Source organism: Lathyrus oleraceus, chromosome 2 (genome assembly GCF_024323335.1).
Source record: "Lathyrus oleraceus cultivar Zhongwan6 chromosome 2, CAAS_Psat_ZW6_1.0, whole genome shotgun sequence".
Lineage (NCBI taxonomy): Eukaryota > Viridiplantae > Streptophyta > Magnoliopsida > Fabales > Fabaceae > Lathyrus > Lathyrus oleraceus.
Window position 1 is genome coordinate 333,279,750 of NC_066580.1, and position 144,179 is coordinate 333,423,928.

Genomic DNA, 144,179 nt, shown 5'->3' on the forward strand with positions numbered 1-144,179 from the left:
AAAACCTTATGAGAAGCCATGTGACTATACAAAAGGAAGATGGGTGCGTGACATGAGAGGACCTTTGTATAATGGAACAACATGTAGTATTATCAAGAGCAAACAAAATTGCATAGTCAATGGAAGGAGTGATACAAGCTATCTTAATTGGAGATGGAAACCAGATGAGTGTAATCTTTCAGCTTTTGAACCTAACATTTTTCTTAAACTTATCAAAAACATGAACATAGCTTTTGTTGGAGATTCTTTAGCAAATAACCAGTTAGAGTCCCTTGTTTGCTTATTATCCACGGTTTCAAAACCACACCGAATTCGGCATGAAGGTACGGATTCGACGTATTACTTTGCTTCTCATAATGCAAATTTGTCACTCTATTGGGCACCATTTCTTGTGAAGGGTGATCAAAGGAGAAAGGATGGACCTCCCTATAATAAAATATATTTGGATCAGGTGAATGAGTTGTGGGCTAAGAATATAGCTCAACATGATTTGATTGTGTTGTCATTTGGTCATTGGATGGATGTTCCTTCAATTTACTATGAGGGTGATTCTGTTATAGGTTGTTTTAGATGTCGAGAATTTAAACTGAAGTATACTGATATTGGATTTTATGTTGCAATGAGAAAGGCTTTGAGGATTACACTTAATAGTATAATTGAGAGGAAAGTTATTAAAGGGAATGGAATTGATGTGATTGTGAGAACATATTCACCTACTCATTTTGAAGGCTCTTGGGATAAGGGTGGTACTTGTTCAAAGACAGGGCCATATAGAACCGAGGAGAAGAAACTTAAAGGAATAGATGCAGAGATAAGAAGACTTGAGATGGAGGAATTGGAAAATGTTAAGGAAAAAGCTAAACAGAATGGACTTAATTTGGATTTGCTTGATATAACAAATTTGTCATTGTTGAGACCAGATGGTCATGCAGGTGCTTATTGGAATTCTTTTCCATTTGCAAAAGGGATTCCAAAAAAGGTACAAAATGATTGTGTTCATTGGTGTTTACCCGGAGTCGTTGATACTTGGAATGAGATTTTTTTTGAGATGATGAAAAAGGGAAAATCCCACCTAGACATTGAAAAGTGATGAATTATTCGATCGATAATTTTGATATTTAGAAATGATTTATTTTTATTATGATATTTTCATAGATTATAATGTAAACAATGTTATTATATACTTTATTCATATTGATGAGAGTGATCATGATTTTTTCATCATGGTCCGACATGTTAGTGAACCAATCTCTTAAACTAATTTATGTGTAAGAGGAGGTGAAGTTTAAAATAAGATTCTGAAGAGGTTAATGCCTGAAGATCAGACTCTGAAAAAGTTAGCCTATGAAGATCAGACTTTGAAGAAGTCGGCTTTTGAAGATCAGAATTTGATGTCAGTCAGAGTTCAAAGACCAAGGTGATTCTGATAGGTCACTATCAGACTCTTCTTCTGATCACGTGAAGACCTAAGTTATTTTTGAAATAGATAGCTGGGATGTATCTTATATTTTCTTTTAAATTAAAAGAATTTCAAATGGCCTTTCAACGACATTAACAATTTGAAGAAACATCTAAATGTCTTTATTGAAGCTTCTCAAAGAATTTCCTGTACATTTTCTCAAACGTCTCTTTTCCTTCTATATTTAAGGAGTTGTAGACTTGAAGAATAAACATGGGCTATTGGCATTATAAAAGCAGTTACTCTGTCAAAAGATAAGCACAAGTTTTAACATAGGATTTCGTATCTTTGTATATTCTCTAAATCCCTAAGTCTTAAGAGTTTTCTTGCATTGTAATTTGTCTACACCTTTGATTTTATATCAAGTGTTTTACCCCAAACAATATTTTATCTGTTAGGTAGATTCTTAAAATTCTCTTATTTAGTGTTTGGGCATTTGAAGTCTCTTGCTTGTGGGCTTGAGCATATAAGTCTCTTGCTTGTGTGCTTGAGAAATGAAAGTCTCTTATTTGTGTGTCTGAGTATAGAAGTCTCTTACTTTGTGTTTGAGCATTGAAAGTCTCTTGCTTATATGCTTGAGAAAATTGTAAATTTATGTGGTTATAATAAAAATCTCTTGTAAGTACAAGGAGACTGGACTACTCTCGATTAGTAAGAGAAACCACGATAACTTTGTGTGTCCTTCTTTCTTTCATTCCTTGTCTTTTTCTTATCACTCACCTCTGATTAGTTCAGAGTATAGACTTTGTATTTAGATTCTGACTAGATTTTTTGAAAAGAAAGAAAAAGTCAAAAAATTTCAACCCCCTTCTTGTGTTTTTCTCACCTTTAGTTGGAATCAAAGTACGATCTATCTTAAACACGTAATAGTGGTATATAAAATATTTTGAGAGAAAAACATATTAAATCATGTCAAGAGTATCTGAATCTGATAGTGGTACTCCTAATCCACATGCTACTATTAATCATGAGTGTAGTACTTCGGAAAATAATAACTATACAGCTAGAGCTCCAACTTCCAGTGGAGACTCAAAAAAGTTTGAATGGTGGAAAATCAAGATGTACACTTATATCATAGGTCTTGAGGACGAGTTGTGGGATATTTTGGAAGATTACATTGAATTCCAATTAATGGAGTTGTAATGGTAATTTAGAGAAAAACTCTCACACCTGCTCAGAAAAAGATTTATATAAAACATCATAGAGTTAGAGGTATTTTGGTAGATGATCTACCTCAATATGAATACATTAAGATTATTGACAAATCTACCACTAAAACCATTTTTGAATCCCTATGTGCTATATATGAAGGGAATCAACAAGTAAAGGAAGCAAAAGCTAATATGTTGGTTAAACAATATGAACTGTTCAGAATGAAGGAAGAAGAAGATATTAAAATCATGTTCTCAAGGTTTCAAATTCTGGTGTCTAGACTTCAGGTTTTGAACAAAAGCTACACAACCTATGATCATGTCAATAATATTCTTAGCAGTCTTCCTGTCAGATATAGACCAAAGATGACAACTATTCCGGAAGCCAAAGACTTCAACACATTAAGTATTGAAAGTGTTATAAGCAACCTCCAGAGCCATAAGATGGAGTTCAGTGGTGATGAATCTACGAAGAAGTCAAAGTCTTTTGCTTTGAAATATCTTACTAAATCTGCTAAGGCTCCTCATGTCTAGAAGTCAAAAGAAGCTTCTCATGTAGAAGGTTTTGAAGAATATTCAGATGATGAGGAGATGACCTTTATTATCAAAAGGTTTCAATATCTGGAAAGGAAAAAGCAATGGCTTCATAGGTTCAAGGTCAAAAGCCAAGAAAGATTATCAGAAGGGATGCTTCAACTGCAAGAAGCTCGGTCACTTCATTGCTGGCTGTCCAGAGTTGCAAAAGGATAAGCAAAGAAAGGAAGCTATCAGAAGGAAAACTTCAGAAACAAGTTCAAGAAGAGTCTCATTACAACATGAGATGAACTTGACAAAGAAGATGAACTAGAAAAAGATGAAGAATAAGCCAACTTATCTTTGATGGCTCTTACATCTTCAGACACAAAATCTGACTCAGATTCTAGTTCAAAGTAGGAAGAAGAGGATGAGGTATTCTATAAACTATCTCATTCTGATTTAATTACTTTCACTAAAGGCCTTATGGGTCGGTGTCAAGAAAAAGCCAAGCATATGAAAATATTGAAAAAATAATATGATCTTCTGAAAGTTGAATTAAAATACTCTCAAAACAAAAATGAATCTTTAGAAAGAGATAATATTGCTCTAGTAAAATAAGTCTCTGATAAACCCCTTGATGAGCATGAAACAACCCTTCAGAAGTTTATCATAACTAGCTTTAATAGAACAAAACTTGCATCCATGATTTATGGTGTAAGTAGAAGCAAAGGAGAAGGTTTTGGTTACAAAATTTAAAATGCAGGGGAAGAAAATTTAAGTGGAATGGGAAAGAAAATTTAAGAAGAAACAAAAAAAAATAATTACAAAAAAAAATATTTAGAATTGAAAAAAGAAGTTACATGTTGCACAAGCGCTGCCTTTGCGAAATATCAACAGTCCCGGGTAATGATGCCAAAAACTTGATGACTTCTTGACAAATGTACCGATAATGTCACAGTAATAAATAAGATCGGATCCATAAAGGTTGTTATTTAAGAATAAAAAATTGTGCAATGCGTAGGTGTCGCATCCGCGAAAAAACAATCGGCGGGACTCAAATAAAAACACAACACAGAGCCGCCACTGCGTGTTATTTATCCCAAGATAGGGAAAGGAAACGCTCAGAGAAACCTGGAAAAAGCATGGTCTCGCGACCAAAGAGAAAGGGTAAGGGAGTCGGTTACGCAAGGGGAAGGTATTAGCACCCCTCACGTCCGTCGTACTCGACGGGATCCACGTTCTAAAATAAAGAAAAGGTTGCTAAACATCACACACACACAGGGAACACAGGTGGGGTTAAGGAAGAGAGCTCGATAGGACATCGCATCCTATGCCTACATATCTCGTCTGGAACGAGAATCAGAGCCACTGTAGTTCGGCTCACGCACGCCAAACAAACAAACAAACACACAGGCAAACATGGAGCCTGAATGCCAATCACTGGGCTTACATCAGCATCCGAACCAAAACGCACACAAAACGGCAAACGTGGAGCCCGACCGCCAATCACTGGACTTACGTCGGCATCCGAACCAAAATACACGCAAGAAGATAACAAACAAACACACACAAAAAGAAAAAAAAGTGCCCGGAGAGACCTCGCACGGTCTCCTGCCTACATACCTCGTCTGGAACGAGGATCCGGGCGATGTAGTTCCCCCTCAAGGGAAAGAAAAACTAGCCAGAAACCAAGGGAAGACACACTACCAGGGAGCTGGACTCGAGCCTAGTGTTGTCATGCATCTTTACCCTATATTCAGGTTTCTACCTACTTGCACAACTGCAAGCTAATCCTATCCAGGAAGAAAGCAAGCATACAAGCATACAGGCATCAATCAAAATAAAACAAGCATTTCAAACAAATATTCACATAGCACACACTATAACCAGTCAAGTGAGGCTCAAACAATGGGTTTGACTGCCGAAGCAAGTCATCTGTGCAAGGGTATATTCGCTCTTAACCTTGCCATTACGAGGCTAAGGTGAAGCAGATGAAAGGTGAGTGAAGATCAGACTTCACAGCTCTTATCCCTAACCAGGGAGAGCTTCAGACAAAGGAGCGTGGGTCCAGAATGAAGGGACCCTTCTACGCTCAAAGACTCTGACTCGATTGTGCAACAGCACAAGATCTTGGGTTTGTGTCCCAATGCATCAACACACAGCCGTGTGAGCAGAGGGACGACTCACAGAATAGTGGGGGATAGATTGCATATCCCTTTGATCCACCAATTGCCTCATAGAGGTCTTTCACCTGCTTGGCACAAATGTAAACAACCACAAACATCGCCTCTTAAGGAGGACTTCAGACAGTTGCCTGGCCAAGTAACAGGCCAGGTCTTCCAGACTACATGAAGAATAGAAGTCCTACCTCAAGTGGTTTAAAAACCAAGCAGCAGCAAGCAAGTTCTTAAAGAACTGTAAGCGACTAAATGTACCTGAAATCAATCAAGTATCATCAGTACTCAGACAGACAAACAGTAAACAGCAAATGTTAATCAGTTAATCTGTACAAACAAGTAACACAGGTTAATGCACACAAGTGCAAGCTATAAGCCCAAGCTCAAGCATCACAACCTACAAAACAAAGTCATGTTAGTGGACAACATCAAACAATCTCAATTTAATTGATTTCCATTTCTCTCCTTAAGCCTTTTGCATTTCAACCTGAAAATCCACACCAAATGTGAGAAACTAGACCACTAGGCCAAGCCTAGGGTCCAAAAGGGAGAAAAAAATCTAAACAGCAAGTAATTCTCAACCAAAACCAAATTAATGCAAATAGAAAGCAAATGCAATTGATCCCATACTCATATCATTCACCATATTCATTTCATGCACATGTTGGTACAAACTAGGTCAAATGCAACATCAAAAGTCCAAACAGAATAACTTCAATCAAAAGCATACCAAAACAATTCCAAAAATCCTCAAATAATTCACACCTAAACAGGACCTATTCAAGGTATAGCATGTCAATTTTCAGATCAATTGGACAAAAGGAACTAGGTCAATGAAAATAAAGAAATCCAGACACAATTATCCAAACCAATTCATAGCATCAACACATGCATTCACTTCAAAAATTCATAAATCAATGAAATCAAGTAAGAAATGAATGGGACCAAAACAGTGATGTCCTACAATGTGTCTACAATCAGCACACCAAATTTCACATTCATCCAAAACCATATGAGAATTTCACACAAGATATACAAACATGTGTCACACAAGCTTGCACAATGAGCCAACAGAGAAGAAAAATATCAATCAAATTGAAAATGCCATAGAAAAATCCAGAAAAATTCACATAACATCTCAACATGTCAATAATCATCCATGCAAAATTTCAACCCATTCCAACAATCATAGGCCAGGCAAAAGAATGAAGTTGACCTAGCTAGGTGTGACACACATTGTCACACCTAGATTCAAAAAAACATATCTCACTCCTCAGGTATCCAAAAATCACAAACTTTATATGTAAATCACCATCAACATGTCTAGAATGAGCTCAAAAAATTTCAGGAATTTCTTTTAATGTATGAGCATTTCACTTTGAAAATGGTAAAACATGCAAAAAATGCACACAAGTCAAAGATTAATAGGCCAGGTCAACATTTCACCATGCACAACTTATGAAACCATGCCTATAAAAAACTAGAGAGAATTTGGGAGCTATCAAAAAAAATCCTCATAATTTTTGGATTAACCAATATTTTTTTATGAATTTTCTAAGGTTTAAATGAATTATTGGATAATTATTTAAGTTGTGTTAATTAATTAAATGAATTAATGGCAATATCGTAATTTTTGAGTCCCAGGATCAAAACTCCGTGTTTCAGTAATGGAGTGTCATGCTGTGAGTGGCCAGAAACGGAGGGAAACAACTTTCAAATGTGGCAAGGCGCGCGCATGGATCAAACGATGCCAATTTCCAGAAAATCCTCTTCATCTTCATCGTGTTTTCCAGATTTCACATGAACACCAAGAACATCAAAGTTTCACCAAAATCATCATGCGAATAGTCATTGGAAATGTCTGAGTGAGTAGAGTCCAAATATCATGATAAAAACGTCCAGAAATTCACGTATGAAACGAATCGATTGAATTAGGTTTTGTTCTCAAATCTTTCAAACACGATTTCTCTCAACTCACTCACTCATTCCAAAATCTAAAGGTATCATGATAATCTATGTCAAACAAACTACAAAACGCATACAACAGTTAAGAAAATAGCGAGATTCGATTTGGCACCTTGATTTGAAGTCAATGATGAAACTCGATGTTACAAGGCGTGTGGATCCAAAACAGATGGAGTATGAGCTTCAGGATGTTGACTGGAGGTGTTAGGTTGATCCAATGCAGCTTCTAGCGGAAGAATTTTCAATTCACCATGGTTGAGCCAAGGATGAACAGTCACGATCCATGAAGATTCTCAATGCCAAATGCCAAAACAGTTCTAGAGGAAGATGAATGGAGCTTGAATCAAAAAGAAATTCGTGATTTGATGGAGAATTGGAAGAGTTTTGTGGAATTTTGTTCTTGTGTGTTCTTGAGAGATTTTGAGAATTTGGAGGGAAAAGTGGTTGCAATTTCTTGTGAATTGTGATTCTAATCAGAAGTTGGTTATGATTAAGATTAAATACCTCAGCTTAATCCATCCTTAATCATCCAATTAGCAAAAGTGCAAGTGATTAGCAAAATGTGTATTTACTAAGCAAGGGCAAAAATGCCATTTCACAATAGGCCCTGTGACAGCTCATTGACAGCTCATACACTCCCAAAATGACATGTGTGATGTGTTGCAACTTGTCCCATGGTCATTGGTTGTGTATTTTGCATTTTCACTATGTCATGGCACTTTATGCATTTTTCAAGTGAAGTTCAAAAGTGACTTGACCAAATATGAGACCTTGACATGTTATGACCATTCCAACCATTTTCAAATTGCATTTGTGAGGTGTTGCAAAAATCCCCATTCCAAAATTCTCATTATTTCTCAAGTTGGACCATTTTGCCCCTGGATCTTTTAACTGTGCACTTGAAATTTGACTTTTTGCATTGACCATTTTTGATGAATTCCAATTATGCACCATGAAAGTACATGTCAAATGGAGTTTGCACATAAAAAGATCACCCAATTTGGACACTCCATGTGGAAGTTATGCCCCTCTGATTATGGGTCTTTTTTGAAATTGAAAGGACCATAACTTGCCAACCATACATGGGAATTTCAAGTTCTTGGACTTTTTGGAAATGTGAGAACAAGATCTACCACTTTCATGTTGAACAAATTTTCATTTGAAGCTTCCTTGGACATGTAATTTTGTGGCCAAAAACTTTCCATTTTTGGAAACTTCCATTACAAGTCACTTTCTATTTTTGGCAATTTTTGTCTGAGTTTATTTTCTCCATTCTTGAGCTTTGAAATATCAAATAACACTTGTTCCAACATGAATGAAGTGTATCCAACTCATTCCCACCTCCAAATCCATAAAATCATGCACAGTTGACCACAGTTGACTTTTTCAACTGATAGATGAATTTGGCAATGCATAGATCAATCTGAGCCCCAATTCCCTGATGAAATGGCTCAAGGATGAACCCCTAGCCTCAATTAACTTAATAAAACCATAGAATGATCTCCACATACATCATAGACCCCATCTCCTGATTATGCCCTGATTGGCCCAATGCAACTGATTAGGGTTGACCAGTGGTCAAAACCCTAATCTCAAGGAATCAGCTTCAACACTTGAATCTTCTGATGACAAACCATGATGATGTATCATTTCAATCAGGATGAAGATCAATCTCATTTGAGAATCACAAAACCCTAATTTGGACCTCCACATCCTCAGATGATTAATGACCAGTCCAATGAAACCCTAGCTTGCACATGACCTCCTATCTTCTGATCAAGACTTGTGAGGATGACTTGCACAATGTAACCGCATGATATGCAATATGCAATGCCTAATGACCTAAAATGATATGCAATATGTTAAGCTAGTCCCAAGAGAGGAGGGCAAATTTTGAGGTGTTACAGTAGGAAATAGTAAATTGGCGGGGGGGGGGGGGGGGGGTGAGTTTGAAATGCGAAAATAAAGTAAAGTGTTCAGACAGAATTACGAAAGAGATCAAGTTGTGTATATAATCCCATATTTCTATAGTTGATGTTCGATGCATTACATGACTGGTATTAACATTATATCCCATAACGAATTAACAAAATCTCTATAATTAATCCCTTGCGATATAACTCATTAATCACTCCTCAAAGTTTTCTATCTCTAGTCCACTAGCAGAAGCAGGATTAGACAATGCAGCAGAGCGTTAATTCACTAGCTACTACCCGGGTCTCCTATCACTATTCAACCAACGTAAGCACAATAATTGCTCAATGTCCAACATATAGACTAATATGCAGTATTTCCCATGTGCCCAAAATCAGATTAAAAGAGTATCTCACTTAAAAACCATTACGAATAAGAAGTAATTGAATAGAATAATAGGTCAAGATACTCATGCAATATCAAATCAAACATATGTCCCAACAATATCAAAATATGTTCATCAAACACAATTTAACCTAAAGAGAATTAGTTACTCATAGTGCAAATTACAATACCATAAACAAATAAGAGAAGGTTCTTTAACAGTTAAAGATAAAGGCTCTTGTCGAGGATAAAATATTTTTGAACTGACGGCCCTAGCTTGCACCCATTGGAGATAAGGCTCCAAAGAGACGCAATCTTTTCTTTGAACGCTTTGTTGCCTTCTCCTTCCTTGAAAAAGAAACTCTCTAAGAAGATGGTGTTGGGCTTGTCCTACATTGGGTATCCAAACTGACTGTGAGCCAAGAAGAGGTACATTAGGAAACTCACAACAACTATCAATAATTGTCACCCCTTCATAAGCACGATCAAACCAATCAATGTCAGAATGAGTGAGAGACATAAGCTTTTGTGACCATAGAAAACCATTCTTGAGGTCCCAAAAGGCAGTAGACCGAGGAAAGTACGAAATAGACCACTTGTAGTGTAGAGTTTTACAACATATAATCATTCATCCCTTATGAAAATTCCTGATATGGACTAAATGGTAAACATCTGCAAGCAAGGTAGGAACTGGATTTCCAATTAAGAATATTTTGATAGCATTAATATAAACAAAGTCGCTAACATTAGGAAAAAGCAACAATCCATATATGAGCAAGGCAAGAATAGCCTCAAGAGCGTCCATACTCTTCATGCTAGAAAAATAAAGAGCTTCCTCTATCAAGAATTTAGCAGGCAAACCAAGAACTCCCCCTTTTGTAGTCAGATTAGCTTTGATCTCAGACACCCTTAAATGAGTAGCTTCTACAATGTCTTGATGCTTCAAAATTTATTCTAAACAGAAAAAGGGGACTTGATCGGGAATGAGTAGGCCAATCAAGTGAGAAAACTCCAACAAGGTAGGCACAAGCTGATAATCTGGAAAGGCAAAGCACCGGTACAATGGATCATAGAATTGAACCAATGTAGCAAGAATCCTCTCCATCATGTTGGTCTTCAAAAGAGGTAGAAGTCTCCCATATCTGCCTTTGAAGTCTTCAGGATTAACCATCAAAGATCCTAGCTCTCTTAAATCCTCCAATTTTGGAATTTTGAAAGTGTACTTTTAAGTTATTCTTCTTCCAAAATCCATAGTGAAAAATACCTATGATATTTGCAACAAATGCCTCTAAATTCCTTGAAGAATTTAATTAAGATAATGTTAATGAATGCATGGATGTATGCACAAGCATATCAAGATCAAAAAACATATGCAATATGTTAAATACCTGGGGTTCATAGGTTTGACTTCAAGAGCATGAGACCATGAGTCTAACCATCCCAACAAGGTAAGTGCTAAGGGTTTATCATCAGAACAAGAACCAAGGTTCAAAGAAAGTTCCCAGAATCATAATCCCATCTTTCAGATATTACCGGTTTGGATAACTACTTGTCAACCAATAATATTCTCAAGAGAAACTCATCTGAGTGTAGCATCGTGTATCAACTAATTTAGGTTTACACCTTCATAGTCACCACACTACATCCTAACAAGATTTAGTAGGGTAAAGGGATACTAAAGTCATTAACTTCTTAGGCTCCTAGGTCAAAGATAACAAATGTCTTCACGCTTGCTCGTTCAATAAATACTATCCTTAAAAGGGCCTTCACTGATTGAGGGATTCTCAAGTTAGCTTGTTCGAGATTACTCCACCCAAGCCAACTTGACTATACCACCCACCTATCTTAATATGCACTCAAGTCTGAATTAGGACTTATCTTAACATGAAGATCACCCAAAAAAATATAAATAAACAAATAATAAAGGATATATAGAAACAAGATAGGTATAACCCTCTTGGGAATGTCCCCAGTGAAGTCGCTATTTTTGTTGCGGTGAGAATCGAAGACCAAGATATTGGATTAACTTGACTCGCAAAACATTAATATCACCGCCGAAATTTTATTTTTCCAAGGGAAATGGAAAAGATTCAAAATAAACCAAAAAAAAACATGCATAGCAAATAGTGAAAACTAGAAGCAGAGCAAGTAGAGATCGAAGGTAAAGGGGTTGATTATACAAAGGGAAGGTATTAGCACCCTAAACATATGTAGTACTCTACATGAACCTTTTGATTTTATATATGTTTTTAAAATTTCTTTTCATTTTGAATGGGGAAATAAAAAGGGTTAAAAATGTTTTGGAAAGTGTTACTTGACTAAAGGTAAGTCAAAGTTTAAGTTGGGATGCTTCATGTGTTCTAAAGCATTGGGAAGTGTAATTGAAAGATCCATTGACTAAAAGTAAGTCAAAGTTTGTGTTTAAAATGCCTTAAGTGTACTAAAGCATTTTCAAATGTAATTGAAAAAATCCATTGACTAAAAGTAAGTCAAGCTTTGAATGAGTGTTTTAGTTTGAAAAAGGTTTAAGGTAGATGCATGAATGGACAAATAAAGTCAATAAACAAACAGACAGTTGTAGCACCTCAAATTTGCACCCTCCCATTTGTACATTCATTCCATTTTTAGGTCATTGACATTGCATTAACACTGCATAGTACATTGCATTTCATCATTTCATGTCAAATTGGTTTTAGAAGTTGCAACTTAATTTTAGAATTTCATTTCATATCAAAGCGGACCAAACTTGTTCATTTGCAATAAGGCCCATTCGTTTTTTTGTTGACTCAATTATCCAATTTAACCATGATCCATTTTAATATCCATTTAGAAAACCATTTATCCAATTTATCCAAATATCCATCAAGTCCTTTTTCATTTTTATATCCATTTAACCATTTCATTGTTTTAACCAATTTCTCAACCTCATTTTTAATATCCAATATACCATTCCATTTCCATTTTCAATTAACCCAAACTAATCCCACATCCATTAACCATTAAAAACCATAAACCATTTGATGTCCATGTTTTAAATCCATTTGTTACTAATCCGCATTTTTTAAATTCAATTCAATTTGCATTATCCAATATCATCCATAACCTTTTTACCATTGCTTATTAAATAATTACAAAAAATAATAACAATGGAGAGTAGTCACAATTTTCCAACAGGCTTCAAAGTTCACGTGCAATTGAATGGCAAGAAAGGAGAAATACAATGCTTGAAAGGCAGCTAACCGAAGCTGCAAATGCATGAGCAACAAGCTGCTATGAACGCAAGCCAAGGTAAGCGAAATACATCCAATTCCAAAGCTTCAAAACACGCTGATGCAAGCCATCCTCCAAGCCGTCAAAGAGCACAAAAGCTACATCAGTTGCGGCTGCTTCCAAACGGCAATAAAAAAACAAAACTCACAGCACTTGAAACGCACGCCAAACTATAGCAAACGCAAAACGCAACATCAAACTTCAAAAAGCCAAGCCAGCATGAACACCATTCCTGCATAATTTCACAGAAAAAACTCACAATCCATAACAGAAAATTCAGAACTAACTAACAAACTCTAACAAAGAAATCTGCAAAAAACAGGGCTCTATATAAAGGAAACTCACGCATCAATTCGCTTCTTCTTCCTCTCTTCAAAGTTCTTCAACCTGTAACAAACCTTCAACCATACTCATAATCACAATCCAGCTTCTTCTTCAACCTTCATCAATCTTCCACCACACTCTTCAATCCTTTAACCTGCTACCTTCTTCAACCTCAATTCTCCAACCAAAACCGTAACCGTAACGGTAATCTCCACCTTCACCTAATCTTCTTCTTGAACCAAACTTCATCAAACCTTCACCAAGACCTTCTCTCAACTCTGAACCATTCGAACCTCACCAATCTTCACTCACCATTTTTATCTACACGCAACCTTCCAAGAATGAAACAGAAAAAGGGATTGAAGAGGTAGCAAGAAACCAAAAACCACAACTCCATAGCCAAAAGAGTTTCACAGAATTCAGAAAAAAACTAAGAACGAGAAGAAGAAGAAGGATCATCGGAGCTTACGATTTGGCCGGACTTCGGATCGGATACAGATTCGTTCGAGATCTCGCGGAAATTACTCTGGATTCTTCGTTGATTCATTCTCTTCATCATAACCGCAACCAACCATAACCGTAACCAATCTCCGTTCACCGAACCACCTTCAACCGCTTCCAATCTGCCATCGCCGAACCACCATAAGAAAATTCATTTCGTTCCTCAACAGAAGGAAGAAGAAAACGGAGAGAAGCGCAAGCAAGATCAAGTGAAGAGGATTGAAGGATAATCACCTGGAGTTAACGTCGAATCCGGTACATTTTATTCTCCAAATTGCTTCGCTTCATGTACGATTTCGATTCAGAATTCGGATCCGAACTGTGAACACGAATCCAATCTTGGTTCTCTCTCCGCGTACAAAGATCACGCTCGTGATCGTTTGTCGATTCCGGGAGCCGAAGATTTCACGGTGGGAGTTTAGATCCCGCGTCGTCGCCGCTAATTTTCGGGAAAACTTGCCTCCCTTGAGCTCCGCGTCTGGTTCGCCATAAGCGTAAGGCTAGGGTCTGTTCGCGTGGAACCGGTATGCTCCGTTCACGATCATGACTTGGAAACCTTCACCTTCGCGACCTATACACTGGCCGTCGCCGCTTTGCCTGAAAGAGTTGAACCAGATCTTTTTTGGAGATGATAGAGTGCAAACTCTGTAGGTTTGCCCAAAGACTCGGGCCTGGGGCCCATGCAAGCAAATATTCTAACACCTGCCTTCTATCCGCACCCCCTGCAGTCACAGGAGGTTGTTTGGGCTTTGGGAGCACTATGGCCCATGCGTTTTCCTACTGCACCCCACTGTTGGGCTTTGCACCCCCATAATCGAAGCCCAATTCCAGGTTTTCTTAAGTTTTTGTTAAGTCCTTAGGATTAAACTGAATTAGTCAATGTAATTAGTTTAATTAGTTAGTTAATTAGTGTAAATGGATTAATTAGCTTGATTTTAGAATGTTAGAATAATTGGATAGTTTAGAATTAATTAGAAATTTTAATTGATATTAGGATTAGTCAATAGTTATTAGGTTAGTAGTATTAGAGATTAATTTTAGGATTAATTGTGAACTATTAGAAATACTGTTAGAGTTAGAAATAATTCTAGGATTAGTCTAAATAGATTTTAGAAGCTAATTAGAATTTTAGTTGACGATAGAAGTCATTTGAAACATTAATTTTAGGATTAGAGTTAAATAATCTCTTAGGAGTTTTGTTTTAGAATAATTAGAATAGTATAGAATTTAATTGATTCTAATTAGGATCTCATAATAGAATTTTAGTTCAATATTAACCCCTAACTGTGAAATGACCATTCTACCCCTAGGCTTAGAAATAATTCAATCTTGCATGCTCCCTTAATTTTAGGACATGTTAGTATTTGATTAAATGAACTTCATGTGGAGTTTGAGCTTCTGTTTTGGATTTTTATCCTCTTTTGACCCTAGGCTTTGACCTAGTGGTTTGGACTTATCATTTGAATTGTGATTTCAGGTTCAAGAATACATCTCCATGAGTGATGATGCTCCTTCATTTGAGCTTAACCATTTGTTGTGGTTGGCCTAACAATTGTGTGTTTTGTAGGCCTTAATGGGGGATTCACTTGTGTTCATGGATTGCTCATTGTTGTCTGATTGGATTTGTCTGTTTGTGTAATATTGACTGTTGGTTGTTTGTCTATACAGTTTAACTGATTGTTTTAGATTTTTTCACAGGTACCCTTAGTTGCTCAGTTCTCTTAAGAACTTGCATTGCTTTGCTTATAAGCAATTGGCATTGAGGTATAGAACTTTCTTCTTCATGTAGTCTGGAGACCCGGCTTGTTATTTGGCCGGGCAAATTGTCTGAAGTCCTCCTTAAGAGGCAATGCTTGTGTATGTTTATATTTGTCCCAAGCAGGAAAAGTCCTCATTTGAGGCAATTGGTGGAAGGTAGGGATAAGCAACCTATCCCCCACTATTCTGTGAGTCTTCTCCTTGCTCCCATTACATGGTTGTAGCATTGAGATCCAAGCCCAAGATCTTGTACATTGTACAGTCGAGTCTATGTCCTGAGCGTAGAAGGGTCCCCCCATTCTGGACCCACGCTCCCTTGTCTGATGCTCTCTCTGACTTGAGATAGAAGCAATGAGGCACACCCCTCATCACCTTTCATCAGCTTCACCTTAGCCCCTCGATGGCAAGGTTAAGAGCTAACCTGACCCCGATACAGAGGCTTGTTTGTTGAGGTTGATATGACCCCTCGACTAAAGCCTAGCCCTGATGTTTGAGCCCCTTGTTGGTGTGTTTATTTCATGCTGTATATGTTTGTGTGGTGTGATTGTATCCCCTAGGTTTGCTAGACTCCGCGTAGTCTCGTTTGCATGTCAATTAAGGTAGCACGGTTCCTTCGTATAGGACTTCCTTTCTTGCTTGAGCTTTCCTAAAACACAAACAAACATTATCCTCTCTTAAGGATACGTTAACTCCTTCTACTACAGGTGAGTAAGTCTCCAAAGGTCGAGCATCCGGTAGATTGCGTAGTGACGTTATCCACTTAAAAAACACAAACCAACAGGAATAGTTTAGCCGAACTACGGCAACTCTGATTCTCATGTTCAGGTGAGATACGTAGGCACGAGACGCGATGTCTTGCCGAGTTTGACTAACAGCTAACACTAATGCTTTTCTCTCGCCCTCGTTGCGATTGAGACCTCCCCTTTCTCTTGCCCTAGTTGCAATCGAGACCCTTCTTCTTCCTGTGTCTTGTTACATGCTGTTGTGTGTTTTGGGTTCGGATGCCGACATAATCCCATCAATTGGTTGTCGGGCTCCATGTTTGCCCTTTTGAGTGCGTTTTGGGTTCGGATGCCGACATAATCCCATCAATTGGTTGTCGGGCTCCATGTTTGCCCTTTTGAGTGCGTTTTGGGTTCGGATGCTGACATAATTCCATCAATTGGTTGTCGGGCTCCATGTTTGCCCTTTTGAGTGTGTTTTGGGTTCGGATGCCGATGTAAGTCCAGTGATTGGCGTTCGGGCTCCACGTTTGCCTTCTTGTGTGTGTTTCGGTTCGGATGCTGATGTAAGCCCAGTGATTGGCATTCACGCTCCACGTTTGCCTTTGCCTGCGTTTGTTTGTGTGCGTGTTAGCCGAGCTACGAATGCTCTGATTCTCCTTCGTCCAAAGGAGATACGTATGCATAGGATGCGACATCCTAGCGAGCATGTGTCGTTTCCCCAGTCCGAACTACTTCGACTCTGATGTCTATGCCTGATAGACTAAGTAGGCCCAGGATGCGATATCCTGCCGAGTCAGTCTTGTTTGTTTTCTTGTGTCTCTTTCAGCCTGTGTAGATGTTTATTTGAGCAGTGTTTTAGCAACCATTTTCCTTCCTATTGTGCGTGGATCCCGTCGAGTACGACGGATGCGTAGGGGTGCTAATACCTTCCCTTCGCATAACCGACTCCCGATCCCATTCTCTTTGGTCGCGAGACCACGTCTTTTCCCAGGTTTACTCTGAGCGTTTCCTTTCCCTCTTTTGGGATAAATAACGCACGGTGGCGGCTCTGTTGTTCTTGTTTTCCCGCCGGTTTTTCGCGTAATGCGACAACAGTGTATGACTAAGAAGTCAACATAAGATCCTTTCCCTTGGATTGGTGCATAAATTGGTAAGACATGGACAAGCTAATTGCATGTTTTTTTTATGTATGATAAAAATAAACAAGGCATGAAAAAGGTTCACATAACATCACAAGAGATAGTACATGAACAAGTATGAGATACATATTCAATCATTTTGGGAGTTTATAAAGGAAATACTTGAATGAAATGATAAACAATTACAAGATATGGATATAACATCACAAATTGTGATATAATTACAAGACATGATTTAAACAAGTGTATATTATTCATACAAGGGTGCCAAACCACATAAGACAAGTATCATAATTAAGATATATGGTTATCAAGCAAAGTTGGGACAAAAAGATATTCAACAGATGGATCATATGAACATGGTGTGGACAAAGTAAAACCCTAACTGGATCACTATGCATTCAAGTTACACAAGAGGCAAGAACATGTTAGGGACAAGTTTAGGCCTAAACCCTAATCATGGCATGAACAAAGAACAAGTAAGTGGAAACCCTAATCACATCCTAACCATTCATTAAAGCATGTTTTCAAAGTAAATCAATGTAAGCATGGTATGAAAGTAATCAAGTTTAGCATGTTAAGGACAACAATAAATATTTAAAAGAGTGTGCTATAGTCATACAAGTTTCAACATCAAGAATAAATAAGAAATGAATCAATTAGGAGCCTTAAAGACATTTAAAAGGACATGTTTCCCATTAAACAAAAAGTGGTGAAATAAAATAATATTTTGGAATTTTTTTGGTATAATCAGAAAATAGACATTCTCATGAACACATGGCAAACAGAATGGGTAAAAAAGACTAAGGGATCATGAAGTTATGGATTTTTGAAGTTGTGAAGAAAAATGGGCATTTAAATAAAATGATAGAAGTAAACATTAAATTGGACAAGTTCGAACCCACGCTCTTGGGGTTACATACGCTGCTTGAAAAAATAAAACCAAAGGTTGGGAAGAGGGGGATTCGAACCCCAAACCTTTTGGTTGCAAGTGACTTAGGGAGCGTGCTTTTACCACTGGGGTGGCTATACATCCACTTATTACAACACAAGAAATTATATATATTATAAAACACATTTGGTTTGACTTGTCAATGCCACCTCAGCATCTTCTTCAACCTCTCGCTTCTCTCTCTTATTCTCTCATTTTTTCCCATATTTCGACCAAGCATATCTCCTTAACTTCTCAACCATTTCTAATGAAGTAAAGATCAAAGTTGTTCATAATTATAACCCAAAGATAAGGGTGTACAAAGGTCAAAACCAAACCTCAAACCGTAGGTTTCATGCAAGCACAAATCTCAAGAGCAAGATCAGTGGTATGTAAGCTAATGATCAACCTTAGTACAATGAATGATACATGTTTACTTCAGAAATCACATGAAAATGATGCATGTATGATGAGTTTCAAAGTTAAGAGTATACATATTGGAGAAAGGTTCGATGCCTCTTCAACTCTACTTCTAGTTGTTGTTTGATGTCCCTCACAATGCCTATGAGTTCCCAGGAGATGATTGGACTCTTTTGTTTGCAGAATGTACAAGCCAAATGGGAGAAATTGAGGTTAAGGTTAAAAGCTTTCAAAAATTAAGTTTTGCTTGGTAAGCTTGGTATGTGGATATATAGGGATTTTTTCTATATTTATAGGGATCCTTAAGGATTCAAGAAGCCTTAGATATCATAAAATAACAGTGGCTTGTACTTCATTGCTTGCTTGGTTGGTTCTTGCACAACTCACCAAGTGGGAAGCATGGAAAAATCAAGGAGTTCATTGAGTGTTTTGTGTTGTCCTTTCTGAAGCGTAGGAGTTGACTTGAGGTTTGGAGTTGGTATGTATCAGATCAAATCCATTTGGGAGCTCAATGGTACTTCTTGTTGGACTAAAGCTACTTTATGCAAAAAAAATGGAATAGTTTATTGTGTATTGGTTTAGTTACTTGGATAATAACTCTAAAGTGGGTGAAATCTTCTGATTATGGTGGGTTTTGGAAGCAAGAAGTACATGTACTTGTGGATTTGTTTGGATTTGTAATGTACTTTGGCTTGAAATTCGACCTATGAACCATTTCATGAGGCTGTCTTCCCAAATTCGATTCTCTTAGCTCAAGCATGGGAAATTCTTGATCTTGGACATTTTGGAAAGATGGAATCATGATATACAACTATCATGTTGATCAATTTGCTTGAATCATCTGGGATCTTGGTGAAAAATGGCATAAAGCTGGTCATTTGACTAGGTCAGCATGCTGGAAATTTCATTAAGTGTTTTATTACTTGAAGAGTAAACGAATCCTCCACTTCATGGCCTCATATCTTCTTATACATACATTTTGGGGGTTTCATCACCTAGGAAAAAGTTGAAGTATGAAGCAAGCCCTTCAATTTTACCATTGGAGCAAAGAAAATCGTGGCTTGGATCACAAGTCATGACCTTAGAAAGTTGGGTACTTGGACATGATTTTTAGGGAGTTAGCAAAATTTCCAAATTCTCCATCTTTGCCCCTTTTGCAAGTAACCTTTATTTTCTTGATTAAACTTGATCAAATGACTTCATTGATCATATTTTCATGATCCTTGACTTGAAAACCCCCTATTTAACCAAAAATCTCAAAAGTCAAGCTTTGACTTTAGACATCTGTTGACTTTTCATCAGTTGAGTTCAAAACTTCATATGTTCATGAACCTAACTTCTTGAGCCATTTGAATTATATGAGTGGATTATGAGGATACATTTTAATACATTGAACCATGCCTCAAACCATAGGATCATATTTTGGTCAAAGAGCCAACATTAAGCTGACTTTGACCAAAACCCTAATTTGGAGTGCCATATGAATTATGGCTTGATGAACTTGAATTGGGGTGAGTACAAGCTTTGATTGTTTATGGAGGGGGATTCTTGATCACCTTGAGATATTTATGATCGCACTAAGCCTGGATTGATCCATCCCTTGACCTTCTTAATGCCAAAATCCTAACTTACAAACAAAACAAAGCAAGACATATATATATTTTGTATTTTGTAGGGTTAGCAAAGCATAAGGATATACACAAAAGTATTTGATGAACTTGATGTTATGCAAATGACACAAATGCTAAGGGATATTAGGGATGAAAATTAGGGTATTACAACTAGTCTCACAGAAGGTCGATAGAGAGGAAATGATACACCATTTTGGTATCTATGTCAGGCATGTCGGTGAGGGCTAAGTGAATAAGTCGACATTCCTTTTGATATTATTCTTAGAAAATAGAATTGCCTATATTTTTTATTTAGTGACCTAAAGAACCTATATGAACCTCCTTCTGATATTTTATGGGCATGAGTCTCTCGTTCTCCATGCCTAGTCTAGGGTCCCAAATTGTTGTGTCTGTACCATGGGCCTTAGAAAGGGAGGAATTATCATGGGTGACATCCTTCTTCCTCATTTCTAGGCTACTTGTATAACATTCTTGGGCGCTTTCCTTGTCTCCTCGAACCGTTCTGAATCGACCATTATTCATTACGTCGAACATTCTTCTTGGTCAATCCAAATTTCCTCTAAAAATAAGAGAAAAGATAATAATTTTGGGGTGAGTAAAAAATAATGAACTAAAGGCAACTATAATAATAAAATTATGAACATAATCATTGACTTTGTTATCCTTCCCCCAATCTAGATTTATTATTTTCCTGAAGCTCATGATAAAGAAGTCATCCAGGAAGGTAACCACTTCCCCCTCAGTAATGGTGAGGTAATCAAAGTCAAATCCAGTGTCCCATCCTCTTTAGTTGTAATCACGGAGGAACCTTTTCGTCTCTCACTCTAAAAATCCCATAATTCCAATGTTTTTAATGGTTGGAATGAGGCTTGAACAATGTCTAGCACGACAGGGTACTCAGAGTCACCCAACCTCCTTTCAATTTGGTCTTGATGCCCCGGAAGGAGAAAAAGATCCATACAGTAGGGTTTTCATCCAATCGTTGATATATGACCTCGAAGGCCCAAATAAAGGCCCAACTGATTGGTGAAATTTGAGAAGGAGCGACATTCACGGTCACCAGAACCTATGATTTAAATAATGTGAAAGGAATTAAAACCCCTAGATCTAGGACAACACGAAGATGGAAGTAGAAGAATGAGTGGGAAAGTCAGAGGCAATCATGTTGGCTCACCCCTCTTTAAAATAAACCTCTATATTGACATCACCATTTCAGTAAGGTTGATGCGCCTCCGAAAAGAGACCACAATTTCCTAACAAATGTAATAGGTCTCAAAGTCTCTAACGCCCGTGTACTTAGGATGGATGACCTCCATTAACTTCCTAGTATTTCACGGGAAAGAACATGAAGAAAGATAGTCATTGTTGCCACTATAATCATAAATGCTCTCATAACTCTCAAACATCCCTATTTCTAAAAGCTTGTAATTGACCGTCTCATCAGCTCGTTCAACATTTTTCATGCAATATAAATACAAATTTATCCAGTCTCTGCATTTAAAGGACTCTACGACTTTTTCACTCTCGTCTAAATCCATAATAATCGGCATGACTAAAAAGGAAAATGGTGAAGAAAGGGGAAAATGTGCGTACTTGTAAGCGAGCAAAGAGACGAGTTTTCAGTTCAGAGAAATGAATTATTTTCTCTGAAGCGTGTCATAATATATTTTGAAAATAGAATGAAGGTGCACTTTTATAGAACCAAAAACCAAATCGAATATGCAATGGTGAATTCTAACTAGGCACACCAATAGTTGTAGACCTCTTTACGTCTCTAACGGGTGCATGATCCCATGCCATTTTCCTTCCCAAGGAAACCTGATCATTAGAAGCATTCCATGTTGCACGTTCCATTGTTGGTGAAGCTTGAGAGACTAACCTATAACTTTACTCGAGAGACTCACCCCAATTTTATTTGGGCAAAACGTACTATATACCTAGCCGAAAAGATTTTCACGGCCCCATGATAGAAGTTGGAGGCATATTCATTAATCACTCCACCCTATCCTAGACCTCGTGCTTGAGGGACTCTAGACTGAGATAATTTACTAAGTATTTGGAAGAATAGTTCAAAGGAAATAAGCCAAGGCAATTTCACAAATACGTGGTGTGTGCCCAATAACATGTTGTAGGCCGCCCATACCGAATACTTAGTCCAGGCTCCCAAAGTTGGTCGCTGCATTAGGCATGTGCCTAGTCTTCCTAACCAAACCATATTTTTCCACTGATATCGTTGACGTGGCTCATGGCACGCATATAATCAATACAGGATGATGGAATAACTCCTTCTCCTACGATTCCAGGAAGAACCCAGTCTTCCCACTCGCTCATCCTTGATTGGAAGAAGGAGAAACCACTCTTCTAGGCCCCTGATCCAAGCCCAACATGTCTCTTATATATATATATATATATATATATATATATATATATATATATATATATATATATATATATATATTGTTTACACGAGGGGAAAGGGATCACAACATTCTCCCACAAACATATTCATGAATTCTCCACCATCATTATGTGGACGAACTCTTAATATACCATAAAATCATAAACCTTAGACAACCTTACAACAAGGGATTGTCTCTGTTTGTACCTTTTTTTATCAAGTAGATAAGATAATTTAGTAAATTTCTTAAATTTAACACCTTAATTTAAAATGTTTTTTTTCTTGATGCAATATAAAAAAATATATTTAAGAGATGATTTAATCATTTCATTTGTTTGATTGAATGTTACTATAGAGCGAGATATTTTGGTAGAACTTCTAAGTTTATCTTTGTTCGTGAATTAATTAAATTTGATTTTTTTTTAACTATTAACCATAACAATACTATTTAATTAATTATGTTGAGAAGGAGTGTGGCGATCCGAGCCCTAACCAACACATAAATTATACCGATAACCAACTTATTAAGATATAACAAAGAAAAAAAAACTTCACTTTTATAACATCAATTTCATGTCTTTATGACGATATGACGAAAGTTTCATTGCTAATATTAGATTGTTGGAAGGCTTAGGTAAAAGCCAATCATCCACTAGGTGGTGAAACATATTGAATAATTTTAGAAAAATAAATTGTTTTATCCTACTCTCAGCTCTACAATTTTAAAAACCAAAATGGTAATCTACTCTATTTATTGCAATTAAAAAAGAATATTTGAATGACAAAATGAAGTGTAGAAGTTATAGTAATAGTAAAAAGACTACAAAAAAATACTTACGTAATAAAAATAAATACTACCTCAATTGTAATGTTGTACACAAATTTATAAAGATGATTAAAAAGAATATAACCTGTAATGTTAATTTTATAAATAAAAGCCAATATTTTATTTCCAAAAAAATCAAGTTTTCAATTAATGTAGATAAATTAGAGTGATCTTACGAATCTTCAACTTTAATTTTAAAAGTAGCCAGAAAGAATAAGTGAAAAAGGCTTTGAAGGAAGATGACAAGTACAAACAGATTCAAAGATAAACTCATCAAAATATTTGTTCCCTCTATTTTCTATGCTCTTCCACCCATATCTCTAATTTTCCTATTTTTTTACTTTCACTCATTTGCTCCATTTTTCACTCCTTTCACTCACCACTCTTCACTTTATGTTTCTAAGCCTAAAGGTAAATTCTCTAGAATAGTTATTTTTATTTGGTAGTGTATAAAGTGAATTCACTTACTATTATTTTATATTTTTGGCAGAAAAGGAAAATCCTAATTGGAACACATGTGACTATTCCAATGGCACATGGATTCATGACAATAGAACTCATTTATATAATGGAACAACATGTAAGATCAAGGAAAGTCAAAATTGCATCTTCAATGGAAGACTTAACTCAAGCTACCTTCATTGGAGATGGAAACCAAGTGAGTGCCATCTACCAATTTTTGAACCAAACACTTTTCTCAAACTCATCAATAACATGCACATAGCTTTTGTTGGAGACTCTTTAGCTAGGAACCAAATTGACTCACTTATTTGCTTATTATCCACTACTTCAAAACCTAAACGTGTCTACCATCAAGGCTCTAGAAAGTGGTATTTTGGTACTCATAATGCAAACTTGTCATTCTATTGGTCACCATTTCTTGTGAAGGGTGATCAAAGAAAATCCAAAGGGCCAAATTATAATAAAATCTATTTAGACCATGTGAATGAGAGATGGGCTAGGGATATAGATCAAATGGACTTGATTGTGTTATCATTTGGTCATTGGTTTATGGTTCCTTCAATTTACTATGAGGGTGATTATGTTATAGGTTGTTTAAAATGTCATGATTTGAAATTTAATTACACTGATATTGGCTTTTATGTTCCAATGAGAAAGGCTTTAAGGACTACCATTAATAGTATAATAGAGAGGAAAGTTTCTAAAGGGAATGGAATTGATGTGATTGTAAGAACATTTTCACCATCTCATTTTGAAGGTGATTGGGATAAGGGAGGCACTTGTTCAAAGAATGAGCCATATGGAAATGAGGAGAAGAAACTTGAAGGAGTGGATGCTCATATAAGAAGTATTCAGATAGAGGAATTAAAAAATTCTAAGAGAAAAGCTAAAGAACTTGGACTTAATTTTGAGGTGCTTGATATAACAAAGTTGGCATTGTTGAGACCAGATGGTCATGTAGGTGCTTATATGAATCCTTTTCCATTTGTTAATGGAATTCCAAAACATGTACAAAATGATTGTGTTCATTGGTGCTTACCAGGAACCGTAGATATTTGGAATGAGATTTTTTTGGAGATAATGAAGAAGCGAAAAGACCATTCACAGGTTGAAAAATGATACATTTCTCGTTTTATATTTTTAAGAGAGGAATGATTTAATTTGATTGTGATCTTTTCCTACATATTGTAAAGAATAATATATGCTTTATTCACATTCATAAGGGTGATCCTAGTTTGTTTCTAAGTTACAAGTTCTTAAAAAATATAGATACATTAAAACAGAATACAATATATACTACTTAGGTGATTTCAACTTAGTTTTAATTGTGTGTGAAAATAATTTATGATGTACTATCACACTCAAGTTAGTTAGTTAGAATTTTAGTTACATATAGTTCAAGTTAGTTATTTAACTTGGTGTGCAAGTTACAATATAATGTATGAGCAACATGCTAAGTTATAGTATATTCTAACACTCGTATATATTGAAATAATTGATGAATGAATAAATAAGAGAAACATTTCATCTTTTTTCCTTAAGCTCATTGATTATGCATGAAGTTTAACATTGATAAGATGGTATCAGTCGCAAAAACAGTGTAGTTTATCTTTAGTTTTCCATTCTTTCTTTCATTTTATGTCCATCTTCTTCATCCTCCTTTAATCACTTGGTCGCGTGCTAATCAATCATTGACTCGATATACTACATCCATTTAAGTGAAGGTCCATATTTTGTAAAGCACACACCTCTTTAATTGCCTCTAACTACCTTTATGGTTGTGCCGAATGGAACGAGCTCTTCGTGCTAAGAATAAATTGTCCTTCATTGATGGATCAATTCAAGTTTATGAACTTCTTGATCTCAACGCTTATGAATGTTGTAACCATCTTGTTCATTCATGGTTCCTTAACTCATCCACTGAACAAATTTTTCAAACAATGATCTTCTTAAAAATGCATTAGAGGTATGTATTGATCTTAGAAACGATTTTACAAAGTCGATAGAATTCATATTTCCAATCTTTGAGCTAAGATTAATAATCTCAAACAAGGTCCAAAATTCGCTACCGAAATGCGTGGATTATAGGAGAAACTAAATTTATACAAACCAATATTAGTTTGTACATTGTTCACCCATGCAGACTTGAAGCATGGGTTCTAAAAGATATTTTTGCTTAGAAGATCAAATACTTCAATTTTAACTTGTTCGTATGATAATTTTTCTGTTATCAAGACTCAAGTTCTTTTAATGGAACTGTTACCTTCATTTAATAAGATTTATTCAATGGTGATACAAGATGAGAGTAATAACATTGCTTTCCTACCTAAAGCTAATAATAATAATACTAATTCTGAAGAATCAAACACTCTGATCAATATCTATGATCAAGAAACAAACATCTATTTATATATATTAAATCTAATGTTTCAAACAATTTTGCGACACCTAAGACTGAGTTTCTCAAAAAAATAGTCCATATCATCCTATTAACTTATATGTACACTTTCTACTAAACTACTAATCAAAACACCACTATCGGCCAACACCTATTATTTGACTCTTTCTCTATCAAAATACATTTTTACCTTCCCTAATTCTTCAATACCACGTTATAATAATGAATATTGAAACATAATATATTAAATAAAAATAATAACTACTTTTAAATATTTTTAAAGTCATTGGCTCATGAATTTTAGTTATTTTAATAACTCATAATTTATTTAATTTGTATTATCAATATTATAGAAACATATAGTTTTATACATTATTTTGTCAATATTATTTTTTGTACGAATAATAAATATACTATTCTATTTTGCTCAATTTTTTAAAAATATAAAACATATAATATTTTTATCTCAAATATTAATAGCATCACAAAGGATCATAACAAAAAATTACCAAAATACAATATTTACTTATATATTAATATTATTATAAATATTTATATAATTTTTTAAATATAATATAGGAAACAAACAATATGAAAATAAATAAAAGAAATCATTTTTATATATTATTTTATTCATGTTAATAATTAATTATATTTATTATATTTAATAATTAAAATAATATTTAAATTTGGTCCCAATTAAATACAATAATGAATATAATAAATATTTAAATTTTGTATTGTTACCATTGTAACTGAAAATTGAAAAACTAATTGAATTCGGTTATATTATACTTTTAACTATGCATATGTAATTTAATTTAATTTTTATTTTTTATTATAAAATAATAAAATTACATCAAATTTACAAATATTTATTTTATATTGATAATAAAAAATTATCAATTTCAATTCAAAACTAAATTGAAATATTTATCAACAATAAAAATTTAATAAAAACTTTAATCAAAATTATAATGAAACAATTACACTACACTTCCTTTCAACCATTAATATTATCATTTTAATATACTATATTATATATAAAAAAAAGTATAAATAATGAGTATAAGTTCATTAAAAAGTGTCATAAAAATTAAATAATGAGTATAATAAGTATATTATTTATTTCTAAACATTAATTAAATTAATACATATAAGATTTTGTTCTAAATATTAATAACACATAATAAATGTTATACAAACAAAATATTTTTTTTATAAATAATTTAATAAAAACATATTATCATTATTATAAACATTTATATCTTTTAAAAAAACTCATGAAATAATGATAATAAATATAATAGACAATATTTTAAATCATGAAAGAAAATAAGAAAATCAATGAAGAGATGGACTTGAGTGACACATTTTAGTGAATATAATAATAAAATTGTATAATGGCTTAAAATTCATTATAACCCATAATTCATACACTTTAAAACAGATTGATAAAGTTGTTTACTTACGTATTAAATAATTGACTAATTCAATTTTATCATGATTAAAAATTAATTGGATTCTAATTATATTATAATTTAGAAATAATATTCATTTATCATTATGACAATCATATTTTACAAGTTTAATAATTAATTTTCTGATAATTAACAGTTCATTAAATTCAAATTTCATTGTAATTTATAATTAATAGTCAAAATACATGGTTTACTTATATAATGTTATTATTATTATTATTATTATTATAAATATTCATATCAATTTTTTAAAATATAACATAGGAAACAATCAGTATAAAAGAGATCATTTTGTACAACATTGTATTCATCTTTATAAATAATTATATTTATTTTTTTTATAATTATTCATACTATTTTTAAATTATAAATAATAAATATAGATATTAGATTACTATAATCAATATTTATGAAAATGAATCCATCATCATTTAACATATATTATACTATATGAACATTGCTGCTGGTTAATTAAAATATTAAAATAAAATTCATTTGATCATAAAAAATTAATTTAGTCTCTGTAAAAAAAAATGTTTATTTGTGATATTAATAAAAAAAACCGAATCTTCATAAAATATTTACAATAAATTATATTTAAATTTCTTTTTTTCTTTTTTTGTTGAAGAACCACTACTATACTTAAAACTGTTCACAATTAAATTTAATAAAGAAAATAATAAATTTTTAAATTTTTTATTATTACTCAAAATTGAAAAGTACATATGAATAAAATATATGGTATTTTATTTCACATAAACATTAAAGAAATTATTCATATAATATTGTATCCCAAATATTAATAGCACATGATAAAATGTTACAAAAATTTATTTTATTCTCTATAAAAATGAATAAATTTTGTTTGTCACTAATAATAGAAGAGAGTCAACTATTTTTAAGAGAAAACCTAATAAATCATTGTAAAAATTTATTGAAAACATTAATGTCATTATTAAAAAAAAATTAAAGGTTGATAAATTATTTACAATAAATTATATTATTTATAAAAAGAATATAAAAAAAATATTATTTATGGGCATCAAAAAGTCATAAATTATTGTAAAAATATTATTGAAAAAAATAACGTCATAAAAATTAACTCCATTATTAAAATATGTCATAAAAATGTGTATGAATAATAAATGATTAAATTTTTTTATTATTAACCTTGTTATTGAAAAAATAAAAATGTGTATGAATAATGAATATATTATTTTAGTTCTAAACATAAAAAGCTTTAAAACATATAAGATTGTATCTCAAATATTAATAGCACATGATAAAATGTTACACAAATAAAATATTTTTTTATAAGAACTTTATTAAGACGTGTATTATTATTTTTATTATAAACATTTATGTCATTTAAAAAAAATAAAACTCATGAAATAATAACAATAAATATAATAGACTATTTTTTAAATCATGAGAGAAAATTGATAAATGAATGAACTTGAGTTACACATTTTGGTAAATCTAATAATAAAATTTTATAATGGTTTTAGGTTCATTATAACTCACAAATCATACTGTTTAAAATTAATTCATATGGTTGTTTACATACATATTAAATAATTCACTAATTCAATTTTATCCTAATTAAGAATTAATTGGATTCTAATTGCATTATAATTTAGAAATAATTTTTTCATTTATAATTATGACAATCATATTTTACCCCTGGAATAATTAATTTTATCATAGATGATAATTAATTGGATTCCATTTGCATTATAATTTATAATTAATAATCAATATACACGGTTTAGTTATATATTAATATTACAAATATTCATATCAATTTTTTAAAAATATAGCCTATGAAATAATTAATATAAAAGAGATCAATTTGTATATCATTTTATTCATCTTTATCATTAATTATATTTTTTTATCTTTTATAATCAAAATAATATTCTTCATATTTTTTTAAATTATAAATAATAAATATAAATCATAAATGACTAATTAAATTATATTCAATCAAATGTACATACTTTTTTATTTCTAGAAGAATTAGTTTTACAGCTTTAAAAACCAAAGGCATGAGAAATATGTATAATTTCTTATATATATTAATTATTATCTCAAATATTAATAAAATTAAATATTTTTCTTTTATATAGATTTAATAAAAAAAATATTATTATAAAAAATATTCATGATCAATTTTACATCACCATTAACATATATTATATGAGATTAATTGAAATACACTGTCACTGTAGAAGGGTTTTACACTATCACTTAATTATAGACGTTGGATATTAAAAGAAGTTTGACTTTTATTTTAAAAATCTATATAGTAATACAAACGGGTGATGGTGATGAACAGACGGTGTAAAACTTTTTACACTGACATTGTATAGTAACTAATCTCATATTATAATTATACGAACATTGCTTCCCATTAACTAAAATATTAAAATGAAATTTATTTGAATCATAAAGAACTAATTTAGTCTCTATAAAAAATAATATTTATTTGTAATATTAATAAAAAATCGAATCTTGACAAAATATTTACAATAAACTATATTTAAAGTTTTTCACAATTAAATTCAATAATAAAAATAATAAATGCCTTAATAAGGACATATATCATTGAAAATTAACAACAAATAATAAAATGTTACAAAAATAAAATATTTTCTTTTTATAAATACTTTAATAAGGACGTATATTATTATTACATATATTTATATCATATTTTTAAAAGGGTCATCCTAAGTTGTGCCCCGCAGTGTCGGGGGCATGGATTAAGAATGGCAAATAAAGAAAATATATTATGTTCAGTTTATTGAATACACGAAATATTATTTTAAAAAGTTAATTATTTCTTTTTGCAGTGCATTGAATACACATATATTTAGAAAAACATGTCTTTTTAATCTATTAAGTAATGTTCAACTTATCATATTAATCTCTTAACCAGTGCCCCAAGGGCACTCGTTAGCATTTTCCTTTTTAAAAAATAAGACATGAAATAATGATAATAAAAATATTTATTTATTATTATTACAATCGCATTCATGTTATCTGTTTAAAAACTATAATTTGTGAAACTATAACCTATTAGAGTCGTTCGATTATGGGACGTTTATAATCTGTGAAACGATGAAGAACAAACATTCATAAAAATGATTTTGTTTGATCAGAAAGTATTAATTCTTTATCCCAAATATTGTATTTGTTGTTAACAAAATATACTTTTATAGTCTAAATATTTAATATTATTATTTTTTCTTTATAAAATTATTGATTTCAATATTTTATTGCTATATTCTTTTTCTTTAGGGAACTTCTTTACCTGCAACGATAAACAACTGTAACAAATATTCAAGACTCAGAATCCACAATTTCATACCATTATTTTGAATTTGTATCCATAGAAACAATTTCAGAAAGAGTTGGAGACAATATTGTTCTCTCTGGTAGTGTTATACACAAGTTACCCTATAATAATATAAATTATATTATATAATCACATTCATGTTTCTTTTCAAACATAGTTGGAGTACTTCATGCTCTTGGATATGAAGAACACGTTTACGTACAAGAAAAACATACAAAAATTCTCAAACTTGAATTGAGGCTACAAGAATAAGATTTCAACTACACATATTTGCGTATTCATATATTCATATATAAATTAAGTATATTAAATTAAAATCAATATTACATTCTAAACATAATTTATTCATAGGAATAAAATTGTTAAGGTCACGTTGTATAAAAAAATAGCTATTGAATTTAAAAATTCAATGACAAGTCAAAAGAAAGAACCACCATTATTACAATCACCTCTACAACAGTGAAGATGTTTAGAGGTAACTATATATTTAAACTCTATACGTATTTTATTCACTCAATGGATTACCATTTTCACAAATAAACTTAAATTTTTATTTCACTGATGAATACTTGATCAACTCAACTTCAGCTACCCGGATTTACATCAATCTAGAAAATCCTGAATTCCAACACCTAAAAAAGTAACTTATCCATCAAATATACTTTATCGGTTAAATGCTGACATTTTTTAATTATCATTTTAGATAACTAAAATTTAAAGTTAGTCTTTTAGTATCTCTTTTTATTTTGTATAAATTATACAGTCCATCAAATGATCAGCTAGAAATAAAGGAGATTACAATCACTGAGTTTTCAAATATGTCACCTCAAAAGAGGATGACTCAAAATAGAAGTACCCTACAAAATAGAATGACAATAACATGAGAGTCAGATACACAAGTACACTATAAATTTCATTTTAAAACTCTTTTGTAAATACAATTCTAAGGTTATTTTACATACCAATTTTTCTCAACTTTTAAATTTAAGAGGTTTTCTTCATAGTTTCAGCAACTATAAATGAAATTAATTATACGATTGGATGACATTACATTGAATGTGAAAAATGTATGAAAAAATTTAAACAAGAATGCCATGAATTGAAATTTCCTTCGTGTGAAACACCTTCTAAGTATCCAAAACCAAGGTTAGACATTTGCAATCATAAATCATCTTATCAAAAATACTATTAGTAATATATTATAAAAAACATTAAATCACAGGTTCAAAATAATGTAGAAAGAGTCCGACGAAACTGCTAAAGCGACTTTGATATTATTTGATCAAGAGGCACAAAAGCTACTAAATACAACGCCTCAAATGCTCTTGCAGCAACAAACTAACACGTCTACACCATCAATACTACTTTGAAATTATTTGATCAAGAGGAATTAAAAGAAGGGTCACAAATCTACACAATATCACAAACTTTTGTACCAACCACTATTCTACAAGAACCAATTCTGAAAACACCTATTAAACAGGTAATTAAATCTGTACTACAATCATACAAATATGCTACTAACTTTATGAATAATAATAATATACTTATTATATATAAGAGTTCATATCACCACCAATGATTCAAAATAAAGAAGATCACCAAGAAGAAGAAAAAGAAAAAGAAGAACGTGGAATAGGAAATGATGATGACAACATCAATGATAAACCATACAAGAAAAGAAAAAGAAAAACTCTCAGTGCTAAACGAAGGCTAATGATAACATCATCATATGATGAAACACATACCAAAGGGAATTCAAAAAATAATAGTAGCAACAATGAACTTCATATATTATCCTCTGACGATGAGTTACTTCTCATACAAAATTTAAAGACTCGAAAATCGATTAAAGCAAAACAAAGGAACAACAAAGGCTTATCTAAGAAAAAAATAAACAAAAACCATAAAAATTGATTCCAATTTTGAAGACTTCTTTCATGTTTTAACATTTAATTTCATGTCTGACAGTGCATTTCTATTATTTATAAATGTATTAGTTTTAAATTAAAATTAGACTATTTTCTTTTTTTTTATTCTAATCTTATTATCTATATTATAGAGTTTTTATAATAAATAATATCTACCATAAATAAAGTATTATTTTATTTCAACAACTTCTATTTACTACCAGCACGATCTTCTTTACCACCCGCGTATCACATGGGTCCTATTCTAGTTTGTTAGTTATAAGAATGATAATTGATTTGACACTCATTGTAGTTGGTTTGGTCACACTATATAAGTTTGGTACAAAAACCATGGTTTTCATCCTCGTTTTTGGCAACAAGCGAGTTTCATCCAAATCTTACAATTATAATGCTGGTGAGACATAAAGTCAAACTAATGTTGGAAAAGAAGGTTCAACAAGTGTCAGAGCTATTATTACCCAGGAGAAATATTCTCAACTAGTTAGTTTTCTACAAAACTCAAATTTGATGGCTAAACCCCAACCTTTAAATGTTATGCCTAGCTCTAGTCACATTTTCAATCATATTGATCTTAAGTTAAATGAGACTCAAGGTATATCCCATGCTTATATCATAACATGATCCATTCATACCAAGTCCAACTTTTGGATAATTGATTCAGGAGAAAATGACCATGTATGTTCTTCCTTACATCATTTTAACTCTTAGTATATAACTAAATCTATAAATGTTTGTCTACCTAATGGCTCATATGTTTTTGCCAAGTATGCAGGAACTATGATTTTTTCTCCTCACCTTTATATAACCAATGTGCTATATACTATTTGAAGGAAAATTGCATTAAATGGTGCAGGTCAATTTGTGTCCATTCATCCACTATCATTATGAGAATAATTTATGACACTATCACTATGTTTTCGCTTGAGACCATTCATCCACTATCACTATGAGAATAATTTATGACACTTTCGCATAACATTCTATGTAGTATTCTCAAAGCAAGTCAATTCTGTATAAATATTACTCCTAATATTCATACCAATGTTAAGACTTGATAACTCTTATCCATGATTTATGAGATGTGATCATCAGTCTATCCACATAAAGTATTAATGCTTTAATGTTATCCTACTTCACAATGAAGTTCAACTCTATATACTTTAAGAATAGTGTTCTTATATTAAATGGAATTTCATTATTAAGTCACACTTATTATTTCATTAAACGAACTAGCTATTCTAGGGACTTTATTATTTAGGGGAAAAAACATAATAAATAAATTCCTTTTAATTATTAATAAATAATTCGATACAAGTATCAAGATTATTGACCTCTAGGACTTACACCAACAATCTCCCACTAACACTAGAGCCAATCAGACATACCCCTAATACCCATAGATCTAGTATGGCCATCATGCTTTTTCTATGCAAGAGGCTTTATTAGTGGGTTAACAACATTGTCAAGTTTTGATACTTTGCATATCTTTAGATGTCCTCTATCTATTATCTCTCTAATGAGGTGATATCTCATAAGTATGTGTTTAGATTGTTGGTGAGATCTAGGCTTCTTAGCTTGTGTGATAGCACCATTGTTATTACAATATAGATCAATGGGATCCACAGTTCTAGAGATTATGCCAAGTTCACTACGGAACTTCTTGATCCAAACATCTTCCTTTTCTGCATTTGAGGCAACAATGTACTCGACCTCAGTTGTAGAATCTGCAAGAGTATCTTGCTTTAAACTTTTCCAACTCATAGCGCCACCATTAAAGAAAAACACATAACTAGATTGCAATCTAAAGTCATCCTTATTTTTCTGGAAGCTAGCATCAATGTATCCAATTACATCTAACTCTTCCTGACCTCTATATACCAAGAATGAGTCCTCAGTCCTTTTGAAGTACTTAAGGATATTCTTAACAGTAACCCAATGAGCATCATTGGGATCATACTAGTAATTACTCGTTGCACTTAAAGCATATGAGACATCTGGTCGAGTACATAACATGGGATACATAATAGATCCTAGTGCATATGTATATGGAATCTTATTCATGTGATCCCTTTCTTCCTTAGTTGAAGCGGATTGTGTTTTTGATAGATACATTCCATGTTGCATAAGTATGAATCCTTTCTTGAAATCATATATATTATATGATTTATCTCTATAGATCCTAATTCCTAGTATGTAGGCTACTTCACCTAGGTCCTTAATAGAAAAGCATTTCCCTAGCCAAGTTTTCACTTGCTTCTAGGTAGCAACATTGTTTCCAATATGTAATATGTCATCTACATACAATATCAGGAAGACGATCATGCTCCCACTAACCTTCTTATAGACACAAGACTCATCTTTGTTTTTGATAAATCCATATTGTTTTACTGTTTCATCAAAACAAAGATTGCAACTTGTGGAAGCATGCTTCAGTTCATAGATTGATCATTGTAACTTGCATATTTTTTGGGATGCTTCTGGTATGTCAAATCCTTCAGGTTGTGTCATGTGCACATCCTCAAGAAGATTCCCATTAAGGAAAGAAGTCTTGACATCCATCTTCCATATTTCATAATCATGATATGCAACGATAGCAAGTAAAACCCGAACAGATTTAAGAATTGCAACTGATGAAAAGGTTTCATCATAGTTTACACCATGAGTATGCTTATAGCCCTTAGCAACCAATCTTGACTTATATGTATGTACCTTACCATCCATGTCAGTCTTATTTTTAAAGGCCCAATTTCATCCTATAGGATTAACTCATACATAAGGTTATACCAACGTCCAAACTTGGTTTGTGTTCATGTAATACATTTAAGATTTCATGGCTTCTAGCCACTTTTCAGACTCAGGAGTAGTGATAGCCTCTTGGTAGGTCACAGGCTTATATCGATTCATGAGTAATACATTTCCTTGACCAGTTACAAGATAACCATATCTCTTAGGTTGGTAACGTATTCTGTTTGACATTCGCTGGTCTTGTTCTACTTGAGCAAGTTTCTCTTCCATAACTACTTTTGTTTCTTGCTCGAGTTCCTCCATAGGTGTATCAGTTCTTTATGATTCTTGAATTTCTTCAAGCTCTACTTTCCTCCCATTGATTCCTTTGGAAATAAAGTCTTTTTCCATGAATACTCCAATTCGAGCGACAAGCACATTTCCCTCAGAAGGATTGTATAAGTAATACCCTTTTGTTTCTTTAGGATGCCCCATAAATAAGAATTTATCAGTTCTGGACTCAAGCTTAGTTTAAATTTATCGTTTCACATAAAAGTCGCAACCTTAAATCTTCATGTAAGACATATGTGGTTTCTTACCACTCCATATCTCATACGGTGTCTTCTCAACCTTTTTTGGATGGAACACTGTTAAATGTGTAAGTTGTTGCCAATAGAGCATGTCCCTAAAAGGAGTTTGGAAGATCGTCATGACTCATCATGGATTGGACCATGTCTAACAAGGTTCAATTTAGTCTCTCATATACATCATTCCATTATGGTGTTCCAGGAGGAGTAAGTTGGGATAGAATCCCATGCTCTTTTAGATGGTCATCAAACTCTATGCTTAAATATTCACCACCTCGATCTGATCGAAGAGTTTTAATATTCTTACCTTGTTGGTTTTGTACTTAATTATTGAATTCCTTGAAATTTTCAAAGGATTTAGATTTGTGTTTCATTAAATACACACAACCATATCCACTAAACTCATCAGTAAATGTGATGAAGTATTGAAAACTTCATAAGGTTGGTATGTTCAATGGTCCACATACATCAGTACGTATGGGGGGAAAAAGATCATTAGCCCTTTCACATTTTCTTGTGAATGGAGACTTTTTCATCTTTCCAATTAAACAAGATATGCATTGTCATACCTCAGAAAGTGAGAAGACGATGCTCACAAAGTACAATCGCACACTGCGGGATAGACTGAACATAGTCGCCACCGAACTTTTATTTATTCCTAAAGAGGGAAAGGGAAAATATCGATAAAACCCCTAAAAGAATGACAATGATATTAGTCGTTGCAACCAAATCAGGGTTTGGGAGTCAGTTACACAAGGGGAAGGTATTAGCACCCCTCACGTCTGTTGTACTTAATGGGAACCGTTTGGTTAGTTGTGTGCGTTAGTGTTAGCTTAGAAATATTAGGTTTCTCGAGTTAATAAGGGAAAAGAAATAGGACAAAAGGGTTTCTTTTTTATCAGGTTCCTGAGGAGACTTTGAATCTCGCCCCTATGTATCTCCAGGTGCGATGGAGAACACAAATCTACGTAGGTCAGGGTAGAAAATGTTTGTTTGTTGGTCGATTTTAGCAAAAACTATTTTGTCACAATCGACGGAAAACATTACTTACCCAGAATAGGTGAGGAGTTGACGTTTGTATCATATTGAATGGATTTACAAATTAACATTCACGGAAAAATGCCACTCATTTCAACTCACATGATTTGTCGCTACGCGAAAAATACAGAGTCGCCATCGGTTTTTATTTATTCCAAAGGAAAGGGAAAATATCGAGAAAACCCCAAAGTATGGTCATCGCAACCACGAACAGGTTCGGAAGTCAGTTATGCAAGGGGAAGGTATTAACACCTCTCACATCCATGGTACTCCATGGGAACCATCTAGGATGTTTGCGCTTATGTGTGTATTGTTTATCGAATGTTTCCTTGCCAAAGTTTGCGGAGATGGAGGTAGATTTTAAATTAGTGTGCTCGCCAAGGATTGAGATCCTCGTGCCTACGTATGCCCACTTGATTGTGCAGATTGACCATCTTGAGAAGCATAAGGTGCCTGCATAGAATGGCCAGTAGATGATGAAAATCCATGCAAGCCAGGTTGACTAGAATGAGAAGGAAATGGTGGTTGTGTTTGTGCATAGCTTGACAGGTAAGCTTTTGGTCAATCTCCATGATCTTGTGGCAGTTCTGTAGTGTTGTCATGGTGGTTATTGCAAGTCAACCACATGATGCACTTGGTGGTGTGATAGATGCAGGTGCCTGTGCGCCGTAGAAACCCCACGGTCTTGTAAGCTGACAGCAGGTGTGTCCCTGCTGAACTGATCAACGTGCTCTTTTAGTTCAACAGCATGACCAAGCTTCTTTGAATTTCTTATTAGGGGCTTCATCCGGCATTGGCTCAGAATTGGCAAAAGCATCAACAATTGGCTTCAACGACTTAAATATCTCTTATGCCTTATGATGGCTGTGAAATAGAGGATATGTTGTCAACAAGAGTTTCCAAACAATGATATCTTCACAACGCTTCGCAAGTCTTGAAGATTCCACAACTAGCTTCTCAAAGACGTCATTGACGACACTGTTCATGATACCCGTGGCCTTGCTTATTGCAGGATAGTTAGCAAATGTGATTGTTGGAAGTTAGGAAGATTTAATTTAGTAACTATGATGAGATGGTATGAGGCCAAGTGCACGTCTGCAGCAGGTAACAACTCTTGTCACTCTATATCAAGCATTTTTCAAAATCAGCCATTTCTTTCTCAATATATTCTTCCAACTTACGTTTATTTTCCTGTTGACTATGAAGTAGCTTTCTCCATTGCCCTTTGCACTTCTGATTTACTTTAATATTTCTAGGAATTTTGGTCAATTCAACATCTGATGTTGTATCTGAATTCAAGCGAACCCTTTTTGATGATTCTGAAACTTTTAGAGCGCAATTGTCATAGCAGGTCTGCAGCAGGCTTGTGAAATGGTTTGTTGCAGGTTTGTGAAAAAATCCTGATTGGACTTACATGCCAATGGACTGCATTGTTGTTGTTTTTTACAGGGAGCTTTGTCTATTGCAACATACGGCTAGGGGGATGAGGAAACCGGCCATCACGGAATGCATTGCCAACTGAATCAACAAAATGACTTGCAGTTCTGCCATCAAAATCATCTATACCTGACTTGCTAATAAGACCACCAGAGAGGGGCCCAAATCTACGGGAAGGCATATCCGTGTATTCACTACCAGGGCTTCTTGGAGCCATTCCGTCCATAGGATGTATCCCATATCCAGGACCTGGTCCAAGATGACCAGAATGAAGATTTGAATTTGGTTTCTTGATGGCATCATCATGAAAGCCAACAGGTCTCTTTCCAGCTTCATGTGGACCTAATGAATAATTTCCATATTTAGAATCTGGTTCAGCATCCAAAGGATGCCTGGGGAATTTCTTGAGATCATCTTCAAACTCCCTCCGATCAATATTTCGTTGACTAGGAATTTGGAAAGATTTGAACCTTTCATCCTGCACACCAAAACCTTCAGGAGCATGTGGTGGAAAGTTGGTTCACGAACTTGGTTATATGGTCCTGTTGGAGGTCCATGAGGCTGAGGTTGAAAGTTGCGGTCTGGAATATTAAACTGAGCATCAGAACCAGTTGGTTGCTTAAACATGGTTGGATGAAAATTATCCATGGAGTTTAAGGCCTGTCCTGAATGAAGTGCAGGTGCAGCTCCATGATTCCTGAGAAGAGCTGAAGAGTTTGCTGCAGAAAGAGGCTGATTTGGACCTGTTGGATGTGACCACTTGCTGTTTAGCTTGGGCATTGTTGAGTGAATGACAAGACTTGAGTGCGCATAGGCCATGACTTAAGGGTTTGAGTTGACTTTGGTCAAAGTTGACCAAAAGTAAACTCTTGACCAAAAAGTCAATTGTTGGTTAACACACCTCTCTTTGTATTTTTTCATGTAATGGACCCTTTATGATCATGCAATGAATGATACTTCCTTATTCAAATGAACTCGGATTGGTATTTGAATTAAATGGCTCTTGAAATGAATTAATTTGATGTTTTTATATGAATAAACGAATCTTGAACATGTATTGTAATGGGGTGAAATGGATAGTATAATGACATTGACTGAACTAATCATGAGTGACACTCCAATGATAATCATGAAACAAAGGACTTAGAAAGGATCAAGATGTGTCATGAACTACAACCTATATAGACCAAACACTAGAATAAATGATCATGGGCATGGTGAATAGAAACACAACCAAGAACTCCACATGAATGAACCAGGAACAAGAAGTTATTGAATGCAATTTAACCAAGCAAGGAGATCAAGCATCATGAATGATGATGTGCCAGCTGAAATTAGGGTTAGGAGGCTACACAATGGGTATTGGACATGATTAGGGTTTATGGAGCCATGACCATGTGAGGACCCCTAAATTAGGGTTTTGCTCCCTCAAGAAGCCACCATTGACACACCAAGTATAGGCATAATACCTAGGCACCAAGGCCCCCTCCAAGTTACTGGAAAACCCTAATATCCACTAGGTGCAAGCACCAAGCCATGAATTCAAGTCACTCGTCTCCTTGTGTCGAACCATGCTTATTCGAATGAATGGATGAAGATGATATTCAAATGATCGAGGGTTAGTGGCCTATATGATCATGGTGAAGGGTAGGGTAAATTTTGGGGTATGACAGCTGCCCCTATTTAATCTTCTCGAACCTGAATGTACGGATGGCAACGACGTCCGGACAATCGAGGTGGGAGGGGATTAAATACTAGAATATCGGAAAATTTGCCCACGCGGAACAAATGGAGAGCTATGTGAAGATAGGTCACAAGGAGGGTCTTCTTCACTGGGATATGTGAGATGAACAAGCTAGTCTTTGTGCAGGGCAGCTGCTGGGAATCAAAATGTTATATGGTAGATGGGTATATGGGTGTGTAACACCTCAAAATTTGCCCTCCTCTCTTGGGACTAGCTTAACATATTGCATTGCATTTTTTAGGTCATTAGGCATTGCATATTGCATATCATGTGGCAACATTGTGCAAGTCATCCTCATAAGTCTTGGTTAGAAGATAAAGAGGTTAAGATTCAAGCCTGAGGGTTTCATTGGATTGATCACTAATCATCTGAGGGTTGGTGATTCAAATTAGGGTTTCATGGTTCCTCAAGGGGGTTGAGCTTGATCTTGGTTGCAATGATGCATCATCATCATCATGGTTTTTTCATCACCAGGAGATTCATTATTCATGATCGGATGCCTTGAGATTAGGGTTTTGACCTCTGGTCAACCCTAATCAGTTGTATTGGGCCAATCAGGGCTTGTGAAGGAGATGAGGTTTTCAATGGATATGGGGATCATTTTATGATTATATTGAGCTTATGGAAGCTAGGGTTTCATCATGAAGCCATTTCATCAGGAGTTTGAGGCTCAAGTTCATCAGTACACAGCCAATTCATCTATCAGTCAGAAAAGTCAATTGTGGTCAAAGGTGCCTGAATTGATGGATTTGGAGGTGGGAGAGGGTTAGATACACTTCATTCATGTCCCAACAAGTTTCATTTGACATTTCAAACATCAAGAATGAAGAAAATAAAGTCAGATGGAAACTTTCCAAAAATAGAAAGTGACTTGTAATTGAAAATTGCCAAAAATGGAAAGTTCTTCTCCTCAAAATTACATGTCCAAAAATGCTTCAAATGAAATTTTGTTCAACATGAAAGTTGTAGATCTTGCTGTCACCTTTCCAAAAAGTCCAAGAACATGAATTTCGCATTTGTGGTTGGCAAGTTATGGATTGATCATTGTTCAAAAAAGTTGAATTTCAAAGTGGCATAACTTTTGATTCATAAGGCCAAATTGAGTGAGGTTTCTTTGAGCAAACTTTATTTGACATGTACTATCATGATCCATCATTACATTTCATCAAAACTCATCACATAAAAAGGCCATTTTTCAAGTGGACTTAATTTTAAAAAGTGGAGGGAAAAAGTGATTTTGCAAAATATTCATTGTTTTCACATGATTCCTTTTGCACTAGCTCACATACACCATTTGTAACTTGCTGCAACAAAGAATTTTCACTGTTACATTGGTTTGGCATAAGTGAGGTGAAATTACCAATTGTCCATTTAGCATAAAAGTGCATTTTCACTAATCCATTTCATTAGCACTAATTAGGATTAGAATCATCATTAACATAACATATAAAAGCCTAATCATAACTGTTTTCATCATAACCATAACAGAATTCAACATTCTAGATCTAGATCTCCAAAACCTCTTCACTTTCTCTCTCACTTTTTTTCCAAAAATTTGCATAAACATTGCATTGTTCTTAATCAATTCATCATCTACATGCATTATTGAAGCTAATTGAAGCAAGATTTCTTCATTTCCAAGCCAAATTTTGGACTGTTAAAGTGAGGTGCAACAATGGCAATTCAAGATTTCATTAAGATCGTGCGTAATTGAGCAACAAGACTTGTTCCATTCACTTCTACAAGCATCATAGAAGTTCTGTTTTCACATTTCAAAGCCTAAAACACGCAATTCACAACTGTCTTCAAATTGAAGGTGAGTTTTCGACTTCAATGATTCTTGAAATTGATTGATGCTTTGGATAGATCTTGTTTAGTAGAGAATTCTGCAATTTGAACCACTAAATTTGGTTGAGAAACAAGGAAGTTATGATGATTTGAAGTTTTGTGCACAAACATGTTTGCATTCGAATTTTTTAAATCATAAGGAATTAGGCTTAAATAATTATGGATTCATGATGTACATTGAAAGACCTTTCCGTTGATATAAAGTTTGTCCAATTTGGTGGAGATTTGTTCTTGGACCTATGAATGTGTGAAGAACATGAAGAACACTTGAAAAATTTCAAAAAAAGCCTTGCTAGATCCAAAATTTCGGTGTTGTTCATGAGCTGGAGTGTTTGTGCGTGCTAACTGTTCAAACAGGACCTCACTTCGATTCCGTGCCAAGCATTTTCGTTTTTGCCTTATTGTATTTATTCCACATGACTTCACATGCCTTGTTTCACATTTTTTTATTTTTTCATGACATTAGAAAATCCATATCTCATCCAATTTTTGTCCAAATAATGTGAGATTTTTTGTGGAATGATCCTTGTAGTCTCTACTATTTTAATGTGAGACCTGGCCTGTTACTTGGCCAGGCACCTGTCTGAAGTCCTCCTTAAGAGGCAATAATTGTGCTTGTTTATCTTTGTCCCCAAGCAGGAAAAGTCCTTTGAATAAGGCAATTGGCAGACACGAGAGATGTGTAATCCATCTCCTGCTCTTCTGTTGAGTCATCCCTTGGCTCACATTACATGTTGATGCCTTGAGGATAGTAACCCAAGATCCTTGTACAGTTGTACAGTTGAGTCAGAGTCATAAGTGTAGAAGGGTTCCCACTTTCTGAACCCACACTTCTTTGTCTGAAGCTCTCCCTGGCCAGGGATAAGAGCTGTGAGGCACACCCCTCACTTCCTATTTCATCAGCTTCACCCTGACTCTCAATGTCAGGGTTAAGAGCTAACATCACCCTGATACAGCTGACTTGCTTTGGCAGTCTAACCCTTGATTGAGCCCACTTTGACTGGATATAGTGTGTGCTATTTGTGAATGTTTGCTTTGTTCTGATTATGCTTGCATGCTTGCTTTGCCTGGTTAGGATTAGCTTGCTGCTGTGCAAGTAGATAGAAAACTCAACCTAGGACCATTGAGGAATACATGATAACTATTAGGCTCGAGTCAGTCTCCCTTCTAGTTGGTCATTTCCTAATCTCTGGTTAGGAGAAAGTTTCTCCCCTGTTGAGGGGAACTACGTTGCCCTGATCCTCATACCAGATGAGGTACGTAGGCAGGAGGTCGTGCGAGATCTCTCCGGGCACCCTTTTTGTTTTAAACTCTTTTTCTTTGCTTGACAGTTGCTAGGCTCGAGTTCCCGACTCCTTAGTAACTTGTTGTCTGTTTGTTCTTGTTGTGTGCTTGGAGTCCGGTATAAGTCCATCAAGTGGCATCTGGTTTCCAGTGTGGGTTTGTTTGGTTCGGAAGCTGATGTAAGTCCATCTATTGGCGTTCGGGTTCCATGTTTGCCTTTTTGTGCGTGTGTTTGTTTCGGCGTGCGTGAGCCGAACTACGGTAGCTCTGATTCTCGTTCCAGACGAGATACGTAGGCATAGGATGCGATGTCCTAGCGAGCCCTCTCCCTTCTTCCTCCACCTGTGTTTCTTGTGTGTGTGATGTTTGTTTTAGAAACCTTTTCTTTCTTTTAGATCCCGTCGAGTACGACGGACGTGAGGGGTGTTAATACCCTCCCCTTGCGTAACCGACTCCCGATCCCATTCTCTTTGGTCGCGAGACCATGCTTTTTCCAGGTTTACTTCGAGCGTTTCCTTTCCCTCTTTTGGGATAAATAACGCACGGTGGCGGCTCTGTGTTGTTTTGTTTTAGCCCGCCGGTTGTTTTTCGCGGATGCGACAGCTGGCGACTCTGCTGGGGACATATAGATGTTGACCTGTGCTGGTCCTTCTTCCCTAAGCGAATCTTTCCTAGTGCTCTAGGATAGTTTAGGTTGCTTGTGCCGCTTTATTTATTGCATTTATTATTCTGACTGTGTATATATTTGCATAAATATTTGCATGCATCATACTATCATGTTGCCGTCCTCTGTGCAGGTGGTTCCACTGTTTTGGGGTGGGTGTTCTGAGTGGGGCTAAAACCCAGGCCCGAGTATACACCTAGGATTAGTGTGGTCTCATGTTGCCTCTTTCATGTTAGGTCAACATGTGTTTGGCAGTATGATGTACCACAAGCCGGACGAGGTTCTTTTGAGGGAGCTTTTCCTTTGTGGAGTATCCACTTTGGTTGAGTGACTTCATCTGAACTATTGACTCTGGTGACCGATCATTTCCCGAATCTTTGGTTTAGACGATCTCAGGAGAGCTACAATGGCACACCCGAAAGGGCAAACCCATTGAGTATCTTTGCCCCATTGTCGAGACTATTATCCGCCTTAGAATGACCTGATTAGAATTTACCTGTGAGGGGAGGGTGATTCTTACAGATGCATGTTCAGATGGTGTATTTGATGGTGACTTTTGGTTCCGTTAATCAGAGTTCTATTTATAAGTCGGATTTATGGACATTTATTTCTGAGACGCCGAAGTGCTGTCCGTGGTATTTATCAGTGGGGATCCGTTTATTTCAGGATTCCCCGGGCCAATTCAGAGATTTTGTGGTTATCTGCACAGAGATTGTCTGATGATGATGGTGATGTATCTTCCGTTTATTTCGGAACCCTTGAGTTGGACTTATGATTGCTCCGTACCTCAGATGGTTGTGATCAGTTCAGAGATCAGGCTTCAGTGCAACGGATGATCAGATGACTTGGAGGATGGCACAGTGCATTGCATTCACGCATCAGCATCATCCATATTTTGCATTCATCGGCATCTAACTCACGTCTATCCATACTCAGGGTACATTTTCGATTGAGATTCTGGTTGAGAGACATCCTGATGTCGGAATGTTATTGTCAAAATATTATCTGTCTCGATGAAACCAGGATCGAAAGACAGAAGCTTCCTCGTATGGATAGACGTTGCATTCATGCATATTAACCTGTTTGCTGTTTTGCAGGGACCAGTTCTAACGTGCTTGATTGTTTCAGGAATCATTGCTCGTGCTCGTAGAGTTGTACCTTTGCACTCAACACGCCCTCACAGATACTTTACTCGACGCAACACTCCCAGACTGATGGATCTTCCGAGCACAGATATTCTTGAGCTGAAGGACAAAATGAATGAGCTGATCAACATCATGCAGGGTTTTGCAGTTGGTTAGAAAGCTTTGGCTGACAAAGTTGAGAAGCTCGAGCGGGCTTCTGCTGCTAACAGTGGTGTTAACCTGGATGGTGTCTCCAACCAGGGGCTCGGTGGTTCCAGAGATGGTGGAAAGAGAACAACCATGGGTGTAGTGAATAATGCTGCCGGTTTTGCTGCTACTGGTGGTCAACTTGTTCAGATGGGCAACAATATGAAAGATAGTCTGTTCCCTCCATTCTTCGGGGTTGATGATGACAGAGAGGAAGACAGAGAAGCTGATCAATTCTCTATGCACAACGAACCGTTTGGTCAGTATGGTGCCCAACCACAGAATAAGGAAATCCAATTGCTGTCAGAGAAGATCAGAGCTTTGGAGAGCTATGCTACTCCCGGTGTGGTAAATATGTCAAACATGGGGCTGGTTGAGGAGATTGTGATCCCACAAAAGTTCAAGGCGCCCTCATTTGATAAATATAATGGAAGTTCCTGCCCGGAAACTCATCTGCAAGCCTTTGTCCGTAAGATCTCTGCATATACTACGAATCAAAAGCTTTGGATGTACTTCTTCCAAGACAGTCTGTCTGGAGGATCCCTGGAGTGGTACACCAAGCTGAAATCTTCTGATGTTAAAAGCTGGCAGGATCTTGGTGATGCATTCTTTAAACAATACCAGTTCAACGCTGACATGGCTCCTAGTCGTACCCAACTGCAGGGTATGTCTCAGAAGCCAAGCGAGGGGTTTAAAGAATATGCCCAAAGATGGAGGGAGTTGGCTGCCAGAGTTCAACCTCCTTTGGTGGACAGGGAGATGTCTGATCTCTTCATGGGTACCCTGAAGGGGGTTTTTGCTGAAAGAATGGTGGGTTGTCCCGTCACCAACTTTGCTGACATTATGGTGGCTGGGGAGAGAATTGAAAGTTGGCTGAGAATGGGGAAGATTCAGGGTGGTAATGCTTCGTCATCAGGATCGAAGAAGCCCTTCGGAAATGGCCAAAGGAAAAATGAGGGTGAATCAAGTGTTGTGTATGCCCAAAGGGGACACGGTAGGGATCGTTACTACCAGCACACTGCTGCAGTAACTACCTCTGCTGGTAATCAGTCAGTACGACAGCAATAGTAGTCGCCTCAACAGAGAGCACAAAGAGATGGCTACCAGGTGAGAGGAAAGGGGATTGATTGCCATTTTGATAAGCCGCCCGTGACATATGTTGTTCTGTTCAAGAAGTTGATGGATCTTGGGTTGGTTCAGCCGAGGACGATGGTTCCGTTAAGATCAGATCAGAGGCCTCCCAACTATGATGAGAACACCAAGTGTGAATTCCATTCTGGTACACCAGGGAATAACATTGAGGGTTGTAGAGCTTTTAAGCATGTTGTCCAGGATCTGGTAGACTCCAAGGCCATCAATTTTGCACCATCACCGAATGTTAATGCTAATCCCATGCCGGCGCATGGTCAGGCAATGGCGAGTGCAATTGCTGAAGATTTGGATCATGCCTGTGCGGTAGGTGAAGAAACTGACAGTGACTGCGAGTTTGAGGGTTGGATAAAACCGTGCGTACCAGGGATGGAAGTCCAGAACTGGAAGGCCTAAAAAAGATCATCACTGTCATTCTACTGGAAGAGTAATTTTTCTGTTTTTGATTTTATCTGCATGAAAGCCTTGCGTGTTGCCCGACAGATAATGGTTCATTGTAAGGGCCACCTCATGTTCATATTTGCAACATTTTTGCATCATTAATAAAAGGATGTTTTTCAGTTAAAAGCGGTGTTCCCTGTTTTTTAGTTATTTTTGCAGTTTAAAAACAAATAAAAATGGCAATGTTTGTTTTCATTTTTTCCCTTTTGATTTGTCTTGTTCCGACTTCGAAAAACAATTCTCCGGATCTCGTTGATAACGATTTGGTTACACCTCATATGACTTCGACAATCCGATCTATCATGCCGAAGGAGAAGGCGAAGAAGATTGTGATCTGCTGGAATTAGCCAGGTTGTTGAACAAGAGGAGAAGGTGATTCAGCCGCAGGAAGAGCGAGTCAAGATTGTTACTCCAAGCACCGCCGAGGTCAGAAAGGAAGTGAAAATTGGGGCCGCTTCAGAGGCGAGTCGAGAGCAGAATGGTAGTCTTGTTAAAAGAGCATGAGGATACCTTCGCCTGGTCATGTCAGGATATGCCAGGGTCGGATACCAATGTCGTTGTGCACAAGCTACCATGGAGAGAAGATTGTCCTCTATAGAAGAGGAACGCCGGTGCTACTTATCAGAGAGCCATGGTGACTTTGTTTCATGATATGATTCATCATGAAATCGAATGCTATGTTGATGACATGATAGCAAAGTCCCAAAGCAGAAGAGGGGCATCTGGCAGATCTGGCCAAGCTATTTGACAGGTTGAGACAATTCAAACCGAGGTTGAATTCAGATCAGTGCACTATCAAAGTGCGGTCCGGTAAGATGTTGGGGTTCATTGTAAGAGAGGAATCGAGGTTGGTCCTGTTAAAAAAAAATAATAAAAAAAATATAAAAAAAAAATGCCTGAACCGAGAACAGAAAAAGAGGTTCGTGGTCTATTAGGTAGATTGAACTACATGTCATGGTCCACGTCTCATCTAACAGTCACGTGCGAACCTACATTCAAGCTGTTGAAAAAAAAAGATCAAACGGTCAGGTGAAATAATGATTGCCAAGGGGCATTGAAAAATAAAAGAATAAGCTGCAGGAACCTCTGATTCTGATGCCTCCTGTGGGAGGAGCAATTGTTAATCTGTACTTGACGGCCTTCGAGGGGTCTATGAGGTGTGTATTGGGTCAGCATGATGAGTCTTGTCGAAAAGAGCATGCAATTTACCTTAGCAAAAAGTTTATCGACTGTGAAACAATACATTCACTGTTCGAGAAAACTTGCTGTACTTTGGCATAGGCTGCTCGCCGACTAAGACAGTGTATGCTGGTTCGTACCACTTTGTGGATTTTCAAGATGGATCTGATCAAGTACATATTTGAAGAGCTAGCATTGACCGGACGGGTTGTGAGAGTGCAAAAGAAGGATGACTGATTTTTGATACTCTCAAAAAGCAATCAAGGGGTGTATTGTCTGATTACATCGCCCCGCAACTCGTTGAGGATTATCAACCGATGAAGTTTGAGTTCCCTGATGAGGACATCTCAAGGTCCTCAAATCGAAAGATTGTGAGGAACCTATCCCGGAGGAGGGGCCTGACCCTGAATCCGAACGAATTCTGATGTCTGATGGGGCCATTAACATGAATGGAAGCAGAGTTTTACCGAATGCACCGACAGTGTGGGCAAGTATGAAGCTTGTATCCTGGGTATTGTACCTCGGTGCGCCTACTAGGCGACGCTTTTCTCGTTGGTATATGGAAGGGAAGTCGTGTTACCGGTTGAGGTTCAAATTCCCTCTTTGAGAGTCCTGATGGACGTGCAATTGCAAGAGGCTGAATGGGTAAGGACCCGGTATGAGGAGTTAAGCCTGATTGAAGAAAAGAGGCTGGCGGCCATCTGTCATGGGCAGTTATACCAGCAGCGGATGAAGCGTGCTTTTGACCGAAAAGTACGACCTCGGGTATATCACGTAGGTGATATGGTGCTGAAAAGGATCCTTCCTCCTTAAAACGATCGAAGGGGCAAATGGACACCTAATTATGAAGGTCCATTCGTGGTCAAGAAGGTTTTCTCTGGCGGAGCCTTGTTGTTAACGACCATGGATGGCGAGGATTTTCCATCCCCTGTGAATGCGGACGCAGTTAAAAAATACTTCGTATAAAGAGACCCGCTGGACGAAAAGAATAAAATAGTCCAGGCAAAAATGGGCATCCCGGCGAACCAAAAACAGAAAGAAAAGGTTCGGGCAAAAATTAGGGATAAAAGAAGAATTGTACACCCGGCAAGTCGAAAACCCACAAGGGCGGCTTGGGCAAAAAAGGGTATCCCGGTGGACTGAAAACCCGAAAGGGCGGTCCAGGCAAAAGAGGGATTGAAACGAACAACTGCGTCCAGCATGATCGTTTGCGCTTTGGTTAAGGCACATGGATAATCCCCGGTAGGGAGCAGTCAGAAACGTCTTGTTCAGAAGGTAGAAAGCACGGAGAGTCTAAGGACATATGGGGTGTAACCGAGTTGGAACTCGATGAGATCACGGGTTTCACATTGCCATTAGGATAGATTTTTCCTTTTGTGCGCAATTACTTCTTTTCAGGAATTGCTTCCTTTGTATCGCTCAATTTGAGCCACACACTTTTCAAATCAATAAAATGCATATTCAGTCAAATAATTTTGTTTTTGTTTTTCATTACCGCTTTGATTGCAAAAACATCCGATTATTTTTGATAAAGAATCTTGCATTTTAAGACATACAGGTCCCTTCCAATGCATGTTTATAAGATTGAAGACTTGAAATCTTATTCGGAAGGTTGGGTGACCCAAGTGTTGAAATCTTGACACGCCTGGGGCAGGGTTTTATCTAACGATCTCTTTTGCAGGTGTTGTTAGATATTTTTCACTCACTTGCAGGTTGTGATGTGGAAGCTTTTGACAAAACAAATCCCCGTGGAGTCCAATCAGGGACGAATGGATGGAATGGTGAAAAGACGGCGAGAGACGTACGACGATCCTTGATTTTAATCAAGAAGACTCTTCAAAGTCGGAAGATTGGAAAGTTTGTATAAATCCCAGGAGTTCGCTCTCCGTCGAGTACGGAACGGTTGGGAATACAAGATGATGGAGCAGAAAAGGTCCAGACGAGTCTGGGAGTTCTCAAAATTGGAAAGCTGACATGGGAGTTGGATATGAATGCCGTGGTTCGACGAGTCGACGAGTGTTCGGTACCAGGCTGTCCTCCTCCCCAAGCAGAGTCGAAAGGACTAATTCCCCAGCAGATTCAAGGTCTGTGGATTCCCTAGCAAGGTCAGGATGGTTATCCCCAGCAGGTTCCAGATCGATGCTTCCCCAGCAGCTAGGCCTGAAGGTTGCTGTTTCCCAGCGGAGGTATCTGTGGGTGGTGTCTCTCCAAGCAGAGTCAGGAGTGTTGCATCCCCAGCAAGTCAAAGACCGTTGTATCCCCACAGTGCGTTGGTGGTTCCTTCCCCAGCAATTCCTCGAGCGGATTGGGTGCAGAGGAGGTCTATTCCCAGCAAGGGTTGCCTTTTTCCCAGCGGCGGTGCTATTCCCCAGCAGGGTGGAGATCGGAGTGCTGGCGAGTTCCTCAGCAAAGTGTCTCGAGCTCCCCAGAAGAGTCCCTTGAGGGGGATACTTTTTTATACATTCATCATGTAGAATAAGCATAGCATATTGCATAATAAATCGCGTAGCATTTCCATAATTATGGAGCATTACGCTGAAAAGATATCATGCATCATTATTGCAAGCATGAGCTAGTCTCAAACTGTGGTTATCGTTTGAGAAGTGGTTGCCTGAGGGTGAAGGTGTTACTCCGAGGAGTTTGGCACCGTATTTTATCAACAGTGTTCCCCAGTAGTGCGATACTGGAGGAAACTTTTTCGTCGGACAGAGATGGAAAGGAAGATCGCGATCAGCGCGACTCGAGTCGTGGTTACCGTTTGAGATTTGGTCTTTCCAGTGGATGAAGATGCTGCTCAAGCCGTGGTTACCGTTGGAGGAGTGGTTTCACTAGTTGGAAAATCAGCAGCATTGCAAGTATCAGTTACTCGGGCCGTGGTTACCGCTTGAGGTTTGGTTTCACCGGATGGTGAAAATGTTACTCCGAGGAGTTTGGTACTGTATCAACAATATTCCCCAGTAGTGCGATACTGGAGGAGATTTCTGTCGTGCGAGACAGGAGTTGGAAGATGTTACTCCGAGGAGTTTAGCATCATGATGTCGGATCAGCAATGTACCCCCAGTAGTGCGATACTGGAGGAAACTTTTCCGTCGGACGGAGATGGAAATGTTACGCGATCAGCGCGAGTCAAGCCGTGGTTACCGCTTGAGATTTGGTTTCACTGGATGGTGAAGAGGTTACTCTGAGGAGTTTAACATCATGATGTCGGATCAGCAATGTTCTCCAGTAGTGCGATACTGGAGGAATTTTTTCTGTCGGACGGAGATGGAAATGTTACGCGATCAGCGCGATTCAAGCCGTGGTTACCGCTTGAGATTTGGTTTCGCTGGACGGTGAAGGCGTTACTCTGAGGAGTTCAGCATCGTGATTTTGGAGCAACAGTATTTCCCAGTTAGTCCCCGGCAAGTGTCTGCCTGGTTTTGGACATATGGAGATGTCATCCCTGCGATACCAGTAAGTGTCGTGTCGATCCCTGTCTGGTCGAGTTTTTGTTCGATGTCCAGTAAACGTCGAGTTTCCTCCCAGTCATCAGTAAGTGTCTGGTCGAGTTTTCTTTGGTGTCATGTAAACATCATTGTTCGATGTCTAGTAAACGTCGAGTTTCCTCCCAGTCATCAGTAAGTGTCTGGTCGAGCTTTCTTTGGTGTCAGTAAACATCATTGTTCGATGTCAAGTGAACGTCGAGTTTCCTCCCAGTCATCAGTAAGTGTCTGGTCGAGCTTTCTTCGATGTCAAGTAAACATCATTGTTCGATGTCAAGTAAACATCATTGTTCGATGTCCTGTAAACATCATTGTTCGATGTCCAGTAAACATCATTGTTCGATGTCCTGTAAACATCATTGTTTGGTTTCTGTAAACATCATTGTTCGATGTCCAGTAAACATCATTGTTCGATGTCCTGTAAACATCATTGTTTGATGTCCTGTAAACATCATTGTTCGATGTTCTGTAAACATCATTGTTCGATGTCCTGTAAACATCATTGTTCGATGTCCTATAAACATCATTGTTTGATGTCCTGTAAACATCATTGTTCGATGTCCTGTAAACATCATTGTATGATGTCCAGTAAACATCATTGTTCGATGTCCTGTAAACATCATTGTTCGATGTCCAGTAAACGTCGAGTTTCCTCCCAGTCATCAGTAAATGTCTGGTCGAGTATTCTTTGGTGTCAAGTAAACATCATTGATTCGATGTCCAGTAAACGTCGAGTTCCTTCCCGGTCATCAGCACATGTCCGGTCTAAGGTGTACCCTCTGATATGTCGCCATCAGAGTGGTGATTGGTGTTACTTCCGACGTTGCCAGCGAAATTATCACAAGAGAGTGGAGAACGGGGTTCAAATGGAGAAAGGGAAATGTTGAGGCATTTTCTGGAGAGCGGGGTTCAAATGGAGAAAGGGAGACACGAGGTGTTTTCTGGAGAACGGGGTTCACAATGGCGATCACAAGTTATCGTCAGGCGACTGGGGTTCAAATGGAGAATGGGGTTCATTATTTTGGCAAACAAGATGTCGGGGTTCAAATGTAGTGATCCAGGATCATTTGCGCGAAAGAAAATTTCGGGGTTCAAGAAAAGCAGAAAAAAGAGAGATAATAATCCCCAGCGGATATGTGGTGTTCAGGCCATGGTTATCCCTGTGTTACCATTTATTTTGGTATCCGGGTCGACATTCTGTTTCGGTATTCCGGCCGACTTTCTCCGTACCAGACGAATTCTTCTTCAGGATTGTTTCTTTGCCGATTCTGACAGGCATTGTTAATTATTTCCCATCGGAGTGCAAATTGTTCGTCTGTTCTTGGTATTCAATCACTCTTCATCCTGATCATCTGAAAGCCGAGGCTATTCATATCGACAGGTTCATAGTGGATTGAATAGGGGCAGCTGTAACACCTCAAAATTTGCCCTCCTCTCTTGGGACTAGCTTAACATATTGCATTGCATTTTTTAGGTCATTAGGCATTGCATATTGCATATCATGTGGCAACATTGTGCAAGTCATCCTCATAAGTCTTGGTTAGAAGATAAAGAGGTTAAGATTCAAGCCTGAGGGTTTCATTGGATTGATCACTAATCATCTGAGGGTTGGTGATTCAAATTAGGGTTTCATGGTTCCTCAAGGGGGTTGAGCTTGATCTTGGTTGCAATGATGCATCATCATCATCATGGTTTTGTCATCACCGGGAGATTCATTATTCATGATCGGATGCCTTGAGATTAGGGTTTTGACCTCTAGTCAACCCTAATCAATTGTATTGGGCCAATCAGGGCTTGTGAAGGAGATAAGGTTTTCAATGGATATGGGGATCATTTTATGATTATATTGAGCTTATGGAAGCTAGGGTTTCATCATGAAGCCATTTCATCAGGAGTTTGAGGCTCAAGTTCATCAGTACACAGCCAATTCATCTATCAATCAAAAAAGTCAAATGTGGTCAACGGTGCCTGAATTGATGGATTTGGAGGTGGGAGAGGGTTAGATACACTTCATTCATGTCCAAACAAGTTTCATTTGACATTTCAAACATCAAGAATGAAGAAAATAAAGTCAGATGGAAACTTTCCAAAAATAGAAAGTGACTTGTAATTGAAAAATGCCAAAAATGGAAAGTTCTTCTCCTCAAAATTACATGTCCAAAAATATTTCAAATGAAATTTTGTTCAACATGAAAGTTGTAGATCTTGCTCTCACCTTTCCAAAAAGTCAAAGAACATGAATTTCTCATTTGTGGTTGGTAAGTTATGGATTGATCATTGTTCAAAAAAGTTGAATTTCAAAGTGGCATAACTTTTGATTCATAAGGCCAAATTGAGTGAGGTTTCTTTGAGAAAACTCCATTTGACATGTACTATCATGTTACATCATTACATTTCATCAAAACTCATCACATAAAAAGGCCATTTTTCAAGTGGACTTAATTTTAAAAAGTGGAGGGAAAAATTGATTTTGCAAAATATTCATTGTTTTCACATGATTCCTTTTGCACTAGCTCACATACACCATTTGTAACTTGCTGCAACAAAGAATTTTCACTGTTACATTGGTTTGGCATAAGTGAGGTGAAATTACCAATTGTCCATTTAGCATAAAAGTGCATTTTCACTAATCCATTTCATTAGCACTAATTAGGATTAGAATCATCATTAACATAACATATAAAAGCCTAATCATAACTGTTTTCATCATAACCATAACAGAATTCAACATTCTAGATCTAGATCTCCAAAACCTCTTCACTTTCTCTCTCACTTTTTTTCCAAAAATTTGCATAAACATTGCATTGTTCTTCATCAATTCATCATCTACATGCATTATCGAAGCTAATTGAAGCAAGATTTCTTCATTTCCAAGCCAAATTTTTGACTGTTAAAGTGAGGTGCAACAATGGCAATTCAAGATTTCATCAAGATCGTGCGTAATTGAGCAACAAGACTTGTTCCATTCACTTCTACAAGCATCATAGAAGTTCTGTTTTCACATTTCAAAGCCTAAAACACGCAATTCACAACTGTCTTCAAATTGAAGGTGAGTTTTCGACTTCAATGATTCTTGAAATTGATTGATGCTTTGGATAGATCTTGTTTAGTAGAGAATTCTGCAATTTGAACCACTAAATTTGGTTGAGAAACAAGGAAGTTATGATGATTTGAAGTTTTGTGCACAAACATGTTTGCATTCGAATTTTTTAAATCATGAGGAATTAGGCTTAAATAATTATGGATTCATGATGTACGTTGAAAGACCTTTCCGTTGATATAAAGTTTGTCCAATTTGGTGGACATTTGTTCTTGGACCTATGAATGTGTGAAGAACATGAAGAACATGAAGAACACTTGAAAAATTTCAAAAAAAGCCTTGCTAGATCCAAAATTTCGATGCTGTTCATGAGCTGGAGTGTTTGTGCGCGCTGACTGTTCAAACAGGACCTCACTTCGATTCCGTGCCAAGCATTTTCGTTTTTGCCTTATTGTATTTACTCCACATGACTTCACATGCCTTGTTTCACATTTTTTTATTTTTTCATGACATTAGAAAATCCATATCTCATCCAATTTTTGTCCAAATAATGTGAGATTTTTTGTGGAATGATCCTTTTAGTCTCTACTATGTTTTGGTTGATTTTAATAAAATTGTGCACGTGTAAATTTTGGAATGGCCTAGGGTTTGTTTGGATGTGTCATTTGTTGCACCTTGCTTGGTATTTTGCTCATGAAATGATGATGACTAATTATAAATTCTTGAAATTTTGCATGCTTATTCTAGAGACCTTAATGGACATTTTGGTATATGGTTTGTGATTTTTGAGTTCCTGGATTGAGAGATATGACATGATCTTTAGAGGTATAACAATTTGTGTCACACCATTTCTTGCCTAACTTCATGAATTTTTTTACCATGCCATATGAACTTGAAATTTTGTGGAGTGATTATAGACACATTAAAGTTTGTCATGGTTTTGGTTTGGTGCATTTATCATGTTCCTACACTGTTTTATGCTTTCTTGAAGTTGATACATGAAATTGTGCCTTGTTTGGACTTGTATGAGCATGACTTAACTTGTGGAATTTAATTAACTTGCTTCCCATTGTCCAATTGGCTTGGAATTTGGTGTGATTGACATGTTATGGATGCTGTTTAGCTATGAAATTTTTGAGGATTTATTGAAATGTTTTGGTTTGGATTTGAGTGGAATCATTCTGTTTGGTCCAATGAGCTTCTAAATTGCATGTTTGACCTTAAATGCTTCATGAAATGATCTTGGTGAATGATATGAGCATGAGACCAATTGGGTTTGTTTCTAAATTGATTGAATTTGATTTTTGATAATTTTCATGTTCTGTTTTGAATTTTTGATCCCCTTTGGACCCTAGGCTTTGTCCTAGGGGTTTTGCTTCTCATGTTTGAAGTGTGTTTTCAGGACAAAAGGCAAATGGAATGGAGGAATTAATTCAATTTGCTTGAGTTGCTCATTTGAATGATGTTGATTAACATTAATTCTGTTTTGTAGGTGGTTTCTAAGTCATTTGTGTTGAGCATTGGCTTGTGCTTTGCTTGATGCATTGCTTGTGTACGGTTAACTTTTAACTTGTCTGTTTAACTGTTTGAGTTGTGTACTGATCATGCTAGATTGATTTCAGGTACCTTAGTTGCTATAGTTCCTTGTGAACTTGCTTGTGCTGTTGCTTGGTTGTGCTAACCAATTGAGGTAGAATTTCTTTTCTCCATGTAGTCTGGAAGACCTGGCCTGTTACTTGGCCAGGCACCTGTCTGAAGTCCTCTTTAAGAGGCAATAATTGTGCTTGTTTATCTTTGTCCCCAAGCAGGAAAAGTCCTTTGAATAAGGCAATTGGCAGACACGAGAGATGTGTAATCCATCTCCTGCTCTTCTGTTGAGTCATCCCTTGGCTCACATTACATGTTGATGCCTTGAGGATAGTAACCCAAGATCCTTGTACAGTTGTACAGTTGAGTCAGAGTCATAAGTGTAGAAGGGTTCCCACTTTCTGAACCCACACTTCTTTGTCTGAAGCTCTCCCTGGCCAGGGATAAGAGCTGTGAGGCACACCCCTCACTTCCTATTTCATCAGCTTCACCCTGACTCTCAATGTTAGGGTTAAGAGCTAACATCACCCTGATACAGCTGACTTGCTTTGGCAGTCTAACCCTTGATTGAGCCCACTTTGACTGGATATAGTGTGTGCTATTTATGAATGTTTGCTTTGTTCTGATTATGCTTGCATGCTTGCTTTGCCTGGTTAGGATTAGCTTGCTGCTGTGCAAGTAGATAGAAAACTCAACCTAGGACCATTGAGGAATACATGATAACTATTAGGCTCGAGTCAGTCTCCCTTCTAGTTGGTCATTTCCCAGTCTCTGGTTAGGAGAAAGTTTCTCCCCTGTTGAGGGGAACTACGTTGCCCCGATCCTCATACCAGATGAGGTACGTAGGCAGGAGGTCGTGCGAGATCTCTCCGGGCACCCTTTTTGTTTTAAACTCTTTTTCTTTGCTTGATAGTTGCTAGGCTCGAGTTCCCGACTCCTTAGTAACTTGTTGTCTGTTTGTTCTTGTTGTGTGCTTGGAGTCCGGTATAAGTCCATCAAGTGGCATCTGGTTTCCAGTGTGGGTTTGTTTGGTTCGGAAGCTAATGTAAGTCCAGCTATTGGCGTTCGGGTTCCATGTTTGCCTTTTTGTGCGTGTGTTTGTTTCGGCGTGCGTGAGCCGAACTACGGTAGCTCTGATTCTCGTTCCAGAAGAGATACGTAGGCATAGGATGCGATGTCCTAGCGAGCCCTCTCCCCTCTTCCTCCACCTGTGTTTCTTGTGTGTGTGATGTTTGTTTTAGCAACCTTTTCTTTCTTTTAGAGCGTGGATCCCGTCGAGTACGACGGACGTGAGGGGTGCTAATACCTTCCCCTTGCGTAACCGACTCTCGATCCCATTCTCTTTGGTCGCGAGACCATGCTTTTTCCAGGTTTACTTTGAGCGTTTCCTTTCCCTCTTTTGGGATAAATAACGCACGGTGACGACTCTGTGTTGTTTTGTTTTAGCCCGTCGGTTGTTTTTCGCGGATGCGACAGGGTGGTCGGGTAGGCATGACATATGCCATATGCTAATGCAGCATGATAGATTATTTTTGTCTTTCTCTAAGCTTTTTCTTTTTCCATTTTCCATTTTCATCTTTCTTTTTTCATTCTTTTCTTGTTTCTTTTCCTTTCTCGCTTCCCCTATCATGTTTTGGCACGCAACATGTGATCGAGGTATTCCTGCAGGATTTCGTGACGGTAAAAGAATCAGGTGTTTGCAAAAGGCAAGTACCGGTGGATGAAATAATTGAAATAATATCTCTTGCAAAAGGCAAAGAGACATCTTGCTAAAGGCAAACATCTCAACTAAGAAGTGCCATTTTCTCGCGACAGGTAGTGACGGCTCCTTAGCAAAAGAAAATGAATCTCCCGAATACAATTAAGATAACAAGGATAGACAGATTTCTCTCACAAAAGGTGATGAGAACTTCTTAACAAAAGGTTAAGAAGTGAATGGGAATGATACGACCTTGCTGGGGGATATGATTTTCTCGTACAACAGGTAGCAACGGCTCCTCTGTGTCGCATTACGCGAAAAACCGGCGGGAAAACAAGAACAACAGAGCCGCCACCGTGCGTTATTTATCCCAAAAGAGGGAAAGGAAACGCTCAGAGTAAACCTGGAAAAGACATGGTCTCGCGACCAAAGAGAATGGGATCGGGAGTCGGTTATGCGAAGGGAAGGTATTAGCACCCCTACGCATCCGTCGTACTCGACGGGATCCACGCACAATAGGAAGGAAAATGGTTGCTAAAAACGCTGCTCACACACACATACTGGCTGAAAGAGACACAAGAAAACAGACAAGACTGACTCGGCAGGATACCGCATCCTGGGCCTACTTAGTCTATCAGGCATAGACATCAGAGTCGAAGTAGTTCGGACTGGGGAAACGACACATGCTCGCTAGGATGTCGCCTCCTATGCATACGTATCTCCTTGGATGAAGGAGAATCAGAGCATTCGTAGCTCGGCTGACACGCACACAAACAAACACAGGATAAGGCAAACGTGGAGCCCGAATGCCAATCACTGGACTTACATCAGCATCCGAACCAGAACACACGCAAGGGTGGTTAAGACACAAAGGATTGAAAAAGAAAAAAGGCGGAAAAAGAAAAAAGGCGCCCGGAGAGATCAGCTCATCTCCTGCCTACGTACCTCATCTGGTATGAGGATCAGGGCGACGTAGTTCCCCTACGCAGGGAAAAAGGACTAGCCTAACCAGATAACAGAGGGAGACACAACACTAGGGAGACTACGACTCGAGCCTAGATGTTGTCATGCAAAATCATCCCTAAGTTAAGGTTTCTAGCTAACTTGCACAGGAAGCAAGCCTATCCTAAACATGACTTGCACAGGAAGCAAGCCACACCTAACCTAACTTGCACAGGAAGCAAGAGTCTCGATTGCAACTAGGGCAAGAGAAAGGGGAGGTCTCAATCGCAACGAGGGCGAGAGAAAAGAATTAGTGTTAGTTGTTAGTCAAACTCGACAAGACATCGCATCTCGTGCCTACGTATCTCATATGGACATGAGAATCAGAGTTGCCGTAGTTCGGCTAAACTATTCCCGTTGGTTTGTGTTTTTTAAGTGGACAACGTCACTGCGCAATCTACCTGATGCTCGACCTTTGGAGACTTACTCACCTGTAGTAGAAGGAGTTAACGTATCCTTAAGAGGGGATAATGTTTGTTTGTGTTTTAGGAAAGCTCGAGCAAGAAAGGAAGTTCTATACGAAGGAACCGTGCTACCTTAATTGACATGCAAACGAGACTACGCGGAGTCTAGCAAACCTAGGGGATACGATCACACCACACAAGCACATACAGCATGAAATAAACACACCAACAAGGGGCTCAAACATGGTTAGGTTTTAGTCGAGGGGTCATATCAACCTCAACAAACAAACCACTGGAACTGGGTAATGTTAGCTCTTAACCTTGCCATTGAGGGGCTAAGGTGAAGCAGATGAAAGGTGAGTGAAGATAAGACTTCACAACTCCTATCCCTGGCCTGGGAGAGCTTAAGACAAGAATGTGTGGGTTCAGAAAGTGGGAACCCTTCTACACATTTGGAACTGACTCAACTGTACAATCGTACAAGATCTTGGGTTTGTATCTGCAATGCATCAACACAGTGGTGTGAGCAAAGCAGATGACACACAGAATAGCAGGGGATAGGTTGCATATCCCTTGGGTTCTGCCAATTGCCTCTTCACTTAGGAGGTCTTTGACTCTATACAAGGACAAATGTAAATAGTCACAAACATTGCCTCTTAAGGAGGACTTCAGACAGTTGCCTGACCAAGTAACAGGCCAGGTCTTCCAGACTACATGAAGATTAGAAATATACCTCAATGCAAATTGCTTATACAAGCAAAGCAAAGCAAAAGTTCACAAGGAACTGAGCAACTAAAAGCACCTGAAATAGTCAAGCAGATATTAGTATGCAACTTCAAAACAAAGCAAAAGGAAACAGACATCAACAGTTAATCATAAGCAAGTGAATGTGCAAGGCACAAGGCTCAACGCGTGTGAGCTAAGCCACCTACAAAACAAACAAGTTAATCAATGATTTTCAAGCAAGCTCAATCAAAAAGAAATGGTCTCATTGGTCATTTGTTGGTCAACCTGAAAAAATGAGCTCAAAGGTGAGTAACAGGACCACTAGGGCAAGCCTAGGGTCAAAAAGGAATGAAAAGTTCAAACAGCAAGTGGCAAGCATCCAAAATCATGTTCAAACAATCAAGAAACAATACCAATTGGTTTCACATTCATATCAATTATCATCATCATTTCATGAACAATTTATGTCAAAGCAATGCAAACAGAAGCTCATAGGAGTCAACAGCAAGACTTGCATCAAAAGTAAACTCGAACATTGTCAAAAATCACCAAATAAATCATGATCAATTATAACACATAGCATGGTAAGCATGTCAAATTTCATCTCATTTGGACAAGTGGAAGGCAGTCAATGAAAATCAGAAAGGCAAGGCAATTTTGGACATGCTCAAAGAAGTCAACCAAACATGCATCAACTTGAAAAAATCATAAATCAGGGATGGCATAAGATAAATGAATGGGACTAAAACCATGGCAAAGCTTAAGATGTCTAGTAATCTCATGTAAAATTTCATGTCCATCTAATAAAGTATGAGCATTTCACAAAACAAATGGGCACAAGTGTCACACAAAGTCAACATATGATCAAACAGGGGACAAAAATCTCAATCAAATGGAAAATGCCATAAATAATTCCACAAAAATTCACATACAAACTAGACATATTCAAGCTCAATCATACAAAAAATCAATCCATTTGGAGGTCAATAGGAATGGCTATAAAAATCAATAAGTTGCACATCAATGGTGTGACACAAATTGTCACACCCTACTTCAAAAATTCATAACTCACAATCCAGATAAGATAAATTCATGATCTTTACACCAAAATCACCATAGAGAGGTCTAGTTTGTGCACAAAAATTTTCAAGGTCAAAGGTTAAAGTATGACTATTTCACAAATGATTTGGTGGAATGTGCAAAATGTGGATACATGTTACAAACCAATATGCCAGATAAAATCCATTCATCACAAAAATCTGGAAAAAATATGACAATTAAGTAGAGATCATGATGAAAAGAATGCAAAAATTCCCATGAGAATTGGACTTAAAATGATGGAGATATGATTTTTCAAAGTTTGTGATCAAAAGTGAAATAAAAAATGAAAAAAAAACAACATAATCCAATATGTCATGTGCCACGGATGGCAAACTTGTAATTCCCAGGGTCATTAAACTAAACGATGCGTTCTGGACACGGCAAAGGGAATGTTTCTATTGGTCAGCATGCGAGCACAGTGACATGCACGTGGATATTCAAATTTCTGGGCAAGGCAACATGAACTAGGGTTTCAAATATACAGTAGCATGACATTCATCTTCCCAAATCGATTTCAACAAAAAAATTTCCAGAAATTGCAATTGGATACACCAATCGACTCAGCAAACCACAAGCACCATGAATCCATCATTCATTTTCACTAAAACACAATACAACTCATGAATCGAGCAAGAATAAATTTCATCATTAAACTTTAAAACAGCATAACTCAAGCATCACCCAATCATTTTCAAAACTAAAGCTACCATGGAACTCAGCGTGCAAAGATCTCTCTAAAGCATGTAATAGTTTGACAAATGGATGAAATCGAAAACTCACCAAATCTGAAGTGCAGTGATGATGCAGTTGTTATTTTGTGGTTTTGGCCCGAAACAGGTACTCTAACAGCTACCCCAAGTTGAATGATGAAGTTGGCTTGGCTCGAGATAGCTCGAAATGGCTTCAGTCACACTTTGCCATTGATGGAGCTTAGCAAAAACAGTCCACGAAATGGCCTTCCAGTTGGTGCTTTAGGCTTGAAATCAACTTCAAATGATAAGTATGTGATGATACCAACAAGAAGTGTGCAAGCTCTTTTGTGATTTTTGAAGAATTTTGAAAGATGAAGAAAATGGTTTTGAGAGCAAAGAGTTTTTTCTGTGATGTTAGGAGGCAGCTAGGGTTCTCAAAATGTCAGAAAAATGATATATATTTGCTGTTTAAGTTTGGATTAGTGAGAGCTAAGCACCATTTTGTTTAATGAATCAAATTGCTAATTGGCCATTTTGGTTCTTATGGTGAGGTGTGATAGCTAGTGCACGAATTGGGCTTTGTAGCATGACCAAAACATGATTTCAGAACTTATTCAATTGGTAAAAATGGCTGTAAGTGGTTAATTCAAGATTTCACTTTTGCACCACACTTGAAAATAAATCATGATAGTGAAAAAATGCCATTTTGATCCATAAGGTTTTGGTACATGAAGGTCACATTATTGGAAAGAGGAGGTTAAATATGACTTGTTGGAAAAAACCTTACCAAATTTGGCCAAATGGTTTGAGAGATATGGCCTTTTGAAGTTCAAGAATTTTTGAAAATGAATTGATCATATCTTGCCAACCATACATGGGAATTGAGAGTTCTTGGACTTTTTGGAAATGGGAGAACAAGATCTTCAACTTTCATGTTGGGCAAAAATTCATTTGAAGCTTGTATCATGATGTAAGTTTGGGATCAAGAAGTTTCCATTTTTGGCAGTTAAAATTACAGGTCTAGTTTCTATTTTTGGAAATTTCTGATTTGGCTTCAAATTCTTCAATGATGATGTTTGCCATGATATATGAGGCCTATTTGGACATGAATAAGCTCTCTCAAACCAAATCCATCCATCAAAACCATAAAATCAATCACAGTTGACCAAGTTTGACTTTTTAGGGTTTCTGACTGATTGTGCATTGACTGATGACCTCTGAGCATCCAACCTTTGACCTAAACACTTCAAATGGATCCCCAAGTCATGTGAACATGTTGGACCAACCCTAGGGCCTTGGCTCAATGAGAAACACACTTGCTTGCTTGGTTGACTGATCTCCTGATCAGTTTGACCTAATTCTTCTGACTGGCTTGCACTTGAGGCAAAGGGACAATGCAATGCTATGCAGTGGACCATGTTATGTTATAACCTAATATGAGAATGTATGTACAATGATAGGTGCAAATTTGAGGTGCTACAACTGCCCCTATTCAATCAGCTGGGAACCCGAACGGATGATAGCAATGGCTGTCAGACTTTCAGGGTAAATAGGGATTGAATATTAAAGAACCATAGAAATTTGCACCGACTGGATATAATACAAGAATGCCTGTCAGGATCGGCAAAGAAAACAGTCTTGAAAGAAAAATCCGTCTGGAACGGAAAAAAGAAATCGGCATGAATACCGAACAAAAGCATCGACCTGGATACCAAAATAAATGGTAACACAGGGATAACCACGGCCTGAGCGTCGCTTGTCAGTCTGAATACTGAGCATCGGTATATGAGAGATTTGATGTCGATCTGAAACATCGGAAATTGGCCTGGATGCCACTTCGGTCTGAATACCGGAAAATTGGCCTGAGTGCCATAAGTACATCGACCTGATCGTCGGAAACTTCTTCGGCCTGAATACCGGAAAAAACATAAGTACATCGACCTGATCGTCGGAAACTTCTTCGGTCTGAAAACCGGAAAAATTGGCCTGAGTGCCAAAGCGTGAATGGGTTTGTGTTCCAAAACACTCAACATCCTGAAGAGGGCTAGAAAAGCAGTCTTGTTAAAGGATGGACATTCGATTCCACAAGAAATACGAATCTTACTCGACTGGGGAGGACGACTTCGACCCAAGAGCACATGAGACATATTATCTATAGCCGTCAGAACGTAGATAATAACCTCGCATGGAAGATTATCCATAACCGGGTTGTAGGTTGTTAAATGAATATATCAACCGACAACATCCTGAAGAGAGCGAAAGCAAACTTGTTAAAGGATGAACATTCGATTCCACAAGGAATACGAATCTTACTCTGCTAGAGATAACAGTCGAAAGACTGACCAAAGAGTGCATGAGATATATTATCTATAGCCGTCAAAACGTAGATAATAACCTCGCATGGAAGGTTATCCATAACCGGGTTGCAGGTTGTTAAATGGATAAACGACCGAAAACATCCTGAAGAGAGCGAAAGCAAACTTGTTAAAGGATGAACATTCGATTCCACAAGGAATACGAATCTTACTCTGCTGGAGATAACAGTCGAAAGACTGACCAAAGAGTGCATGAGATATATTATCTATAGCCGTCAAAACGTAGATAATAACCTCGCATGGAAGATTATCCATAACCGGGTTGTAGGTTGTTAAATGGATAAACGACCGAAAACAAAGGCATCGGTACCAGGACTAGGTATGCAAAGATGACCAATCAAAAGAGGATAAAGTTGCTAACTCGGAGCAAGTATCCAAAAAGAAAGGGCAGACCCAATGGGGACAATACTGCTTGATCAAAGCAAGTATCCAAAGGGGAAAGAATATCAATACCGCAAAGAGGGGATTACATATACCGGTTTGTAGGCAGAAAACCACGGAAAAGTAACCAGTCATCGATAGGATGAGCACAAAGGGTTAACTCTACTAGGGAAGGAAAGTGGGATTTTACAACTACCAGTTTGTCAGTAGAAAACCACAAAGATAGGACTTACAACTACCGGTTCGTAGGTAGAAGCCAACAAATTCCGCTGAGGATAAGATGAATGAGTGCCGGTTAGTGAGCGACTATTCATTTATGCCCCAGGGAAGCGCAGGAGACAGCCAACAGGAAGCCAATTCAGGATCGATCCAAAAAGGCAGACTGAAACAAGACTCATCCTAATGAGGAAAGAACTCAATAGGGAAAACCCATCCCAATGTGTGTTGGGAGGGAACGGAAACAACCGTCATCCACGAGGATGTATCTCAGTGGGGAAATGGCAGGAAAGGATAGACACTTTCTGCTTAAGGGGTTGGCTCTACATGGAGAGATCAGACACACCCACTTCTGCTAAGGGAAAAGACCCAAGCTGGCAAGACGCTAACAATTGGGGAGTAACACTGCTGGGGATACCCACTCGACTGAGGAATCACTTGTTGGGAAAACACCAACCTCTCAACCATGCTGATGAACCCAATTCTGAACCCGATCCAATGGCGCGATGCTAAACTCTTTCCAACAACCCAAACTCGACTGGTCACCACGGCCTAGGGCTAATGGATATGTTTGCAATGTTGATGCATGAGTTTTTTTTTCTTTACACAATGCCCCATGATCATGGAAATGCTATGCACTAATGATGCGATATGCTATGCTTATCTAAATGATGAATGCATAAACACACGTCTCCTCCAGAGACCACACCGGGGAACTCCAGGAACTGTGCTGGGGATCTATAACCATGTCAACTTCCATCCTGCTGGGGAAAGACAGACCTTTGCTGGGAGTAACAAGACGACTTGCTAGGGATAAACAGGCGACTTCACTGGGGAGAGCCAACCAATCCACAAGTAGGATCAACTCTACTTTGGGAAATAAATACTACTCCGTTGGGGACAACCCACACAATCCACAAGTGGGAATGAACTCAGCTGGGGGTGCCACTCTGCTACGGGAACCTGCCCAATCCACTGATGGAATAACTCCGCTGGAGAAATATTTCATTAAAACCCGCTCCGCTCGGAGACGACCCACACAATCTATAGCTAGGAGAAATAGCTTTGTTCTGGGAAATAACTGCTGGGGAATGCCCACAAGTGACGACCTGCAAAACGGAATAACAGATGCCCCCAGGGGGTACACGGACAAGATACGCTCAAGTGTCCTCAACATTCTAAATGATTTTCAAATGTTTTAGTCTTCCTGCACGTTATTGTTTAGCCTTCATGTTTTTATATGCAATGTTTATCAAAAATTCGGACAAAAAACAAGGGATCAATTTATCTGAATAACGACTTTTATTGATTGAAAATGTGCCTGAAAAGGCAAATACATTGGAAAGCAATTCCTAGGAAGAGGTAATTGCGCATAAAAGGAAAATAAACTATCCTAATGGCAATGTGAACACGACATCCACTGTTTCCCAACTCCGTTATAACTCATAGATCATCAGTTTCCTCCCAACTACTTGCTTTCTGAGAAGACTGACTGGACCGATCACATCTTTCGAGATGGCTGCTGACGAAGCGTGATGAAGTACAGATAACTCAGACTGTAGTCTTCGCTCTAATCCCTCTTTTGGCTGGATCGCCCTTTCGGGTTTTCAATCCACCGGGATACCCATTTTTGCCTAAGCCGCCCTTGCGGGTTTTCGACTTACCGGGTGTACAAATTCTTCATTTTTTCCCTAATTTTTGCCCGAACCTTTTCTTTCTGTTTTTTGGTTCGCCGGGATGCCCATTTTTGCCGGGACTCTTTTATTTTATTTTTTGTCCAGCGGGTCAATTTATGCGAAGTATTTTTTGACTACATCTGAGTTAACAGGGGACGGAAAATCTTCACCATCCATTGTGGTAAGCATCAAGGCCCCACCGGAGAAAACCTTCTTCACAACATATGGACCTTCGTAATTAGGAGTCCACTTGCCCCTGTTATCCGTACCGGGAGGAAGGATCCTCTTCAGAACTAAATCACCAGTCTGAAATGTCTGAGGACGCACTTTCTGATCAAAGGCTCGCTTCATCCTTCTCTGATATAATTGCCCATGGCACACAGCTGCTAACCGTCTCTCTTCGATAAGGCTTAACTCATTAAACCTTGTCCGAATCCACTCGGCTTCGTCCAGCTTGACATCTAATAATACCCTCAGAGAAGGGATCTCCACTTCAACAGGCAGGACAACTTCCATACCATACACAAGGGAGTAAGGGGTTGCCCCGGTCGACGTACGCACTGAAGTACGGTATCCATGCAAAGCGAAAGGCAGCATCTCATGCCAATCCTTGTATGTTACGACCATCTTCTGCATAATATTCTTGATATTTTTATTAGCTGCCTCTACAGCACCATTCATCTTTGGTCTGTAAGGAGAAGAATTGTGATGTTCGATCTTGAAATCTTTGCACAACTCTTTCATCATCTTGTTGTTGAGATTTGAACCATTGTCAGTGATGATTCTCTCAGGGACTCCGTAACGACAAATGATTTCTTTCTTGATGAACCGGGCAACCACTTGTTTGGTGACGCTGGCATAGGAAGCTGCTTCTACCCATTTGGTGAAGTAATCAATCGCAACCAGGATGAAGCGATGTCCATTCGAAGCAGTAGGCTCAATCTTCCCAATCATATCGATGCCCCACATGGCAAACGGCCAAGGCGAGTTCATGACATTCAACGGGCTTGGTGGTACATGCACCTTATCAGCATAGACTTGACATTTATGGCACTTCCGAACATATTTGAAGCAATCGGATTCCATAGTCATCCAGTAATAACCGGCTCTCAACAATTTCTTGGACATTGCATGACCACCAGCGTGGGTACCAAACGAACCCTCGTGCACTTCTTGCATCAACATGTCTGCTTCGTGTCTATCCACGCATCTGAGAAAGACCATGTCAAAGTTCCTCTTGTACAACACATCATCTTGATTCAAATAAAAGCTTCCAGCTAGCCTTCTTAGGGTCTTCTTGTCATTCTTTGACGCACCTTCAGGATACTCTTGAGTCTTGAGGAAGTTCTTGATATCATAGTACCACGGTTTCTCATCAATCGCAACAGACTCGGCTGCAAACACATACGCAGGTCTCTCGAGTCGGTTCACCGCAACATGTGGTACATGATTCCACCAATGAACCTTTATCATGGAGGATAAAGTAGCCAGAGCATCAGCCATTTGATTCTCATCCCGGGGGACATGATACAACTTCACCGTTTTGAAGAACTTCAGTATTCTTCTGGTGTAATCTCTATACGGAATCAAATGTGGCTGGTTCGTATTCCAATCTCCATTGACCTGATTGATCACTAGAGCAGAATCTCCAAATATGTCGAGAGTTTTGATCCTCAGATCAATGGCTTCTTCTATCCCCATGATACAAGCCTCGTACTCAGCTTCATTGTTGGTGACGTCAAAAGTCAATCTGGCAGAGAAAGGTATATGAGCGCCCTTGGGATTGATCAATACTGCCCCAACACCGTTACCGTTCATATTCACAGCCCCATCAAACATCAGTGTCCACTTGTCATCAGGATCAGGTCCTTCCTCAACAAGCGGCTCTTCACAATCTTTCATCTTCAGATACATGATGTCTTCATCAGGGAATTCAAACATCATAGGCTGATAGTCATCAATTGGTTGCTCGGCGAGGTAGTCTGACAGAATACTACCCTTGATGGCCTTCTGTGACGTGTACTGAATGTCATACTCTGTTAAAATCATCTGCCATCGGGCAACACGTCCAGTAAGAGCCGGCTTCTCAAAGATGTACTTGACTGGATCCATCTTAGAAATCAACAGAGTAGTATGGTTCAACATATACTGCCTTAGTCGGCGAGCAGCCCAGGCCAAAGCACAGCAAGTTTTCTCGAGCAGTGAATATCTTGTTTCACAGTCGGTAAACTTTTTGCTTAGGTAGTATATGGCATGCTCTTTTCGACCAGACTCGTCATGCTGCCCCTATACACAACCCATTGAAGTCTCGGTAACTGATAGGTACATTATCAATGGCCTCCCTGGAACTGGAGGAATCAGGATTGGAGGGTTCTGTAAATACTCTTTGATCTTGTCAAAAGCTTTCTGACAATCATCATTCCATTTGATCGCCTGATTCTTTCTGAGCAGCTTGAAAATTGGTTCACATGTGGCAGTTAGATGAGATATGAACCTTGCAATGTAGTTCAACCTCCCTAAAAACCCACGTACTTGCTTTTCCGTCTTTGGTTCAGGCATCTCTTGAATAGCTTTGACTTTAGCTGGATCGACCTCAATCCCTTTCTCACTGACAATGAAGCCTAGCAGTTTCCCTGATCTCACCCCAAACGTACACTTGTTCGGATTCAGCCTCAGTTTGAACTTGACCAATCTGTCAAACAACTACTGCAGATTAACCAGGTGCTCCTCTTCTGTCTGCGACTTCGCAATCATATCATCCACGTACACTTCAATTTCTTTGTGCATCATGTCATGAAAAAGAGTCGTCATTGCCCTCTGATAGGTAGCACCGGCATTCTTCAGCCCAAATGGCATCACTTTGTAGCAGAACGTGCCCCAAGGTGTAATGAATGTCGTCTTTTCCATGTCCTCTGGCGCCATCTTGATCTGATTATAGCCTGAGAAACCGTCCATGAAAGAGAATACCGAGGATTGAGCCGTATTATCAACCAATACATCAATGTGAGGTAATGGGAAATCATCTTTCGGACTCGCCCTGTTCAGATCCCGGTAATCGACACACATTCTGACTTTGCCATCCTTCTTCGGCACGGGAACAATGTTGGCCACCCACGGTGGATAACTGGTAACAGCCAGAAAACCTGCATCCCACTGCTTCTGAACCTCTTCTTTGATCTTGACAGCCATATCAGGACTTGTTCTGCGAAGCTTCTGCTTGACCGACGAACATTCTTCTCTAAGAGGCAATCGATGCACCACAATGTCTGTATCCAACCCAGGCATGTCTTGATATGACCAGGCGAATATTTCCACATATTCTCTTAGCATCTCAAACAGCCTCCTCTTGACAGAGTCCTCTAAAGCAGCCCCAATCTTGATCTCTCTTCTGGCGTCCTCAGTACCCAGATTAACAATCTCCAACTCCTCCTGATGAGGTTGGATGACCCTCTCCTCTTGCTTCAGCAATCTGACCAATTCTGCGGGGAGTTCACAGTCTTCCTCACTCTCCTCTTCAGCTTGGTAGATGGGATTATCAAAATCATACTGAGCCATAATAGGATTGTTCACAGTGGATGCCAAAAGATCACTTCTGCATGTTAATGCCTTATTTTAGAAAAAGAGTTTGAAAAAAGTCACAAAAAACAAAAACATTGCCAGTTTTATTATTTTGAAAAAGTGAAAACAAAAATAGAAAGACAAAGATCTCAAAATTTGATTGCAAAACGTCCTTTAATTATGATAATCATTAAAACATGATGAGGCCCTACAATGAACCACTACGCCTTGGGCAGAGCGCAGGGTTTTCATGCAAAATGATAAAAACAAAGGAAAATTACTCTGTCTGAAGAGTAACTTGAACCACTTCTTCAGTCGTCCAATTATTGATAGACTCCCCTGGTGCACAAGGGCGGACCCAGATGTCCAAATCACCATCACTATCACAGTCTTCACCAGCAGTAGCAAAGACATCCCCATGGTTCATCAGCCCAGCGCTGGTAAAGGTGCTCGGACCCACACTCTGTTCTGCCTGAAGAGGCTCAAAACCAATTCCGAATTTGTCTTCCTTAATCGGCAAGTCAACCATCTTGCCCCAGCCTTCAGCTTTGCCGGAGTCAACAACTTCCTTGGCTTGCTTATAGGATGCAATCGAAACACCTGGCTTCCTCTGCTCAGCACAAGCTACCCTCTCCAAAGCCACGGTCTCAAATGCCTGGCACAATGTTTCATGGATCTCGCCATCTACCTCGACATACTTGAACGAGGAGAGGTGACTCACCAGAATCTCTTCTTCGCCGCATACGGTCACAATCTGACCGTTCCAGACATATTTGAGTTTTTGGTGGAGAGTCGACGAGACTGCCCCAGCTGCGTGTATCCACGGACGCCCCAACAGACAGCTATAGGCGGGCTGAATGTCCATCACATAGAAGATTACATCAAACACCTCCGGACCTATCTTCACCGGCAAGGTAACTTCACCAAACACAGAACGTTTGGATCCGTCAAAAGCGCGCACGATAAGGTCACTGGGAGTGAGCACAACTCCCTCAACATCAATCTTCTTCAGAATCTGCTTTGGCAGGACATTCAGGGACGACCCGGTGTCTACCAGCACGTGAGACAGAACAACACCCTTGCACTCCATAGTGATGTGCAAGGCTTTGTTATGATTACGACCCTCAGGCGTCAAGTCTAGGTTTGTGAAACCTACACCATGCCTGGTGCTCACGTTGGCTAGTACACCCTCCAACTGGTTGACAGAGATCTCTTGCGGTACGTATGCCATGTTTAACATCTTCAGCAAGGCATCACGATGTGCTTCAGAGCACAACAGCAAAGAGAGTATTGAAATTTTAGACAGAGTCTGGTTGAGCTGATCTACTATCTTGTAGTCACTCTTCTTTATAATCTTCATAAATTCCTCTACGTCTTTTTCAAAAGAACCCTCAGCCTCCTTCTGAGCCGGTTCCTCGTCAATCACAACCTGTTTACCCTTAGTCCTAGCAGATGCCTCAGCATTAGCATCTCTTAATGGTTGAGGAGCAAACAGTCGTCCACTCCTGGTAAAACCTCCTGGTCCTCCAACATTGTCCACCACAGGACTTGCAACCCCAGGAGTTCTTACCGGTGTACTGATGGTTACAGGCGTCTGAACTGCTGGCCTTGTCTGATTATCAGCCCTCCTATTACTGCGATAGGCATTGTCATACCTCCAAGGAACAGCCCTACTATTCTCAACCGGTCTTCTGCCAGACGCAGCGATAGCAGTCGGAGCACTGATAGTTACCGGAGCGGGAATGGTAACTGGAGCCCTGCTTGCTGCAGGTGTACTGACAACCCCTTGTCCTCGTCCTTCAGACGTCTTGAAGTAGATGGTGACAGTAGACACCGACCCATTGTTTTTGGCAGCCCGACTGAACTGGAGACAACCTTCATCAATCAACTTCTGAATACCAGCCCTCAGCTGGTCACACCCATTAACAGCTTCGGCACAGCCCAAACATCCTTCGTCACAACCCGGGTAGACACCCCCTTTCAACAGATGACCCTTGACTACCAGCAGAGAAGTCTGAACATCATCAACATTATTAACCAAATCTCCAGCTTCTCCCCCTTCAATATTGTTCACCCTATGCCCACCATGCTGAGGCATAGGATTGTTCACTACATTGGGTACCGGAGCAAAATTGATCGCCTTGGCATCGATCAAGTCTTGTACCTTGTGCTGGAAAACCCGACATCTCTCAGTATGGTGCCCTGGTGCCCCAGAATGAAAGTCACAGCGAACGTTCGCATCATACCCAGGCGGCAATACTGTTGGTGTAGCCATGGTACGCAATTCAACAAACCCTAACCGGAGTAGTTCGGGTAATAATTCAGCGTACGACATTGGCAATGGATCAAAACGTCGCTCAGCCATTCTTTGTCTGGGCTGATACGGACGTGGTTGCTGTTGTTGTTGTTGTTGCGGTTGTTGAACCCTTTGTTGTTGTTGTTGACGAGGTTGAGGTGCAGGAATGGTCACTGCAGCTACCGGACGATATTGATCTCTGTTTACATTCCCTCTGTACACATTCCCTCTGTGTTGTACATCATTGGTCTCTCCTTCTCTACGGCGAGGTGCCCCAGAGAAGGGTTTCTTCGATGAAGAACCCACATCTTGAATCCTACCGGCCTTGATCAGACTTTCTGTTCTCTCGCCACAGATGACGACATCAGAAAAACTTCCGAATGGGCAGCTTCCCATCCGGTCCATATACACACCTTGAAGAGTGCTGATGAACATATCGGTCAACTCCCTTTCCAGCATAGGGGGTTGCACTCTTGCAGCAAGCTCGCGCCATCGCTGGGCATACTCTTTAAAGCTCTCATTGTTTTTCTGACACAAACTCTGCAGCTGAGTCCGGGTCGGAGCCATATCCATATTATGCTTGTACTGTCTGAGGAATGCTTCACCCAAATCCCTCCAGCATCTGATTGAATCCCTTTTCAACTCCATGTACCAGTCCAAAGACGCCCCAGATAGGCTGTCTTGGAAAAAATACATCCACATCTTCTCATCATCAGTGTATGCGGATATCTTTCTGTAGTACGCCTGCACATGGGTGCGAGGGCGGGAGGTACCGTTGTATTTGTCAAATGACGGTGCTTTAAATTTGTGCGGGATTCTCAAGCCTTCAACCAATCCCATGTTCGTAACATCAAAACCGAGGGAGTTTTGACATTCCATAGCCCGGATCTTCTCAGCAAGGGCCTTAACTTTACGATCTCTCGCATCATTTCTACCCAAAATATCTTCGTCTTCGCTGAGTAGAGTAAACATATCCTCTTGTCTGTCAACAATCGGAATTCTGTTACGGGCCGGAGCATGGATGACTCTGGCATTAGCAGCATCTGGAGCAATTGGTTGACCGTCGACTCGGATACCCCTCAACTCTTCACCTACAGCATAGTTGTTGACGGGAATAGCAGCAGCAGGAGTGTCAGGAACTGGGTTTCCTTCTGGCAGAGCCTGGTTGGGCGGTGGAATTACAGCTTCTTGCCTCTGAACTAGAGCTCGGAGTTCTTCTTGTCCTTGCGCAACCCCTTGCATCATGTGAATGAACTGGGCCATGTTAGCCCTCATCTCTGCTAACTCGGCTTGTACTTGATCCATATTCCGTTGATGGTTGAGTCTCGTTGAGTAGCGGTGCGGTCTTTGATCAGCTATCCTGCCTAGGACAGGAACCAAAGTGAGAAGTCGGGTACTAGAACACCTGTAATGCAAAAATGACATGAATATGATGCGTGTGATGCGTATGCAGGTTAACTTTTCTTCTTTTTTTTTTTATGCATTTTTTTTTTGAAAAATAAACATGCTATGATGCAAATGATGGAGCCATGACTGGTCGGCTGAGTATCACACGACACAGGATCAAAGCTTCGGCTTGAACTCTAGCGTCACAACTTCATCTGAAACCCAAAGTCATCTAAACCAGGTCAACTGAACCAGATCAACATATGAGCAGGTACCCTCAAATTCAGCCCAGGGATCCGAAATAAACGGAACCCTCCGATCAATACCAGGATCAAACCTCCGGCGTCCAGAAATAACGATCCATAAATCCGACTCAAGATCATCAACACGGCATTACTGGCAGAAACTGTATCTGTAGAGATCAAACCCTCCCCTCACTGGTAGGTTCTAAGAACAAGAGTTTGTCAGCTTCAGCCCTTCAGTTGAGAATAATACGTTTACCACTGAAGGTTTGGCATTATTACGGGATAAAAGACCTCTGCTGACTCCCCTCAACAGGACATCCTAAAGCAAGTTCCCAGTCTCGGGGTCCTCGGATTGAGCAGCGAGAATGCGCCCACCAGAGCTAACATAAACGCGTCTCGGAGGAGAGGCCTCGACTGAGTTCTCGGGAAATGGTCACCAGAGTCGACGATTTCTAAAGGAATATCTGTCGTTATGGAACACCCATAGGACAAAATATATCCAACAGAAACCTCGTCTGGAATGTGGGTCTCATGAACGACTTATCATAGCAACATGCCATGCAAGCCTCATGACTATCCACTCTAACACCTATGTGTACACTCAAGCCTGGGTAGTGGGCTTATTTCTCACAAAATATCCCATCCCAAAAAACAGACAACCGGCAGATGAATATGAATGAATGCAAACATTAATGCAAACAATAAATGCAAACAGTAAATGCAAATATATACAAATGAATGCAATAAATAAAGCAGCACAAAGCAACCAAAGCCCTAACCTAGAGAGCGCTAGGAGAGACTCGCTCGGGGAAGATGGACCAGCACAGGTCAACTTCTCTGTCTCCCCAGCAGAGTCGCCAGCTGTCGCATTACGCGAAAAACCGGCGGGAAAACAAGAACAACAGAGCCGCCACCGTGCGTTATTTATCCCAAAAGAGGGAAAGGAAACGCTCAGAGTAAACCTGGAAAAGACATGGTCTCGCGACCAAAGAGAATGGGATCGGGAGTCGGTTATGCGAAGGGAAGGTATTAGCACCCCTACGCATCCGTCGTACTCGACGGGATCCACGCACAATAGGAAGGAAAATGGTTGCTAAAAACGCTGCTCACACACACATACTGGCTGAAAGAGACACAAGAAAACAGACAAGACTGACTCGGCAGGATACCGCATCCTGGGCCTACTTAGTCTATCAGGCATAGACATCAGAGTCGAAGTAGTTCGGACTGGGGAAACGACACATGCTCGCTAGGATGTCGTCTCCTATGCATACGTATCTCCTTGGACGAAGGAGAATCATAGCATTCGTAGCTCGGCTGACACGCACACAAACAAACACAGGATAAGGCAAACGTGGAGCCCGAATGCCAATCACTGGACTTACATCAGCATCCGAACCAGAACACACGCAAGGGTGGTTAAGACACAAAGGGTTGAAAAAGAAAAAAGGCGGAAAAAGAAAAAAGGCGCCCGGAGAGACCAGCTCATCTCCTGCCTACGTACCTCATCTGGTATGAGGATCAGGGCGACGTAGTTCCCCTACGCAGGGAAAAAGGACTAGCCTAACCAGATAACAGAGGGAGACACAACACTAGGGAGACTACGACTCGAGCCTAGATGTTGTCATGCAAAATCATCCCTAAGTTAAGGTTTCTAGCTAACTTGCACAGGAAGCAAGCCTATCCTAAACATGACTTGCACAGGAAGCAAGCCACACCTAACCTAACTTGCACAGGAAGCAAGAGTCTCGATTGCAACTAGAGCAAGAGAAAGGGGAGGTCTCAATCGCAACGAGGGCGAGAGAAAAGAATTAGTGTTAGTTGTTAGTCAAACTCGACAAGACATCGCATCTCGTGCCTACGTATCTCATCTGGACATGAGAATCAGAGTTGCCGTAGTTCGGCTAAACTATTCCCGTTGGTTTGTGTTTTTTAAGTGGACAACGTCACTGTGCAATCTACCTGATGCTCGACCTTTGGAGACTTACTCACCTGTAGTAGAAGGAGTTAACGTATCCTTAAGAGGGGATAATGTTTGTTTGTGTTTTAGGAAAGCTCGAGCAAGAAAGGAAGTCCTATACGAAGGAACCGTGCTACCTTAATTGACATGCAAACGAGACTACGCGGAGTCTAGCAAACCTAGGGGATACGATCACACCTCACAAGCACATACAGCATGAAATAAACACACCAACAAGGGGCTCAAACATGGTTAGGTTTTAGTCGAGGGGTCATATCAACCTCAACAAACAAACCACTGGAACTGGGTAATGTTAGCTCTTAACCTTGCCATTGAGGGGCTAAGGTGAAGCAGATGAAAGGTGAGTGAAGATAAGACTTCACAACTCCTATCCCTGGCCTGGGAGAGCTTAAGACAAGAATGTGTGGGTTCAGAAAGTGGGAACCCTTCTACACATTTGGAACTGACTCAACTGTACAATCGTACAAGATCTTGGGTTTGTATCTGCAATGCATCAACACAGTGGTGTGAGCAAAGTAGATGACACACAGAATAGCAGGGGATAGGTTGCATATCCCTTGGGTTCTGCCAATTGCCTCTTCACTTAGGAGGTCTTTGACTCTATACAAGGACAAATGTAAATAGTCACAAACATTGCCTCTTAAGGAGGACTTCAGACAGTTGCCTGGCCAAGTAACAGGCCAGGTCTTCCAGACTACATGAAGATTAGAAATATACCTCAATGCAAATTGCTTATACAAGCAAAGCAAAGCAAAAGTTCACAAGGAACTGAGCAACTAAAAGCACCTGAAATAGTCAAGCAGATATTAGTATGCAACTTCAAAACAAAGCAAAAGGAAACAGACATCAACAGTTAATCATAAGCAAGTGAATGTGCAAGGCACAAGGCTCAAGGCGTGTGAGCTAAGCCACCTACAAAACAAACAAGTTAATCAATGATTTTCAAGCAAGCTCAATAAAAAAGAAATGGTCTCATTGGTCATTTGTTGGTCAACCTGAAAAAATGAGCTCAAAGGTGAGTAACAGGACCACTAGGGCAAGCCTAGGGTCAAAAAGGAATGAAAAGTTCAAACAGCAAGTGGCAAGCATCCAAAATCATGTTCAAACAATCAAGAAACAATACCAATTGGTTTCACATTCATATCAATTATCATCATCATTTCATGAACAATTTATGTCAAAGCAATGCAAACAGAAGCTCATAGGAGTCAACAGCAAGACTTGCATCAAAAGTAAACTCGAACATTGTCAAAAATCACCAAATAAATCATGATCAATTATAACACATAGCATGGTAAGCATGTCAAATTTCATCTCATTTGGACAAGTGGAAGGCAGTCAATGAAAATCAGAAAGGCAAGGCAATTTTGGACATGCTCAAAGAAGTCAACCAAACATGCATCAACTTGAAAAAATCATAAATCAGGGATGGCATAAGATAAATGAATGGGACTAAAACCATGGCAAAGCTTAAGATGTCTAGTAATCTCATGTAAAATTTCATGTCCATCTAATAAAGTATGAGCATTTCACAAAACAAATGGGCACAAGTGTCACACAAAGTCAACATATGATCAAACAGGGGACAAAAATCTCAATCAAATGGAAAATGCCATAAATAATTCCACAAAAATTCACATACAAACTAGACATATTCAAGCTCAATCATACAAAAAATCAATCCATTTGGAGGTCAATAGGAATGGCTATAAAAATCAATAAGTTGCACATCAATGGTGTGACACAAATTGTCACACCCTACTTCAAAAATTCATAACTCACAATCCAGATAAGATAAATTCATGATCTTTACACCAAAATCACCATAGAGAGGTCTAGTTTGTGCACAAAAATTTTCAAGGTCAAAGGTTAAAGTATGACTATTTCACAAATGATTTGGTGGAATGTGCAAAATGTGGATACATGTTACAAACCAATATGCCAGATAAAATCCATTCATCACAAAAATCTGGAAAAAATATGACAATTAAGTAGAGATCATGATGAAAAGAATGCAAAAATTCCCATGAGAATTGGACTTAAAATGATGGAGATATGATTTTTCAAAGTTTGTGATCAAAAGTGAAATAAAAAATGAAAAAAAAACAACATAATCCAATATGTCATGTGCCACGGATGGCAAACTTGTAATTCCCAGGGTCATTAAACTAAACGATGCGTTCTGGACACGGCAAAGGGAATGTTTCTATTGGTCAGCATGCGAGCACAGTGACATGCACGTGGATATTCAAATTTCTGGGCAAGGCAACATGAACTAGGGTTTCAAATATACAGTAGCATGACATTCATCTTCCCAAATCGATTTCAACAAAAAATTTTCCAGAAATTGCAATTGGATACACCAATCGACTCAGCAAACCACAAGCACCATGAATCCATCATTCATTTTCACTAAAACACAATACAACTCATGAATCGAGCAAGAATAAATTTCATCATTAAACTTTAAAACAGCATAACTCAAGCATCACCCAATCATTTTCAAAACTAAAGCTACCATGGAACTCAGCGTGCAAAGATCTCTCTAAAGCATGTAATAGTTTGACAAATGGATGAAATCGAAAACTCACCAAATCTGAAGTGCAGTGATGATGCAGTTGTTATTTTGTGGTTTTGGCCCGAAACAGGTACTCTAACAGCTACCCCAAGTTGAATGATGAAGTTGGCTTGGCTCGAGATAGCTCGAAATGGCTTCAGTCACACTTTGCCATTGATGGAGCTTAGCAAAAACAGTCCACGAAATGGCCTTCCAGTTGGTGCTTTAGGCTTGAAATCAACTTCAAATGATAAGTATGTGATGATACCAACAAGAAGTGTGCAAGCTCTTTTGTGATTTTTGAAGAATTTTGAAAGATGAAGAAAATGGTTTTGTGAGCAAAGAGTTTTTTCTGTGATGTTAGGAGGCAGCTAGGGTTCTCAAAATGTCAGAAAATGATATATATTTGCTGTTTAAGTTTGGATTAGTGAGAGCTAAGCACCATTTTGTTTAATGAATCAAATTGCTAATTGGCCATTTTGGTTCTTATGGTGAGGTGTGATAGCTAGTTCACGAATTGGGCTTTGTAGCATGACCAAAACATGATTTCAGAACTTATTCAATTGGTAAAAATGGTTGTAAGTGGTTAATTCAAGATTTCACTTTTGCACCACACTTGAAAATAAATCATGATAGTGAAAAAATGCCATTTTGATCCATAAGGTTTTGGTACATGAAGGTCACATTTTTGGAAAGAGGGGGTTAAATATGACTTGTTGGAAAAAACCTCACCAAATTTGGCCAAATGGTTTGAGAGATATGGCCTTTTGAAGTTCAAGAATTTTTGAAAATGAATTGATCATATCTTGCCAACCATACATGGGAATTGAGAGTTCTTGAACTTTTTGGAAATGGGAGAACAAGATCTTCAACTTTCATGTTGGGCAAAAATTCATTTGAAGCTTGTATCATGATGTAAGTTTGGGATCAAGAAGTTTCCATTTTTGGCAGTTAAAATTACAGGTCCAGTTTCTATTTTTGGAAATTTCTGATTTGGCTTCAAATTCTTCAATGATGATGTTTGCCATGATATATGAGGCCTATTTGGACATGAATAAGCTCTCTCAAACCAAATCCATCCATCAAAACCATAAAATCAATCACAGTTGACCAAGTTTGACTTTTTAGGGTTTCTGACTGATTGTGCTTTGACTGATGACCTCTGAGCATCCAACCTTTGACCTAAACACTTCAAATGGATCCCCAAGTCATGTGAGCATGTTGGACCAACCCTAGGGCCTTGGATCAATGAGAAACACACTTGCTTGCTTGGTTGACTGATCTCCTGATCAGTTTGACCTAATTCTTCTGACTGGCTTGCACTTGAGGCAAAGGGACAATGCAATGCTATGCAGTGGACCATGTTATGTTATGAACTAATATGAGAATGTATGTACAATGATAGGTGCAAATTTGAGGTGCTACACTCTGCACAAAAAAAGGGTCTTCCAAACAAAAGGTTAAGAAGAAATATGGTCGAATTTCTCACACGAAAGATAGTGAGAACTCCTTAACAAAAGGTTAAGAAGAAAATGGGGTATGAGATTCTCGTACAAAAGGTAACGGGAACTCCTAGACACAAGGTCTGCTGGGGATTCTCACACAAAAGGTAGTGAGAACTTCATAACAAAAGGTTAAGAAGGCGCATGAAGATGGACATGATCCCTCATACAAAAGGTAATGAGAGCTCCTTAACAAAAGGTTAAGAAGAAAGGTGAAAGGATTTATCATACAAAAGGTAATGAGAAACTTCTTAACAGAGGGTTAAGAAGAAAATTGGAAGGGATTTCTCATACAAAAGGCAGTGAGAAACTTCTTAACAAAAGGTTAAGAAGAAAAATGGAAGGTATTTCTCATACAAAAGGTAATGAGAAACTTCTTAATAGAGGGTTAAGAAGAAATCGAAAAGGAAAATCTTCCCATACAAGAGATAGTAACGACTTCTTTGTAGGGGGATATTTCCAGGCCAAAAGCAGGGATCACTTACAAAAGGTAAGCAAGTTCAAGAATGACAATGCTCGAGCGAAAGGCCGGGGAGACTTACAAAAGGTAAGCAGCTGGGGATAACAATCTTTATGCAAAAGGCACAAAGGGGACTCACGAAAGGTAAGCTAGAAGCGGAAGACCTACCATGCAAAAGGCAGGGAATACTTACGAAAGGTAAGTAAAGGACGAAAGGTCACAAATATTTGCACGAGGCAAAACAAAGAGTGGGACAAGACCTGCTAGGTAAAACCTAGACTAAAGGGGATCTGCCAGACGAATCTGGGCTTTGGCACACTCTGACAGGTGGGGAACTTTGCAAATAGGTATGAAAACCTCATATTGCCCCTCAGGCACAACGACGGGGATGAAGTTCTCAAATAATGGCTACCCAAACCCCGGGACTCACCAAACCTACATCAAGTGTTTAAACAAACAGGATGCAAAGATCTGACAAAGGTACCCTACTCGTGCGAAAGGCATCGAGGGGGAGACGTGATTTTATGCACAAAGCAACGAAATAAACTCACGAAAGGTAAGTTATCTCAATAATCTTCTCCAAGCGAAAGGCAAGGAGGACTGGCACGAGGCCGAAAAGGACTTACGAAAGGTAAGTGACTGATGAAAGACACCAAAGGGTACTTGCAAAAGGCAACACGAAGAAGAAATATCTCAGGAAAACCTGCAGGGAATTCCAATCCAAGGATCCTTGATGATGTTCTTGTTGGGGAGGAAGAACGTATCAATAACTGGTTTTTTCTTTTCCTTTTTATGCTTTCGAGAAAGACTTTTATGCAGTTATGCATGTTTATTTTATATGGCGTAATGCTCCATCTTGATGGAATATGCTACGTCCTTTTGGGGATGCAATGTTATGTAATGCATGATTATTTATGCAATGCTGATGCGTGGTCAGGCCTTTGGTTAGACGGTATGGCAGGAAATGTCTGGAGATTGAGAACATCGGGTACCAGTAACCACTGGGTTTATCAACTAGGATCAGTGTTCTTTGTTGAAAGGTTTAAGGGATGTGTTTAGCATGACTCCCAGATATTCATTTTGAACTTAGGAGTATCTTATGTACCATGGATCTTGCTCTGAACAACCTCAAGAGTACAGAGAGGATGTTTCTTCTCTAGTTAGCCATGCCCCAGTATGTTGGGAATCTGCATGTATTGCCCCAATCACTAATTATGAAACAACCTTGTCATGATAGCTATCTCGATCTAACCTGCCCTAGTATCATGGAACTGTATACCTCCGATTAACTATCTCTGAGAGATTGATTTCTTGGATTCCTGAGGTATCTTTCCCCAATGTAGGTCTTGGAATAAGCTCCTGCCTCTGCTGGCCGATTTCTGAGGGAATGCCTCTGACTAATGTCTTGTAGAGATTTGTCGAATCTCGACGTAAATTCCTTAGATCACCGAATCTTATAGAGATTTAACGATGTGATTGCTTCAGATTGACCGAAAATTGAAGTGTCTTGTCTTTTCTTCTCAACGGAGTTCTTTAGACATTCTTCTTCTTGATATAATCACACGGAGTGGCTGATTGCTGCTCAACGGAGTCTCAGGCTTTCAGCACTCGTTGTGGTTGATCAAAAATGATTTGGCGCTGCTCAACGGAGTCTTAGGAGCTTGGTCTTCTGATGCAATCAACTGGAGTGATTTACTCCCTTGACTATCTGATCTTTGGAGAGATTCGCCGAATCTCGACCTAACTGTTTCAGACTGACTGAATCTTGCTGAAATTTCTTGACATAATTGCCTCAGATTGATTGAAATATGAAACATCTTGTCCTTCTGCTCAACGGAGTTCTTGGACATTCTGCTCCTTGATGTAATCACATGAGGTAGCTGGTTGCTGCTCAACGGAGTCTCAGGCTCTTAGCACTCATTGTGTTCGATCAAAAAAATTGGTGCTGCTCAACGGAGTCTTAGGCGTTTTATCTCTCTGAGTACGATTAAATCAAGGCGACCTATTTCTGCTCGACGGAGTTCTTAGGTGTTCTGTCTTAGGATTCAATCAGTTGAAGTAATTCGCCTCTGCTTAACAAAGCCTTTGGGCATCATTCTCTTCTGGGGGTATCAAGCTTTCCAATGCACGTTCATCATGGGAAATCTCTTGACATCAACTGCTCACTCATGAGTAACGCATGTTCATTTTTAGAAATGCTAATAACAATGTCATGTTTATGTTAGTTTTGAAATCCAAGCATGCGCACTGAAATTATGACATATATGAATGCATCACTAATTGAGAATGTCATATCAATATCAACACATATGAGTAAATTGATGAGGAGTCAGTTTTAACACGATCGTTCTAACTATAGTATGCTTTCTAAATAAACCCTGCTTCAATTAGGTCTTTTGAGGGTTGTAACGTGGTCTGGTTCATGGTTTTAGAAAGAAAGGATATAAGGCTCGAACCTATCCTAACCCACCCACTCTTCGTGATATTCTTCAGTCCTGCGTTCAGCTAGTTTGATACAAGCGCTTTTCTTTCAGAAGGGATTTGAAGTGAAAAGGTTAATGGACCCACGAGGTTTTTAGTGTGACAATCACCTTTCTCTTGTTTGGCTTATAACCACATGATTTTACTCTTGCTGAGGATTTTCTTTTGATTCCTCTTATGCAGATTTGTTTTTTTTTCGATTTCCCTACTTTTGCTGGATTGGTTCAGATTTACAATCCACAGGGATGTCCTAATTTTTGCCTAAGTCACTCGTTTTCGAGTTTTCGAGTTTTCGACTTAGCGGGCTTTCTTTCTTTTGATTTCTGATTTTTTTTCTTTTTTTCTTTTTGCTGAAACAAATCGTGTGACATCTAACCATTGATTTGAATGGGTTGTGACAACCTCGTGCCTCTGCGGGTGAGGGACAACCATTTGAAATTTGGTGGTTTCCGACCTCTTGTGAGGAATAAGATATGGTTGATCCTCAGATAGGACACTCCTCTTTTAAAGTTCGAACGTTTGGTCAAACTGACTGACGAGTACCCTGCCTCGGTTTGAGATTTGAGGGCTTTATATTTAAGAAAGAAACTCCTACTTCTTGGCTCGAAGGGGTTAACTAGGGATTATCTTCCTTATGTCTCCGGTGTTTGGGGATTTGAAACAATGCCTTACATCATCAGCAAGGTTTTATTCAAAAGCGTACGAGCAGTGAATTCGTTTCGTGTTTTTAATTTCATCATCCTCCTCCCAAAACAAAAATTTGACAAGATAAAGTATGAGTGGACACAAATGGATTTATTCAAAACATGCATATTCATTTCAATGTCATTATTATTCAAAACAAACAAGTTTATTACAAATGAATGTTACAAATGACAATCAAGAAAATCACACATGAACATGTTTTAACCAAACTAATAACTACAGGCACAATTGGCCTTATTCAGATCCTCAGACTGGAATTATTAGGCTGACAGCAGATATCATGACCATCTTCAAGGAGACCCTTCTCAGACTTTTCTCACAGGCGTAGACTCTTCAAATTTCCCCCAGCTTCCATTTGCATTGATCATGGCATTGTAGATGTGCCCTCTTGTGGATGCATGGGAGTGTTTACTATGTCCAGGCCTTGCGGTATGAACATAATAGCCCTTGAATCAATTAAGTCTTGTACCTTGTGTTTGAAGGCTCTGCAGTTCTCAACGGAATGCCCTTGTGCCCCAGCATGGAAATCACATCGGGTGTTGACGTCAAAGCCAGGTGGATATGGAGGAATCACTTGGAGCAGTTCCTTTGGCACTATCAATCCATCTTTGATCAAATACGGTAGTACATGACTGTACGACATAGGAAGTAGATCAATATGCCTTACTGGCTTTCTTGGTCTTTGTCGAGTGGGTTGTCGCAGCTGATTTAGGTACTGGTTCGGCTCAGGGTTCCTTTGCCTTGGTCGGGGAACAGGAAATGGCCGCTGATATGGAGCCCTTGGAGGCACAGGATGTGGATGAAATCCATGAGGCTGCTCCTGAGGTGGAAGGGGGTCAGGCACGCTTATCGGAGTGGCCACTTCTGGTACAACAGTTGGCACAGGATTGCCTTCCTTCCTCAGCATCGACTGCAGGATCTCCATGATCGGGCTCATCTGAGTCTTCAGCTGGTTGATTTCAACCTTCATTGCCTCTTGATTTCTTCGTAACTCTTCCATGGTGATCTGCGACATGCTTCTAGTTCAAGACAGATATTGGGCAATCAACTTTGTTGGAAGTAGTTTGTCTGCCAAAAGGCCAAGTGATAGTGAGATTGGTCTCATGAAATGCAGGATTCTATGTGAATGATGCATGAGTATTATATCTTCTTTTATCATTTATGATGTATGAATGCATGAATACATGGATGATTTGGTTCATAAGCACGACCTTCACAAGTTGTACACGCAAACAGGTTTAGGATCAAAGTCTCAAAATACAGATGGAGGGCAACACTGATTGCTTTCCTCAATTGGGATCTCACCAGTCGAAGTCTAGGGTTAGATAGGGACCCCAAAATCATTGATTCATTTGGCTGTTTGACGCTTACGGCAAAAGCTTGTCGGTCGTCAACTCCCTCAAATGAGCCATTTCTGGGTGAGATCTTCGTACCGACCCACACGAGAAAAGCTTCTCGGAGGCTCGCACTACGCGACCATCGACATTGGGTTCTAGACAAGGGTCTCAAAGTCATGGACCTCCTTGACTGTTTGCCGCTTACGACAAAAGCTTGCCGGTCGTCAACTCCATCAAGAAGATCTACTTTGAGTGAGATCTTCGTACCGACCCACACGAGAAAAGCTTCTCAGGGACCCGTACTACATGACCATCGATCTTAATAGGTCATGGGTTTAATGTTCTACAAAGGTCTTTAGAGTCATGGATCCTAGTGAAGACATTGATCGCTTACGCCAAAAGCTTGACGGTCGTCAACGTCTCCAAGAGAATCTACTCTAAGCGAGGTTCTCGTATCGACCCTTACGAGAAAAGCTTCTCGGTATCCCATACTACTCAACCTCTCCTATCTCAAGTTTGTACTCTAGACTCGGGTGGAGAGTCTTCCCCACAAGGTTACTTGGAATCGGATTTGTATCCATCGATACCATTGAATCGTGGAACCATGTAATAGATTACAAAATTTAAAGCAAAAAGGCAATAAATAAGGCAAACAATCAAAAGGATAAACATACACACATGTGAGGAAGCAACCTAGATTAGGCTAGACTTGCTTAGGGAGGTCTCCCCAGCAGAGTCGCCAGCTGTCGCTACACGAAAAATACAGAGTCGCCATCGGTTTTTATTTATTCCAAAGGAAAGTGAAAATATCGAGAAAACCCCAAAGTATGGTCATCGCAACCACGAACAGGTTCGGAAGCCGGTTAGGCAAGGGGAAGGTATTAGCACCCCTCACATCCATGGTACTCCATGGGAACCATCTAGGATGTTTGCGCTTATGTGTGTATTGTTTATCGAATGTTTGCTTGCCAAAGTTTGCGGAGATGGAGGTAGATTTTAAATTAGTGTGCTCGCCAAGGATTGAGATCCTCGTGCCTACGTATGCCCACTTGATTGTGCAGATTGACCACCTTGAGAAGCATAAGGTGCCTGCATATAATGGCCAGTAGATGATGAAAATCCGTGCAAGCCAGGTTGACTAGAATGAGAAGGAAAGGGTGGTTGTGTTTGTGCATAGCTTGACAGGTAAGCTTTTGGTCAATCTCCATGATCTTGTGGCAGTTCTGTAGTGTTGTCATGGTGGTCATTGCAAGTCAACCACATGATGCACTTGGTGGTGTGATAGATGCAGGTGCCTGTACGCCGTAGAAACCCCACGGTCTTGCAAGCTGACAGCAGGTGTGTCCCTGCTGAACTAATCAACGTGCTCTTTTAGTTCAACAGCATGACCAAGCTTCTTTGAATTTCTTATTAGGCGCTTCATCCGGCATTGGCTCAAAATTGGCAAAAGCATCAACGATTGGCTTCAACGACTTAAGCATCTCTTATGCCTTATGATGGCTGCGAAAAAGAGGACATGTTGTCAACAAGAGTTTCCAAACAATGATATTTTCACAACGCTTCGCAAGTCTTGAAGATTTCACAACTAGCTTCTCAAAGACGTCATTGACGACACTGTTCATGATACTCGTGGCCTTGCTTATTGCAGGATAGTTAGCAAATGTGATTGTTGGAAGTTAGGAAGATTTAATTTAGTAACTATGATGAGATGGTATGAGGCCAAGTGCACGTCTGCAGCAGGTAACAACTCTTGTCACTCTATATCAAGCATTTTTCAAAATCAGCCATTTCTTTCTTAATATATTCTTCCAACTTACGTTTATTTTCTTGTTGACTATGAAGTAGCTTTCTCCATTGCCCTTTGCACTTCTGATTGACTTTAATATTTCTAGGAATTTTGGTCAATTCAACATCTGATGTTGTATCTAAATTCAAGCGAAGCCTTTTTTATGATTCAGAAACTTTTGGAGCGCAATTGTCATAGCAGGTCTGCAGCAGGCTTGTGTAATGGTTTGTTGCAGGTTTGTGAAAAAATCCTGACTGGACTTACATGCTAATGGACTGCATTGTTGTTGTTTTTTACAGGGAGCTTTGTCTATTGCAGCATACGGCTAGGGGGATGGGGAAACCAGCCATCACAGAATGCATTGCCAATTGAATCAACAAATCAACTTGCAGTTCTACCCTCAAAATCATCTATACCTGACTTGCTAATAAGACCACCAGAGAGGGGCCCAAATCTACAGGAAGGCATATCCGTGTATTCACTACCAGGGCTTCTTGGAGCCATTCCGTCCATAGGATGTATCCCATATCCAGGACCTGGTCCAAGATGACCAGAATGAAGATTTGAATTTGGTTTCTTGATGGCATCATCATGAAAGCCAACAGGTCTCTTTCCAGCTTCATGTGGACCTAATGAATAATTTCCATATTTAGAATCTGGTTCAGCATCCAAAGGATGCCTGGGGAATTTCTTGAGATCATCTTCAAACTCTCTCCGATCAATATTTCGTTGACTAGGAATTTGGAAAGATTTGAACCTTTCATCCTGCACACCAAAACCTTCAGGAGCATGTGGTAGTAAGTTGGTTCACGAACTTGGTTATATGGTCCTGCTGGAGGTCCATGAGGCTAAGGTTGAAAGTTGCGGCCTGGAATATTAAACTGAGCATCAGAACCAGTTGGTTGCTTAAACATGGTTGGCTGAAAATTATCCATGGAGTTTAAGGCCTGTCCTGAATGAAGTGCAGGTGCAGCTCCATGATTCCTGAGAAGAGCTGAAGAGTTTGCTGCAGAAAGACGCTGATTTGGACCTGTTGGATGTGACCACTTGCTGTTTAGCTTGGGCATTGTTGCAGGTTCATTATGCATCAACTAGTTTCATTAGCTTGTGTGTTAGGTTTTTTTTTTAACAGGAGATTGATGCAGAACTTGGGTTATCCATCGTGAGGTAAACTGCAAATGTGTTGCCCTGCTGCTGACTTACTTTGACAGTGTTGATGTTTCAAGTTATTGTAGGATTTTTTGGCATTGAGGATTACTCAACATGATTGTTTGTATTTCCCTTGCGTTATTGCACATTGCCAATCATTGATATCATGGTATTGCTGGCTTGTCATGTATGATGTAGCAGTATTAATTTGTGTGTTTTGGTTTAGTGCAAAGTATTGACAATGTTTTTTAATGTGCTACAGGATTGGCTCCTGTTGGATGTTGCATGCGCTATTGGTAACTCAAGTATGCTGCTGGATGTCGCCTCTTAACATGACCTGAATTGGATTCTTTAATTGCAGGTCCTATTTCTACTTGACAGTGTGCCAACTGGTTTCCTTGCAGGCTGATGTAGGATGATGGCAGGATGGTTATCAGTGAGTCTCAGACCAAACTCATGAGCATTCTTTCGTTCAAATGGCCGATGTAAGTGTAGTATCAAATCATATGACTGTGAGGCTTGATTGTGGTGAACGCAAGACCCTGTTAGCAGTGCAGCACCATGGTTGGCAAAATCACAAGACCAAGTCATGGCAAGGTACACATGAAGTTGAAAATGAGACAAGTTACTTGGACATGAAGATACAAAGTCGAACACATTAATCATGACTCTTGGATGATGAATCAAGGCAGAAGAGCTAGATTAGGCCTTAGATGGTTAAAAATGGATGAGTTGACTTTGGTCAAAGTTGACCAAAAAGTCAACCGTTGACCAAAGTCAACAATTGGTTAAAGCTTATTATTTTTTGTATTTTCCTCATGGAATGGACATTATGATGAATTGTAAATGATTGTGAATGAATGTGAGATTTTGACTTGATATCGACACTTGAAATTAATCCTTGAATATGAATGGATACCCTTAACGATCATGAATCAAGACTTGACTTTGAATTGGATTAATTAAAACATGTCATGGAATGCCTTACATGATAGGGCCAATGAACTCTTCACAGATGAATCACATAACCTCATGGAATCAAAACTTGAGTGAATGATAAGACTTGAGTGCGCATAGGCCATGACTTAAGGGTTTGAGTTGACTTTGGTCAAAGTTGACCAAAAAGTCAACTGTTGACCAAAAAGTCAACTGTTGGTCAAAAAGTCAATTGTTGGTTAACACACCTCTCTTTGTATTTTTTCATGTAATGGACCCTTTATGATCATGCAATGAATGATACTTCCTTATTCAAATGAACTCGGATTGGTATTTGAATTAAATGGCTCTTGAAATGAATTAATTTGATGTTTTTATATGAATAAACGAATCTTGAACATGTATTGTAATGGGGTGAAATGGATAGTATAATGACATTGACTGAACTAATCATGAGTGACACTCCAATGATAATCATGAAACAAAGGACTTAGAAAGGATCAAGATGTGCCATGAACTACAACCTATATAGACCAAACACTAGAATCAATGATCATGAGCATGGTGAATAGAAACACAACCAAGAACTCCACATGAATGAACCAGGAACAAGAAGTTATTGAATGCAATTTAACCAAGCAAGGAGATCAAGCATCATGAATGATGATGTGCCAGCTGAAATTAGGGTTAAGAGGCCTCACAATGGGTATTGGACATGATTAGGGTTTATGGAGCCATGACCATGTGAGGACCCCTAAATTAGGGTTTTGCTCCCTCAAGAAGCCACCATTGACACACCAAGTACAAGCATAATACCTAGGCACTAGGGCCCCCTCCAAGTTACTGGAAAACCCTAACATCCACTAGGTGCAAGCACCAAGCCATGAATTCAAGTCACTCGTCTCCTTGTGTCGAACCATGCTTATTTGAATGAATGGATGAAGATGATATGCAAATGATCGGGGGTTAGTGGCTTATATGATCATGGTGAAGGGTAGGGTAAATTTTGGGGTATGACACGATTGTCGATGAAGCATTGTTTTGTATCATCTCGAAACAAAATACCATTCGTTTGTGAAAATGGTTTGAAAGTTATCGCACAACAGCGAAAAAAGAGTTAGATGTGTTTGAAGCATTTTCAGTGATGACGAGAGTTCAGATGGGTGAGAACTACATCTCGTTTCCCAACTCTCGGGAGCTCGTGGACTATACCCCGACCCCTTTTCATCTTATTTTATGAAAAGATTTTTAGATGTTTTGTTGTTTTGATTGAGAAAATTCACTCGATGTGTATCGAGGTTTGGATATGAAAAAGATTTGAAGTGATTGGAGGGTTTGAAAATGATTTAGATATAAAATGTAATGGTTTGAAATGATTGTTGGTGAAAATGATTTATGATTGAAAATGAAATGGTTTGAAGGTTTTGAAAGTAGAGGCTTGGTGTTGACCAAGTGTTTTTATTTTTTTGAAAGATTGATTTTATTCTTTTATCTGGTTTTTTATTAACGATATATCTATAGGAAATACAAGCAAGAAAATGAATAGAAATTACAAACAATGGATGAGGGTATATTTTGTCAGATGGGGACTAAGATAGTATGATAACCATACAGGGTATCAAACAAGTTAATATAAACACAATGATCTCATTGTAAGAAGGTCCAAGAGTAAACCACAGGACCGAAAATCAACCGAAATTGAAAGCAAACTGAATTTAACTTTAAGCTAATTTAAAGTGGATTCATGTAGGAATCACTCTATAAAAAGCCGAGCAAAAATCTATGTGTCAAAACGATTTTTGAAAGTCAAATTGAATTTTAATTTCAAAATCGCAACACATTGGAAAGAAAAGAAAAATACAACAATACCACATGCAATATATATCTTTTTAGCTTTTCGCAATGTTGCAGTATTTTCGCAATGTTGCAATATTGGGAAAAAATGTAACTTATCACAATAGTAATAAAAAACAAAAGAAACCAACATAAATGTAAATAGAAAAAGTTAGATGGGCTTGAATAAAATGTCACAATTTAGCCCAAAAGCACACAAAAATATTTGTCTAAATAATAAAAACAAGGTCTATTAAGACATAACAAATAAACATACTAATGCTAGAATACAAGTCTACTCATCTTTTAGAAGAACTTGCAGTAACATGATAAGTCAAACTCATTTCTACATGACACTGTTCATCCATGTCAAATGGCAATTGCTTATTGCAAACAACAAGTTTAACCAAACAATGACAACATGAAATAATCAAGCGACTCTTCCAATACACCATGCAATGTTTATCTATCTCACATGAAAACACAATGATCAAAGCATGGAAGATCCAAAACAACTAAGGTGAGAAATATACCTTTTCATTTGTGACTCAGGTTATGAACATTTTTCGGTGAGAATAGTGGTGTAGAATGGAGCTCTTTGTTGTTGATGATGTCGTGGTGCTGCTGCAGAGAAACACAATGGCTACTCTTAGTTGTTGTTGGGAATAGTAGTAGGCTTCGGGTATCCAAAAAGTGAAGGCTCTACATGCGACAAGAACTCAAACTAAATTGGCTGAAAACTGCAAGATCAACCACTACAGTAATTTTTACTACTTTGTCTTAGAAGATAGTCTTATGGTCACATTTATTCATGTTAAAATTAATGTGTTGTAACCACCACTATCTTTAATATGTATTATAAGAGAATTGTAACCATCACATTATAATAATTGTCTTTATTTAGATTTATGATAAAGTTGTATCATTAAGATTGAGAGAATCAAAGAGTCCTCATCTTAATTACCAACTTATTATCTCCTATGCCAGTTTCCTTTAAGCCTATATAAAAGCGAGTGTGTGGTGGATTCAATAATATAAGAGTATTCAAAATATATATATTTTCTTACTCTAAATTCTTCAACAATATAATTTATCATATACCACCTATAGAATATCACCAACAGTGTGGTATCAGAGCTACAGATCCTTGCAACTGCAACAGAAACAAAAAAAATGGCTTCCACAAGCAACTCTTTTACAGTTTATAGCAATGCTAAAGTTCCTTTGTTTGAAGGAGAAAACTATGATTTTTTGCCTGTTAAAATGGAGACTTTATTCACCTATTTGGATGTCTTGGAGTTCGTCCAAAACGGGTATGAAGAACCAGCACCAACAGAGGCTGAAGAATCAAGCCAACGACTTGAAGAATTGAAGAAGAAAAAGAAGATCATAGATGTTGGAGTTCTCAGGATGATTCAAAGAGCAATCTCTATATCCATTATCCCAAGGATTATGAGAGCAAAAACATCAAAGGAAGCATGGAATATTCTACAACAAGGGTTTGAAGAAGACTCAAATGTGAGAACTGTGAAACTCCAATCTCTTAAGAGAGACTATGAAAATGAAAGAATGAAAGAGAATGAGAGTTTGAATGAATACTTTAATAGACTCTCTGAATTGGTGAATCAAATGAAGCCACATGGAGATACAATAGATGATCGCATAATTTTTGATAAAATTCTGATTAGTTTGACAGAAAAATTTGATCCTATGGTGACTGTTATAGAAGAAACTAAAGACCTATCAACTATGTATGTTCAAGGGTTGACGGGGTATTTGAGGTCCTACGAACAAAGGTTGTTATGAAACTCTGAAAAATCAGTTGAGTGCCTTTCAATATAAACTCAACATTCAGCCCAACAATGGTGAAAATAAGCCCCTAATACAAAATAGAGGTGAGTCTTCTAGAGGTGGCAGATTTGGAAGAGGAACGAGCAGAGGAAGAAAGTCACGAGGAAGAGGAAGAGGTGCGAATGGCAGAAGATGGTATGAAGGAGCATCAAATAAATGGTGTGAAATCTGTAAGAGTAAACACACAACGAGAATGATTGTTGGAATAAGGGCAAACCACAATGTCACAATTGCAAGAGATTCGGGCATATTCAAAAGGATTATCGTTTTGCCAATCAACAACATGCTTCATTTGCAGAAGGAGAAAATGATGAAGGTAATTTGTTCTTTGCTTGTCAAAAAGCATTTCAAGAAGATAAAAATGTGTGGTATTTGGATAGCGGTTGTAGAAATCATATGACCGGAAAGAATGAAACTTTTATAAGCATTGATTCTTCATTTGGCTCAAAAGTTAAATTGGGAAATGGAGAACATGATGAAGTAAAAGGAAAAGGCAGCATTGGAGTTACAACAAAGTAAGGAAGCAAAGTCATTCATGACACTCTTTATGTGCCAGGGTTGGATGAGAACTTGCTAAGCATTGGACAACTTTTGGAGCATGGCTATTCTCTAAATTTTGAGAATCGTGAGTGCAGAATTTTTTATTCAAAGAGAAGAAATGTTGTTGTTGTTGTAAAAATGACCAGTAATAGAAGCTTTCCACTTTCTCTTGATTATAAAAAAAATCAGCATAATGGCTAGAGAAGAAAATGACTCTTGTTTATGGCACAAGAGACTTGGAAAGATGGAATCATGATATACAACTATCATGTTGATCAATTTGCTTGAATCATCTGGGATCTTGGTGAAAAATTGGCATAAAGTTAGTCATTTGACTAGGTCAGCATGCTGGAAATTTCAATAAGTGTTTTATTACTTGAAGAGTAAACGAATCCTCCACTTCATGACCTCATATCTTCTTATACATACATTTTTGGGGTTTCATCACCTAGGACAAAGTTGAAGTATGAAGCAAGCCCTTCAATTTGACCATTGGAGCAAAGAAAATGATGGCTTGGATCACAATCATGACCTTGGAAAGTTGAGTACTTGGACATGATTTTTAGGGACTTAGCAAAGTTTCCAAATTATCCATCTTTGCCCCTTTTGCAAGTAACCTTTATTTTCTTGATTAAAATTGATTAAATGAATTCATTGATCATATTTTCATGATCCTTGACTTGAAAACCCCCTATTTGACTAAAAATCTCAAAAGTCAAGCTTTGACTTTAGGCATTTGTTGACTTTTCATCAATTGAGTTCAAAACTTCATATGTTCATGAACCTAACTTCTTGAGCCATTTGAATTATATGAGTGGGTTATGAGGATACATTTTAAGACATTGAACCATGCCTCAAACCATAGGATCATATTTTGGTCAAAGAGCCAACATTAAGCTGACTTTGACCAAAACCCTAATTTGGAGTGCCATATGAATTGTGGCTTGATGAACTCTTGATCACCTTGGGATATTTATGATCACACTAAGCCTGGATTGATCCATCCCTTGAACTTCTTGATGCCAAAATCCTAACTTACAAACAAAGCAAAGCAAGACATATATATATATATATATATATATATATATATATATATATATATATATATATTTGTATTTTGTAGGGTTAGTAAAGCATAAGGATATACACAAAAGTATTTGATGAACTTGATGTTATGCAAATGACACAAATGCTAAGGGATATTAGAGGTGAAAATTAGGGTATTACAACTAGTCTCACAAAAGGTCGACAAAGAGGAAATGATACACCACTTTGGTATCTATGTCAGGCATGTCGGTGATGGCTAAGTGAATAAGTCGACATTCCTTCTGAGTTGGTCAACTAGTTTACATTATTATTCTTAAAAAAGAGAATTGCCTATATCTGTTATTTAGTGACCTAAAGAACCTATATGAACCTCCTTCTGATATTTTGTGCGCATGAGTCTCTCGTTCTCCATGCCTAGTCTAGAGTCCCAAATTGTTGTGTCTGTAACATGGGCCTTAGAAAGGGAGGAATTCTCATGGGTGACATCATTCTTCCTCATTTCTAGGCTACTTGTATAACATTCTTGGGCGCTTTCCTTGTCTCCTCGAACCGTTCTGAATCGACCATTATTCATTACGTCGAACATTCTTCTTGGCCAATCCAACTTTCCTCTAAAAATAAGAGAAAAGATAATAATTTTGGGGTGAGTAAAAAATAATGAACTAAAGGCAACAATAATAATAAAATCATGAACATAATCATTGACTTTGTTATCCTTCCCCCAATCTAGATTTATTATTTTCCTGAAGCTCATGATAAAGAAGTCATCCAAGAAGGTAACCACTTCCCTCTTAGTAATGGTGAGGTAATCAAAGTCAAAGCCAGTGCGCCATCCTCTTTAGTTGTAATCACGGAGGAACCTTTTCGTCCCTCACTCTAAAAATCCAATAATTCCAATGTTTTTAATGGTTGGAATGAGGCTTGAACAATGTCTAGCACGACAGGGTACTCAGAGTCACCCAACCTCCTTTCAGTTTGGTCTTGATTCCCCGGAAGGAGAAGAAGATCCATACAGTAGGGTTTTCATCCAATCGTTGATATATGATCTCGAAGGCCCAAATAAAGGCCCAACTGATTGGTGAAATTTGAGAAGGAGCGACATTCACGGTCACCAAAACCTATGATTTAAATAATGTGAAAGGAATTAAAACCCCTAGATCTAGGACAACGCGAAGATGGAAGTAGAAGAATGAGTGGGGAAGTCAGAGGCAATCATTTTGGCTCACCCCTCTTTAAAATAAGCCTCTATATTGACATAACCATTTCAGTAAGGTTGATGCGCCTCCGAAAAGAGACCACAATTTCCTAACAAATGTAATAGGTCTCAAAGTCTCTAACGCCCGTGTACTTAGGATGGATGAACTCCATTAACTTCCTAGTATTTCATGGGAAAGAACATGAAGAAAGATAGTCATTGTTGCCACTATAATCATGAATGCTCTCATAACTCCCAAACATCCCTATTTCTAAAAGCTTGTAATTGACCGTCTCATCAGCTCGTTCAACATTTTTCATGCAATATAAATACAAATTTATCCAGTCTCTTCCATTAAAGGACTCTACGACTTTTTCACTCTCGCCTAAATCCATAATAATCGGCATGACTAAAAAGGAAAAGGGTGAAGAAAGGGAAGAATGTGCGTACTTGTAAGTGAGCAAAGAGACGAGTTTTCAGTTCAGAGAAATGAATTGTTTTCTCTGAAGTGTGTCATAATATATTTTGAAAATAGAATGAAGGTGCACTTTTATAGAACCAAAAACCAGATCGAATATGCAATGGTGAATTCTAACTAGGCACACCAACAGTTGTAGACCTCTTTACGTCTCTAACGGGTGAATGATCCCATGCCATTTTCCTTCTCAAGGAAACCTGATCATTAGAAGCATTTCATGTTGCACGTTCCATTGTTGGTGAAGCTTGAGAGACTAACCTATAACTTTACTCGAGAGACTCACCCCAATTTTATTTGGGCAAAACGTACTATATACCTAGCCGAAAAGATTTTCACGGCCCCATGATAGAAGTTGGAGGCATATTCATTAATCACTCCACCCTATCCTAGACCTCGTGCTTGAGGGACTCTAGACTGAGATAATTTACTAAGTATTTGGAAGAATAGTTCAAAGGAAATAAGCCAAGGCAATTTCACAAATACGTGGTGTGTGCCCAATAACATGTTGTAGGCCGCCCATACCGAATACTTAGTCCAGGCTCCCAAAGTTGGTCGCTGCATTAGGCATGTGCCTAGTCTTCCTAACCAAACCATATTTTTCCACTGATATCGTTGACGTGGCTCATGGCACGCATATAATCAATACAGGATGATGGAATAACTCCTTCTCCTACGATTCCAGGAAGAACCCAGTCTTCCCACTCGCTCATCCTTGATTGGAAGAAGGAGAAACCACTCTTCTAGGCCCCTGATCCAAGCCCAACATGTCTCTTATATATATATATATATATATATATATATATATATATATATATATATATATATATATATATATATATATATATATATATATGTTTACACGAGGGGAAAGGGATCACAACATTCTCCCACAAACATATTCATGAATTCTCCACCATCATTATGTGGACGAACTCTTAATATACCATAAAATCATAAACCTTAGACAACCTTACAACAAGGGATTGTCTCTGTTTGTACCTTTTTTTATCAAGTAGATAAGATAATTTAGTAAATTTCTTAAATTTAACACCTTAATTTAAAATGTTTTTTTTCTTGATGCAATATAAAAAAATATATTTAAGAGATGATTTAATCATTTCATTTGTTTGATTGAATGTTACTATAGAGCGAGATATTTTGGTAGAACTTCTAAGTTTATCTTTGTTCGTGAATTAATTAAATTTGATTTTTTTTTAACTATTAACCATAACAATACTATTTAATTAATTATGTTGAGAAGGAGTGTGGCGATCCGAGCCCTAACCAACACATAAATTATACCGATAACCAACTTATTAAGATATAACAAAGAAAAAAAAACTTCACTTTTATAACATCAATTTCATGTCTTTATGACGATATGACGAAAGTTTCATTGCTAATATTAGATTGTTGGAAGGCTTAGGTAAAAGCCAATCATCCACTAGGTGGTGAAACATATTGAATAATTTTAGAAAAAATAAATTGTTTTATCCTACTCTCAGCTCTACAATTTTAAAAACCAAAATGGTAATCTACTCTATTTATTGCAATTAAAAAAGAATATTTGAATGACAAAATGAAGTGTAGAAGTTATAGTAATAGTAAAAAGACTACAAAAAAATACTTACGTAATAAAAATAAATACTACCTCAATTGTAATGTTGTACACAAATTTATAAAGATGATTAAAAAGAATATAACCTGTAATGTTAATTTTATAAATAAAAGCCAATATTTTATTTCCAAAAAAATCAAGTTTTCAATTAATGTAGATAAATTAGAGTGATCTTACGAATCTTCAACTTTAATTTTAAAAGTAGCCAGAAAGAATAAGTGAAAAAGGCTTTGAAGGAAGATGACAAGTACAAACAGATTCAAAGATAAACTCATCAAAATATTTGTTCCCTCTATTTTCTATGCTCTTCCACCCATATCTCTAATTTTCCTATTTTTTTACTTTCACTCATTTGCTCCATTTTTCACTCCTTTCACTCACCACTCTTCACTTTATGTTTCTAAGCCTAAAGGTAAATTCTCTAGAATTGTTATTTTTATTTGGTAGTGTATAAAGTGAATTCACTTACTATTATTTTATATTTTTGGCAAAAAAGGAAAATCCTAATTGGAACACATGTGACTATTCCAATGGCACATGGATTCATGACAATAGAACTCATTTATATAATGGAACAACATGTAAGATCAAGGAAAGTCAAAATTGCATCTTCAATGGAAGACTTAACTCAAGCTACCTTCATTGGAGATGGAAACCAAGTGAGTGCCATCTACCAATTTTTGAACCAAACACTTTTCTCAAACTCATCAATAACATGCACATAGCTTTTGTTGGAGACTCTTTAGCTAGGAACCAAATTGACTCACTTATTTGCTTATTATCCACTACTTCAAAACCTAAACGTGTCTACCATCAAGGCTCTAGAAAGTGGTATTTTGGTACTCATAATGCAAACTTGTCATTCTATTGGTCACCATTTCTTGTGAAGGGTGATCAAAGAAAATCCAAAGGGCCAAATTATAATAGAATCTATTTAGATCATGTGAATGAGAGATGGGCTAGGGATATAGATCAAATGGACTTGATTGTGTTATCATTTGGTCATTGGTTTATGGTTCCTTCAATTTACTATGAGGGTGATTATGTTATAGGTTGTTTAAAATGTCATGATTTGAAATTTAATTACACTGATATTGGCTTTTATGTTCCAATGAGAAAGGCTTTAAGGACTACCATTAATAGTATAATAGAGAGGAAAGTTTCTAAAGGGAATGGAATTGATGTGATTGTAAGAACATTTTCACCATCTCATTTTGAAGGTGATTGGGATAAGGGAGGCACTTGTTCAAAGAATGAGCCATATGGAAACGAGGAGAAGAAACTTGAAGGAGTGGATGCTCATATAAGAAGTATTCAGATAGAGGAAATAAAAAATGCTAAGAGAAAAGCTAAAGAATTTGGACTTAATTTTGATGTGCTTGATATAACAAAGTTGGCATTGTTGAGACCAGATGGTCATGTAGGTGCTTATATAAATCCTTTTCCATTTGCTAATGGGATTCCAAAGCATGTACAAAATGATTGTGTTCATTGGTGCTTACCAGGAACCGTAGATACTTGGAATGAGATTTTTTTGGAGATAATGAAGAAGCGAAAAGACCATTCACAGGTTGAAAAATGATACATTTCTCGTTTTACATTTTTAAGAGAGGAATGATTTAATTTGAATGATCTTTTCATACATATTGTAAAGAATAATATATGCTTTGTTCACATTCATAAGGGTGATCTTAGTTTGTTTCTAAGTTACAAGTTCTTAAAAAATATAGATACATTAAAACAGAACACAATATATACTACTTAGGTGATTTCAACTTAGTTTTAATTGTGTGTGAAAATAGTTTATAATGTACTATCACACCCAAGTTAGCTAGTTAGAATTTTAGTTACATATAGTTCAAGTTAGTTACTTAACTTGGTGTGCAAGTTACAATATAATGTATGAGCAACATGTTAAGTTATAGTGTATTCTAACACTCGTATATATTGAAATAATTGATGAATGAATAAATAAGAGAAACATTTCATCTTTTTTCCTTGAGCTTATTGATTATGCATGAAGTTTAACATTGATAAGATGGTATCAGTCGCAAAAATAGTGTAGTTTATCTTTAGTTTTCCATTCTTTATTTCATTTTATGCCCATCTTCTTCATCCTCTATTAATCACTTGGTCGCATGCTAATCAATCATTGACTCGATTTACTACATCCATTTAAGTGAAGGTCCATTTTTGTAAAGCTCACACCTCTTTGATTGCCTCTAACTACCTTTATGGTTGTGCTGAATGGAACGAGCTCTTCGTGCTAAGAATAAATTGTCCTTCATTGATGGATCAATTCAAGTTTCTGAACTTCTTGATCTCAACGCTTATGAATGTTGTAACCATCTTGGTCATTCATGGATCCTTAACTCATCCACTAAACAAATTTTTCAAACAATGATCTTCTTAAAAATGCATTAGAGGTATGTATTGATCTTAAGAAACGATTTTCCAAAGCCGATAGAATTCATATTTCCAATCTTTGAGCTAAGATTAATAATCTCAAACAAGGTACAAAATTCGCTACTGAAATGCGTGGATTATAGGAGAAACTAAATTTATACAAACCAATGTTAGTTTGTACATCGTTCACCCAGGCGGATTTGAAGCATGGGTTCTAAAAGATATTTTTGCATAGAAGATCAAATACTTCAATTTTAATGATAATTTTTCTGAAATCAAGACTCAAGTTCTTTTGATGGAACTGTTACCTTCAATTAATAAGATTTATTCAATGGTGATTCAAGATGAGAGTAATAACATTGCTTTCCTACCTAAAGCTAATAATAATAATACTAATTCTGAAGAATCAAACACTCTGATCAATATCTATGATCAAGAAAATCTAGACACTATGAAGAATCAAACATCTATTTATATATATATTAGATCTAATGTTTCAAACAATTTTGTGACACTTAACACTGAGTTTCTCAAAAATAGTCCATATCATCCTATTAACTTATATGTACACCTTCTACTAAACTACTAATCAAAACACCACTATCTGCCAACACCTATTATTTGACTCTCATTTTTACCTTCCCTAATTCTTAAATACCACGTTATAATAATGAATATTGAAACATAATATATTAACTAAAAATAAGAACTACTTTTAAATATTTCTAAAGTCATTGACTCATGAATTTTAGTTATTATAATAACTCATAATTTATTTAATTTGTATTATCAATATTATAGAAACATATAATTTTATACATTATTTTGTCAATATTATTTTTTGTACGAATAATAAATATACTATTTTATTTTGCTCAATTTTTAAAAAATATAAAACATATAATATTTTTATCTCAAATATTAATAGCATCACAAATGATCATAACAAAAAATTACCAAAATACAACATTTACTTATATATTAATATTATTATAAATATTTATATAATTTTTTAAATATAATATAGGAAACAAACAATATGAAAATAAATAAAATAAATCATTTTTATATATTACTTTATTCATGTTAATAATTAATTATATTAATTATATTTAATAATTAAAACATTATTTAAATTTGGTCCCAATTAAATATAATAATGAATATAATAAATATTTAAATTTTGTATTGTTACCATTGTAACTGAAAATTGGAAAACTAATTGAATTCGGTTATATTATACTTTTAGCTATGCATATGTAATTTAATTTAATTTTTAATTTTCATTATAAAATAATAAAAATTTACAAATATTTATTTTATATTGATAATAAAAAATTATCAATTTCATATCAAAACTAAATTGAAATATTTATCAACAATAAAAATTTAATAAAAACTTTAATCAAAATTATAATGAAACAATTACACTAAACTTCCTTTCAACCATTAATATTATCATTTTAATATACTATATTATTTATAAAAAAAAAGAATAAATAATGAATATAAGTTCATTAAAAAGTGTCATAAAAATTAAATAATGAGTATAATAAATATATTATTTATTTCTAAACATTAATTAAATTAATACATATAAGATTTTGTTCTAAATATTAATAACACATAATAAATGTTACACAAACAAAATATTTTTTTTATAAATAATTTAATAAAAACATATTATCATTATTATAAACATTTATATCGTTTAAAAAAACTCATGAAATAATGATAATAAATATAATAGACAATATTTTAAATCATGAAAGAAAATCAATGAAGAGATGGACTTGAGTGACACATTTTGGGGAATATAATAATAAAATTGTATAATGGCTTAAAATTCATTATAACTCATAACTCACACAGTTTAAAATAGATTGAGATGGTTCTTTACTTACGTATTAAATAATTGACTAATTCGATTTTATCATGATTAAAAATTAATTGGATTCTAATTGTATTATAATTTAGAAATAATATTCATTTATCATTATGACAATCATATTTTACAAGTTTAATAATTAATTTTTTTATAATTAAACGTTCATTAAATTCAAATTTCATTGTAATTTGTAATTAATAATCAATATACATGGTTTACTTATATAATGTTATTATTATTATTATTCTAAATATTCATATCAATTTTTTAAAATATAACATAGGAAACAATCACTATAAAAGAGATCATTTTGTACAATATTTTATTCATCTTTATAAATAATTACATTTATTCTTTTTTATAATCAAAATAATATTATACATACTATTTTTAAATTATAAATAATAAATATAGATATTAAATTACTATAATCAATATTTATGAAAATGAATCCATTATCATTTAACATATATTATACTATATGAACATTGTTGCTGGTTAATTAAAATATTAAAATAAAATTCATTTGATCATAAAAAATTAATTTAGTCTCTGTAAAAAAATGTTTATTTGTGATATTAATAAAAAAAACCGAATCTTCATAAAATATTTACAATAAATTATATTTAAATTTCTTTTTTTCTTTTTTTGTTGAAGAACCACTACTATACTTAAAACTGTTCACAATTAAATTTAATAAAGAAAATAATAAATTTTTAAATTTTTTATTATTACTCAAAATTGAAAAATACATATGAATAAAATATATGGTATTTTATTTCACATAAATATTAAAAAAAATTATTCATATCATATTGTATCCCAAATATTAATAGCACATGATAAAATGTTACAAAAATTTATTTTATTCTCTATAAAAATGAATAAATTTTGTTTGTCACTAATAATAGAAGAGAGTCAACTATTTTTAAGAGAAAACCTAATAAATCTTTGTAAAAATTTATTGAAAACATTAATGTCATAAAAATTAATGTCATTATTAAAAAAAATCAAAGGTTGATAAATTATTTACAATAAATTATATTATTTATAAAAAAATATTATTTATGGGCATCAAAAAGTCATAAATTATTGTAAAAATATTATTGAAAAAAATAATGTCATAAAAATTAACTCCATTATTAAAAAATGTCATAAAAATGTGTATGAATAATAAATGATTAAATTTTTTATTATTAACCTAGTTATTGAAAAAATAAAAATGTGTATGAATAATATTTAAATTATTTTAGTTCTAAACATAAAAAGCTTTAATACATATAAGATTTTATCTCAAATATTAATAGCATGTGATAAAATGTTACACAAATAAAATATTTTTTTTATAAAAACTTTATTAAGACGTGTATTATTATTTTTATTATTTATGTCATTTTAAAAAAATAAAACTCATGAAATAATAACAATAAATATAATAGACTATTTTTTAAATCAGGAGAGAAAACCGATGAATGAATGAACTTGAGTTACACATTTTGGTGAATCTAATAATAAAATTTTATAATGGTTTTAGGTTCATTATAACTCATTAATCATACTGTTTAAAATTAATTCATATCGTTGTTTACATACATATTAAATAATTCACTAATTCAATTTTATATTAATTAAGAATTAATTGGATTCAAATTGCATTATAATTTATAAATAATTTTTTCATTTATAATTATGACAATCATATTTTACCCCTGGAATAATTAATTTTATGATAGATGATAATTAATTGGATTCCATTTTCATTATAATTTATAATTAATAATCAATATACGCAGTTTAGTTATATATTAATATTATAAATATTCATATCAATTTTTTTAAAAATATAGCCTATGAAATAATCAATATAAAAGAGATCAATTTGTACATCATTTTATTCATCTTTATAATTAATTATATTTTTTTATTTTTTATAATCAAAATAATATTCTTCATATTTTTTTAAATTATAAATAATAAACATAAATAATAAATGACTAATTAAATTATATTCAACCAAATGTACATACTTTTTTATTATTAGAAGAAATAGTTTTACAGCTTTAAAAACCAAAGGCATGAGAAATATGTATAATTTATTATATATATTAATCATTATTTCAAATGTTAATAAAATTAAATATTTTTATTTATATAGATATAATAAAAACAAATATTATTATAAAAAATATTCATGATCAATTTTATTAAAATTAATCCATCACCATTTAACATATATTATAGTTATATGAACATTGTTTCCCATTAATTAAAATATTAAAATGAAATTTATTAGAATCATAAAGAACTAATTTAGTCTCTATAAAAAATAATATTTATTTGTAATATTAATAAAAAAATCAAATCTTGACAAAATATTTACAATAAACTATATTTAAAGTTTTTCACAATGAAATTCAATAATAAAAATAATAAGTGCCTTAATAAGGACATATATCATTGAAAATTAATAACACATAATAAAATGTTACAAAAATAAAATATTTTCTTTTTATAAATACTTTAATAAGGACGTATATTATTATTACAGATATTTATATCATATTTTTAAAAGGGTCATCCTAAGCATTGCCCCGCAATTCGGAGACATGGATTAAGAAACATGTCTGGTGTCGGGGGCATGGATTAAGAATGACAGATAAAGAAAATATATTATATTCAGTTTATTGAATACACACAATATTATTTTAAAAAGTTAATTATTTCTGTTTGCAGTGCATTGAATACACATATATTTAGAAAAACATGTCTTTTTAATCTATTAAGTAATGTTCAACTTATCATATTAATCTCTTAACCAGTGCCCCAAGGGCACTCGTTAGCATTTTCCTTTTTAAAAAATAAGACATGAAATAATGATAATAAAAATATTTATTTATTATTATCACAATCTCATTCATTTTATCCGTTAAAAAACTATAATTTGTGAAACTATAACCTATTAGAGTCGTTCGAATGTGGGACGTTTATAATCTCTGAAACGATGAAGAACAAACATTCATAAACATGATTTTGTTTGATCAGAAAGTATTAACTCTTTATCCCAAATATTGTATTTGTTGTTAACAAAATATACTTTTATAGTCTAAATATTTAATATTATTATTTTTTCTTTATAAAATTATTGATTTCAATATTTTATTGTTATATTTTTTTTCTTTAGGGAACTTCTTTACCTGCAACAATAAACAACTCTAACAAATATTCAAGACTCAGAATCCACAATTTCATACCATTATTTTGAATTTGTATCCATAGAAACAATTTCAGAAAGAGTTGGAGACAATATTGTTCTCTCTGGTAGTGTTATACACAAGTTACCCTATAATAATATAAATTATATTATATAATCACATTCATGTTTCTTTTCAAACATAGTTGGAGTGCTTCATGCTCTTGGATATGAAGAACATGTTTACGTATAAGAAAAACATACAAAAATTCTCAAACTTGAATTGAGGCTACAAGAGTAAGATTTCAACTACGCATATTTGCGTATTCATATATTCATACATAAATTAAGTATATTAAATTAAAATCAATATTACATTCTAAACATAATTTATTCATAGGAATAAAATTGTTAAGGTCACGTTGTGTAAAAAAATAGCTATTGAATTTAAAAATTTAATGACAAGTCAAACGGAAAGAATCACCATTGTTACAATCACCTCTACAAGAGTGAAGATGTTTAGAGGTAACTATATCTTTAAACTTTATACGTATTTTATTCACTCAAAGGATTACAATTTTCACAAATAAACTTATATTTTTATTCCACTGATGAATACTTGATCAACTCAACTTCAGCTACCCGGATTTACATCAATCTAGAAAACCCTGAATTCCAACACCTAAAAAAGTAACTTATCCACCGAATATACTTTATATGTTAAATGCTGACATTTTTTAATTATCATTTTAGATAACTAAAATTTAAAGTTAGTCTTTCAGTATCTCTTTTTATTTTGTATAAATTATACAACCCATCAAATGATCAGCTAGAAAATAAAGGAGATTACAATCACTGAGTTTTCAAATATGTCACATCAAAAGAGGATGACTCAAAATAAAAGTACACTACAAAATAGAATGACAATAACATGAGAGTCAGATACACAAGTACACTATAAATTTCATTTTAAAACTCTTTTGTAAATACAATTCTAAGGTTATTTTACATACCAATTTTTCTCAACTTTTAAATTTAAGAGGTTTTCTTCATAGTTTCAGCAACTATAAATGAAATTAATTATACGTTTAGATGACATTACATTGAATGTGAACAATGTCTGAAAAAGTTTAAACAAGAATGCCATGAATTGAAATGTCATTCGTGTGAAACATCTTCTAAGTATCCAAAACCAAGGTTAGACATTTGCAATCATAAATCATCTTATCAAAAATACTATGAGTAATATAATATAAAAAACATTAAATCACAAGTTCAAAATAATGTAGAAAGGGTCCAATGAAACTGCTAAAGCGACTTTGACATTATTTGATCAAGAGACACAAAAGCTACTAAATACAATGCCTCAAATGCTCTTGCAACAACAAACTAACACGTCTACACCATCAATACTACTTTGACATTATTTGATCAAGAGGAATTAAAAGAAGGGTCACAAATCTACACAATATCACAAACTTTTGTACCAACCACTATTCTACAAGAACCAATTCTGAAAACACCTATTAAACAGATAATTAAATCTGTACTACAATCATACAAATATGCTACTAACTTTATGAATAATAACAATATACTTATTATATATAAGAGTTCATATCACCATCAATGATTCAAAATAAAGAAGATCACCAAGATGAAGAAAAAGAAAAAGAAGAACGTGGAATAGAAAATGATGATGACAACATCAATGATAAACCATACAAGAAAAGAAAAACAAAAACTCTCAGTGCTAAACAAAGGCTAATCATAACATCATCATATGATGAAACACATACCAAAGGGAATTCAAAAAATAATAGTAGCAACAATGAACTTCATATATTATCCTCTGACGATGAGTTACTTCTCATACAAAATTTAAAGACTCGAAAATCGATTAAAGCAAAACAAAGGAACAACAAAGGCTTATCTAAGAAAAAAAACAAACAAAAACCATAAAAATTGATTCCAATTTTGAAGACTTCTTTCATGTTTTAACATTTAATTTCATGTCTCGCAGTGCATTTCTATTATTTATAAATGTATTAGTTTTAAATTAAAATTAGACTATTTTCTTTTTTTTATTCTAATCTTATTATCTATATTATAAATTTTTTATAATAAATAATATCTACCATAAATAAAGTATTATTTTATTTCAAAAACTTCTATTTACTACCAGCACGGTCTTCTTTACCACCCGCGTATCACACGGGTCATATTCTAGTTTGTTAGTTATAAGAAGGATAATTGATTTGACACTCATTGTAGTTGGTTTGGCCACACTATATAAGTTTGGTACAAAAACCATGGTTTTCATCCTCGTTTTTGGCAAGAAGCGAGTTTCATCCAAATCTTACAATTATAATGCTGGTGAGACATAAAGTCAAACTAATGTTGGATAAGAAGGTTCAACAAGTGTCAGAGCTATTATTACCCAGGAGAAATATTCTCAACTAATTAGTTTTCTACAAAACTCAAATTTGATGGATAAACCCCAACCTTTAAGTGTTATGCCTAGCTCTAGTCACATTTTCAATCATATTGATCTTAAGTTAAATGAGACTCAAGGTATATCCCATGCTTATATCATAACATGATCCATTCATACCAAGTCCAACTTTTGGATCATTGATTCAGGAGAAAATGACCATGTATGTTCTTCCTTACACCATTTTAACTCTTAGTATATAACTAAATCTATAAATGTTTATCTACCTAATGGCTCATATGTTTTTGCCAAGTATGCAGGAACTATGATTTTTTCTCCTCACCTTTATATAACCAATGTGCTATATACTATTTGAAGGAAAATTGCATTAAATGGTGCAGGTCAACTTGTGTCCATTCATCCACTATCACTATGAGAATAATTTATGACACTATCACTATGTTTTTGCTTGTGACCATTCATCCACTATCACTATGAGAATAATTTATGACACTTTCGCATAATATTCTATGTAGTATTCTCATGGCAGGTCAATTCGGTATAAATATTACTCCTAATATTCATACCAATGTTAAGACTTGATAACTCTTATCCATGATTTATGAGATGTGATCATCAGTCTATCCACATAAAGTATTAATGCTTTAATGTTATCCTACTTCACAATGAAGTTCAACTCTATATACTTTAAGAATAGTTTTCTTGTATTAAATGGAATTTCATTATTAAGTCACACTTATTATTTCATTAAACAAACTAGCTATTCTAGGGACTTTATTATTTAGGGAAAAAACATAATAAATAAATTCCTTTTAATTATTAATAAATAATTCGATACAAGTATCAAGACTATTGACCTCTAGGACTTACACCAACAATCTCCCGCTAGCACTAGAGCCAATCAGACATACCCCTAATACTCATAGATCTAGTATGACCATCATGCTTTTTATATGCAAGAGGCTTTATTAGTGGGTTAGCAACATTGTCAAGTTTAGATATTCTTCATATCTTTAGATGTCCTCTATCTATTATCTTTCTAATGAGGTGATATCTCATAAGTATGTGTTTAGATTGTTGGTGAGATCTAGGCTTCTTAGCTTGTGTGATAGCACCATTGTTATTATAATATAGATCAATGGGATCCATAATTCTAGGGATTATGCCAAGTTCACTATGAAACTTCTTGATCCAAACATCTCCCTTTGTTGTATTTGAGGCAACAATGTACTCGACCTCAGCTGTAGAATCTGCAAGAGTATCTTGCTTTAAACTTTTCCAACTCATAGCGCCACCATTAAAGAAAAACACATAACCAGATTGCAATCTAAAGTCATCCTTATTTTTCTGGAAGCTAGCATCAATGTATCCAATTACATCTAACTCTTCCTGGCCTCTATATACCAAGAATGAGTACTCAATCCTTTTGAAGTACTTAAGGATATTCTTAACAGCAACCCAATGAGCATCACTGGGATCATACTAGTAATTACTCGTTGCACTTAAAGCATACGAGACATCTGGTCGAGTACATAACATGGGATACATAATAGATCCTAGTGCAGATGCATATGGAATCTTATTCATGTGATCCCTTTCTTCCTTAGTTGAAACGGATTGCGGCTTTGATAGTTACATTCCATGTTGCATAAGTATGAATCCTTTCTTGAAATCATATATATTATAGTGTCTGAGCACTTTGTCTATATATGTACTCTGACTTAGGCCAAGCTGATTTTATGATTTATCTCTATAGATCCTAATTCCTAGTATGTAGGCTACTTCACCCAGGTCCTTAATAGAAAAGCATTTCCCTAGCCAAGTTTTCACTTGCTTCTAGGTAGCAGCATTGTTTACAATAAGTAATATGTCATCTACATAAAATATCAGGAAGACGATCATGCTATCATTAACCTTCTTATAGACACAAGGCTCGTCTTTGTTTTTGATAAATCCATATTGTTTTATCGTTTCATCAAAACAAAGATTGCAACTTGTGGAAACCTGCTTCAGCTCATAGATTGATCATTATAACTTGCATATTTTTTGGGCTGCTTCTGGTATGTCAAATCCTTCAGGTTGTGTCATGTGCACATCCTCAAGAAGATTCCCATTAAGGAAATCAGTCTTGACATCCATCTTCCATATTTCGTAATCATGATATGCAACGATAGCAAGTAAAACCCGAACAAATTTAAGAATTGCAACTAATGAAAAGGTTTCATCATAGTTTACACCATGAGTATGCTTATAGCCCTTAGCAACCAATCTTGCCTTATATGTATGTACCTTACCATCCATTTAAGTCTTCTTTTTAAAGACCCACTTGTATCCTATAGGATCAACTCATACATAAGGTTATACCAACGTCCAAACTTGGTTTGTGTTCATGTAATGCATTTAAGATTTCATGGCTTCTAGCCACTTTTCAGACTCAGGACCAGTGATAGCCTCTTGGTAGGTCACAAGCTTATATCGATTCATAAGTAATACATTTCCTTGACCAGTTACAAGATAACCATATATCTTAGGTTGGTAACGTATTCTGTTTGACATACGTTGGTCTTGTTCTACTTGAGCAAGTTTCTCTTCCATAACTACTTATGTTTCTTGCTCGAGTTCCTCCATAGGTGTATCAGTTCTTTATGATTCTTGAATTTCTTCAAGCTCTACTTTCATCCCATTGATTCCTTTGGAAATAAAGTCTTTTTCCATGAATACTCCAGTTCGAGCGACAAACATATTTCCCTCAAAAGGATTGTATAAGTAATACCCTTTTGTTTCTTTAGGATGCCCCATAAATAAGAATTTGTCAGTTCTGGACTCAAGCTTAATTGAAATTTATCGTTTCACATAAAATTCGCAACCTTAAATCTTCATGTAAGACATATGTGGTTTCTTACCACTCCATATCTCATACGGTGTCTTCTCAACCTTTTTTGGATGGAACACTGTTAAATGTGTAAGTTGTTGCCAATAGAGCATGTCCCTAAAAGGAGTTTGGAAGATCGTCATGACTCATCATGGATTGGACCATGTCTAACAAGGTTCAATTTAGTCTCTCATATACATCATTCCATTATGGTGTTCCAGGAGGAGTAAGCTGGGATAGAATCCCATGCTCTTTTAGATGGTCATCAAACTCTATGCTTAAATATTCACCTCCTCGATCTGATCGAAGAGTTTTAATATTCTTACCTAGTTGGTTTTGTACTTAATTCTTGAATTCCATGAAATTTTCAAAGGATTTAGATTTGTGTTTCATTAAATACACACAACCATATCCACTATACTCATCAGTAAATGTGATGAAGTATTGAAAACCTCATAAGGCTGGCATGTTCAATGGTCCACATACATCAGTATGTATGAGGGGCAAAAGATCATTAGCCCTTTCACCTTTTCTTGTGAATGGAGACTTTTTCATCTTTCCAATTAAACAAGATATGCATTGTCGTACCTCGTAAAGTGAGAACACAATGCTCACAAAGTACAATCGCACACTGCGGGATAGACTGAACATAGTCGCCACTGAACTTTATTTATTCCTAAAGAGGGAAAGGGAAAATATAGATAAAACCCCTAAAAGAACGACAATGATATTGGTCGTCGTAACCAAATCAGGGTTTGGGAGTCAGTTACACAAGGGAAAGGTATTAGCACCCCTCACGTCCATTGTACTTAATGGGAACCATTTGGTTAGTTGTGTGCGTTAGTGTTAGCTTAGAAATGTTAGGTTTCTCGAGTTAATAAGGGAAAAGAAATAGCACAAAAGGGTTTAGTTTTTATCAGGGTTCCTGAGGATACTTTGAATCTCGCTCCTACGTATCTCCAGGTGCGATGGAGAACACAAATCTACGTAGGTCGGGGTAGAAAATGTTTGTTTGTTGGTCGATTTTAGCAAAAACTATTTTTTCACAATCGACGGAAAACATTACTTACCCGGAATAGGTGAGGAGTGGATGTTTGCATCATATTGAATGGATTTACAAATTAACATTCACGGGAAAATTCCACTCATTTCAACTCACACGATTGTCGATGAAGCATTATTTTGTATCGTCTTGAAACAAAATACCATTCATTTGTGAAAATGGTTTGAAAGTTACCGCACAACAGCGAAAAAAGAGTTAGATGTGTCTGAAGCATTTTCGGTGATGAGGAGAGTTCGGATGGGCGAGAACTACATCTCGTTTCCCAACTCTTGGGAGCTCGTGGACTATACCCCGACCCTTTTTCATCTTATTTTATGAAAATATTTTTAGATGTTTTGTTGTTTTGATTGAGAAAATGCACTCGATGTGTATCGAGGTTTGGATATGAAAAAGATTTGAAGTGATTGGAGGGTTTGGAAATGATTTAGATATAAAATGTAATGGTTTGAAATGATTGTTGGTGAAAATGATTTATGATTGAAAATGAAATGGTTTGAAGGTTTTGAAAATAGAGGCTTGGTGTTGACCAAGTGTTTTTATTTTTTTGAAAGATTGATTTTATTCTTTTATCTGGTTTTTGATTAAAGATATATCTATAGGAAATACAAGCAAGAAAATGAATAGAAATTACAAGCAATGGATGAGGGTATATTTTATCAGATGGGGACTAAGATAATATGATAAACATACAGGGTATCAAACAAGTGAATATAAACACAATGATCTCATTGTAAGAAGGTCCAAGAGTAAACCATGGGACCGGAAATCAACCGAAATCGAAAGCAAACTGAATTTAACTCTAAGCTAATTTAAAGTGGATTCATGTAGGAATCACTCTATAAAAATCCGAACAAAAATCTACGTGTCAAAACGATTTTTGAAAGTCAAATTGAATTTTAATTTCGAAATCGCAACACAATGGAAAGAAAAGAAAAATACAACAATACCACATGCAATATATATCTTTTTAATTTTTCGCAATGTTGCAATATTGGGAAAAAATGTAACTTATCACAATAGTAATAAAAAAACAAAAGAAATCAACATAAAATGTAAATAGAAAAAGTTAGATGGGCTTGAATAAAATGTCACAATTTAGCCCAAAAGCACACAAAAATATTTGTCTAAATAATAAAAACAAGGTCTATTAAGACATAACAAATAAACATACTAATGCTAGAATACAAGTCTACTCTTTTAGAAGAACTTGTAGTAACATGACAAGTCAAACTCATTTCTACATGACATTGTTCATCCATGTCAAATGTCAATTTCTTATTGCAAACAACAAGTTAAACCAAACAATGACAACATGAAATAATCAAGCGACTCTTCCAATACACCATGCAATGTTTATCTATCTCACATGAAAACACAATGATCAAAACATGGAAGATCCAAAACAACTAAGGTGAGAAATATACCTTTTCATTTGTGACTCAGGTTATGAATATTTTCCGGTGAGAATAGTGGTGCAGAATGGAGCTCTTTGTTGTTGATGATGTCGTGGTCTGCTGCAGAGAAACACAATGGCTACTCTTAGTTGTTGTTGGGAACAGTAGTAGGCTTCGGGTATCCAAAAACTGAAGGCTCTACATACAACAAGAACTCAAACTAAATTGGCTGAAAACTGCAAGATCAACCACTACAGTAATTTTATCCTACTTTGTCTTAGAAGATAGTCTTATGGTCACATTTATTCATGTTAAAATTAATGTGTTATAACCACCGCTATCTTTAGTATGTATTATAAGATAATTGTAACCATCACATTATAATAATTATCTTTATTTCGATTTATGATAAAGTTGTATCATTAAGATTGAGAGAATCAAAGAGTCCTCATCTTAATTACCAACTTATTATCTTCTATCTCAGTTTCCTTTAAGCCTATATAAAAGTGAGTGTGTGGTGGATTCAATAATATAAGAGTATTCAAAAAATATATATTTTCTTACTCTAAATTTTGCAACAATATAATTTATCATATACCACATCTAGAATACCACCAACAGTGTGGTATTAGAGCTACAGATCCTTACAGCTGCAACAGAAACAAAAAAAAATGGCTTCCACAAGCAACTCTTCTACAGTTTATAGCAATGTTAAAGTTCCTTTGTTTGAAGGAGAAAATTATGATTTTTTGGCTGTTAAAATGGTGACTCTATTCACCTATTTGGATGTCTTGGAGTTCGTCCAAAACAGGTATGAAGAACCAGCACCAATAGAGGCTGAAGAATCAAGCCAACGACTTGAAGAATTGAAGAAGAAAAAGAAGATCACAAATGTTGGAGTTCTCGGGATGATTCAAAGAGCAGTCTCTATATCCATTTTCCCAAGGATTATGAGAGCAAAAACATCAAAGGAAGCATGGAATATTCTACAACAAGAGTTTGAAGGAGACTCAAAGGTGAGAACTGTGAAACTCCAATCTCTTAAGAGAGACTATGAAAATGAAAGAATGAAAGAGAATGAGAGTTTGAATGAATACTTTAATAGACTCTCTAAATTGGTGAATCAAATGAAGCCACATGGAGATACAATAGATGATCTCATAATTGTTGATAAAAATTTGATTAGTTTGACAGAAAAATTTGATCCTATGGTGAACGTTATAGAAGAAACTAATGACCTATTAACTATGTATGTTCAAGGGTTGACGGAGTCTTTGAGGTCCTACGAACAAAGGTTGTTATGACACTCTGAAAAATCAGTTGAGTGCCTTTCAATCTAAACTCAACATTCAGCCCAACAACGGTGAAAATAAGCCCCTAATACAAAATAGAGGCGAGTCTTCTAGAGGTGGCAGATTTGGAAGAGGAATGGGCAGAGGAAGAAACTCACGAGGAAGAGGAAGAGGCGCGAATGGCGGAAGATGGCATGAAGGAGCATCAAATAAATGGTGCGAAATCTGTAAGAGTAATACTCATAACGAGAATGTTTGTTGGAACAAGAGCAAACCACAATGTCACAATTGCAAGAGGTTCGGGCATATTCAAAAGGATTATCGTTTTGCCAATCAACAACATGCTTTATTTGCAGAAGGAGAAAATGATGAAGGTAATTTGTTCTTTGCTTGTCAAAAAGCATTTCAAGAAGATAAAAATGTGTGGTATTTGGATAGCGGTTGTAGCAATCATATGACCGGAAAGAAAGAAGCTTTTATAAACATTGATTCTTCATTTGGCTCAAAAGTTAAATTGGGAAATGGAGAACATGTTGAAGTAAAAAGAAAAGGCCGCATTGGAGTTACAACAAAGCAAGGAAGCAAAGTCATTCATGACACTATTTATGTGCAAGAGTTGGATGAGAACTTGCTAAGCATTGGACAACTTTTGGAGCATGGCTATTCTCTAAATTTTGAGAATCGTGAGTGCAAAATTTTTGATTCAAAGAGAAGAAATGTTGTTGTTGTAAAAATGACCAGTAATAGAAGCTTTCCACTTTCTCTTAATTATGAAAAAAAATCAGCATAATGGCTAGAGAAGAAAATGACTCTTGTTTATGGCACAAGAGACTTGGGCACTTGAACTACAATAGTCTCAAGTTCCTTTATCAAAAGAAGATGGTGTATGGGCTGCCAATAATTGAAGAAAAATCTGGTGTGTGTGAAGGATGTATGCTTGGCAAACACCACCGCCAACGATTTTCAAAGGAAGGAGTATGGAGAGCCAAACAAGGGTTGGAACTTGTACACACATATGTGTGTGGTCCTATGAATACTTTGTCTCATGGAAAAAAAATAGGTATTTTATCTTGTTTATTGATGATTTTACCCGTATGACATGAGTATATTTTATGAGACAAAAATCTGATGTTTTTGTAATTTTTAAGAAGTTTAAAGATTTTGTTGAGAAACAAAGTGGTGGGTTTATAAAAATGTTGAGAAGTGACAGTGGGGAGGAGTACACCTCGAATGAATTTCACAAATTTTGTGAAGATGAAGGTGTTGAAAGACAATTCACTGTTGGCTATACACCTCTGTAAAACGGTGTATCTGAAAGAAAGAACCAAACCGTGATGGAGATAGCAAAGTCTATGCTACTTGAAAAAGGTTTGCCTAAAACCTTTTGGCCTGAGGCTGTTAATACTGCTGTGTATTTGCTAAATAGATGTCCAACAAAGGTTGTATGGAATAAGACTCTATTTGAAGCTTGGAGTGGAAGAATACCTTGAGTTAACCACCTTAAAGTTTTTAGGTTTGTTTGCTATGCTCAAATTCCTAAACAAAAGAGGACAAAGCTGGAAGAAACAAGTTAAAGATGTGTCTTTATTGGCTATAGTTCCATGTCAAAGGGCTATAGACTTTACAATTTGAAGACAAACAAGGTGATCATTATCCTGGATGTTGTATTTGATGATAAAACTTCTTGGAATCGGGAAGAAGACAAAATGAAGGAGAAAACAGTCCCTGCAATTTTATTACAACAAAATCCAGCAACTGAAAATGAGCAACCAGTCCCATGTACACCAAGTTCTCCATCCTCTCCAAGTTCATCAATTTCAAGTTCATCATCTCCCAGCTCAACTCCTATAAAATTGAAGGACTTGAGTGATATTTATGCAAGGTGCAACTATTGTGTTGTGGAACCAGAAAATTTTAATGAAGCAATCAAATAAGATGTTTGGAGGAATGCGATGCAAGAAGAAATAAATGCAATCGAAAAGAACAAAACATGGCAGCTAGTTGAAAAGACAAATGACAAAGAAGCTATTGGAGTAAAGTGGGTGTACAAATTAAAACATAATCCAGATGGTTCAATCCAAAGAGCCAAGTCTAGGTTAGTAGTCAAAGGCTATGCACAACAGCCTGGAATTGACTATAGTGAGACTTTTGCTCCGGTTGCACGTTTGGACACTGTGAGAACAATCATTGCGTTAGCAGCTCAAAAAGGATGGAATTTGTACCAACTTGATGTGAAGTCATCTTTCTTGAATGGAGAATTAAAAGAAGAGGTGTATGTGCAGCAACCTCAAGGCTTTGTGACTAAAGGCCAGGAGGAAAAAGTTTACAAGTTGAAGAAAGCTCTCTATGGGTTGAAACAAGCCCCTAGAGCGTGGTATAATGAAATTGACAACTACTTCATTCAGCAAGAATTTCAAAGAAGTCAAAGTGAGCCTACCTTGTATGTGAAGCACCAAGGTAAAGATGATATCCTTCTTGTTGCCCTTTATGTTGATGATTTGGTGTATACGGGTAACAACAAGAAAATGATCGAAAATTTTAAAATAGAAATGATGAAAAAATATGAGATGAGTGATCTTGGCTTGTTGCATCATTTTCTTGGTATTCAGGTTTACCAAGATGAATATGGAGTTTTTATTTGTCAAAAGAGATATGCCGAAAATATTTTGAAAAAGTTTGGCATGTATGGCTGCAAACCTATTGATATTCCTTTAGTGGTGAATGAAAAATTAAAGAAGGAAGATGGTGGAAGATTAGTAGATGCAAGCATGTATAGAAGTTTGGTTGGAAGTTTGTTTTATCTTACAGCTTCAAGGTTCGATTTAATGTTTGCTGCTAGTTTACTCTCAAGATTCATGAGTAAGCCAAGTCATTTACATCTCGGGGCAGCAAAAAGAGTTCAAATGTATGTCATGGGAACCATGGAGCATGGAATCAGATTTAAGAAGAATTCTAAAATTGAAGCTAAAGGCTATTGTGATAGTGATTGGGCTGGAAGTGTTGATGATATGTGTCGTACCCTAAAATTTGCCCTACTTTTTTTATTCAATTCGTCTAGCTTATGGTTTTGTTCATTTGCATACTTTGTTTCTATTTGATCATGCATTCATCGACATTTGCATATGATAACAAATTTATGCCAAAGGTTCAATGATAGTAAACTTAACGGTTTAAGATTTATTTCTCGTATTACTTGTGGTGGGATCATCTCTTTATTTGAGACTCATAGTTATTTTGGAGGTTTGCTTGGATTCAAAGAAAAGGGAAAAGTTGGAATAAAATGAAGATTTCATTAATTTATGGGAAAATATCACTTCTCAAAAGTACTAAACATCATGGGTTAAGCCACTCAAAATCAAGGCAAAAGTGGTGAAAAAGCAAAGGAAAAGGCATTGGAATTCAAGTTAATTACTAGTGACTCTTTACCTTACATCCTAACTTGGTACTTTTACTAAACTCCAACACCATTGGTCTTTAACTACCTTTAACTACCTATTTCTTCACAAGTTATCCATTTACCTAATTACCCTTAACTACCATAACTTCCAAACTAACACAAAACTTCCAAACTAACACAAATCTTAACTTCCATTTTTTTCACTCAATCCTAGCCACTCTTAACTATTAATCTTATGGTTGAAATTGGTGATCCGCAACTTAAGCCTAAATTAACTTCCAACCATTGATAAAATCATTACTTGGATCACAATTCAAGGATGATAATTCACCTACCAAGTCTATATAAACATGTTATTTCTCATAATTTTGGCCTTAGCTAATACAACTAACCTAACTTAGAAAATTCACAATTAACCATTATTTTTACACCATTTTTCTTCTATTCTCTCTCAATATTCATCTTCTCCCTCATCCTCACTAAAGTTCATCTTCATCACCATTTAGAACTTCACATTGAAGTTCTAAAATGGTGGAACTTAGCCATCAATAATTTCTATACTATCATCAATAAATATCATCAACAATTCAAGCATTATCATCAAAAATCATCCATCAACAATTTCTACATTATCATTAACAATCATCATACAAGATTCATCAATTCAAACTTATTCATCAATATTCTACATTTATGATTCATCTTCTACATTCATTCATCATCAAGAATAATTATCAAAGCTTGGAAGTTAATTGGATTAATGGAGCTTATTCTTGAAGTTTTCCGGGTTTCTTTTCGACGCTCCATTTTTCAACACTAACCGGAGCAAATCTCCGCTCCGTCGGTAATCCTATATCTCTTCCACACCCTTTCCATGAATTATTGGATATTTGTTGGTTGATTTAGCTTAAGCTATTGTTTTGGAATTACTTATTGGATAATCACTTATTTTTGCATAAGACACATAAACTTGAAAATAGTGATTTTTTAATTCTTAACTATTAATAACATGTGAATATACCATTTGAATTGATTTTTTGCGCCGATCATGAATATATGATTAACTTTTCGTTCCGATGCACATTTTAATCGAACCGACCCATTCATCAATCGAATTTTTCGTACTCTTTTGCTACTTTTTCGGCATAATTTATAGTTTATTTCACAATTTGCAATATATAATCGATTTCTTTGTAAAATTTTAAATCCAATAATTTATTAACTCGTCGAATTTGATTCCATTGACCGTTACTAGATGTCAATTCAAATTGGTTTTTTTTTTTTTTTTTTTACTGCTACATGTTATGTTATTACTATGGTACTTTTAATTCATTGAATCATATATTAATTAATGATGATGCAGCAATTGATTTTGATCTTTTGAGTGGCATAATTTGGTGTCCAATCCTATTTTCACTATGGCACATTCGTACATCTCAACATACATCACAACTGCTTCGGTTTTTTCTTTTTCTTTTTTTAAATCAACTCTGCAACTAGTTCATGTTGATTTTTATGACACTTAATCTTAGTTAAATATATAATACAGTAGCTTAGTTAGGATTATATATATTAAATTTAGTACACATTGGTATCTTAGTTAAGTATATAATTAGTAGCTTTGGTTTAGAGACCATCAGTAGATTTTATTTAGAAAATTAATACTTTATTCATTTAGTTAGAAGTAATCCAGTAGATTTTAGTGAGAAATTAATACTTTTAATCATGTAGTAACAAATATATACAATAGTCATTAGTTTTAGAAATTATACATTTGTCTTAGCTTAGAATTAATACTTTAGTTTTAGTTAGAATGAATGCATTAACTTACTTATAAAAAGATATACACATTAATACATGATAAACTTAGATTTTGATTAGGATTAATTAATTTTGATTAGAAATTGTTTTAGAAAACTATTTTCCTAATCAATTCATTTTAGCATAATGACCGTTTTGCCCTTGGGGTCTAAAATCTTAATTTTTGTACATGCCCCCTTAGCTTAGGGCTTTTAATTAGAAAATCTTGATTTTTGTACACGCTCCCTTAGCTTAGGGCTTTTAATTAGACATTTCCGATTTTATGCATGCCCCCCTAGTTTAGGATTTTAATTAGAATTGCCTAATACCATTTAGTGATTAATTTAGTAGTATTTATTATTATATATAATTCAACTATTATTTTAATCACGTCGATTAGTGTTGACCAAAGGACACTTTGGTCAACCAAATCCTTTGTAATCATGCTGTAAACCCAAGCCTATGTTAAGTGATCAAAAGACCCTTGATCACTTAATATGACAAGTTCATTACGCTTAAGTTATTGTGGATACGTTGAATCTCTAAAGCTCAAGACTTCAAGGTTCAAATATAAGATCAAGACTTCAAGTCAACATCAATCAACATAGCTAGCAAAGTGGACTACTTCTCAAGAATTGCAAAGGTATCAACACTTGTCGATTGTAATTCAAAGTAATGTGTGGCACGAGTCTTAAGCAGTAGAGAAGGAATGGGACTGGAGTATTCCTACCCCCATTCTGAGTATCTTTGGGTATGAGACGTATGACCCAACGCTCATCGTATTCACCTTTGTCCATAGACTTTAGCACAATTCTAATCATACGATTGACAAGTCTCTCTCTCTTCATAAAGTAATACAACAAGCAAGGACTACATCAACAACTTATCAATCATGAATCAAGTTGTATGATACGAGCCTTAAGCAATAGAGAAGGAGTGGGACTGGAGTATTCCTACCCCCATTCTGAGTATCTTTGGGTATGGGACGTATGACCCAATGCTCATCGTATTCACCTCTATTCATAGACTTTAGTGCAATTTGAATCGAACGATTGATAAGGTCTTCATCAATACAAGAAACAACTACAAAGACTCTTCTCTCTCTCCACTTGAAGGTTAAGACGAGAATTACATGCCACGAGCCTTAAGTGGTAAAGAAGGAATGAGACTGAAGTTTTCCTACACTCATTCTGGATATCTTTAGGTGCGAGACGTTTGGCTCGTTGCTTATCATATCCACCTTTACCCATACACTTTTGTGTGATTCTTATTCTACAACTATCAAGTCTATTCATTTTCCATTTTAATCATTTCAACTAATCATTCAATCACATTCTTTTGCCTCCAATCATCTTTCTTTCAACCCTAGTGGGCTGAACTACGAAAGCTCTGATTTCCTTATTGCACTATAAGGATACGTAGGCAGGAGAATTCAGATTCTTCGTGAGCTACCTTATTTATCCATCTGCCTTATCTATCCCTATCTCATTTATCAATCTATCATATTTCATCGATCAATCATTCAACATTCCATTATTGAAGCATCATTGCACATCAATCATTTCTCTCCTCAGTGGATCATTAATCATACTCCCTTTGACATTCAGATATCCCTTGGATCAAATCCTTTGCAACTAAGCCTTTGAAATCATAATCAATCAACTCAATCCTTGTTTGCCTCGTCAGTCCTCTTGTGCTTTGGAAAATCCCTTAATCATGGTTCGTCTTATAAGACCTCTTGTGCTTAGACGAAACTCCTGTCTTGTAAATCCTCTCGTGTGTAGGCTGATCATTTCATAATCATTGTTCTTCTTATAAGACCTCTCGTGCTTAGACGAAGCTCTTGCCTCGTCAGTCCTCTTGTGCTTTGGCAAACCCCCATTCATTGCAAGCCTTATCAGTCCTCTTGTGCTTAGGCCCACTCCGTTCAGTTATTTGTTTGCCTTATCAGTCCTCTTGTGCTTTAGCAAACCCCTTAATCGTTGTTCATCTTATAAGACCTCTCGTGCTTCGACGAAGCTCCTGCCTTGTAAATCCTCTCGTGTGTAGGCTAATCACTTTATAATCATTGATCGTCTTATAAGACCTCTCGTGCTTTGACGAATCTCTTGCCTTATAAATCCCCTCATGTGTAGGCTAATCATTCCTTAATCATTGTTCGTCTTATAAGACCTCTTGTGCTTATACGAAGCTCCTGCCTTGTAAATCCTCTCGTGTGTAGGCTAATCATTTCTTAATCATTGTTTGTCTTATAAGACCTCTCGTGCTTAGACGAAGTTCTCTTGCCTTGTAGATCCTCTCGTGTATAGGCCAATCATATCTCACTTGTCCTTGTGGTTGATTAGCGTCATCAGTCAGTACCATATTCCTACTTGTTAAGCAATCCACCTCTGGGAAATCTAATCAATCTCGTACCCTTTGCTTTCAGTCGTAGTAGGCTGAACTACGATTGCTCTAATTTTCTCATTGCACGATGAGAATACGTAGGCACGAGGGTTCGAATCCTCTACGAGCATACTTATTTATTATTCATGCCTTAGTGTAGCACCTCAAATTTGCACCCATCATTGTACATACATTTTCATACTAGGTCATAGCATATCATGGTCCATTGCATAGCATTGCATTGCCTCATTTGCCTCAAGTGCAAGCCAATCAAGGAATTAGGTCAAACTGATCAGGAGATCAGTCAACCAAGCAAGCAAGGGTGTTTCTCAAGGAGCCAAGGCCCTAGGGTTTGTCCATCAAGTTCACATGACTTGGGGGTCCATTTGAAGTGTTCAAGTCAAGGGTTGAAGGCTCAGAGGTCATCAATTCATACACAGACAGTCAAAAACCCAAGACAGTCAATAGTCAGTCAAAGCAGTGGATGGTGGCCATTCTTGTGGAATTTGGGCACCATGATCAATAATCAAGAGTTCATACAACTTGGGACATCATTTGAAGTCAAGTTCTCAAGGAATTAGGGTTTGGAAGTCATCAGTCAATGCGCAGTCAGCCAGAAACCCTAAAAGTCAACTGTTGGTCAACTGTCCATTTAATCAGTGATTTGATGACTGGAATTGGTTTGTGAGAGCTCATTCATGGCCAAATAGTCCTCATATATCATGTCAAACACCATCATGGAAGAATTTGAAGCCAGAGCAAAAATTTCCAAAAATGGAAACTGGGCCTGTAACTAAAACTTACCAAAAATGGAAAGTCTTGATCCTCAAACTTACATCATGATACAAGCTTCAAATGAATTTTTGCCCAACATGAAAGTTGAAGATCTTGTTCTCCCATTTCCAAAAAGTCCAAGAACTCTCAATTCCCATGTGTGGTTGGCAAGTTATGATCGAATCGATTTCAGAAAATCTTGAACTTCAAAAGGCCATATCTCTCAAACCATTTGGCCAATTTTGGTGGGGTTTTTTCCTACAAGTCACATTTGATCCCATCTTTCCAAAAATATAAATTTCATGAGCCAAAACTTCACCAATCAAAATGGCATTTTTTGACTTTTCTCATTTAAATGCAAGTTTGACCAAGGGTTGACTTTTTGATTTAATCATTTTTCTACCATTTGGCCAGTTGAAACAGCTCAGAAATGTCATTTAAAACATGTTTGCCAAGTCAAATTATGCAGTACTTGCACCCATCATGTATCCATACTTAGTTGCTTGAATTGGAAGAAAGGTACACTTTCACCATGTCCATGGACCATACCATGCTTTGTACTCTAAAAACAGAAAATTAAGAGACCATTTGCTGTCATTATGAACACCATTTAGCAGCCTCAAAACAACAGAAAGAAGGCCATGCCCTAGCTGCTTGAAATGTGGAGAACAAGTACATGTTTCAATAGCCATATCCACATTTTCATGACTTTTGATGCAGGACCACAAAAACAGCAGGTTTTTCATCATTTTTCTGTCATGTTACAAACCACTACTAGCAGCAAAAACCAACAGAACTTCATTCATTGAAAAATCACTTTGGCCATTTTTCCAATTTTCTGTCAAACTCCAAAGAGAAGGCTTTGCTCAAGACCATACCCTCCATCATGTTTCTGTCATGAGTAACACTTAGCAGCCATCAAAAACACATTTGCATACAGAAATCCAACTCATGCTGAAAACTTCATTTGGCATTTTCTTCCAAAACAGTCCAAAACTTCCAATGAGCTTGGCCATGGATTTGTTTCACCAACACAACAGAACATCAAAACATCATTTTCCTGTCATTGAAAACACTGGTAGCTGCAGCCATACACGACCAAATTCTCTTTTCTCTCTCAAATTGCATTTTTACCAAAAGGGAATTTCTGCATAAAACTTCAAAAGAACTTCGAGTTTTCTTCATGGTTCCATCATCTGGACAATGTTTGTAAGCTCATTCAAGCAACAAACCCCAGCTGGAACTTCAGCTTTTGTTCTGTTTTTCAAAGCACATCTCCATGGCAACTCGAAATTTGGAGGATACCAAGCCTTGCTGAGTTAAATAGCTTCAAGGATCCTTCATTACCAAGCATTGTCTTCATCTGTTTCAGCACAACAACATTAATCCATCACTGTTTCCAGTTTTTCCTCAAAAACAAGTAAGTGCCCGACCCTCTCTTTTCATCAAACCATGCTATGTTTTTGATAGTCCTTGCCTTGCTGAATGTTGTGAGCTTTATATCATTTGATTTGGTTAACCATGTTGCAAGAAATCTGAACTTTCATTTTCATGAACAAATATGTTTTCCCTCGATTTGGTTTGTTTAGGTTGATTTAATGAAAATGGATAGCACATTCATGTTGTATGTTGCATAATGATTCTATTGATGTGCTTGATTTGTTATTCTGGGCCTTTTGAAAATTCGAGCTCATGAAGGTGATGAAGTTGTTGCTGCTGTTGCATAAACCTTAGCCTGCCCAGAAATCCACATGAATGGTGTTTGTTGTGTTTAGTTGTGGCTGCTTGATTGTTGCATGATTGTTATGTGCCATGATGCTGGTGAAACCATGTTTGATTGCTGTTAATGATGACCATGAATTTGAGATGCCTTGCTGCCTAAACCCTAAGGGTTTCTTTGAACCCAGAAACTTGAAACGTGATTGGCCCTGTTACTGTTCCATTGGGAACTGGCCAATCACAACATTTCGTGGCCACGCCCTAAGCTGTGTCGTTTTGCTAAATGAAGGGGGTATTTACCAATATGCCACGCGGTCAACCATGTTTGACCTCCCTTCCATGTCTTTTGTTCATGTTTGTTTCCAAATTTCACTCAACTTCAAAATTTCATTTCTCATCCAATTCAACTCCAAAAATCATGGGATTTTTTGCATTATGACCTGTTGGATGTCTAGTATTTTACCATGATTTTTAATATTTTTTCTGATCATTGAATATTAATTGGCCCTAGGGTTTGTGTTATGTGACCAAAAATGATACATATTGCCAATCCTTTTGTGAAATACTCATGTTGCATCCATTGGTTCTGAAATTTTTTGTGGCAAAACTAGACTCATTTATCTTTGTTTTGATGTAGAGTTTGTTCATTTATCATTTGTGGTGTGTGAGTTATGAATTTTTGAAGTATGGTGTGACAATTTGTGTCACACCAATGATGTGCATTTTCTTGATTTTTGTTCACATACTTCCTGGCCTCCAAATGATCCCAAATTTTGCATGAATTATCTCTTACATGTCTAGTTTGTGTATGAATTTTCTTGGATTTAAACATGCTGTTTCCTATTTGTTTGTGAATTTTCTTCCATGCCTAGTCAATTGTTGACTTTTTGTGCTACACATTGCCATATCCTTTGGGAAATTCTCATACCATATTATATGATCATGAAATTTCATATGTGATAACTAGACATATTGAGCTTTGCATTGGTGTTAATCTCATTCATTTCTCATCTGTTTTTAATTTGTTATGATTTTTTGAAGTTGACCCATGTTTGTTGACTTTCATTGTGCTTACTTGAAATTATGTTGACTTCATGATTTTCATTGACTGCCTTCCTCTCATCCAAATGCCATGAAATTTGACATGCTTACCATGCTAGATGTTAGGATTGAGTGTGATTTATTTGATGATTTTTGAAAATGTTTGGGTTGACTTTTGATGCAAGTCATTCTGTTGACTTCTTTGAGCTTTCATTTGCCATGCCTTGCCTTCTTTTGCTTATGAGTTGATGATGATGCATGATATGATTGTGAATCCAATTGAGATAGCTTCTTAAATGTTTGACCTTGACTTTGGTTGACTTTTCTTTGCTGTTTTGACTTTTTCTTTCATCCTTGACCCTAGGCTAGTCCTAGTGGTCTTTTGTACTTACAATTGAGTTAATGTTTCAGGTTAAGCACCAATGCCTCAAAGATCATTCAAACTTGTTTGAACTTGATTTGTTTATCATGTGCTAACCTTTGTTTTGTAGGTTTGACTCATGTGTTTGAGTCTTGTGCCTTGCACAGTTGACCATCTGTGTTGACTGTTTACCAATTCCTTTTGATTTAAACTTTTGAACTGTTTGCTGATTGTTTTGACTTTTTCAGGTACCTTAGTTGCTTAAGTTCTATGAACTTGCTTTGCTTTGCTTTTTAGCAACTTGTTTGAGGTATAATCTCTTTTACTTCATGTAGTCTGGAGACCCGGCCTGTTATTTGGCCGGGCAAACTGTCTGAAGTCCTCCTTAAGAGGCAATGTTTGTGTATGTTTAAATCTTGTCCTTGTACAGAGTCAAAGACCTCCTAAGTGAAGAGGCAATTGGCAGAACCCAAGGGATATGCAACCTATCCCCTGCTATTCAGTGTGTCATCTGCTTTGCTCACACCACTGTGTTGATGCATTGCAGATACAAACCCAAGATCTTGTGCAATTGCACAGTTGAGTCAGTTTTAAATGTGTAGAAGGGTTCCCACTTTCTGAACCCACACATTCTTGTCTTGAGCTCTTCCAGGCCAGGGATAAGAGCTGTGAAGTCTTATCTTCACTCACCTTTCATCAGCTTCACCTTAGCCCCTCAATGGCAAGGTTAAGAGCTAACTTCACCCAGTTCCAGAGGTTTGTTTGTTGAGGTTGATATGACCCCTCGACTAAAACCTAGCCTTGTTTGAGCCACTTGCTTGTGTATAGTGTGTGCTATCTGTGCTTGTAGGATTGTTTGACTTGCTTCCTGTGCAAGTTAGGATTGTTTGACTTGCTTCCTGTGCAAGTTAGGGTTGGTTTAGACTTGCTTCCTGTGCAAGTTAGGTTTTGCTTGGCTTGCTTCCTGTGCAAGTTAAGTGTGTGTGTGGCTTGCTTCCTGTGCAAGTCATGTCTAGGATAGGCTGGCTCTCTGTGCCAGTTAGCTAGAAACCTTAACTTAGGGATGATTTGCATGATAACATCTAGGCTCGAGTCGTAGTCTCCCTAGTTGTGTCTCCCTCTGTTATCCGGTTAGGCTAGTCCTTTATCCCTCTGTAGGGGAACTACATCGCCCTGATCTTCATACCAGATGAAGTATATAGGCAGGAGATTGAGTTGATCTCTCCGGGCGCCCTTTTTCTTTTGTGTGGGTTGTTTGACAGTTGCTAGGCTCGAGTGCCTGACTCCTTAGCAATTTGTTGTCTGTCTGTTTGAGTGTGCGCTTGACAGTTATAGGCTCGAGTCCCCGACTCCCTATTAACTTGTTGTGTTGTTGTGTGCTTGGAAGCTGATGTAAGTCCATCGAGTGGCATTCGGGTTCCAGTGTGGGTTTGTTTGGTTCGGATGCTGATGTAAGCCCAGTGATTGGCATTCAGGCTCCACGTTTGCCTCTTTGTGTGTGTTTCGGTTCGGATGCTGATGTAAGTCCAGTGATTGGCATTCGGGCTCCACGTTTGCCTCTTTGTGTGTGTTTTGGTTCGGATGCTGATGTAAGTCCAGTGATTGGCATTCAGGCTCCACGTTTGCCTTTGCCTGTGTTTTGTTTGTGTGCGTGTCAGCCGAGCTACGAATGCTCTGATTCTTCTCTCGTCCGAGAAGATACGTATGCATAGGATGCGATATCCTAGCGAGCATGTGTCGTTTCCCCAGTCCGAACTACTTCGACTCTGATGTCTATGCCTGATAGACTAAGTAGGCCCAGGATACGATATCCTGCCGAGTCAGTTTCAGTCAGTCTCTTTTGTCTCTTTCAGCCAGTGTGTGTGAGTTTGAGCAGTGTTTTAGCAACCATTTTCCTTCCTTTTGTGCGTGGATCCCGTAGAGTACTACGGATGCGTAGGGGTGCTAATACCTTCCCTTCGCATAACCGACTCCCGAACCCATTCTCTTTGGTCGCGAGACCATGTTCTTTCCCAGGTTTACTCTGAGCGTTTCCTTTCCCTCTTTTGGGATAAATAACGCACGGTGGCGGCTCTGTTGTTCTTTCCTTTCCCGCCGGTTTTTCGCGCGATGCGACAGCTGGCGACTCTGCTGGGGATATAGAGAAGTTGACCTGTGCTGGTCCATCTTCCCTGAGCGAGTCTCTCCTAGCGCTCTCTAGGTTAGGGCTTTGGTTGCTTTGCACTGTTTTATTGCATTCATTTATTTATTGTTTGCATTTATGTTTGCATTAATGTTTGCATTCATATTCATTTGTTCATCTGGCTGGTTGCCTGTTTCTCTCTGTTGGGATGGGAGTTACATGAGGTAAAAGGCCCAATACCCAGGCCATGAGTGAAATCTAGGATACTTAGGAATAGAGTGATTCATGGGAAGCGGGTGGTGTACGCCACTTAGCGGAACATTGATATCACGAGCAGTTCAGACCCTGGTGGGATATTATCGGTGCATACATCGGGTGTGCACAGGATGATATTCTGCGAAAGGTTATTTATGCTGCGTTTCTCTCGACCTTACCCTGGCCTAGATGACACCCGTGAGTGGGGGGGATTGATCATTTTAACAGGTACAGTTGGTGACTCTCGGTACAGATGGTGACTGTGAATTATGGACATTTATTTCTGGGACGCCGGAGTTCTGTCCGTGGTTTATCAGCGGGTTCCGTTTATTTCGGATCCCCGGGTTGAATTTGAGAGTATCTGTTCAGAGGAGCTGGCTGTCATCCGTTCAATGGATGTTCCTGTGATGATAGTGATGTAATCTCCAGTTTCGTTTATTTCGGAACTCCCCAAGTCGGATTTATGGTGACTTGGTTCCTCAGATTGGTTTCAGATGCCAGTTGATCAGATTGACTTTGGGTTTCAGATGTTTGTGATCAGAGTTCAAGCCGAAGCTTTGACCCTGTGCCTTGAGACGCACAGCCTGACCAGTCATGTTGCATCATTTGCATCATAGCATGTTTATTTTCCAAAAAATGGTAATGCATGAAAAAGAAAAGTTAACTTGCATATGCATATCCTTTATCAGGATCATTCATGACAAAATAGTACCCATATCATGCATATCATGCACATAGCATCCTTGCATTACAGACATGTTTGGAGAGACTTCTCACTTCGGTTCTTGACTGAGAGAGGATTGCTGACCGCCGACCGCATCGTTACTCAACCAGACTCAATCAACAGAGGAGTATGGATCAGGTTCAAGCTGAGCTAGCTGAGATGAGGGCGAACATGGCCCAGTTCATGACAATGATGCAAGGAGTTGTTCAGGGGCAAGAGGAGCTGCGTGCCTTAGCCCAGAGACTGGAAGCCGTGATTCCACCAGTCCACCGTGCTTCACCAGTGAGTGTACCCGTTCATGAGAATGTTGCTGTCACTATTCTCGTCAATGATTATGCCGTGGGTGATGAATTGAGGGGGATCAGAATCAGTGAACGGCCTCTTGCCGCAGAGACTATTAATGTCAGAGCAACCCGCGCTCCGGTTCGCCATCCTGGCTCTTCAAGTTCCTCGAGTACTAAGAAGCCATCCTCTGGGGCACCCAGAAGGGGAGAGGGTGAGACAAATGTCGTGCACCGTAGGAGGAGTGCAAACAGAGGACAGTATCGTCAGGCTGCCGCTGTGACTATTCCAGCAACTCAACAGCAACAGAGAAGACCAGCTCAGCAATATCAGCATCAACAACGTCGTCCTCAGCAGCAGGCTTCCCAACAAGCCAGTACGAGTAATGAGAGGAAGAAGATCATTTTTGATCCAATCCCCATGTCCTACGCCGAATTGTATCCCTCTCTGTTAGAGCGGAACTTGATTACTCCCAGAGACCCGCCGGCTAAACCCGACAACCCTCGGTGGTGGTATAGGCCCGATCAGCATTGTGTGTATCATTCGGGTGCTCCTGGTCATGATGTGGATAGTTGCTTTCAGTTGAAGATGAAGGTTCAAGACCTCGTAAGGTCAGGTATTTTGAACTTTGAAGACTTGGGTCCCCGTGTTAATCAAGCCTGAAGATAACAAGTCCTGGGCTGGCGCCGACTTTTCTTCAGAAGGGTTGTTAGAAAAGCAGAAGCTGCTGATGCAAGGATACTGACAGTTGTCATCCTCGGTGGGATCTATCACAATCGGGTCACTGTGGGTTTTCCTACAGTTGTTCATAAGTCTTTGTAACAATCACTTTGTTTAGAAACCCTTCTCCCATGAGGAGATGTGATGACATTGTTGGCAACGTTTTGTGCAATGATATTTTCATTCAAATAATTCATGTTAAAACATTTGTTTTCCAATTGTTTTCCCTTTTCGCTTTTTGCATGAAATTGGTGATCACAAAAAACCCTAAAAAACAAGAATAAAAGCAATCTTTTCATCTGCATAACGATTGTCTTGTTTGATTTTCAAAGAGCTTTTCATATCAAAATCTTTATGCAGGTTGTTTCTCAAACCCATTGAACATAATGATCGGACGTCATCTCCCAATTTTGAATTCCTTGTATTCGAAGCGGAAGAAGATGATGTTGAAGGGATTCCTGACGAGATTTCCCGACTTCTTGAGCAAGAAAAGAAGATCACACTCAGCTGCATCTCGAGAATCAGCAGAACAGCCAACCGGGGCATTAAAAAAAAAAAGAAAAAAAAGAAAAGAAAAAAGGAAAAGAAAGAGGAGGGTGCAAAATCAAAAAAAAAAATCAAAAGAAATCCAGATCAAAAGAAAGAAAAAGAAAGAAAGAAACAAAAAAATAGCACCCTCAAAGTCCCAAGTTGGCTGATGCTGAATTCGATCGAAAGGAAGAGATCAACTGCCATGTGTCATGGTCAGTCATATCAGCAGAGGGTGAAAAAGCATTCAACAAGAAGGTCAAGCCTCGTGTGTTCCGAGAAGGTGACCTTGTGCTCAAGAAGGTCTTGTCTTTCGTACCCGATTCCAGGGGCAAGTGAACCCCCAAACTATGAATGTCCATATGTTATCAAGAGAGCCTTTTCAGGCAATGTTTTGACACTTACAACAATGGATGGAGAAGTTCACTCGTCCTGTGAATTCTGATGCAGTCAAGAAATACTTCGCCTAAAAAAAAAAAGAATAGCTCGCTAAGTCGAACACCCCAAAAGGCGACTTAGGCAGAAAGGAGCGTCTCGGTGGATTGAAAACCCGAAAGGGCGATCCAGGCAAAAGTTAGAGACATTGAAAAAAGAATTTGCATCCCGCTAGATTGAGCACCTCACACTGGGGCAATCTAGGCAAAAATTAGGGATTTGGCAAGTAACTGCATCTTGACAAGACTGTGCTGTACATCTGTCATCCGTCAGGAATTCTCGATTCGTTGTCGACTGAGGCTTTGAATACATCGAAAATTCAGAATGGTAGAGGAAAGGTCATTATGTTCAATGTAGCCCTCTCCAATATATATCACCGATTTCAAACTTGTACAGATCCATGGAGTCTCGCCCTTTGCAGACTACCATTCCATCACATCAATTTGAGCTTTTATCCAATTATTTGCATTCTTATTTGTTTCAACTCAACAAATGTTTTGCATGTTTTTAATTGATAAAGTATCATTGTTTTCAAAGTAAACAAATTTTTCAAAAAAATTGTTCTTAAACAAAGTGAACGTTCACAATGATGGAAGGATACTTAGGAGACCCACAGTGCTCTCCCGGGGGTGGTATGATTACCAACAGGTAAGACAATTGTTCGTATCTCGAGCATGACTGTATCTTTGTCCCGCAGAACCTCGTATGGTCTCTCCTCAGTGAATTTGCACGACGCAGTGTTGTTTGAAGTTGTTCATCTTCATGTTCCCGGCAGTACAGATTCTTCCTCCAAATCCCCGTTAGCACTTATTGTGGGGCATCCCCAGTAGAGTGCTGTTTGAGCCCTATCGTGGGGCATCCCCAGCAAGTTTGCTGTTTCGGACATTATTGTGGGGAAGCTCCCCTAGCAGAGTGTTTATTGAAGACTGCAACTTTTGCCTCTCCAGCAGAGTAGTCTTCCTCTCTCCCCAACGTGGGTGTTTTTCTTTGAAGATTCAGTATTTGGTAGATCAACATCCCAGTACTATAGCATTCCCTCAGATAGATCCCTCAGCGGAGTGGTTCGCGTAAGGAGCTTTATCAACGCTTTTGTACTTCTCATCAGAGATCTGGTCGCTTCTCGGTATCTCTGATTTTCAGCACAAGTTGTTGTGGCGCATCCGCCTGTATGTTGAACTTTGTTCTCCGGTTGCGACTGACGATCCCTCCGGAAGCCTCTTGTGGCTCTTCTGCAGAATGAGGACTTTGGTTTTCTCTCCGGATGGTTGATTCCCGGACCGTTGGTTGGAGCATGTCTGTTTGTCAGCATTCATCATACGTTTTAGGTAGAATGCATACATGCATAATCATAGCATTTGGATACTCATGTTGCAGCTGTCGCCGGGTATCTGTTGATTGTTGCCTCCTGCTATTTGGTGATATAAATCTCCCCAGTAGATTTTCCTAGCAGAGTCGGGTGTGTCTGATCTCTCCATGTAGAGCCAACCCCTTAAGCAGAAAGTGTCTATCCTTTCCTGCCATTTCCCCACTGAGATACATCCTCGTGGATGACGGTTGCTTCCGTTCCCTCCCAACACATGGGATGGGTTTTCCCTATTGAGTTCTTTCCTCATTAGGGTGAGTCTTGTTTCAGTCTGCCATTTTGGATCGATCCTAAATTGGCTTCCTGTTGGCTGTCTCTCGTGCTTCCCTGGGGCATAAATGAATAGTCGCTCACTAACCGGCACTCATTCATCTTATCCTCAGCGGAATTTATTGGCCTCTACCTACAAACCGGTAGTTGTAAGTCCTATCTTCGTGGTTTTCTACCTACTAGCTGGTAGTTGTAAAATCCCACTTTCATCCCCTTGTTGGAGTTAACCCTGTGTGCTCATCCCGATGATGACTGGTTACTTTTCCGTCGGCCTCTACCTACAAACCGGTAGTTGTAAGTCCTATCCTTGTGGTTTTCTACCTACAAGCTGGTAGTTGTAAAATCCCACTTTCACCCCCTTGATTGAAGTTGACCGTTTGTGCTCGTCCTATCGATGACTGGTTACCTTTCTGTGGTTTTCTGCCTACTAACCGGTAGATGTAATCCCCTCTTTGCAGTTATCAGTATCCAGTTTGCGGTATTGATATTCTTTTCCCCTCTGGATACTTGCCTTGATCAAGCAGTATTGTCCCCATTGGGTCTTCCCCCTCTTTTTGGATACTTGCTCCGAGTAAGCAACTTTATCCTCTTTTGATTGGTCATCTTTGCATACCTAGTCCTGGTACCGATGCCTTTCTTTTCGGTCGATTTATCCATTTAACAACCTGCAACCCGGTTATGGATAATCTTCCATGCGAGTGTATTATCTACGTTTTGACGGCTATAGATAATATATCTCATGCACTCTTTGGTCAATCTTTCGATTGTTATCCCCGAGTGGAGCGGGTCTCATGAAATACATCTCCAGCAGTGATTCTCCTACATATGGATTGGTTGGGTCGTCCCTAATGGAGTAGCATTTATTTCTCCAGCAGAGTTCATCCTACCAGTGGATTGGACGAGTTTCTGTAGTAGACTGGTATGTGCATCCCCAGCTTGAATCTATTCTACCTGTGGATTGCGTGGGTTATCCCTAGCGGAGTAACAGACATTCTCCGAAGCAGGGTTTATCCTATCTGAAAATTGGTTGAGTCTTCCTCCCAGTGAAGTCGCTTTACCATTCCCCAAGCAGAGTTCCCCGCAGAGTATTTCCCCAAGAGGAGTCTCCCCACAGAGTCAGAGTATCTGATCATTTTGGCTCCCTAGCCAGGGTTCATTTGCATTTTGCATGTGGTAATCATTGCATCTTCAAAAATCGCGTAGTATTTCCATTCCTAAATGGAGCATTACGCCATAGAAAAATTCAAACATATGCATTCATGTGTTCGAAACCCCATCAAACCGTATCCCTTGCAGAGACGGATTTTTATTCAACCTGTACAACGCATTGGCTACAGTGGCTCCAGTCAACATTTGGTGTTTATAATCCCCACAGAGGTTTATTTCCTCACCTGTTGGTGACAGAAAGTTTGTTTCTCCCCAGTGAGACCTCCTGCAAGTGTTCAACCTAGCCTTGTCATCTTGAGAATGTCAGTATACCCTGTCAGCACCCGGGTGTGTTGTTTCTTTGGTGTCGGTAAACACCATCTTTCGGTGATTTCCAGTCATGCGTAAGTGTCTGGTCTTCTTTGGTGTCGGTAAACACCATCTTTCGGTGATTTCCAGTCATGCGTAAGTGTCTTGTCTTCTTTGGTGTCGGTAAACACCATCTTTCGGTGATTTCCAGTCATGCGTAAGTGTCTGGTCTTCTTTGGCGTCGGTAAACACCATCTTTCGGTGATTCCCAGTCATGCGTAAGTGTCTGGTCTTCTTTGATGTCTGTAAACATCATCTTTCGATGTTCGTAACGTCGTCCCTCCCCTAGTGAAGATTCCTCCTCTCCGTTGGTGTCGATAAACGTCGAGTTTTTCCCGATCATCCGTTGATGATTTGGTTGTGTTCACTCTCCCCAGTAGAGTTTCCTCCTCTCCGTTGGTGTCGATAAACGTCGAGTTTTTCCTAGTCATCCGATGATGTCTAGTTGTACCCCTCTCCATGCAGAGTTACCTCTCCGTTGGTTTCGATAAACGTCGAGTTTTTCCCGATCATCCGTTGATGATTTGGTTGTGTCCTTCTTCCCTAGTGAAGTATTCTCCTTCTCCGTTGGTGTCGATAAACGTTGAGTCTCCCTTTCGTCCTATGACGTCTGGTTGAGTTTTCTCCTTCTCCGTTGGTGTCGATAAACGTTGAGTCTCCCTTTCGTCCTATGACGTCTGGTTGAGTTTTCTCCTTCTCCGTTGGTGTCGATAAACGTTGAGTCTCCCTTTCGTCCTATGACGTCTGGTTGAGTTTCCTCCTCTCCGTTGGTGTCGATAAACGTCGAGTTTTTCCCGATCATCCGTTGATGATTTGGTTGTGTTCACTCTCCCCAGTAGAGTTTCCTCCTCTCCGTTGGTGTCGATAAACGTCGAGTTTTTCCTATTCGTCCTATGACGTCTAGTTGTACCTGTCCCCATGTGGATTTACCTCTCCGTTGGTCTTGGTGAACGTCGAGTTTTTCCCAATCATCCATTGATGATTTGGTTGTGTTCACTCTCCCCAGTAGAGTTTCCTCCTCTCCGTTGGTGTCGATAAACGTTGAGTTTTTCCTATTCGTCCTATGGCGTCTAGTTGTACCTGTCCCCACGTGGATTTACCTCTCCGTTGGTCTTGGTAAACGTCGAGTTTTTCCTATTCGTCCTATGACGTCTAGTTGTACCTGTCCCCACGTGGATTTACCTCTCCGTTGGTCCTGGTAAACGTTGAGTTTTTCCCATTACGTCCGCTGACGTATGGTTGTATCCCTTCCAGTCATTCATTAATGTCTGGTTACCTCTCCGTTGGTCTTGGTAAACGTTGAGTTTTTCCCATTTCGTCCGTTGGCGTATGGTTGTATCCCCTCCAGTCATTCATTAATGTCTGTTTACCTCTCCGTTGGTATCGGTAAACGTCGAGTTTTTCCTAGTTGCCCGTTGGCATCTAGTTGTGATTTCTTTTTCCATTCATCGTCGTTGTGATGTCTGGATGTGGCCGTACCCTTTGAAAAAAACAAAACCAAAAAAATATATACCCAGTAATAAATATCAAATCCCAGTGGACGTTTCCATTGGTGGATCCCTGTATTGTGCAAATTCTACGGTTCTTGGTATTCAATCCCTGTTTACCCTGAAAGTCTGACAGCCGCTGCTATCATCCGTTCGGGTTCCCAGCTGATTGAATAGGGGCAGCTGTAGCACCTCAAATTTGCACCCATCATTGTACATACATTTTCATACTAGGTCATAGCATATCATGGTCCATTGCATAGCATTGCATTGCCTCATTTGCCTCAAGTGCAAGCCAATCAAGGAATTAGGTCAAACTGATCAGGAGATCAGTCAACCAAGCAAGCAAGGGTGTTTCTCAAGGAGCCAAGGCCCTAGGGTTTGTCCATCAAGTTCACATGACTTGGGGGTCCATTTGAAGTGTTCAAGTCAAGGGTTGAAGGCTCAGAGGTCATCAGTTCATACACAGACAGTCAAAAACCCAAGACAGTCAATAGTCAGTCAAAGCAGTGGATGGTGGCCATTCTTGTGGAATTTGGGCACCATGATCAATAATCAAGAGTTCATACAACTTGGGACATCATTTGAAGTCAAGTTCTCAAGGAATTAGGGTTTGGAAGTCATCAGTCAATGCGCAGTCAGCCAGAAACCCTAAAAGTCAACTGTTGGTCAACTGTCCATTTAATCAGTGATTTGATGACTGGAATTGGTTTGTGAGAGCTCATTCATGGCCAAATAGTCCTCATATATCATGTCAAACACCATCATGGAAGAATTTGAAGCCAGAGCAAAAATTTCCAAAAATGGAAACTGGGCCTGTAACTGAAACTTACCAAAAATGGAAAGTCTTGATCCTCAAACTTACATCATGATACAAGCTTCAAATGAATTTTTGCCCAACATGAAAGTTGAAGATCTTGTTCTCCCATTTCCAAAAAGTCCAAGAACTCTCAATTCCCATGTGTGGTTGGCAAGTTATGATCGAATCGATTTCAGAAAATCTTGAACTTCAAAAGGCCATATCTCTCAAACCATTTGGCCAATTTTGGTGGGGTTTTTTCCTACAAGTCACATTTGATCCCATCTTTCCAAAAATATAAATTTCATGAGCCAAAACTTCACCAATCAAAATGGCATTTTTTGACTTTTCTCATTTAAATGCAAGTTTGACCAAGGGTTGACTTTTTGATTTAATCATTTTTCTACCATTTGGCCAGTTGAAACAGCTCAGAAATGTCATTTAAAACATGTTTGCCAAGTCAAATTATGCAGTACTTGCACCCATCATGTATCCATACTTAGTTGCTTGAATTGGAAGAAAGGTACACTTTCACCATGTCCATGGACCATACCATGCTTTGTACTCTAAAAACAGAAAATTAAGAGACCATTTGCTGTCATTATGAACACCATTTAGCAGCCTCAAAACAACAGAAAGAAGGCCATGCCCTAGCTGCTTGAAATGTGGAGAACAAGTACATGTTTCAATAGCCATATCCACATTTTCATGACTTTTGATGCAGGACCACAAAAACAGCAGGTTTTTCATCATTTTTCTGTCATGTTACAAACCACTACTAGCAGCAAAAACCAACAGAACTTCATTCATTGAAAAATCACTTTGGCCATTTTTCCAATTTTCTGTCAAACTCCAAAGAGAAGGCTTTGCTCAAGACCATACCCTCCATCATGTTTCTGTCATGAGTAACACTTAGCAGCCATCAAAAACACATTTGCATACAGAAATCCAACTCATGCTGAAAACTTCATTTGGCATTTTCTTCCAAAACAGTCCAAAACTTCCAATGAGCTTGGCCATGGATTTGTTTCACCAACACAACAGAACATCAAAACATCATTTTCCTGTCATTGAAAACACTGGTAGCTGCAGCCATACACGACCAAATTCTCTTTTCTCTCTCAAATTGCATTTTTACCAAAAGGGAATTTCTGCATAAAACTTCAAAAGAACTTCGAGTTTTCTTCATGGTTCCATCATCTGGACAATGTTTGTAAGCTCATTCAAGCAACAAACCCCAGCTGGAACTTCAGCTTTTGTTCTGTTTTTCAAAGCACATCTCCATGGCAACTCGAAATTTGGAGGATACCAAGCCTTGCTGAGTTAAATAGCTTCAAGGATCCTTCATTACCAAGCATTGTCTTCATCTGTTTCAGCACAACAACATTAATCCATCACTGTTTCCAGTTTTTCCTCAAAAACAAGTAAGTGCCCGACCCTCTCTTTTCATCAAACCATGCTATGTTTTTGATAGTCCTTGCCTTGCTGAATGTTGTGAGCTTTATATCATTTGATTTGGTTAACCATGTTGCAAGAAATCTGAACTTTCATTTTCATGAACAAATATGTTTTCCCTCGATTTGGTTTGTTTAGGTTGATTTAATGAAAATGGATAGCACATTCATGTTGTATGTTGCATAATGATTCTATTGATGTGCTTGATTTGTTATTCTGGGCCTTTTGAAAATTCGAGCTCATGAAGGTGATGAAGTTGTTGCTGCTGTTGCATAAACCTTAGCCTGCCCAGAAATCCACATGAATGGTGTTTGTTGTGTTTAGTTGTGGCTGCTTGATTGTTGCATGATTGTTATGTGCCATGATGCTGGTGAAACCATGTTTGATTGCTGTTAATGATGACCATGAATTTGAGATGCCTTGCTGCCTAAACCCTAAGGGTTTCTTTGAACCCAGAAACTTGAAACGTGATTGGCCCTGTTACTGTTCCATTGGGAACTGGCCAATCACAACATTTCGTGGCCACGCCCTAAGCTGTGTCGTTTTGCTAAATGAAGGGGGTATTTACCAATATGCCACGCGGTCAACCATGTTTGACCTCCCTTCCATGTCTTTTGTTCATGTTTGTTTCCAAATTTCACTCAACTTCAAAATTTCATTTCTCATCCAATTCAACTCCAAAAATCATGGGATTTTTTGCATTATGACCTGTTGGATGTCTAGTATTTTACCATGATTTTTAATATTTTTTCTGATCATTGAATATTAATTGGCCCTAGGGTTTGTGTTATGTGACCAAAAATGATACATATTGCCAATCCTTTTGTGAAATACTCATGTTGCATCCATTGGTTCTGAAATTTTTTGTGGCAAAACTAGACTCATTTATCTTTGTTTTGATGTAGAGTTTGTTCATTTATCATTTGTGGTGTGTGAGTTATGAATTTTTGAAGTATGGTGTGACAATTTGTGTCACACCAATGATGTGCATTTTCTTGATTTTTGTTCACATACTTCCTGGCCTCCAAATGATCCCAAATTTTGCATGAATTATCTCTTACATGTCTAGTTTGTGTATGAATTTTCTTGGATTTAAACATGCTGTTTCCTATTTGTTTGTGAATTTTCTTCCATGCCTAGTCAATTGTTGACTTTTTGTGCTACACATTGCCATATCCTTTGGGAAATTCTCATACCATATTATATGATCATGAAATTTCATATGTGATAACTAGACATATTGAGCTTTGCATTGGTGTTAATCTCATTCATTTCTCATCTGTTTTTAATTTGTTATGATTTTTTGAAGTTGACCCATGTTTGTTGACTTTCATTGTGCTTACTTGAAATTATGTTGACTTCATGATTTTCATTGACTGCCTTCCTCTCATCCAAATGCCATGAAATTTGACATGCTTACCATGCTAGATGTTAGGATTGAGTGTGATTTATTTGATGATTTTTGAAAATGTTTGGGTTGACTTTTGATGCAAGTCATTCTGTTGACTTCTTTGAGCTTTCATTTGCCATGCCTTGCCTTCTTTTGCTTATGAGTTGATGATGATGCATGATATGATTGTGAATCCAATTGAGATAGCTTCTTAAATGTTTGACCTTGACTTTGGTTGACTTTTCTTTGCTGTTTTGACTTTTTCTTTCATCCTTGACCCTAGGCTAGTCCTAGTGGTCTTTTGTACTTACAATTGAGTTAATGTTTCAGGTTAAGCACCAATGCCTCAAAGATCATTCAAACTTGTTTGAACTTGATTTGTTTATCATGTGCTAACCTTTGTTTTGTAGGTTTGACTCATGTGTTTGAGTCTTGTGCCTTGCACAGTTGACCATCTGTGTTGACTGTTTACCAATTCCTTTTGATTTAAACTTTTGAACTGTTTGCTGATTGTTTTGACTTTTTCAGGTACCTTAGTTGCTTAAGTTCTCTGAACTTGCTTTGCTTTGCTTTTTAGCAACTTGTTTGAGGTATAATATCTTTTACTTCATGTAGTCTGGAGACCCGGCCTGTTATTTGGCCGGGCAAACTGTCTGAAGTCCTCCTTAAGAGGCAATGTTTGTGTATGTTTAAATCTTGTCCTTGTACAGAGTCAAAGACCTCCTAAGTGAAGAGGCAATTGGCAGAACCCAAGGGATATGCAACCTATCCCCTGCTATTCAGTGTGTCATCTGCTTTGCTCACACCACTGTGTTGATGCATTGCAGATACAAACCCAAGATCTTGTGCAATTGCACAGTTGAGTCAGTTTTAAATGTGTAGAAGGGTTCCCACTTTCTGAACCCACACATTCTTGTCTTGAGCTCTTCCAGGCCAGGGATAAGAGCTGTGAAGTCTTATCTTCACTCACCTTTCATCAGCTTCACCTTAGCCCCTCAATGGCAAGGTTAAGAGCTAACTTCACCCAGTTCCAGAGGTTTGTTTGTTGAGGTTGATATGACCCCTCGACTAAAACCTAGCCTTGTTTGAGCCACTTGCTTGTGTATAGTGTGTGCTATCTGTGCTTGTAGGATTGTTTGACTTGCTTCCTGTGCAAGTTAGGATTGTTTGACTTGCTTCCTGTGCAAGTTAGGGTTGGTTTAGACTTGCTTCCTGTGCAAGTTAGGTTTTGCTTGGCTTGCTTCCTGTGCAAGTTAAGTGTGTGTGTGGCTTGCTTCCTGTGCAAGTCATGTCTAGGATAGGCTGGCTCTCTGTGCCAGTTAGCTAGAAACCTTAACTTAGGGATGATTTGCATGATAACATCTAGGCTCGAGTCATAGTCTCCCTAGTTGTGTCTCCCTCTGTTATCCGGTTAGGCTAGTCCTTTATCCCTCTGTAGGGGAACTACATCGCCCTGATCTTCATACCAGATGAAGTATGTAGGCAGGAGATTGAGTTGATCTCTCCGGGCGCCCTTTTTCTTTTGTGTGGGTTGTTTGACAGTTGCTAGGCTCGAGTGCCTGACTCCTTAGCAATTTGTTGTCTGTCTGTTTGAGTGTGCGCTTGACAATTATAGGCTCGAGTCCCCGACTCCCTATTAACTTGTTGTGTTGTTGTGTGCTTGGAAGCTGATGTAAGTCCATCGAGTGGCATTCGGGTTCCAGTGTGGGTTTGTTTGGTTCGGATGCTGATGTAAGCCCAGTGATTGGCATTCAGGCTCCACGTTTGCCTCTTTGTGTGTGTTTCGGTTCGGATGCTGATGTAAGTCCAGTGATTGGCATTCGGGCTCCACGTTTGCCTCTTTGTGTGTGTTTTGGTTCGGATGCTGATGTAAGTCCAGTGATTGGCATTCAGGCTCCACGTTTGCCTTTGCCTGTGTTTTGTTTGTGTGCGTGTCAGCCGAGCTACGAATGCTCTGATTCTTCTCTCGTCCGAGAAGATACGTATGCATAGGATGCGATATCCTAGCGAGCATGTGTCGTTTCCCCAGTCCGAACTACTTCGACTCTGATGTCTATGCCTGATAGACTAAGTAGGCCCAGGATACGATATCCTGCCGAGTCAGTTTCAGTCAGTCTCTTTTGTCTCTTTCAGCCAGTGTGTGTGAGTTTGAGCAGTGTTTTAGCAACCATTTTCCTTCCTTTTGTGCGTGGATCCCGTAGAGTACTACGGATGCGTAGGGGTGCTAATACCTTCCCTTCGCATAACCGACTCCCGAACCCATTCTCTTTGGTCGCGAGACCATGTTCTTTCCCAGGTTTACTCTGAGCGTTTCCTTTCCCTCTTTTGGGATAAATAACGCACGGTGGCGGCTCTGTTGTTCTTTCCTTTCCCGCCGGTTTTTCGCGCGATGCGACACTTAGGGCATTCCTTCCATTCATCTCCATGGAACATTAATCATGACCTACATTCATATTCTATCATTCATTCACTTCATGTGATATACCTATTCCTTGAGCCAAATACAATATTTTTTTGTGCTCCATCTTGTACTTCTTTATGAACCAAGAGTTATTTGTGCTGTGAAACCAAACACTTAATTTAATCTTTTTTTCAGTTGTTCCAATACAGTGTTGTAGGCCCTCACTTGTTGGTTCATACCAGTTTTACTCTTGGGTTCATGTTTTCACCCCTTGTTGGAGTTCAAATCATATTATCCTTGGTTCAGACCATAATTTGATCACAACTTCTCTTCATCTCCAACCTTTAGTTCTTTGAACTACGGAGCTCTGAATTCCTCATTGCACTATGAGGATACGTAGGCATGAGGGCCATAATCCTCACCGAGCACTTTATCTATTTCTCTTTCTTTCCCTCTTCTTTTGCGAGTAATCTTTGGATAACACTTATTCGACCGAGAACAATCAAAACGGTTCCCATGGAGTACCATGGATGTTTGGGGTGCTAATACCTTCCCCTTGCATAACCGACTTCCTTACCTAGTATATCTTTTCCCCCCGGGTTTTATCGATGTTTTCCCTTCCCTTAGGGTATAAATAAAGTTCGATGGCGACTCTGTTGTATGTTCGAGCATGTGATACGTTCGGGTATATTTTCGCTAGCTTCAATATGAAGAGCACTTCAGGTTATGTATTCAACCTTGGTTCAGGTGTGATCTCTTGGTGCTCAAAGAAGCAAGATATTATGGCACATTCTTCAGTTGAAGCTGAGTATTTAGCAGTTGGTTTGGCTACACAACAATCACTTTGGTTGAGAATAATATTAGAAGATATTGGAGAGAAATAAGAGGGAAGTCTACAACTTCATTGTGACAACAAATCAGGTATTGCCATGGAAAAAAATCCTGTTTTTCATAGTCGGACCAGACACATTAACATAAAGCATCACTTCATTTAAAATGTGATTGAAGAAGGAGATGTGCAGTTAGCTTTCTGCAGTTCACAAGAGCAGCTTGCAGACATTTTTACTAAAGCACTACCTAGAGGAAAATTTCAGCAACTTAGAGAAGCAATGGGAGTTAAAGAGCAACACATTAAGGGGGAGTGTTAAAATTAATGTGTTGTAACCACCACTATATTTAGTATGTATTATGAAAGAATTGTAACCATCACATTGTAATAATTGTCTTTATTTAGATTTATGGTAGAGTTGTATCATTAAGATTGAGAGAACCAAAGAGTCCTCATCTTGATTACCAACTTATTGTCTCCTATGTCAGTTTCCTTTAAGCTTATATAAAAGTGAGTGTGTGGTGGATTCAATAATATAAGAGTATTCAAAAAATATATATTTTCTTACTCTAAATTCTGCAACAATATAATTTATCATATACCACCTCCAGAATACCACCAACAATTCCACCAGCTCACGATATCCTCATTCTTTTCTAGGATAAACTTCTCCAATTGATTCCTGCATAGATTATCCATCCTTCTCATTTGAAGATTTACCTTTTCTAGTACATCAAGCTGATATATAGTCAAGGTTAGATGTAATTTCAGCACTAACCTTATGTTCTTTAGGATTTAGCTAATGTCGACAAAACAACAATTGGAAGTTTAACAATTTGATGTAGTGGTCGTGATTTTGAAAGGGTGGCGGGATGAGTTATTGTCATGATCGAAAGAAGGTTATGAAGTTGGATGTTATGGTGTTTTTTTGGTTTCAGACTCGTTGCGCTTTCCGGCGAGGTATTGTTTGGTGGTGTACGGTAGATCTGCGATAGAAGTGCGAAGAAGATTATGGTATGTTTTTTTATGGTTACAAGGTGATAAAGGTTTTGTGAAGAGAAGAGTGATGGAGGTATGTTATGTGTGGGAGAACGAATAACATGGATTTGAAAAAGGGTGATTTTTTATGAGGTTTAGGTGGTGATTGCTTCACCCATGGAGTTTTGAGGAGGAAACACAGCGGTTTATGGAGGTTGTGATGCAGTAACAAATGCTATGAAGATTATGTGTAAGGTTTGTTACGTACAATACCAAAAGGAAGATTTGAAGGTTTTAATAGAGCACTAGCACGGAGGGAGTATATGTGGAAAAGATAAAGTTGATGGATGATTTGAGATGGAACTGTAAGGTTGATGAAGGTGACTTACATGAAAATGAAGAAGGTAAATTTACTACATAAGGTTTTATATGGAGATGTGATGAGTGTAGCTATGTGAAGATAATGATGAGATTTGTTGCAAAATGAAACACTCAACTTCCATTTTTAGATCTGCAACTTTTGAATTTGAGAAAAAGGAAAATGACTTCGGAGGGCGACATTGTACTGGTGAATCATTGGTCCCCCTTTCGTTTTTTCATTGGCTATACGAATATCCTCATGCGCCGCTTGTGTTTTTTTTATGCTTTGTCTTTTTCCACTTGTTAGCGTATATATGGAGATGAAACAGGGTTTAGGAATTTAAAATCCCACAAATGCCCTT

At 37.3% G+C, this 144,179-nt stretch overlaps 4 protein-coding genes and 1 long non-coding RNA gene across 6 annotated transcripts in view; all 5 read left to right on the forward strand.

Moving 5' to 3' along the window:
* The window catches only part of LOC127119368 (xyloglucan O-acetyltransferase 1), a 2,104-nt gene extending 493 nt beyond the window's left edge, over nt 1–1,611 (forward strand). The window contains exon 2 of the mRNA XM_051049596.1: nt 1–1,611. This exon is cut by the window's left edge and continues 7 nt beyond it. Coding sequence (XP_050905553.1) covers nt 1–1,090 — 1,090 coding nt within the window. The 3' untranslated portion in view covers nt 1,091–1,611.
* A 22,015-nt stretch (nt 1,612–23,626) lies between these two features.
* LOC127119369 (xyloglucan O-acetyltransferase 1) lies at nt 23,627–99,808 on the forward strand. 2 transcript variants are annotated; one of them, XM_051049598.1, is made up of 3 exons: nt 23,627–23,900; nt 23,980–24,147; nt 24,709–25,196. In XM_051049598.1, exons 1-3 carry the CDS (start codon nt 23,729–23,731, stop codon nt 25,068–25,070), a joined length of 702 nt encoding a protein of 233 aa, XP_050905555.1. In that variant the 5' UTR covers nt 23,627–23,728; the 3' UTR covers nt 25,071–25,196. The 2 variants fall into 2 exon arrangements, with proteins under 2 accessions (XP_050905555.1, XP_050905554.1); XM_051049597.1 differs by adding an exon at nt 99,292–99,808 and having other exon boundaries at nt 23,632–23,900; nt 23,980–24,912.
* On the forward strand, nt 39,572–89,248 carry LOC127119370 (uncharacterized). The gene is made up of 2 exons (XR_007802783.1): nt 39,572–39,657; nt 88,784–89,248. It is a non-coding gene; the product is annotated as an uncharacterized LOC127119370 (long non-coding RNA).
* A 13,998-nt stretch (nt 99,809–113,806) lies between the features above and the next one.
* LOC127123091 (uncharacterized) lies at nt 113,807–114,439 on the forward strand. The gene has a single exon (XM_051053347.1). The coding sequence runs from the start codon at nt 113,807–113,809 to the stop codon at nt 114,437–114,439; it is 633 nt and encodes a 210-aa protein (XP_050909304.1).
* Nucleotides 114,440–114,606: 167 nt separating this feature from the next.
* On the forward strand, nt 114,607–115,217 carry LOC127123092 (uncharacterized). The gene is made up of 2 exons (XM_051053348.1): nt 114,607–114,724; nt 114,784–115,217. Exons 1-2 carry the CDS (start codon nt 114,607–114,609, stop codon nt 115,215–115,217), a joined length of 552 nt encoding a protein of 183 aa, XP_050909305.1.
* Nucleotides 115,218–144,179: the final 28,962 nt, after the last annotated feature.

Coding starts and splice junctions, on each gene's coding strand:
- LOC127119369 (XM_051049597.1), top strand. CDS start 23,729: ATGACAAGTACAAACAGATTCAAAGATAAACTCATCAAAATATTTGTT. Junction 23,901..23,979: donor TTATGTTTCTAAGCCTAAAG/GTAAATTCTCTA, acceptor TATTTTTGGCAG/AAAAGGAAAATCCTAATTGG. Junction 24,913..99,291: donor GAGACCAGATGGTCATGTAG/GTGCTTATATGA, acceptor ATGGTCATGTAG/GTGCTTATATAAATCCTTTT.
- LOC127123092 (XM_051053348.1), top strand. CDS start 114,607: ATGGCGGAAGATGGCATGAAGGAGCATCAAATAAATGGTGCGAAATCT. Junction 114,725..114,783: donor CAATGTCACAATTGCAAGAG/GTTCGGGCATAT, acceptor CTTTATTTGCAG/AAGGAGAAAATGATGAAGGT.
- LOC127123091 (XM_051053347.1), top strand. CDS start 113,807: ATGGCTTCCACAAGCAACTCTTCTACAGTTTATAGCAATGTTAAAGTT.